This window comes from Myxocyprinus asiaticus, chromosome 6 (genome assembly GCF_019703515.2).
Source record: "Myxocyprinus asiaticus isolate MX2 ecotype Aquarium Trade chromosome 6, UBuf_Myxa_2, whole genome shotgun sequence".
In the NCBI taxonomy this organism is placed as follows: Eukaryota; Metazoa; Chordata; class Actinopteri; order Cypriniformes; family Catostomidae; genus Myxocyprinus; species Myxocyprinus asiaticus.
In genome coordinates, this window is record NC_059349.1 from 39,826,493 (window position 1) to 39,965,154 (window position 138,662).

Sequence of the window (138,662 nt, forward strand, 5' to 3'; positions counted from 1 at the left end):
GTCTACAATCTTATGATGAATAGAAAGTAAAAAACAAAATTTGTTGTTGTTGTTCTAAATTTGTAAACATGTAATTCTGGTTCTGTTCACTCTATCTCCCTCCAAAAAGTCTTATTTTATTCCACTAGATGGCAGCAAATTCTAGAAAAAAATAATTTTTCCTCTATCATCTTCCATTGCCGATCTGAAATGTAGGTGGCACTCTAACACATTTTAGCCCTCACAGATGTGCTTGTCCATAGACATTCAGTCTAATTTTCATTTAATGTACCACCCCTATTGTTTCATCGAATATCTCAGCCTCTAAATGGACTAGAAGCTCAATCTGTGCTATTAGAATGTGTCATTTAAAAGCTGAGATCCTCCCCTTTGCGATGATTTATAACATTTTATTATTATTAGTCGATAACATATATTTCTGATAATTTGTTTAGGATGCTCGACTGTATATTTTGTTCTGGGCATATAAAATATAACATTGGATTATTTACACAAGCAGTTTCACAGACAAGTAAAATATGGCTCATTTTGTAGAAAACTGCCTAAGGAAAAAGCATATATAAAATATATAGCTATCTGGGGCTTACAGCAGCAGTGATCAGCTCATAAAAGAGATGTTTGTATTTGAGGTCTTATAGAAATCATATTTCACTTTGTGATTCTTTTGAACTGTGGTATTAGGGGAAAAACAAATAAACAGTACAGTCATCATTCCTGAGAATGAGAGCTTTCATTTGATATATGATTTGTCTATTTACAGTAAGTGCTATTTGAAAGACTTTTATATTCATATTTATACTTCTTCCACATTACCTCTTGGTGACGCTTATTTGTGACACGGATGTTTCAGGCCTTATTTTGTTATTTTATGTAACAAAAATGCAGAAGTGATGGTTATCTACTGTATGAAAAGTTTAGATTCTAAGCTTTCAAACAATACTAAATATGCCTGACTTACTGTATGTAACAGGGGACTTTAAAGTTTTAAGCGTAAACTTTTTTCGCGCCATAGCGCCCCCTAGGTCCAAAGAGTTGAAAAGGTTAAAAAGTGGTGGGGACAGTTTTCAGATTACAGATAATTTTAAATAATCTTTTACTGTTTTAATTAATAGTCATTCTAGATGACCACTTCAAGCGCTCTGATAAATATATCACATTATTACTTTGATAACTTCATCCCTATATCTGCAACTGTTGGTCCTGGGATTATATTAGTCTGTGGATAAATACATGGACCAACAATGTGCTACACATGGTGACTGACTGGTTTTGTGGTAAAGTTTTGCCTCTAGTTTAAGCCATACTCGAATCTAATTCACCCTAGTATAACTTTTTATTTTAATAAACCAAGATTGCATTTGTATGTCAGTGAATGTATATCATGAATCAGTACACATTTATTTGCATTTTTTTTGGACAAGAGCACGAACTGCTGAACAACAGAGCGAGTAGAGCGTGTGTCTTTGTGCACGAGAGAATATTGCTGCTGTCAACTTCATTCAGCGTTACTTATATCAGCTGCAAAGAGCACTCATCATCACATTCAAAATAACACATTCCAGCACCGGATTGGCACTTATTCTAACACACACTAACAAATGGAAACTCCTGCTCAAGAACTGTCAAAGTTTCTTTTGCATTAGAAACTTACCTGATGAAAGCTATTTCAAAAAGTGGTAGGGACAAAATTGTCCAAGGCAAAAATTGGTAGGGACATGTCCCACCCGTTCAACTCATAAGTGGGGTCCTGGCCTGGCCATGAGCATTCAAGAATATGACTTTATTTGTTACAAGGTTTTGAACATTGAATTTTGAGAAATTTGTAATGTTTCAAGATAATGATGTAATCTATATTTTGTATTAATGAATATGTTTGGGAACATTTTGTTTAGGCAGTGTTAATCAGGCTGAGTGCATTGATCTTGACTCAGAAATGTGTAAAATCAAGCTGAGAAACAATGAAAATCTAAATAAACAGTATATAGACTTAAGCTGTAATACTAGCATGTTTCTATTCTGCATATTGGCTAGTACAGCAAAGATACATTTGGAACAGAAGTGCAAAAAAGAATTATAATTAAAGACTAGTTTATAAAGTTTATTGTTGAAGTCATTATTACATACAAGCAACCACATTTGTAATGATCCATTACTTACTAAGATGATAATACAGAAATATAACAATAATGACAACCGAGAACATTGAACATTGTTTTATTAATAGGCATGGATTAATTAAAAAGGCAAAATCTTCATCCATCCCTATTTTTTTTATTATTATTATTATTATTATTATTTAACTAAATTACTGCATTCATTCATTTATACATTGAAACAATCAAGTCAAAAAACATCTTTAAAGGTGCAAAATATACACATAAAGCAAGAAAAAGAAAGACAAAATACTTAAGTTAATTGCACCAAAAGCAGCTTGAAAGAAAACACATTAAATACAAGTACATACAGGCTTCTTGGAATACAACAGACTGCAATGTGCCGATGAAATATTTTAGAATCAAGCATAACTACAAAAGTATTCCATATTCTATATTTCAATATAAAAATTCCATGATTTTTTTTTAATTTTAATTTTTTTATATTGTATTAATTTGCATGACTTTTCCAGGCCTGGAAAACACAATTTAAAAATTCCCTGATATTTCCTGGTTTTCCATGATCATGGGAACCCTGAATGAGTAAAACAATCCAAATATTACAGCATTAAATTAACAGCATCCGACTACATTCAGTTTTCTCAAGGCCTCGTAAACAAATAAGCAAAAGAGAAAAGCAATATAGTCTCATGACTTCAACCACTAAATGTTTCTGCATGCCAAGTCCCAAACTAAACAATGATACCAGTAAAATTGCACTATTTATCTTATAGAAAAAAACTAAGTTTTACCGCAATGACAGCACTTTTAGTAGTGGCCACACAAAGGCTGTGTATCCGAAAAAAATAGGCAGCTGACTTTGCTACCTAATCGGTTAACGGCTTAACAAACAGCGTTTTTGAATGAATGGAACTCTTAAAGGGGTCATGAAATGCTATTTCATTTATTTCATTATCTTCCCTGAGGTGCACTGATAATGTTATAAGCACCTAAACAGTCATAATTTAGTAATATGTGATCATTTTTCACCAGTCTCTGGCCCTCTGACTGAAATGCTCGGTTTTGGCCTAAGCACCTCCTTAAAACTTCAACATAAATGCCAACCATTATGATTGCTGAACATCGTGCATCCCCTCGATTACAGCCATGTTTGAAACTCAATCGGAAGAGAATGAACAAGCTCCACAACATTATAAAACAAAATTTTAGGGTTTACACATAATGCACATCCAACACATTGCATCCGAATATATTAAACTGTTCATCTCAAGCACAACTGTTAACACTCAGCACCATAAACTATCAAACAGTAAAGATGTTTAAAAAATTCATGAATGAAATGGTTTACTCACTGTTTTGCGATCGGGTCCATGTGTTTTTAACTGCCCCATCCTTCAATAACAATTCCTTTGCAAACTTTGAATCGTTTTATGACTGGTTCACAAGCAATCCATGTTGACATGAGCCACAAAAAAAAACACACACACACACACACACACACACACACACACACAGTACAAAGCACGGTGAAATGATGCACACACATTGGCTCACCGAGGCGCAAATTGCCAGAAACACATCAAAACGGTCAAAGATGTCCATATAGTGCATGTTTACAAATGCCATCAACTAAAAATAGTGCAGATGTGCAAAAGAACACGTCCATGACTCAAAACAACAAGAGGCAGAGCAGCTGAATGAAAGAGAAGGGCTTTTTATCTTCAGAGTTGTAATTTGACACCATATCTTTTAAAAGCGGAAAGATACATGACAGCAGTCAAAGACGTCTGTGTAGTGCATGCTTATATACACAAACATTATTCAAAATTGTCCACATGGGTCCCCTTTGGTGTTCAGGAATAGTTAGCCACACTAGGCCTATTTGTCCTGCTCTCTCAAACTGAGCCCCAGTGGGCTGGGCCAAAGGGGCGATGACACAGGTAGAGGGATGTGTAAATACAAATCAGCAATGTCTCATGATGTCACAAAAACACAGATTTCAAAACGAGATGTTTCAGCAGAGTGGTAACTGTAAATTCTCTTTTTAGACTGGGAAGGATGTTTTGAGTTTTGAAATTTACAGTATGTTTTTATATTACATTTAACTCTTATATGTCTAAATATCTAGGAAAATTGTATTCTCCATTTCATGACCTTTTTAAAGAAACTGGTCTCAGTACAGTTTGAAAAGCACCTTATTTTCATCCTACCTCTGTATACAGCCTACGAAGGCAGAATTTTCCAGTTTTCGGATGCAGCCAATGAATTGGCAGCTGTACACTGCTTTGAGCACGTTTCACTCAAGATAATAGCGCAAGCTGTCATTTACTCATGTGATTGTCAGTGGCCGTCCTAAGGAGGGATCAGAGGTGCAAGTAGAGGCTATAAACACAAAATACATTAACAGGAATATATCTTTGCTTATGGGTATTGTGAAGCTACAACACAATCATTGTTTGAAGACCTGTAAGCCATTGTTGCTAACCCCAAGGACAATTCAGCTAAAGCAAACAACTAAATTAACTAATACAGCAAAAACCTAACTAAATTAATTACTACAGGTGCATCTCAATAAATTAGAATGTTGTGTAAAAGTTCATTTATTTCAGTAATTCAACTCTAATTGTGAAACTCGTGTATTAAATAAATTCAATGCACACAGACTGAAGTAGTTTAAGTCTTTGGTTCTTTTAATTGTGATGATTTTGCTCACATTTAACAAAAACCCACCAATTCACTATCTCAAAAAATTAGAATACATCATAAGACCAATAAAAAAAAACATTTTTAGTGAATTGTTGGGCTTCTGGAAAGTATGTTCATTTACTGTATATGTACCCAATACTTGGTAGGGGCTCCTTTTGCTTTAATTACTGCCTCAATTCGGCATGGCATGGAGGTGATCAGTTTGTGGCACTGCTGAGGTGGTATGGAAGCCCAGGTTTCTTTGACAGTGGCCTTCAGCTCATCTGCATTTTTTGGTCTCTTGTTTCTCATTTTCCTCTTGACAATACCCCATAGATTCTCTATGGGGTTCCTGTCTGGTGAGTTTGCTGGCCAGTCAAGCACACCAACACCATGGTCATTTAACCAACTTTTGATGCTTTTGGCAGTGTGGGCAGGTGCCAAATCCTGCTGGAAAATGAAATCAGCATCTTTAAAAAGCTGGTCAGCAGAAGGAAGCATGAAGTGCTCCAAAATTTCTTGGTAAACGGGTGCAGTGACTTTGGTTTTCAAAAAACACAATGGACCAATACCAGCAGATGACATTGCACCTCAAATCATCACAGACTGTGGAAACTTAACACTGGACTTCAAGCAACTTGGGCTATGAGCTTCTCCACCCTTCCTCCAGACTCTAGGACCTTGGTTTCCAAATGAAATACAAAACTTGCTCTCATCTGAAAAGAGGACTTTGGACCACTGGGCAACAGTCCAGTTTTTCTTCTCCTTAGCCCAGGTAAGACACCTCTGATGTTGTCTGTGGTTCAGGAGTGGCTTAACAAGAGGAATATGACAACTGTAGCCAAATTCCTTGACATGTCTGTGTGTGGTTGATGCCTTGACACCAGCCTCAGTCCATTCCTTGTGAAGTTCACCCAAATTCTTGAATCGATTTTGCTTGACAATCCTCATAAGGCTGCAGTTCTCTCGGTTGGTTGTGCATCTTTTTCTTCCACTCAACTTTCTGTTTACATGCTTGGATACAGCACTCTGTGAACAGCCAGCTTCTTTGGCAATGAATGTTTGTGGCTTACCCTCCTTGTGAAGGGTGTCAATGATTGTCTTCTGGACAACTGTCAGATCAGCAGTCTTCCCCATGATTGTGCAGCCTAGTGAACCAAACTGAGAGACCATTTTGAAGGCTCAGGAAACCTTTGCAGGTGTTTTGAGTTGATTAGCTGATTGGTATGTCACCATATTCTAATTTTTTGAGATAGTGAATTGGTGGGTTTTTGTTAAATGTGAGCCAAAATCATCACAATTAAAAGAACCAAAGACTTAAACTACTTCAGTCTGTGTGCATTGAATTTATTTAATACACGAGTTTCACAATTAGAGTTGAATTACTGAAATAAATGAACTTTTCCACGACATTCTAATTTATTGAGATGCACCTGTAAACAAATACATTACACATTCTTAAAATAACACTGATTATCAAACTCAAGCTCATGTTAATATTATTTCAGGCTTGTTGCCATCACTGTGCATAGCAAGCAAGGCCTACATTAAGTTGTTTCATCCCACTATTACATTTTTTATATCACATTTATATCAGTGACGCAACCATACTTCCAAAGAAACAAAACTCACAAAGTGGGGTACTGTCAGTCACACCACATCCACAATCATGGAGGAAACAGTTCCAGCTCTTCACTCAAGTGGATCCACAGATGTGGAGTGTGATGTGTGCATCGGAAGGAAGCGCAAAGCTGAACAGGCCTGTCTGGAGTGTGTGGCTTCATACTGCGATATTCATTGTGACTTGAATAGCACTCTGCATGTCGGAAAGAGGCACAGACTGGTTGTGGAAAATGAAAATTTGCAGGAAAAAATCTGCCCTGATCAAAACAAGCTGCTGGAGGTCTTCTGCTGTACAGAACAACATTGCATCTGTCATCTGTGCATAACTGATAAACACAAAGGTCATGATGTCATCGCAATGGAGAATGAAGTGACCGATAAACAGGTCAGAGATGTGATTTAAATTGTAGACTAATGAAAAAAAATTCATTCTTAAAAGTTGTACATTTAAACTAAAATGTAAACAATGTGGTTTGGTTGGCACTATCAAAACATTGCTATGTTTTTATTTATTTTTTATTTTTTTATTATTATTCCAGCCAGACAGATACAGTGACAGTGACCAGTTGTGTGAGTTTGGGGTGTTGCGGTCTGTTTGGTCAACCAGTGGAAAAGGGGAGTTTGTTTGGTGACGTTAGTGGCGCAGAAATTATGCCACCTTTAAATCGTCTTTCTTTTTAAGATTCCAATAACTATCTTCATTTTTTATGACACAGTGTTAGTTATTTTGTTTATTTTAGGACATTCTGCTCTCTCTTCTTTTTGTATTTATTAGACCTCAGCACAGAAGGCACTGGAGAAGAATGCGAGGACATTCACTGAGATGATCCAGTCATTGAAGGACAATCCAAGCAAAGTGACAGAGCTGATTCAAGGTCAGACAGAAGCTGCAGTGAGGCAAGCGGAGGGATTCATAGAAACACTAGAGCAGGACATCAATAATCTGAGGAACATCAATGCTAAACTAAAACACCTGGAGCTGCTCTCTCATACAAACAATGATGTCCGAATCCTTGAGGTATAGTAATTGGAAATGACAGTGAAATAGATGTGTTATGTGCATATTTCAGAAACAATGATATGGTTAGCTTCTTTTATAACATGTTCATGTAAAAGTGACCCCATGGCTAGGCCCAATAAGAATCTATGGCCGCAGAACTCTGCAGATTTTTACCAGAATTGGAACTCCTGTCATTCACAAACTTCTACACATGCCCCATCCATCGAGTGCTTATTTATTAAATAAATTGGCAAATTTGACAATGCAATAAGAATAAGAGTGTAGTACTCTCAGCTTTGCTTATTACATTTTTACCATACTTGCATCCAGTAGCATCTTGGGACCAAAGATATAGGTGGGGCAGATTCTTGTTCCGAAAGCTATAGGTTATATATAATAGCAGGGAAGTTTTACCTTTGTGTCCTTGCATAATTCTGCCACAAGGTGGCACTCTAAAATTGACTGAGCTATAACTCTTTAATTTGCAAAGTACTTAGTTCCCTATCTGTCACTCACTCAACGTTGTGTCGATGTGTGGTCTCCGCGGTGTCTTCCCCTTGGGAGGGACACCCCCCCCCCGACGTAGATCTGGTGGCGCCAGTCGGGGGGGGGGGGTTGAGAAAAAAAAAAGAGGATAAGAGGCCACGACTGGGCTAGCCTGTCTCTATCTTTTGGGCAGTCGACTTGTCCCCGAAGGGCTGTTCGACACTCATAACAGCTTTGGGGGAGGTCACGTGTCAGCCTGGTGTGCTGGCTACGAGGCACACAGTGGTCTGCCCGTCACACACTGCCAGTTCACGTAACACAGTTCAGCCAGTTGTCGCGTTTCATATAGGGACCCCTAGTGTCACTACATCGACACAATATCGAGTGAGTGATAGATAGGGAATGTCCTGGTTACTTGTGTAACCTCTGTTCCCTGATGGAGGGAACGAGACGTTGTGTCCCTCCTGCCACAATGCTGGACTACCCGCTGAAATGGCCGGGACCTTGTCTCGGCTCCTCAGCACAAAACTTGAATGAGTGGTTGCATACCAGATCCTTTTATACCCGTATGTTCGGGGGAGTGGTATGCAAATACCACTCTTCAATTTTCATTGGCCTTTTATCAAAGACCAGAGGTGTTTCGGGCTCCTAAGAGTGACCCCTAGTGTCACTACATCGACACAACGTCTCGTTCCCTCCATCAGGGAACGGAGGTTACGCAAGTAACCAGGATGATTTTTTTTTTTATACAATATTGCAAAAGACAACAAAAAAAAGTGATAAAAAGCAAGAAAATAACAATAAAAGTAATAAAATAAATAAGTTGCCAGTAATGGTAATAAACATAATAATATCAGTATTCCATAACCAATAAAATGAAATAAACAATGAATATGAATTCATTAATTTAACCAACAATGAACATAAAGAATCATCTTATATCTTATCTTAAAATGAAAATCTAAATCAAATATTATTTTTAGAATGTTAAAGGGATAGTTCATCCAAAAATGAAAATGTTCTCATCATTTACTCACCCTCATGCCATCGCAGATGTGTATGACTTTCTTTCTTCTGCTGAACAGAAACAAAGGTTTCTAGAAGAATATCTCAGCTCTATTGGTCCTTTCAGTGCATGTGAATGGTGACCAGACATTTTAGGCTCCAAAAATCTCATAAAGGCAGCATGAAAGTAATCCATATGACTCCAGTGGTTAAATCCATGTCTTCAGGATGTGATAGGTGAGTGAGAGAGAAACAGAACAATATTTAAGTCCTTTTTTACTATAAATCTCCACTACCAATTTCACATTCTTCTTCTTGTGAATTTGGCAATTTTAATTTTTCGCACATGTCGCCACCTACTGGGCAGTGAGGAGAATTTATAGCTTTCCAAGAATTTTTAGAAGACAAAATACTCCAGACAACATGATTTGTAGAAAATTGGATGTGAAATAGGAGCTTTTTGAAATCTTTATACAGTGCATGCCATTGCAGAGACGGTAAGCCTATCCCTCACAGTCTTGTTTTCGTTCCCCTCAAAAATCAAAGCTGGCGCTACTGTGAATAAGGTCTATGAGGTTCTTAATTGAAACAAACTCTTGTTACACAAACGTTCATCTGTATTGCTTGCCATGTTAGAAATCTGTCACACACTGCTAGTTCGGATTAATACTACATGTTACCTTGGGCTTAACATGACGTTTAGCGGCAAGCAGGGCAGACAAATTTCTTCCCCAATGTCTGTCTTAGGGCTCGTTGCAGTTCCATATTTGACTAAAGATTTATATTGGAAAAAAAAAAAATTAGGGCCATTGTGGAATTCTGGTGGGCAGCAGATTCTCTGCCCCACACGCAGGGTTGGGAGGGTTACTTTTGAAATGTATTCCACTACAGATTACAGAATGCATGCTGTAAAATGTCATTTGTAACGTATTCTGTTAGATTACTCAAGGTCAGTAACGTATTCTAAATACTTTGGATTACTTCTTCAGCACTGGTAGATTTTTTTTCACTTGTTTTGACTATAAAAACTCTGCCAGTACAGCAAGACAAAATACACGTTATAACACATTCTCTGAAAAACCTAAATATCTTACGCAGTGTTGTTTCTAAAACAAGATCAGTCATATTGATCTTGTTTTAAGGATTTTTAGATATTTTTACAGGAAAACAATAAAAAAATTATCAAAAATACGATTTTTGCCCTAATATCAAAGATCTTACTAGAAAAAAAGAAATTATGATCCAACGTGAATTTTCTTGATAAAATAATATGATCGTGCCTGTAACGTGCATTTCTTTGCTCCAAACTTACTTCAAACTTACTTCTCTGTCTGCTCGTATGAATGTAACACATCATAAGAAAGTGTTTCACTGCTGTTCAAATGCACTTTGGATCGCATCATTTATGTATAAATGTTTTCCATCTGAAAGGACTAAATATTAAATGAAACAAATGACAATAAAATGCAAAGTAATCTCTTCAGTAATCAAAATACTTTTTGAATGTAACTGTATTCTAATTACCAATTATTTATATCGTAACTGTAATGGAATATAGTTACTTATATTTTGTATTTTAAATACGTAATCCCGTTACATGTGTTCCGTTACTCCCCAGCCCTGCCCACATGATAGTAGCTACCGGACAGTAAAAAGTGTAATGGAGCTTTAACAAATTACATTATTGCCAATTTATTGTATGGAGCTTTGTTTTCAAGTGGATGAATATTTTGGTGGTGAAAAAGTATGCAGATTCCATCTGGTCCTGTTCATGGCTCTCACATTAAATTACATTTAAAGTGTCTTCTACACCTTACAGAGCACTGTGTCTATGCCCACCCTAAATGAGTATAAGAAATCTTTCGTCCTCCTTGTGCATCCATATTGTTCATTCGAGTGTGCCACTGATGCAGTCTTTGAGCTAACAGAAAAGCAAAACATAATCAGCCAGTGGAGTTTATTCACAATCTCTGGCAGAGGGGAGTAGGAGGAGATACTTGTGAAAAAGTTTCTGCTTTACTACTGCTACTTATGCTTTATACAGTATATATATTTTGCTTAAATTATCTTATTTTCTTCATTACAAATCATATTATCTCCATTAAAATGTCATATTAAATATTCATTTCTTGGTAGCTACAGTATGTACCCCTTTTGCTTCAGTGAAAACATGCACTCAAGTTTGTGCAAAGCCTGATGATCCAAGTTATCACAGCATGATTTGAGAATGTTCCAGAGTATCTTTTGTGCTTCAGTGAAAGCAACAAAATCTGACCTTTTGTACAAGAGTTAACAAGTGAAAAATGTATTACAAAAATAATAATTAGTGGGCTACAGTCATGCACACTTAAATATTTACAGTATTTTTTATTTTATGTTATAACATTTCCTTGCTTTAAATTAAAAAAAGAAAATCTTAAACTTTGTTAAACTTTACACTGTATATAACCTTCTGTTTATTTCCTAGTTTGAATTAGTTTTTGAATCCCAGATTTTTCAAGTGGTCTCAGACTTTTGGACTCCACTGTATAGAATGGTTATTTTAGTGCATGTTAACATATCTGGCTCACCTCATCTATTTATTTTCACAGTGAAAAGCACTGGGATTGCGACATCACCACCACCACAGACATGAGAGGAGTTTTTACGGTGTAAGTTTTCTCAGTAATAATGAGCTGAGCTCGTGGAAAAGCTTCCTGGTTTCTAATTGCCCTTGTTCTTTGTCTGCCGTTTGGGAAGTTAAAAGAAATGCAGCTCACCCCCAAACGTTGGTTGTACTAATGTTGAATCAATGTATCTGTCCATCTTTTCACCACAAATGCATCTAAGCTCACTTTTAATTCCAACACAGCACATTTAAGCCTCCGCTTGTCAAAAGAAGACAGGCAGGTGACTGCCACACACCTGCTTCAGGACTATCTACGTCACTCTGAGAGGTTTGAAAGCAAGGCACAGATTCTGTGCAATGAGGGTCTCAGAAGGTCCCCACAGTATTGGGAGGTGGAGTTTGGCGGTGGGTGCTGGGTCTGCATTGATGTGTCCTATCAAGGGATCTATAGGAAAGGAAAGCAGGGTTCTCTCTTTGGTAGGAACCCATACTCATGGGAACTATGCTGTTATACGGCCTCATTTGAAGAAAGAAGTTAAGTATCAGTCTAGTTGCTCCACGATAGGAGTGTATTTAGACCACAGTGCTGTTTTGGACATGAATCTTATTTATAAGGCCCAAATGCTGTTCAGTGAGCCTGTTTATCCTGGGTTTGGACTGGCAGGGAAAGATTCCTATGAGACTTTGTGATCAAGTGAAAAATGTGCATGACACATCTTCTTCTTCTGCATTTAACTTTGACAGTTCTGACAGTTCTTAGTAAGTTGCAAAGTTTAGACATGATGATGTCATGACAAGCATTTGGAAGAATATATATATATATAATAAAATAAAAACTCTTCACTGATATATATATTATTATTATTATTATTATTATTTGTTGTTGTTGTAATAATTCAGTTCAATTCCATTTATACCTTATAGATTTATAAAAACATTGTTGAACACTCAATAAGGCATCAATGGAAGGATGCAGTTTTCACATGAATACACTTGGTGGCAGCACTAGATAAGTCTTAAATGCAATCCTTTTAGTATGTGTCTGTAGTTAAGGGACATTTAACAATACTTGTCAAACACTGTATCTGTTCTGAGTAGTAATAATAATAAAGTCCCATACATTTTACATTTGGGTACTTTTTTATTTTTTTATATATATATTTTGATTAAAATGTATATTCATGTATAAGGGAAATATTATAAATTAGCTGCTGTTACTGGTTACCATTTCTTTTCAATTCATTCACAATTTTTTTTTATAAACTTTTGGATTTTTTCTAGTTCATTTTAAATGGCCCTGCAGAGTGACAAATTATATTTTAAAAGGACAATTATTCCATGTGGTCTCAGGTAATAAGCTATATAAAAATGAGCTTTTACATTTGATATTTTTTTGGATTGTATGAATTATTGTAATTATCGAATAATTTTATCTGGTTTTATAAACTATTGGAACTTGCTTTTCACAGTTAGATAGTTCTATTTTACGCTTTTGCTGATTTTTCACCCTGTCTAATTCTTTGACAACATCCACATACAGAACTTCCTCTATCCCATTCCTGTTACCCACAGTCTGTGTATATTGTGCTCTTTCTTGATGCTCCACTCCTTCCTTCCTGTCAGGGTGCATCTTTTTCACCGCAATGACATGTTTGAGCAACACAAGCAAAAAGGTCCCAACAATTAGACCTACACTGTCTCTTTCACTCTCTTAAAACACACACACACACACACACACACACACACACACACACACACACACACACACACACACACACACACACACACGTACGTTAGAGCTGCTATCCTTATGAGGACTCTCCATAGACATAATTATTTTTATACTGTACAAACTATAGATTCTATCCCCCAACCCTACCCCTAAACCTAACCCTCACAAAACACTTTCTGCATTTTTACATTTTCAAAAAAACATTGTTAAGTATGTTTAAGCGATTTGAATTATGGGGACACTAGAAATGTCCTCATAAACCACATTTATAGCATAATACCCTTGTAATTACCAGTTTGTAACCTAAAAAAATATCACACACACACATTCACTGAGGAGATATTTGGCCCCCTGAGGGACAGTAGAGAGGACAACACCTAAGCCACTGGTCTCCTGCCCTTCCCCCTGCCATCCACCCTTCTACAAACAGAGGCAGCCCACGGGTAAGTGTAGGGCACGGTTTCAACAGAGCAAGAGAGAAACATGGTAAATGTGTGTAGATGGAAGGATAGGCACTAATAGAGAATAGTATAGAAAGAGTGAGTGGTACCACTTGCCTTTGTCCTCCGGGAACCCATTTACAGTTCTGTCCAATCACAAACATCATTTGTTGCCTGTACCATCCTTTTGAGTGACGGGATTATAAAATAACCTATTATGAACGTTTTCGCTCGCCGTCAAGGACACTGAGACATGTCTCTATAAATACCAGTTTTAATCACTTGAGTCACCATATAGACCAAAAACTGTAAAGCCACAAATTACACTAATTCAATACTAATTCAGTGATAATTAACGCTGTCCTATTTTCCATGGTACTTTACTGAATGATTACCATATTCATGTACCATAGCATCCATCTATCTATCCATCTATCTATGATGTTATACAGTTTTTGCCTTGTCTTTTAATAATTAATTCAGTAGTTTACATTGATATATGCACAGTTGTGTGTGAACTCCTCTCACATGCCCTCCTCCTCCTCCTCCCGTCGTTGGCTCTCTTCGGTATGATACTTTATGTTTATAGGCATTGGCCAAGGGAGAGAGAAAGTGAGTGCATTACTGAATAGCTGCTCCTGCTTGATAAAGAGAAAGGAGAGGAGAGAGAGCGGCGCTGGACGTCATGGCATCGAAAGACACCGTCGCGGCTGGTTTTCTCCCCGTGAGCCGGGAAATGACAGGTGATTACAGTTAAACCCAATAGCTCTTGAGTCTTTTTTTCTATTCGTATCAGACATGCGACACGCGCGCCAGGGGATTTGTTATGGTCTCTCGCGCTCGCGGCCGGTGCATTTTGTTTAGTGGTTTGAAATAAGCACAAGGGCTGAATGTTTGATAGGGTGGCAAATTTGTGAAGATGTAAATAGTGTTATTTAATGCGGAAGGAATGTGTGCTTATAGCTATTTTATTCAATTCGCGCGATCGCGCGCGTTTGCGTTTTCTGCGGTGTTTGCGCGCTTGTGTGTACTGTATGTAGTTGTGTATGTAAGCGTGTGTGTGTGTGTGTGTGTGTGTGTGTGTGTGTGTGAGAGAGAGAGAGAGAGAGACTGTCTTCCCTATGATGTGTCTCCAGAATGAGTTACTTTCAGTTCTTTGCTCATATGCGTATCACTGCTGCTGACGCAAGTTCACAGAGAGGCTGAAATACTTCGTGATGTGTGTCCTCAGGGCTTATTGAACACAAATGAACACACACACACACACTACGCACACTCATCATAGAGGCCGTCATCTTTGCACACGGTGATGCATCCTCACACTTTACTGACACATTCAATGACACACGGAGCACAGTTGCAGTTTGACATTTGGAGCGCTCTCACAAGTAATTACCCTCACACATTATTATCTTCCTTTGGTAATTAATCCCTATTAGCAACCTAGTATTTAGTGTCCTGTGCCCTGTCTCTCCACTTGATCTCTCCCCCTGTCTCTTGCTCTTTCAATTCCAATTTAGTGTGGTTTATTTGCATGACAAAGACGTACAGTAGGCTACATGGGATGTTGACATGACAAGCCACAGTGACTATAGTGACCTGCAGTGTGCATGCTGTACTTAATTTAAAACTATTTTAAACATTTTCCCAGTTCTTGTTTAATTATTATACATGCAGTTATGACCTGACATGAACTGAGACAATAAATGGAATATTTGTACTTTTAAAAATTCTTAATCACAGCTCAGAATTATTTGACTTTATGCGGAACACATATGGATATTTTTTTAATCCTGGTCTGTCTTTTCAGTACAATGGCACTGACACTTCAAAGAGACTTTAAAGCTTAAAAAGGAAGCTGAAGTATGTGTGTGTCATATTCCAAGTCTAATGAAAGTACAGTATATAATATGTTTTGGTGAGAAACAACCATGAGCGCTATGAGAGATGCACAATGGACATCAAGATTTTCTTTTTACTTATCTTGAATTTGACTTAAATTTCTGGTTGTTTCTTTCCATAACCAAAGTCATATCCCTACAAAAGTCTTGGAAACTGACGAGTCACGTGGGCTACTTTTATGACACTTTTGGGACCTTGTTTAAGCTTTAAAGCGAGTTACTATAAACTGCAATTGTATTAAAAAAGACATACCAATATATTCATTAAAAACAGTGCCGTGTGGTGGACTTTTGAAATGAGGAGGCAGAGTGCCTCAGGGTTTTTTATTTTTTATTTATTTTTTTTAGTCCAATGTACTGTAAATTCATATTTCAGTTCCATTTGATGTTTACATAGTTTCAAGACTTGGTCTTCTGCTGTTGTAGCCCATCCGCCTCAAGGTTCGACATGTTGTGCATTCGGAGATGTTATTCTGCTCACTACAATTGTACAGAGTGGTTATTTGAGTTACTGTAGCCTTTCTGTCAGCTTGAACCAGTCAGGCCATTCTCTGTTGACCTCTTCATCAACAAGGCGCTCAATGGATGTTTTTGTTTATGGCACCATTCTGAGTAAACTCTAGAGACTGTTGTGCGTGAAAATCCCAGGAGATCAGCAGTTACAGAAATACTCAAACCAGCCCGTCTGGCACCAACAATCATGCCATGGTCGAAATCACTGATATAACATTTTTTCCCCATTCTGATGGTTGATGTGTACATTAACTGAAGCTCCTGACCCGTATCTGCATGATTTTATTCATTGCACTGCTGCCACACAATTGGCTGATTAGATAATCACATGAATAAGTAGGTGTACAGGTGTTCCTAATAAAGTGCTTAGTGAGTGTACATTTCAAAATCTAAATCCAAATCAAAGTAGAATTTGAATATGTATGACCAAATATATCAACCATAATTTAAATGTTCATGGACATATGTCAGATTTCTGTATGGGAAGGGATATAACAATTATTTTTTAACTTACACTATTAACAAGCAGTACTATAATGTTTTGTATGCCCATATTAACAGACTATTTATTAAACCAGGTCAAATAAATGTTTTTTTTTTTTAAGTTTTACATACTTACAATACTTACAATTATACATCAACAAGCATATTTAATGTATCTACAACTATTAATTGTTGTTCAGCTAATATTTTTAATAGTCAACATTTACTCCTCGGGAAGCACCACAGGTGTCATGATGGCATGAAGGTGTGCCTTTAAATTAACAGAAGTGCTCACTAAAACCGAGTCATTCACAGATCATTTTATGTTCTATTTGAAGTTAATTTTGATTCTGACTTGACCAGAAGTGCTGTTGTCTGTGTCAATTAGTTGTTTACTCTGTAAGTAGTCAGTCCACTTCCACCGGTTTGTTCCATTTAGGATGATCTATGGATCTGCTGCGAACATGATAGGCGGGCTGGGTATTATTGCGTTGACGAAAGAATGACAGGGTAATGACCAATCAAATCAAAGTGGAGACACTGCCTCCTCTCATGTGACTTTTTGCTTATATTCCACGCTAACCCCACTCACATTCACGCCACGCTTTAGGAGTTCAATGAGATCACAAAAGGTTAAAGGGTTAGTTCACCCAAAAATGAAAATCCTGGACTGCTGGCTATTTGATGGTCCAAAAGGCATATTTAGGCAGCATAAAAGTAATCCACATGACTCCAGTTGATCAATTAATGCGCATTCACGTGAGAAGTCTGAAGAGCGCGCTTTGTATACAACAGAGGAATGAACGTCATGTGAGAGTTAGGTCATTTCAAACAGAATTACAGCGCTGGCTGGAAGCAATGATTTAAAGTAAAAAAAAAAAAAAAATTATCTATTTGTTTCTTACACCAACCTATTGGTTTTCTTCAGAAGACATTAATTGATCGACTGGAGTCATGTGGATTACTTTTATGCTGCCTAAATATGCCTTTTGGATCGTCAAATAGCCAGCAGTCTAATGGCACCTGTTTACTTGCATTGTATGGACAAAAAGAGCTGAAATGTGCTAATAAAAATCTTCACTTCGGGTCTGCTGAAGAAGGAAAGTCATAGACATCTGGGATGGCTTAAAGGTAAGTAAATCATGAGAGAAATGTCATTTTTGGGTGAACTAACCCTTTAAAGGAAGCTAGAGAGAAGCTGCCTCTCTCTGAAATTGTATCCGCTGGTATCGCTGTTGGACTGTGTAATTTTAGAAATGTGATTGCTATACACATAATTCGAGCTCACATTTCATATTAATTTTTTATTTTATGGACAGATGATTATTTTTCTCATCCAAATTTTTTGGGCCTCCCTTGCCTCTGAGAAAATGCCACTGATTAAAAATGTTCATTTTGTCCTCCATATAAGAATGAAAGTCATACAGCTTGGAATGGCATGAGGGTGGGTAAATTATTATTTTTTGGGTCTATTCCTTTAAAGGAAACGTGATCAGTCATAGCACATAAAAATATACACTTTTCTCAACGCATAGTATATAGGTGAATTCTGATAATGTCACTTTTCACACAAGGGCAGGCCAGATCACTCTCTGCCCTTCATACTGTGGTGGGTGGATTCATTCCCCTAATAAGACGGGGAGTTTGGCAAAGTCTCAAATGCATGGTCTAGGTCTCTCTCTCTCTCTCCCTGATCACTCTCTGTCAGCACTTCTTTCATCTGATCTCCTCCCCTTTCTCTCTCTTTCTTTGTCCATATTTACATATTCCTACCACATTTACCCATTTATTTATCCCTCAGTGACTTGCTGTAATGAAACATATGCTCTAGTTTGGCCCATTGCTGTGTTTAGTGTCAGTCGGAAAGCCCTGGATTCCGTGATTGGGTCTTACACAGATTAAACTTGATTGCAACTGTTGGGCTCACTCTGATCCTCTCTCTCTAAGCTGCATTCACACTGGGCTTTGATTCCGGGATAACTGCCGAGGAGCCTTCTGTGTGAACGCAAGCCAGAGCCGAAATGCCAGAATGTTTTTTCTTTCCCGGGACATTGCCGGTATACGCCAGAACGTGTCTGTTTGAACAAAGGCAGAGCAGATGACGTGAAGGGAGACGTAGTGATGTCACATTTATCACGTGAAGGAGAAAGCTTGTATGCAGACTAGAGATGTATCAGTTTCACTGTGTAACCCCCTTTTAAAAACATATGGCTGTCATACTGTTTTTAATTTACAGCATTGTGTGATTATAAAGTGAGGATTCAGCCACAGCTTACAGCATTACAAACCTGACATGATCAAAGAAATAAATTCCTCTTTTTCAGTCAGACTGTGCGGCACACCGAATGAAGGAGCCTGAACCTCTGTTTCCCCCTCTCGTATGGTGTGGTTAATGTCTGCGATGTAGAAATACCTTGGGTATTTAAAATGGTAATGATGGGTACCCATTTTGTAAATTGTGTCGAGAAAAGTGTTGTCTCATGCCGAGAACATTCCAAACCTTATGTACCATCTCTGTGATCATCATCCCATGGAATAGGCAAGGATTAATATAAGTGAAAATACACTTGGTATAGCTATAGGCTAATAAATTATAGACCCCCTTATATAAGAAACACAACCAGATACTAGTGTTGTCACGGTACTAAAATTTCAGTAGCTGATACCAGTGAAATTTCATGGTTCTCGATACCAATTTCGATACCACAGCAAAAATATGCTAATTTGATAATGTGCTATTGAACACATAAGTTTAGTTATTTTTTTTTATAATTTAATAATTATTGTAATAATTATTATTATTTTCCAGAACGTGTTGTAAAGTTTAATTTAATCATCAAAATGGTGTCTATCAATTAATTCTTAAAACTTTTAATAAGTAAAAATATAACTTTTTAACATGTCATTGTATTTTTTGCCAAACTTTTATTCAACAGCTGTCTTGCTTGTAATAAATTATTACTATTATTTTTATTATTATTATTATTATTGAGAATATTACATTTTAATATACAGTTATAATATATTTGGATTACATTTTTCTTGAATTTCTTCAATTTCAAGCATGTAGCTTTTATTTTGAATCGTGCTTTTATTATGATGTGTTTTTTGCCGGAAGCTTCACTTATCCGGATAAACAGTTCGCAACATGGCCCAGTGTGATCATTGAAGACTTAAGTCACGTCTGAAATCTCATCTCTTTACACTGGCCTTTAAGTCAAATAAAATGTAGAACACAGTTTTGAAGTGTTTGTATTTTTGATTACTGGTGTTTGTGTATATGGTCATTTTTAAATGTTATGTTTTAAATTGTATTACTGTGAAGCACTTTAGTCAACTCTGTTGTTTTAATGCTATATAACTAAAGTTGAGTTAAGATTAAAGCGCAAATGCTGTGATTTAATTATATAAATATATAGTTTACATGTGCTGTGTGGTTCACAGTGGATTGGTGTTCTGCTTTGTCATCTCAAACAACGTGAATTATTCTCAATGTCTGTGGAGTTTCCAGAGTATGAACAGTCGGATTTATACATTCATTTAAAGTACGCATCTCTTCCACAGTAAGATTGCAGCCTTCAGCGGTTTAATAAATCACACTAGGACACTTCACTTGGATTAATTGTCCATTTCAGTGTAAAAGGAGTAACAGAGCATGCGTTCAAATTAAGTCCGTGAGCATTTTAAAGCTGTCGTAATTTAGTCATATTGTGCTCTGGTACCGGTTGAGTCGGTGCTCGGTACTGCAGAAACACTGGTATCATTACATCTTTTTTTATTTTAGTACCGACTTGGTACCGAAGTACTGGTACTTTTGACAGCACTACCAGATACAGTACACTTTTACAAGATTTGTAATGACTTAGGTTTTTGGGTAGACTAATGTTATGTTTGTGCTTTCTTTCAAACTTGACAGCTACGCCATATCCAATTTTCATTAGAGTGCTAATTCTAAGCACAATTTTTGTGCCAGCGCAAAATGCAAGTGGGCATGGGTGGATGAGTGTTTGCACTATCTGTGGGTGTGTTAATGAAGTGGCGCAAAGCACAGTTTGCTATTTTCCTGAGAAACAGGTTATTGCGCTAAGATGTTTAAGAAGCACGTCTATTCTCGGCACAAAGTCTAAAATCAGTTCCTGCATTTGCAGTTTGGGGATTCCCCTAGCAGATAATATTAAAGAGCAATCAAATCACTTTTAAAACCATGATGTGTGTCAGCAGATCTGTAATAATAATAATAATAAAAATTAGTTTATTTTGTATAGCACCTTTCCAAAGCTCAAGAACGCTGTACAGAAATTAAACATAAAACATTAAACAGAGAAATATTTAGGCATAACAAATATACATTAAAAACAATGAACAATGCTACGTGTCACTGAGAGATGACGACAAACTACAGCCAGTGCCAGCCAGACATAACTTCAGTCTGTTGACTTCAGAGGATGAACTGATGCCAACTCCAACTTTAAGATACTTCATATGCCACTGCCTGAAACTTGGACTTAGGATGGACCCCACTGAACCTCACTGAAATGACCTGCCGGTTGAACTGCGATGCACCTCACCTTTGTCTATTGATGGACTACACTCTTGAAATGGAATACATAGACTATCATTTAATTGCCAACAAAACTAACAAAGGACAATGCATCTATGTGAACCTCTGCAGTTAATCCAGGATGGACTTCAAAGACATTAGTCATTAATCTTAAAGTTAATTAAAAAAAATCATAAAAAGAAAAAAGAAAATAAATAAATAAAAACACTGGACTTTAACGCTTGCTTAATTTACAAATTTAAAATCATGACTTGCACTTCACACAAATAACTAATATTGGCATTATATTCATGTTGTTTAGCCAGAGGTGAACTGGCCCCACAGTGAGCCTGGTTTCTCCCAAGGTTATTTTACTCCATCTTATGGAGTTGTGTTCCTTGCCACAGTCGCCTTCAGCTTGCTCACAGGGGTTTTAATACAATTATTATTTAATTATTTAATTTTTATACACAATTTACAATCATATTTAATCAAACTACACAATGATCACACTAAGACTTTATAGATATTACAGTTTCATTTTTTGTTTTTGATAATGCATGGTTTCCTGTAAAGCTGCTTTGCAATGATGTGTGTTGTGAAAAGCTCTATTCAAATAAAAATGACTTGACAATGGCAGAGTAGCAAAGTTTCAAGACAGTAACACTGTCAAGACCACATGTAAGACAGGGCGATAAAGAACACATACATCACGGTCTGGAGGCAGGAGGAAATTCATACATCCTCTGTAGTATTTTACTGCTAAACACCATAGCACTGGAACGATGGCAGACAAAACGGCAGAGAGTTCACAGCAAGGACATTGTTATTGCGCAAAAGAACTTAAGACACAAATGGTACATATTATTCTAAAGCATTACATACAGCCTATTTACACTACCAAATTCCTATGAATAGGCTGTCTTCATTTATATCAACATTGCTTGACAGGCAATGGAATATATAATTGTAAGCAGATGGTGCAATAACCAGAGAAAAACCTCTGCATTAAATTGCACTTGACCCAGCCCATTAGTGCTTTGCACTTGCAGTTTCACCAAACCACTTGCGCCTAGGCTTAAAGCATGCTTGAACGAAAATATCAAAACTTCATGGCCATGCCCACTGACTTTGTGTGTATGACATATTGCTGCGCTTAAAGGGTTAGTTCACCCAAAAATGAAAATTCTCTCATCATTTAGTCACCCTCATGCCATCCCAGATATGTATGACTTTCTTTCTTTGGCAGAACACAAACTAAGATTTTTAGAAGAATATCTCAGCTCTGTAGGTCCATGCAATGCAAGTGGATGGTGATCAGCACTTTCAAGTTCCAAAAAGCACAGACAATCGTAATAAAAGCAATCCATACGACTCCAGTGGTTAAATTTGTTAAATTAGCAAAAAGATCAATTTGGGTGCGAAACAGATCAATATTTAAGTCCTTTTTACCATTATTGTTTACTACCGGTCACGCTCCAAAGCGTGTCCACGAGGGCACTCAGTTCACGCTGCCTCTCGCGTGACGTAAGCACTTGGCGTGTTCAAATGAAAGCAAAATCAATGAAACTTGTGGACAGTGTTCTCTTGTAAATAAATCAAACTGCACTCCCGGTTGAATCACGAGTGTTCTTGTGTAAACATGGCAACTTGCTTACGTCACGCGAGAAGCAATGTAAACTGAGTCCCCTCGTGTACGTGCATTGAAGAGCGGCCAGAAGTAAATAATAATGGTGAAAAGGACTTAAATATTGATCTGTTGGATCTGTATGGATCACTTTTACTACAATTATCTGTGCTTTTTGGAGGTTTAAAGTGCTGATCACCATTCACTTATATTGTATGGAACTACAGAGCTGAGATATTCTTCTAAAAATCTTTGTTTGTGCTCTGCTGAAGAAAGAAAGTCATACACATCTGGAATGGCATGAGGGTAAGTAAATAATGAGAGAATTTTCACTTTGGGGTGAACTAACCCTTTAATGCATAGCATTCTTAAAATAGAGCCATCTATATGCTAGTGTACTTGTAAACACCGATAAAACATAGTTTTTAGAAGATATAAGCATTTAAAATCTGCAGTCTCTCTCTTCCAGCTAAAAAGACTCAGGAACATTTATGACATCACATAGAGGTTGAAAAAACCTTGTCCAATCAAGTGTTTTTTAGAATGAGAGCACACCCTCCCTCTACAACTGTTCAGCGCATCTGGCTGTGTTCTAACTGGCGCTGATCATGCCTTCGCAGGACACTTCGAAGGGAGCACAATCAATGCTGTAGGGTCGTTCCAAACAGAATTTCCAATAAGAAATTGCTTAAAAAGTGAGATCTGATTGACCGTTATCACCTTTCAGCTGTCTGAAGCTCTCACAGTGGAAGGTAATTGTCATAGAAGGGAATAGGGCATAGGGATGATCAGTTCTGAATTGGACACACTAACACGGGAGCTTGACACTAGGAAGCTTGCTGGAATGTATTTATATTTTTTGTGCAGCCTGAGGATGTACAGTTCAAGTAAGTGTTCTTTATTCTTTATGCTTAGTGTATTGTGATTCAAAACATGACTAATATATATATATATATCTTTTACTCGCTTGTTTCTCATTCTTGCACAACGGCTCTAGCCTCGTCGTAAGCAAAAATGTGCTGTGTGGGTTTGTGGGCTGGTTATGTATTAATGTTGTCAGTCAGATCATTGTTTGATTCTCAAATCTTTGGAAATTGAGATCGCTTCTTAAATTTACCCACTATGCGGCACTGATATGAGCAGCATGGTGGAAAGGGGTGAGTGTGTGTGTGTGGCTGTAAACTAAAGCCTATTGGCTATTGTTAAAAATAGGACAAGTCGTTCCGACATTTCACTAGGACTTTAAGTGCAGCACAACAGCAGTGGCATCTCAACATTAGGGACAGGTGGGGCTTGACCCCACTGGATGTGGCGTTATTGTGCAAAATGCATGGCATAATCATACATTTTTTTTTTTTTAAATAAAATATTTTCTGCATCTTAAACTTGTTTCATATTCATTATACAAGACAACAGTAGATATGCTTAGTACACACATTAAATTAAATTTTAAAAGCTCATTTAATGCTAATGTGTTGATGGTTGGATTAGTTAAAGCGCTCATCATTTCAATGAATTGTATGCCATTGCTTTGAGGTGTTGTTGATGCACTGGTTAGTGTTAGATTACAATAACTCCAAAATATTGAGAGTCTTTCGTTTTGATTAGTCTTGTAATGCTGTTCGTGTTAGTCAGATAATATGCACAGCCTGTGAATAAATCTGGTTTGCATTCATGGTCACTTGAGCTTTTTGTCATGGGTGTGCACGTTTTAGTGATGTTTTGTGCTAAAATGAAATTATTGGGGATGTTTGTGCATAGAGTTGATAAATTTACCTCAGGATCTATTTTTATCCGTCATACTTGTTTTCATTTAATAAGTTCTAGGGCTACATTCAGGGGTGTAGCATCCATTATAATGGCATATGAATAAATGAATGAACGTTACATTTATATAGCGCTTTTCTGACACTACACTCAAAGCGCTTTACACAGTGAACAAGGGGATTCTCCTCAACCACCACCAATGTGCAACATCCACCTGGATGATGCGACGGCAGCCATAGTGCGACAGTACGCTCACCACAGACCAGCTATTGGTGGAGAGGAGAGAGTTGAGTGATACAGCCAATTAATGGATGGGGATTATTAGGAAGCCATGATTGATAAGGGCCAATGGGGGGACTTTGGCCAGGACACCGGGGTTACACCCCTACTCTTTTTGAGAAGTGGGATTTTTAATATACACTTTGGTCTTTATGGGATTTGAAATGTGAGCACAGATTACGGTGAAGTCTGGGCAGTGTAAATTAACAAAATCTTGCAACAGTTGCTGGAACGACTTTTCCGGGATTCTTTCAGGGATCTCTGTGTGAAAGGGGTCTGTCTCCTTCTCTCTTCTCCCTCTGTATTTCTCTTCCTTGTCTTGTACTTTCTTGGAAAAAGGGTAAAAGGCATATTCTAGGACAGGGTTCGGAAACCTATGGCACACGTGCCAGCATTGGCATGCAGAGGGGTAATCACTGGCACACCAGCAATGGCGAGAGAGAAGTAGACTATTTTATTTATATAAATTCCACACCTGCTTTCCAATCTACATCTTAATGTAATCCTTCCTCATGATCACACAGCATGTTTTCATGAACTGAATGGGAGGCCAAACAAAAAGTTAAAATGTGATGAGACTGCAGTATACCCAACAGACTCGTGCAGTGTGTGCAAACCATTTGTGCATCACGAGACGACAGCGCTTCACTTTCGATTAATCACGCGAGTAAACGCACCCACTTTGCTTCGGTCAGGCTGCGCGGATGACAACCTACATTCTGTGTTTCATTTGTTTCTTTTTGCTTTTAGAACAACATGTGACATAATAAAGGAAAACACCACTATTAATACTTGAAATTTCCAAACCAGCATACAGGTACACCCTCCTTAAACCATATTCCACTCAAAATTACATTAAATGATTAAGAGAGAAAACATAAACCCACATCGTGTGGTTCAAAAATCTAAGTCTATTCAAAATATAAATTAAACCTGGAAATAAAGTTCTAGGATTTTGCAGATGCGATTCACCGAAAAGGGCTCAATAGTCAGCATGTGATGTGCGAATGGCTTGCGCGCGCAGTGCGAGTCTCGTCATACTTTAATAGTGTTTAGGGCACAGCTATTGACCAGGAAAATAAAAAGTGGCACTCCATGTCAAAAAGGTTGCCGACCCCTGTTCTAGGAATTAGATCGGAGTTGTCATACAAGTGTGAAGCCAAACAAAAAGTATTATGTTTCTTTTTTATTTTATTCATTTGCTGTGAAGGACATCTTGAGCTGCTTTTTATTTCTGTGTTGCTTTTCTCTTTAGATATACAGTAAACACACACAGAGAGACCTCCTACACAAGTAAAGTCAAGGTGTAAAAATAAAACATATGGGTGTAATGCAGTCTTTTTATAACCCTGTGTGCAATGAGAATATCCTTGTGCGTCTGTGAGAGTGCTTCTCAGGCTGTTAATGCATTGTCTTTCTATTTTGCAGAGAGCATCAGACGTTATATCGACAAAACATCAATCAAGCTTGTGAAAGCTATCAAGGTGGAGAACAAAAGTGGCAAATCAGAAGATCGGATTCTGGTAAGGCATCCACTACCTCATGTATGTCCTTAAAGCGATAATTCACCCAAAAATGAAAGTCCTGTCATCATTTACTCACCCTCATATAGTTCCAAAATCCCTGTGACATTCTTTCTTATGTGGAACACAAAAGGAGAGATTTTCAAAGCTGCTCTATTCCATGCAATGAAACTGAATGGTTACCATGGCTGTGAAGCAATATTTTTAGTGAATAACGACTTAAATTTCTGTCTGTTCCTCACACATCATATTGCTTCAGAAGACTTGGAATATAGTGCATGAGTCATATGGACTACATTTATGGTGCGTGGTCCCCTGGTCCCCATCCACTTTCATTATTTGGAAAAGAGCAGTTTGGACATTCTGTTAAATATCTTATCAACAAAATCATACGGGTTTGGAATGATGTAAGGTTAAGAAAACAACAATAGTCTATTTTCACTTTTTTTGCGAACTATCCCTTTAAAAGAACATCAGCATTGTGTGCCTGTGTACATCCAGCCTCTGCATTTATTTTGTGCTTTTATTATGCAGCAATAACAAAACAATGAGCCTAAGGCTTTAACCTTTCCTCCTCTGTAATGGTTTGCACAGTGTTTACTGCCTGCTGGTCGAGTTGTTTTCGCCAAGTCCATTTGGAGAATGGGCAATAGAATCAATGATAAAAGCAGTGCAAGTGTGATGGTGCACACACACACACACACACACACACACACACAAACAGAAATCTTTGGAGACCAGTCCCCTGCTGAGCTGTGAGTATTACTGTGGCCACTGAGTCTCAGTTTCGGTGGGGCTGACCCTGTGCGACAGACTCTGGAGGGAGTGTGTGAGATGGAAGACGGTTGAAGCAAAGGTGGCATAAGAATGCCGGTGTGTGTGTGTGTCACTCTAAGACCATTGAAAGTAGCCGAAGACTTGAAATGGCAGGGTCTGGAGCCACAAAAGCTCAATTAATCATCCAGATCTGTTTCACACACACACACACTCACACCATTAAAAGAGAGTGAGGGATGTGACGGAGGTGAGGTATCAGACTCAATCCCTGCTTATATCTTTTCGATAATTAAAGTAAATTAGGACTAGAATTAAAATGATGTTCTTGCAAAAAGTTTAGATTAGAACCCAGATGAAGAGTTTAATGATAACCAAGGCATAACAAGGAACACAATTACACAAACAAAGCTTGACAAGGAACATGAGTCAACACTGGGGTATGTATACACAGACTGACGGGAAAATTAGACAAATTAACAAGACACACCTGGGAGACAACCAACATTTAAAACAGGAAACACAAACACAGGAGATCACTTAATAAAAAAAAATAAAAAAAAAAGCACCATTAAAGTATCAAAAAAGTAGTCCATATGACTTGTGAGTTATATTCCAAGTCTTCTGAAGCCACAAAGTAGCAATTGTATGAGGAACAGATCGAAATGTAAGTCAGATTTTGAAAATCTTAACATCCGCTCAAGCTCTTTTTGGCGAGTTTACTGAAGTTAATGAGAGAAGTTGCAATATCTGATTCATTAAATATTTTTGTCTGAGCTTTTCAATGAATCAGTTCAGTTCGATCCAGTCCACAAAACCAGTCTGTGGTGGTGGGGTCGTGGTCGAGTGCCAGTTTGTGAATGGAGAGCGAGTTCGGGAGACGAGAGCGGTAAGGATTATCACTTTTGGGAAATTATCTCTGACAGCTGTTTTGTGTTACAGTGAGGGCTGGAGGGAGATAAAGGGTGCAGCTAGAGCTGCAGTGGAGGGAGAGAGAGAGGAACCAGAGTCCCAAGATGACACTGTGTATGTGTTAAACAAGACTTATTGTTGCGTTTATCATTGAGCTACAGAGTGTTTCTTTTGTTGGTGTGCACGCTGGAAAAGAGCGAAAATAAACAACGCTAAAGAGTGTGAGTTGGTTCCCGCTTCTTTATTTTGCCCTCGAAACTGACCTGAGACCTGTCACACAGTCTAAAATGATTTGTTCACAAATTGGACTGATCTGGTTCTCAAGTTCAACTCATTGTCTCAAAGATCTGATCACAGTGGTTAATAGCCCACTGGAGGGGAAGATTATCAAATTTTGGTCTGTAACCTAAAATTATAGTCCACGAGCACACAAGTTGTATGGATAACTTTCATGACAATTTTATTGTGCTTTTTTGTCATTTTGAAGCTTGAAGCAGCCCCAGTCCTCATTCACTTTCATTATAAGAACAAGGGTGACCAGTATAGTCTTCAAGATCTCCTTTTTGTGTTCCACAAAAGAAAGTACCCCCCCGTGTCTCTCTTCCTCTTTCTGACTCTGTCCATTTATATTAGTGTCTTCACCCCTCCCCCTCTCCACACTCTTGTCTCTCTTTTAGACATCTCTTTCTCTCTCTCCCTCTCTCATTTTTCTGTATCATTCTTCACATTTCACGCTCCATACAGTCCTGCGTTTTAGTTCTGTCAAGTGTGTATTTTCGGTAGTCTAATGTGCTTATGATTGTGGATGTTTAGGCATGGATCGCTTAAGACCTAAACAAATTTAAATGTAGATTCAACACAATAATGAGAGCTTGCGGGCAAAAACACACTTATACAAACACACACGCACACACACCCTCAGTGCTTTATGTATGTGTAGAGATCACTCTTGGTCTGTCAGTCTTTGCTCCTCTACCCCAAGGGTCTTTATTTATGTGTTTGTGTGTGTGTGCTGGTATGCCAACTGTACCAATCACTAACACACCCTTACACATCTGCACATCCATTAAAATTGACAGGGTTATTATAATTTTGAATTTAGTTTTTATTTCTATTTAATTTTCAACCTGTCCTTTTAAATTTACTTTAGGTGGCCATCTTTTCATATATATATATATATATATATAGATATATAGATAGATAGATAGATAGATAGGTGTTTTTAATGTCAGCTTTAAATTTCTCAGGGCCGTCTAGTGCTATTGCTATCTATAATTTTCAGCAACTTAATGAGGTCATGTTATGCCTTTTTTATTATTTTAATAAGTTCCTTGAGGTTCACTTATAATATAGCAGAGATTTTTGCACTAAAAACAGTCATATATTTGTAAAAAAACGAAAATAATTTTCCATCCTCATTCTGACCCTTTGTCAGAAATGCTTGGGTTTGGTGCTGCTTCTCTTTTAAGTCTTGACAGTAAACGCCCACTGTTATGATTGACTCTGCTCTTGACTGACCTGCTCGCTCTACTTGCCACCTCACTACTCACCACTACTGGGTGGGCTACGGAAGTGATAAGGTAAAGTAGGTGTTGATATGTTGTTGTGGAGGCGATCAGATGCAAATGTCTTCCACAGTATGACATCACAAAGGGGAGGAAGCAGAGAATGAGTCGTTATGGCAGCTTGGTTTCAACAAATGCTCTTCTTACAGTGAGGAAGTTTTGAGATCTGAAACTTACAGTATCTTTTTATAGTACAATGACCTCATGTCAAAATAAGAAGGAAAATGTTATTCTTCATGTCATGATCCCTTTAAAGACGTTGAGTTTAAGGTGGGATTCAAATGTCATAATTTACTGTGAATCAAAAACTAAAATTTGTTCATTTTTATTTTATTTCAATTAGTTTTGCAGCTATGGAAATGTATTCACATCCATCAACCAAACACACACAAACATCACTGGCCAAATACAGTTGTATAGATGCTCAAGACTTCAGTCTTTTTTTAGCACTTTGCCCTAAGGCGAAGTGCTAAAACATATCGCTCAAAACACACTCTCTCTTCTACACGTTCACTTAGAGATCACACAGCCTTGTGTGCACACAGATTTTGTGGCACCCACATCACTGCCCCCACAGCAGAGAGCGATGGTGTGATGTTGGAAGAGGGGAAGAGCATAAAAGCTGGGCTTGGTGTACAAGAAAACACCAGAGAGGCTCGGAAGAGGGGGCACTGAGAGAGAGAGAGAGAGTGGTGGGGGAGAGCAGCAGAGGAAATCAGTTGTTTTGAAGCCCCAAATGTCGCCTTTTCTTCCCCTTCAATTATTTATCCCAGTCGGTCGCTTCAGTTTTCCCTCTCTAGTAGAATAATAGGCCAATTACAGGCTGTGATCAATGCAGTGACTTCCTATGACCAAGGCTGTCCACACCACCTCACTGAGTGAGCTCACACTGTCGACTAAGCTCATCAGGGCATAGAAGTGACCTTAAGCCCAGCGCACACTTTACGATTTTAGCCCTGATTTTGCTGTCTGAGAAACATTAAAAAAAAAAATTAAGGTAATCTTCGATTGCTTAGTGTGACATGCTCACTGACAGCTGATTAAAATAGCCTTCGCAAAGAATCTTAAATGGCAATAATTCTGAAATTGAAGAATGGGTGTGATGTCAACTAGCAACAAAATCTGGCCAAAAAGGTGTTTGGAGTTCACTGCGATGGTTCAAAACAGTCTGCCAGCGTGAACTTTCAGGAAAACTTGATACTGGCTGTTAAACACCTTCTTAAAGCCATTTCCTGCTGAAAAGACCAGCATTGCTGGTCACCAGCTTATGTTGTGTTTTGGGTGCTTGTTCCCCAGCATGGGATGCTGGTGTCCCCACCAGGCTTTAAAACTAGCTTAACCAGCTTCATCAGAAAGACCATGCTGGTCAACAAGCTTAACCAGCAAGGTTTAACTGGTAAAAAGCATGGCTATGCTGTTCCACCAGCTAGACCAGCATGGTAAGTGGCATGGGTTTCTTTTCAGCAGGGTTGGATCACATGATCGGTGGATGTGACCAGGTGCTCTACCCATTTTGACTGATTTCTTCATTCGAGATCTAATCAACATGAACACAGTGAAGTGCAGAGTTGCCAAACAAATGTCACTAATCTGTATGATCATTTGCGTAGAAACATTTTGCAAGACCATGTTGTGAAGCTTACAAAAGTCTATCAAATAAATGCATATTAAGGCCATGTATAGCATGTTAGCACCATGAATGCAGAATGTAATCACAGAGTGATTAAAACCACTTTTACTGATCTAATGTGTATTTTATTTGTAGAATGAGGCATGTAGTCCTTGATACATTTTAAATGTAATATTGGTTAATGTTTTCGTGTAGTCAGTTGACAGGACAGTGCGTGTCTTATATTTAAATATTCTTCTAAACGCCAGCCCCAGCAGACCTGGTGTCTGAATGTTCACTAACAGTATACAGTTGCTGAGCTGTTTTGGTGGTCTTTCTAACCCTGGAGTGTAGAACGAAGAAATTTGCTAGGAGTGTATTGGAGCTTTTAGCCTCCAATGACTTTCGGACAAGATCTAAAATTTTGGGTCCCAGTCCTGTAGTTGTAATGACACGTTGACTCAGAAGCTTGAGATGAACCCAGATGCGGGAGTTTATTACATGGGACACTGGAAAAGCAGGTAAGTATTCAGGTATGGTACACAGTCTTTGATCAGAGAACCAAGGCAGAAGGCACAAATCCTGAAGTGGTAACCTCCAAATCAACATTTGCCCAAACTGATAACTTCAGCATCAAATAGGATCACAGGGGAGTCACATACATAGGAATTGGTTAGAATATCAAAACCAAGTATTTGAGTTCTCAAAGTCACATTTCCTGACCATTCAGAGAGGTTCGTGGTATAACAGGTAAGATTCAAACAGGTATGTAGATATGCAGTAAACTCAGATTTCACAAAGTCACTTATCTTGCGCGTCTGGAGCAGATCATAGATAAACAGGTGAGATTAGCCCAGGTGAGTGGAAATGCCGTATTCTCAGAATCATTTGTTGTGTATATCCAGAACAGTTCATTGACAAACAGGGGAGGTTAAACACAGGTGAGTATGCCGTATTCACAGAATTCTCAGAGTAACTTATCTTATATCTCCAGAACAGGTCGCTGACAAAGTAAAAGTGCAAGTCTTAAAGAGGTGATAATAAGCTGCAGGTGCATGTGATTAAAACTTGGGTGAGTGAGAGGGGTGACTGATGATGAGGGAGAGGGAGTCCGGTGGATACTTGACAGCAGTGTGACTGCTCTTACGATGGCTGTCTAAAGAAGAGCCAAAAAGAGTAAAAAAAATAATGATGTGTGTTTGAGATAGACAGGGAGATAGAGAGCACGACAGAGAAAGTGAGAGACGTTCAGTAAAATGGTTTAATGCTAGCTTATCTAAATGATACACAGCATAAATATATTGTTAATTAGCATTCCCCTCACATTTAATCTATTACAATTAACTTAAATTTTCTCTAAAGAATAAGCAGTTCACAAATTCTCTCTTTCGGACAGACTGCAGACACATTGACTTATTTTTTTCTTTTCCAGGCAAAGCATTGCCAACATTAGTGCGAGGGCTTGCTTAGGTTTGTGCATTACCATTGCAGTTTCAGCAATTGAAAAATGGCAGTGAGGATGTCGGAACATGACACAAATGATTGCCCTGTCTACAATTTGTGATTTTTTTAAAAAACATTTTTTTATTGTGATTATTTACTCACCCTTATTTTGCTACAAACCCGTATGCCTTATTCCATCAAATATGGCACAGGTTGGACGTCAGTAACATCAAACCTCATTGGTTCTGGCTTGTCTTGTGACTGCTGCATACTCAGCTCATCAATGATTTGATTTGAGAGTGAATAACAACTTCAATTTCGGGATGATTTTGATATTTCTATGAAAGATTCTGTATTGCCTTTAAGCATATGAGTTTTATTAGATTTGACTTGTAATCTTTATTAATATGCTGATCATTTTGCACCAGATCCTTAAATATAAAAATTAACAAGGATTATGGCCATTTGTCTTGGGGTATTGAGCTCAAAAAGTTAAACTACAAGGATTATAAATGTATCACCCAGGGAAATGAGCTCAGAAAGTATCTTAATTTGCACAACTGAAGCATTACGATAGTACAGGCAGGATAAAGTGGGAAATGTGAGATGCTTAAAGGGATAGTTCACCCAAAAATGAAAATTCTCTGATAATTTACTCACCCTCATGCCATCTGAGATGTGAATGACTTTCTTTCTTCTACAAAACACTTTTGAAGATTTGTAGAAAAAGATCCAGACACAGTAGGTCCTTAGAATGTGAGAGGATGGTGATTAGAAATTTGTTGGTCCAACAAGCACAGATAGTCAGCATAGGAGTAATCCATCCTATCTCCAGCAGTGACATTAATGTCTTCTAAAGCAAATCGATCAATTTGTGTGCGAAAAAGAATGATATTTAAGCACTTTTAAACTATAAAAGGTCGCTTCCAGTCAGGAGTTGATGAATGGCTGAATTTACCTGAGTGCTCCTGTGATGTAAGTGCGAGGCTGAGTAAATTATCAGAGAATTTTCATTTTTGGGTGAACTATCCCTTTAAGGTGAAGATGTTTAGAGGTATTGACTGTGGGGGGAATTCACTGCAGTCTGGGCGTATGTGACGCAATAGTAAAGACTGATCCACATTTTAAAGAGTGAGGGAAAGAGAGAATGAAAGAGATGGCATAAAGGTCACTAGATAGTAGATATGGTGTGATAAAAGTCCCTTAAGGTCTATTTTAATCTGTGGATTAAGACATTTCGCTGGAGGGTGGTTCCGCCTAGTGGTTAAAGACATAGACTGGTAACTGAAAGGTTGCAGGTTTAAAGCCACCACCATGTGTTCTTGAGCCAGGGGTGTGGCCACAAGGGTGGCACGGGGTGGCAGCTGCCACCCTAAAAATGAGCTTTGCCACCCCACCCAGCAACAGTCTGCCCCCTTGTCTGCCATCGACAGTCCGTCAGCCAATCACCAGTTAATCTGGAGTGCACAGCAATTCAGCTCTGATTTGTCCTTCCTTCTATCTTCCTTTATGCTGCTTTCTCACTCTTTATTCCTCTTCTTCCCTCTTAAGTTCAATGCAGTTAAGACATGGACCTACCATGGTTGTATATCCACACTGGTTCTTTCCCTTGCAGAGGCTGACAGACAAAATAAGCCAGTCTTAGGCAATGAAACCTTCGTGCATGCAGTCAGATCAGGCAGATGTGTCTGAGAAGAGGTAGAGGCATGTTTGGAGAAATCTATCACTCTTTCTGAGTCTCCTGGGTACGATGTTGATGTGTCCCCAACACTCTTTGAATTACGGGCTGCGTTTGAAGTGTCAAGCCAGATCCCTGACATCTTATGATAAATATAATCTCTCTCTCCCTTCTGCGCAAACACAAACCGCCCCTCCCTCAACACTGATGCATGCATCCTCATCTCTCTCATTCTTTGAAGTCGGCAGTGAGAGGTGGTGGTTTTTAGGGCAAGTGATCAAGGCCTCCTCAACCAGTCTGATCCCCGGGCCGAATGGTCATTGACAGCCACAGACTAAAGTCGCCCCATCTCTCTTTTTATCTCCATTCCATGATTGGCTGTCTGCAAGACTCAACAATTAGGATCTAATCTGATGTTTAGTATATCAGCGCTTGGAAATTTCACAGTTAATATCACTTTGCTTATCTGTATCACAGCCATAAATATGCATATGTAGATGCCTCATTATCAGCTGTTCCAATGGAACACGATGCAATATTGGAAATGACAAGAGCCGTCCTTAAACACATGAAAGTAAACTGACAGATGCGGTTTGCAAAGTTTGAAGTCTTTTTCAGCCAATTTTCACAAGTATTGATTTGCCATAAACATTGAAGATATTGTTGACTTTTGTATGACAAATTGCTTGTTGTGGTCCTCATTTGTAAGTTGCTTTGGATAAAAGCATCTGCTAAATGACTAAATGTAAATGCAATAGTAAGTTCATATAGTACACATAGTAGGTTCTATCCATGTATATTATAAACCATGACTTAGGATATTAAACTGTTATACTTAATTATTAATTAAACTGTGATAATTAATAATTACAGTGCAATTTATAGTCTGTAGTTTACATGTACATCTATATTGCCATAAAATGAGCTTGTATTACACAAACAAGATAGTCTTTTGATTTCAGAGAAATACAACTTTAGATATGAAAACGCTTTCCGAGTTTTGCAATAGTCCCTACATAATGCGAAATTCCTGTACGTTGTCTTCTACAACAGCAATTTATTTGTTACAAACTACAAAAACATCTCTGCAAATGAATATATCATGACAAACTTATTGAAGATTTGCACTCATATTATTTGATGAACTGTTTCAGCTTATGCACTGAGGCATCTCCTCCATTAACTTATATTCAAACAGGTCTCCTTGTTGAACATTCCAAGATGGTGGCACGGTTGACATATCCAAACCACCCAAATCTATCTACAAATGTACAGTATATCTATGTCCGTGGTGTGTCAGTATGTGTGTTGGTTAGCAGCATACATTAAAACAGTTTATCCGGCTTTGGCTTTGTTTGGAACGATTTTCGTTAACGGAGCAAAAAGAGACCAAATAAGCTGTATTGTGTCTAAAATGTAAGTTATTCTTTATTCAATTATAGTAACTGTTTATTAACTTATAAAACTGTTGTATTAAAGCAATATCACATTCATAGTCACGCTGTTGTACTGAATATACACTCTTGCTAATGTGATACATCATATTAACATTAAAGGGGTCATGTCATCAGGAATCAAATTTTCCTTGATATTTTGACATGGAAGAGGTCATTGTACTATAACAGCATACTGTAAGTTTCAGAACTCAAAAATTCCTTTCAAGCCCAAAAAGAGCATTTATTGTTTCCACACTGCAAAAATGATTCATTTTGAAATCAGCCACATGGTGATGTCACAATGTGGTGTTCATTTGAATAGCCCAACTTCCACAACATATGTAACAGTTGTGGTGAACCAGAGAGCGGTTACTATAGTTTGCTTTTAACTACAAAAAGATTGAGATGTCAAGTAAGGTCTCCAGACATTGATATGTTCCTGGTTGTGGAACAACTGCATCACTGCATAGCCTTTCGAAGGATCCCAGTGTTAGAAGAGGAGAGTAGTCTTATTCAAACAAAGTTCCTGAACCCGTCAGTGTGGGATTATATGTTTGTGGCACATTTCTTTATGGATTTTTTTTTATTATTTTATTTTTTTGAGATTCAGATTCAGGCTTTGCAAAGAAATGTATAATTGAAAGATGGAGCAGTAACAACAATATTGGACACAACAGTAATGCTGGTGAGAAAAAAATGTAATTCTCCCTTCCCAGCGAACATCCTGTATTTCCTGACACGGAATGCGTACTGAAGTGGCAAGACGAGACAGGGGAACTCCCGGGTCGACCGTCCCTTATAACGCTCTACCTACAGCTGGATACAGATTTATTAATCCTTCACATTCACAGTTTGTGTTAGTCTGGACTATTTTCACTGTTTTCAGCTTTATATAGCATTATTTTATTACCAAATATTATGCCTGATAAGTATTGAGGAGAAACAGCGTGGCAATTCTGTTCATTTTTTTTTTATTGTTATTTTCAGTAGAAACAAGTACAAATTTTATTTCACATAAACTGGAACATAAAGTTATTAATGATTGCCTGAAATGAGTTCTTTTGGGGGGGTTTAAATCGCTTGCATGTTTTCATTCTTTCATTCTTGGAAAAAAACAGTTCCATGCACATGTTATGGCTCTGCAAAGATGTTGGCCTATCGTAACTGTGGGCGCGTCTTAAAGGTGAAGTTCACAGAAACTGAGCATTTCAGACAGAGGATCAGAGGCAGGGTGTAAAAAGGTCATATAATACAACATTATTAAAGGTGAAGTACACAGAAACCTAGCATTTCAGACTTAGGGCCAGAGTGTAAAAAGGTCATAAAATTCTACATTATGACTGTTTTTTGTGAAAAAAAAAAAAAAAAGGGACTAACATTTTAAGTGAACCTAAAGGGGGAAAAGCATGGCATGACCCCATTTAAAGCTTTCTTTACAGACAATTTACAACAAAGTATTTATTAGGTTATTAATTTGCAATAAAAGTTATACAGCTAATTAAACTCCATGACACCTGTAAATTGATAAACACACTTTTTCTGGAAAACTATGTCATTTTTTTTTCAACCCATTCTAACTAAGGCTTCCAAGACAATCACAAGTCATTCTTGCAATTTCTTCAAAATCGTATCTACTGTATGAAAGCCAGCTAGACAACTTTACCTTGGTGACTTTCAAATTAGCAGAATGCACAACAATGTTCAGCACATCATGGACATAAAAACACATGAATAAGACCAATGAACATAACATAAGGCAATACAGCACTTGCCCGAAACTCAGCCACGTTTGGCTCAGTCTTTTCAGTTTTCCAATTGAAATGCTTGTTCAACAGGGCTCGGATCCGATAATGAATACTAATGTCGATATCATTATATGCTGGATGCCGTATTCTGTCTGCCGCATGAGTAATGTGTATCATAGCTTAACTGCTGCATTCATTACCATGCAATCAGCTGCAGTCCCCACCCATGCAATGTGTTAGGTAGTCTTTGATGTATTCCGATTTCTCTCTTAATTGGGGGGTACCCCTCTTCCATCCATCCATCCACAACTCGGTCAAGTCCAAACACACCAGCAGGCTTTAATAATTAATGTAGCTGTTTACATGCTGATCTTTTGTGTCTGCTTCCTTTGATAGCAATGCCTTTGATGAGTAGACAATTCTTGCTATTGCACATATTTTTTTTTCTTTCTGATATCTGTCTGTCTCTTGATTGAAGAATGTTTTTGTTGTCTCACATACCCAGACTTTTGACTTCCAACATAATTTCTGGTCCTCATTGAAGCTTATTGTGGCCAAGAACCACCCACCTAAAAAGGAAGGAATAGTTTCTTTTGTTTTTGTGTTTAGAGGCGGGGTTATCTAAAAATACATTATACCACTATAATAAACCTGTGTTAAATAATTTAATTTAAAATAGTCTCAGAAAACTGAAAACACTGAAAAATAGCTGGAACTATTTATAGACTTTGTGATCAGAATTTCTATCTGTCCAGTAGACAAGCATTGATTATTTACAAAAAAATATAAAGTATTGATATGCAGACCATACCGTTCTGGTCATGGATATCTTTTTAGCTTGCTTAAACAATACTTTGAATATCTTTCAGAGATTTGATGCTACTAACCAGGAAAACTTCCTTAAAATTGACAATTGTATCAGTGGTACCTTGCTAACACAACTTTGTTTCCAAGCGGACCGATGAAACAATCAGTCTCATGAAAGTTGTGTAAAGCCAGCCAATCAGATTTGAACTGGCAATTTCAGCCAGCGCTTACCATTTTCTTGTGCAATATGTAGAGTATCAGACAGTCACAGCTGAGGCTGAGACTAGCATTTATATATCTTATATTTATATAATATATAAGTATTCCTAACTCATTAGGGAGATTTAAAGTGGGTGACAATCTCTATAATAGTCACCTGAACAACTTAACAATGTTGTGTGCAATGTCTCTGTTGACTCTGACAAGGCATCAAGAACTTCCATTCCGTAAAAAAATGCCTAAACTTCTATGCTTCAACCTCAAGAATAGACAAGCAAAGCCTATATGAGGTCTTTATTTAGGAGAAATCTGGGATCTCCATCTCTCTGATCTTGATGGGGTGCCATTAGTAATACATTGGTGGGAGACCTTGAAGAATTGAAAGCGACAAAGCAGAAAAAGTATAGAAGAGTGAGGGAGAATAAGATAGCAGGGGTAGCCTAAGTGGGTGGGTGAGTTGCAGTAGATGATAGGCAGTAGGAAAGTTTGAGATAAGATGAAGGAAAATTTGAGTGGATACATACAAGATCAGTCGAAAAAGAGTAGAACAGTAAAATACTGTTGGAGAAAAGACAGCAGAATGAGATGGAGAGAGAGATCAGGGAATGTTTAGATAATGAGGAAACAGGGCTAAACCATAAGAATGCTTTCTGCTGGATCAGTCTGGCCGATAGTTCAGATGAGTTTAGGCCCTATCTACACCTTGTATTAACATGCGTTTTCAGTGATCGGATCACTATCGGATAGCATTTGACCGCATTAAATGACAGGGGTAAATGCACCCAAGACGCATTGTGATTGGATCGTGATCGGATAACTCAAACCACATTTGGAGGTGGTCAAGGACAGATTCTGACCACATTCAAAGAAAGTGTAAATGTAAATGCATTTTCGTTACCCATTATTTGGCGGCCACCAAAAAAAGTTCAATGAAGGAAAAACCCTGACTGTTAAAGTGGTAGAAAGCATTTGAATTATCATCAATGTTTTTAAAATTGCTAAAAGACAAATATTTTTCAATTATATCAGCCTCTAATGTAATATGCAAGTAGCGTATTCCATTTTGCGCAAGTAATTTGGATCAGATTTCTATCCGATCACAGTGGAGACACATTTGATTGCAAGGTGTAAATGCAATCCAGCTAATGAATATCCAGACACTATCCGGATTTGAAACACAAGCTAATGCAAGGTGTAAATGGGGCTTTACTTTCCCTGCCAACGTTTTCACTGGCCTCACCACAAAAAAAAAACAAAAAACAAAACAAAACAAAAAAAAAACAACTCAATGTTATTTTTAGCTATATGTTGTATATGTGTCAGAAATATAGATTTATATTTTTCATTAAATGTTACGTTTTCTTTAAAAAAAAATTTTTTACTAAATAATTTGTTGGGATTTCGACATGCAGTGCAAAACATTACTGAATTGTTTGTTACTTACAAGACTATCACAAGTCATTCTCGCTATTTCGACAAAACCAGCCATTTTGACAATGTCAGCTAGCTTGAAAATGTTACCTTTGTGACATATTTAAATCAGAATTCAGAACAACAATGTTCAAAACATCACACAAAACTAAATGTTTATGTCCACAAAGCATTAAATCACACGTGGGTCTGTCCATGTCAAATCAGATATGGCAGTTGCTGCACCGACAATTTTGTTCATAGCTTGCTTATTTTATGTTCCCTTTTTCGAGGACCTATGTCCATGCCACTTTTCAAGATTCTTCCAGGTGGTCAACATTGGCAAATGAGTGCCTAACTATAAGAAAATGATTGTACCATACTTGACAGAAATGTTAATATCTCACATTTTCATCTAGATTGGGACTTACGAATTGACAAAATTAATGAAAGCTTATGTTTTAAAATCAAAACACTTTTAATAATATACTTGGTCTTTTAATGAGCATAATTAATGGTCAATACCACCCTCTTTAGGGGCCAGTTATGAATGTGTTTGTACCCTGAGGAGACTCTGAACCTTTTGAAGGGAAGGGAATAAGTTTATGAATCCACCCATTTGTTTGGGGAGGGGGGTTGGGTGGCTGGAAATAATAAATATTTTTGGGGACTGAAGAAATTTTAGACAATTTTGCCCATAGGGCAAGTGACAGTTCCATCAGCCGGCCCAAAACTCTCTCACACTGGCCCCGAGCCATCGGGCCATGCTTACTGTTGAACCCTGGGAAGATGAAGTGATGGGAAGATGCTTTGTGCTTGAAGAGGAAAGACTTCAAAAAAGTGGTGGGGGGTGACAACAGCTGAGGTCTTAATGAAGTATGCTAATAAGGAATATAAATTATGAATGAGATTAAGAGGTTCTCCAGACTTAATCGTGTTATTTCATACACCCCTCTCCTTTTCTCCTTCCTTCTTCAAAATATAGTACAATCTTTTTCATGTTTAATCCCCTGATATCACACAAATCCTTATTCCATCTTCTCTGCACCCACTCATCTGTCTGTTATGCTGTTCTCCTCTCCTGTTCTGTCACTTTAGTACATATCTGTGTGAAATTCAAAAACAGAAGCACCCCCAGAAGCTCTGAGTAAACTGTCCCAGAATTTTGTTAAAACACTGAATCACTTTTAAAGTTCTCTTTCAAAAGCTCTTCTGTAAATGCTCTAAAAAATACATTTTCTGCATAATGCACAAGTCAAGAAGAACAAACAAGAAACTATAGAAGAAAGAAAGTCATATGGGTTTGGAATGATATGAAGCTGTGTAAATAATTACATAATTTTCATCTTTGGTTGAGCTATCCCTTTAATATAATAAACTTTAAAGTTTTTTGATGACTAGTAAGGAGAGATTCAGATTGAAATAACCAAAGATAGCTTGCTCTAGCTACTGTTTTCAGTAAACAGAAATAATTTTTAGGCTTTTTGAGAGACAAGGGAGCTGAAGCTCCCCTAATTAGGGTGCAGAATCCCCTTTATGTGCGTATCTTGCCACATCCACACTAATACATTTTTGTTTGAAAACTCCTAACGTCATCATCGTTTTCCGAAGTACAGTATGCGGTAATGGAGAGAGTTTTTTTAAATGCTCCATTTTCCGTGCTGAGTGACTCCAGCCAGGTCTCCTAAGCAACGAAATTGGCCCGGTTGCTAGGGAGGGTAGAGTCACATGGGGTAACCTCCTCGTGATCGCTATAATGTGGTTTGTTCTCGGTGGGGCGCATGGTGAATTGAGCATGGTTGCCGCGGTGGATGAAGCCTCCACACGCGCTATGTCTCCGTGGCAACGCGCTTAACAAGCCACGTGATAAGATGCGTGGGTTGACTGTCTCAGACGCGGAGGCAACTGGGATTCGTCCTCCGCCACCCGGACTGAGGCGAATCACTATGCGACCACGAGGACTTAGAGCGCATTGGGAATTGGGCATTCCAAATTGGGAGAAAAAGGGGAAAAATTCCCCCCCCCCCCAAAAAAAAAACCGCTCCATTTTCATCAGAGGAAAACGTAATTCTTGCGTTGAGAGGCATAATCATACCAAGATCAATGGGTTTTCAAAAAATAACATACAGTATTAGTGTGGACTTTCACTTTATTTATGGTGAAATCAACCTCTGCACTGTAAACTCTAATGCTCAAAGCAATTAATTGTATTGAGTAGGGGAAATTAAAGCATACACATTAGTTAAAATAAATTAACCTTGATAAGTATTTAGAACGTTCTCTTTCTTTTAAAGTTCAAGTTCTTTCATTTTAAGTAACCTGAATTGTTTTATTGTTTTGAATTTAATGAACTTGTCTCTTTACATTTACATAAACTTAAATTTTCCAGTTAAACTTAAAGAAGTTCAGTAGCCTCTTAATCAACGCTACCAATGTTGCAAGGGGAGAGTAGATGCAGAGACTATTGGGCATTTTTGTCATCCAGCTCTGTAGATTTGCATTGAAAAGAGTTGGTGATACAAAACATTTCACCAAAATGCTTCTGTTTGCTCTAAAAATGATGTAGGCTATTGGGCATTCCCTGTTCCTCTTTTTTTCAATGAAATAAATTGACAAAACTGTGCTTTTTACATGTGCTTTGCACACACAAAAAAAATTGCTTTCACTATTGTCAGTTTTATTGAATCATCATCCCTTGTTCATATTACTGAAACAATTCATATAACCAAGTGAATTTAAATTAACTTTTGCTTTTAAGGGCCTGCTTTTAAGCTTTATTTAATCTATTTGTGTTGGGACAACATGAATATTTTTTGTTTGGTTAACTGAAACTGGGCAGGGGATTTCTAATTCCCTGCATGCTTTGCATGGCACTCGATAGGGAGAGTAAATGTTATAATTAAGTCTTATATAATGTGTCTTTGTGCAAGATGAATGTAAATGGGAAGATTTGTTAGTGTTTCATGTTTTATTATGTTGAGATTTAGAAGAATTTCTAAAATGTTGGGTTTTTGGGGGTTACCATTATGGTGAATAATGGAGCTTAAGCTTAGTTTGAGGACTGGTACAAGTTAAGAAAGGTCTGTATTGCTTTAGTCATTGAGCAATTGCTATGCTAATCAAAGCATAGTTTTCCAATTAGCATGCATTCAGTATGCTTGCTTTCACTGTACTAGCTATTTTATAATGGAAAAAGATATTAGTTTAAGTTAATTTAATGTGCAATTTAGTTTTTAAATTGAGATTACATGGTAATTTTATTTGAAAAAACTCATTTTGAAACACTGACCATGACTGAATCAAGTTCAGCCTAATAGTTTAATTTTAAGGTAAATGCCATCAAAATGTATGAATTAACTTATTTAATATTTCAAGTTAAGAGCAATTAACATGCATGTACAGAACAAAACCAAAATCTAACATTTCTACTAACCTAAACTTGGAGTTTATTAACTCAAAAAATTTGATGTAACTGATTACTTATTGGGGTTTACAGTGTGTTTTTTTATTTCAGGTTCTGGCAACATGGCGGTTGTACCTCATGTTCCCGAAGATACCAACAAAGGTACGGTAAGCAATTACACACCACATGTCTGCTCTGTCTCAAACCACTGCAGTAATCTGATTTTACATGACTTATGTTACATGATGCACATATTGCCTTAGGTGGAACAAACATTCAACTTCCTGGAGATTCGGGCAATGAACACCCACCCAGATAATCAGGTACGAGAACAGTGCTTGCAGGGCTCCGCTCTTTTAGCTACATTTTTCCACTTCATTTTTACTGGCTCTCCACCGTTTTGCTTCTCTAAAGTGTGTTCTTTCCTACACAGGTTGTCATAGAAACAGACAAGTCCACATATTCCCTGAGGCTACAATCTAATGACCACCTGGATCAGCTGATTAGCCAAATCAACTTTGCGCTCTCTCGTATCTTCAACAACTCCATCTACACGTAAGTGTGTGGGGCTGGTGTGAGGTATAGAATATTCACAATATATTTGTGAATAATGTTGCTGGTGATATAAACTTGAGCAACACCAAGAATCACAATGATTTTAAAGCACTTTTTATTTCGCCAATAAGTTTACTAAAGAGAGTGGCATTAGATTTGTTTTGTGATCCTTGCTTGTCCTGTGACTAATATACCAGTATGTTAGCATTAAGGGTTTGGGTTAAATTAAGGGTGATTGAAACTACAGATTAGATCTCTCTAATCCTCAAATTTGGGAATAACTACTGTTTCCAATGTCCAATGAATAAGACGTTTAGGAGATGCTCTACAGGAATAGGGTTAGAGTTAGGTTTAGTGATAGAGTTGGTTAAGTTCAATTCATTTCCGTGAATCATATAAAACTGTCCATTTCAGTTAATTGCTTCATAACTCTGATTTAATGATTTGTTTGCTTCATCTCAAATATATTCACTGTCCCTGTGTGGCATTTCACATGTTTTAAAAAGTTTTATTAAAAAATATACTGTATGTATGTAAATACTGCTGTTTTTTTTTTAAAAGCAACTGCAGAGGAAATGTTTAAATATTGAGGTATGGTACCTGTGGGCCTGCAGCAGTCTGTTGTCTTACAAAGGCAAAACACTGTAACTGTACACATTATGTCAAAATTAATTGATGACTGAAATCAGGTCTGTTAGACTATGATCTGTCCTCTGACAAATGGGTTTACCTCAACTATGCTCAGATTCAGAAAATAAACAGTTGCAGTAAACTGCAAACTCCACACTAAAACCTGTAAAATATCTGTAATTTTACCTGTTCAGTGTCAGCACAGTTACTGCATTTAGCTTTTGTATGGCAGTGTATTTCCAGCACAGGTTATCTTAACAGAGGTTGAAATCTAAAGTCATCATTGAACTGGATCATGTATTGCTAGTGTATTTTTTTCTGTGTAATTTATAATGCTGTCTATAGGAACCAGTATCTGCTAGAGCAGCAGGGGTGTGAGGCACTGCTGAGCAGTTAATTGAGAGATTTTCTCAATTTCAGATGAGGAGGAGATTAGCGCAATGCATAATAGTCCTCTTTTTCACTCTCTCTCTTGCTTTCATTCCTGTTTTAGCTGTTTGGCCAGGTGTTCACATGCTGGGTCAGAATATCTGAGATACTGATGTATTACAAATTTCTCTCTCGCTTGTTCTCCCCCTCCCTCCTTTTTCTCAGACCCTCTATATTTAATGCAGATGGAGAAATTACAGATGGAAGTCGGAAAATCTCTCCAAGCTCTGAGAGTTCGGTGGAGAACCAAAGGGCATGTGGTGAGAGATATATAGCTAGACTCACATAGTCCATACTTTACATAAACAAATAAGCTCATAATTTTTTCATAATGCACCAGAAATTGAACTCTCATGATGTTTATTTTTCCTCCTTTGCCCCATTGCTGTCTTTATATAGAATGTTTTGACATATATCACTGAAAAAAAAAGAAAAGCAAAAAAGAAAAGGACCATTGTGTGTTAGCTTATCAGAAAACTTGACTGCTGCTCTCTGCCAATGCCGTGATTTTGGGGCGGAACTACCTGTTTGTCCAACGAATGGAACAAGAGTTGGGATCAATGGGAAACCTCTTTGGTTCCTAGTTGCTCAGAAATCACTTATACAGTAGTACAGTTCCACAAAGAACATTTTATTCTATAGTTCTTTAGAAAGCCATCTACCTAGCAGTGCTTCAAATAACCCAGAAACCAAAGCCACCATAGATGCTGTTATTCAGATTAGTGGTTGATCACAATGGTTTATTCAGTGACCAAGTCTTAAAATGTAACGTTTAGTCCCCCCAAAACATCAATGTTTGGTTAGATCCTTGCCAGAAGCCAACATGGTTATCTGAAGAACCTACAATGTAACATCAAGAACTTTTTTTTAATCTCCAAAGAATCTTATGGTTACTCAGGAATCCTATACAGTAAAAAAAATTGTTCTTATTAAGAAGGAAATACTTTGTTGAACTAAGGTGCTGCAAATTACCTTTGCTTTAATTGAGTGTAGGTAGGGCCGTTTATTATTATTAGGCATATTGTCAGACGTTGGATGGATCTGCTTAATTTTGATGAAGAATTTGCGTCTGATTTGTCTGTATTTTTATCTTCTCTCTCATTCTCTTTTAGGGGGTTTCTCAGAGACCTATGCAGCTCTGTGTGACTACAATGGCATCACCTGTAAAGAGGAAGTGCAGTGGGTAAGAGGTTTTATTGACCACATAAACAACCTCAATGCCTTCAAGAGCGGGCCTTTTTCTGTATTGCATGTGTCATTGCCATTACTGCACTCTAAGTATGTTGTCTTCCTCTTTCTCTGTCTCACTTCCTTCCTCTATATCTTTTGCTCCCTGTCTCTCAGGATGTGGACACCATTTATCATTCACAGGACAACAGACAGTTTAACCTGCTGGACTTCAGTCACCTGGAAAGCGGGTACCCAGAGTACACACATTTACCTCTCCCATATTGAAAAATCCAGCTAAGACCAGCATGAATTTTCATGCTGGTCCATGTAGGTTTATGCAGGTTTGGTCCTGATTTTATTGGTGGACCTGTATAGGCATGTTCTTCACCAGCAAAACTTAGATGATGAAGCTGGTTGACCAAGAGAATTTTGCTGGTTGGCCTAGTTAAAAATCCCAGTAGGGACACCAACCCACCAGCATCCCATAGTTGAAATACCAGACCAGCATCGGAAAACACAACATACTGTATGTTTGTGTTGTTTTAGCAGGGTCATCTTGATGTTACTGTTCTTTGTCTGCAATGAAGAAGCACCTACAATTAGCCATCACTCTCATTGCCATTTCTACATCACACAGATCGGTAGTTTAATGGCTTCTTCATTTTCAAAGGATTAATCTAATCAAGCCTCTTTGCTTTGTTAATTGCTTCATATTGATTGGGATTTGAATAATTGATGTAGACAATCTGATGTGAGCCACTGCTTTGAATACTGTATGTGCTGAATTGCCACAGTGATAACACAGTAATGCTGACTTCCTGCCTGGTGGGTCTCACACTCATGTCTTTTACATCTGACCAATCGGTGTCAAGTTGTCTGATCCTAGATCAGATTGTGCATTTTCTGCTAATGTTTGAGTCTAAAGTCTAGTTCATGACTCTCTTCCTGTTGAAACAGGATTACTGCTAAGCTGGTACAGACAGTATACATGACCTGTGGAAATCAACGTCAGCTCTTCATGTCTCAGCCACACAACTCATGCCCTGCTGCCTTTGAACACATAAAAAAGGAAATGCACTTAATATTTATACTCTGACTCTGAGAAACGATACGGTTCATTGAGCACTTTGCTCTAGGGCAATTTCAGTTATCTGCAGAAAAAGGATTTTTTCCAGCAGTCTCATTTGATGAAACTCTAATAGGTGTGTGGCTGTATGTAGATCTTGTGTGCATTTTTACATTTATGAGTTTTAGCAAACTCTTTAATGATGACATTAAGTGACTTACAGAGCATCAAGATTTTTTTATCAGTATGTGTGTGAAACCATGACCTTGGTATTGCTCTACCAGATGAGCTACAGAAACCGAATTTTAATTTTAAAATTGCAATTTGCACTTGGAATTTTGAATTTTAAAACCGATGCCTGTATATTTTACGGTGCATTACCGTCATTTATTTTATTAAATAATAAACTTGATATATTAACCTTCTGAAACTGTAAAAATCTGCTTTTCTTTTTATAATGTATTGTTAATCACTGTAGTAATTACAAAAGGGTATATGATGACATGAAGTTCATCAATAGAGGCCCTTCCAGGAGCAATGACTAATAAACATGTAGAGACAGTGCTCAGTATCACTCACATAAACACTTAACACCATCAGGGTAACACATGTGAAATTAAAACAATGTAATAAACTACATCAAATATAACACAGAACACCCCAAAGTACATAACTGATATTAAAAATAAGAAGAAACATAACTATTCCCATAAAATATAATGAAATGAACTGGGTCACGCAGGGAATTCTGGGAATGCCCGATTGTTTTTTACTGTAATTTTAACACTAATTTACCTTAAAAAGTACATGTACTCTCTTGTTAAACATAATATAAATTTTTACTGTTAATTATACAAAAAATCATACTTTTTACATAAAAATATATATATATATATATATATATGTACAAAATTTTACCGTAAAACTACATGTATTGTCTTTTCAAATATATTCCAATTTTTTACCGTATATTTTAAGGTAACTACCCGTTAACCAATTAACTTTTTTTTACTGTAGCATTTTTACAGTCTTTTACCATTAAAATTAAGATTTTTTTTTACAGTGTGTCTCAGTGGTCCAAGAGTCAACAACATTAACATCAACGAATAAGCTTTATCCTGCAGAACACTTCAACTGGCATTGTTTCATAGTATTTCACTGACAGGGGCACTTAGATATTACTGACTACAGATCCTGCAGCTGTCTTGAGGAGCTTATGGCATTGATTTGTTCCATTAGAACATCTTGAGAGGGAGAAAGATGAACGGGAGAGGTAAAGAGACTCTCATTTAGGAGAGAGCAGCTGAGTACACACTGCCTTTAGCCTAACTATACGGTCCAAACAGAGGGATGATGAAGCCGCAAATGAGAACAAAGCCATCAGCCGTACTCTAATGGAGAAAGCCTCTGTCTTTCTTTCTATCCATCGCCAGTGAATGCAGTAAGGTCTGTTCTGTGTACTGGGTAAAAAGGGTTGAGGCTCAGGGCCAAGATTAAAAGCTGTATCATAGACACATTGCACTGAGTAATCCACTGACCTGGCATCAGTTTTCTCATTGATCCACACTGTCCTTTTCTCTTCCTCTCTTGGCTTTCCTCTCAGGGAGCATTTTACTGCTGAATCTGTCATTTTTCTTGAATAATAACATCTCTATTTTAGTCTTAGGAGATCATGTAATCTTATGAGGAATGTGAGAACATCGCTGGTTATTGCAGTACTTCTGTGATACAGTCTGTTTTGATTTGGTCTTTTCTGTGTCTCTTTTTGTTACAGGGACCTTGCAGTGATTGTGGCTGCCATGGCTTATAACTCATGGTTCACCAAACTTTATTGCAAAGACTTGCGCATTGTAAATATTTTTACACCCCTCTTCCTCTTTGCTGTGTCCTAGTACTGTTTGGTGGAGTACAATTGTAGTTTTTCTGTTGGTTCACTCTTGATGTCTGTCTCACTTACAGAACAGCACCTAGAATTACCATGTTTTTTATTATATATTTTTTTTAATATAGTTCAATGGCAATACCATGCTTTTTTGGACATGGTGGCATAGTATACTTTGAAGTATCTAGGAATACCATATAAATACTATGGTACAGTGGGGACCAAATTTTTTAGGTCAAAAATTTGAGGGGAAATTTGAATTGTAAAATTTACACGAATTTCATAATTTTTTGATTTTGATGTCCCCCTTTTGCTTCAGTGACAGCATGCACTCAAGCTGGCATGGAATCCACAACCTGATAATTCATCTTATTCCAGCATGTCCAAGTTTTTAAAGAGCATCTTGTCTATTGACCTCATTGGGAAAACTAAGGTTGCTGCTGGAAGTGGTATTAGGGAGTCCAGCAGGGGGTGCTCACCTTGCGGTCTGTGTGGGTCCTAATGCCCCAGTATAGTGACGGGGACACTATACTGTAAAAAAAAAAAAAAAGCACTGTCTTTCGGATGAGACGTTAAACCGAGGTCCTGACTCTCTGTGGTCATTATAAATCCCAGGGCACTTCTCATAAAGAGCAGGGGTGTAACCCCGGTGTCCTGGCCAAATTCCCCCCTTGGCCCTTATCTATCATGGCCTCCTAATAATCTCCATTCCTGAATTGGCTACATCACTCTACTCTCTCCTCTCCACCAATAGCTAGTGTGTGGTGGGCGTTCTGGTGCACTATGGCTGCCGTCGCATCATCCAGGTGGATGCTGCACACTGGTGGTGGTTGAGGAGATTCCCCCTATACTATGTAAAGTGCTTTGAGTGCCTAGAAAAGCGCTATATAAATGTAAGGAATTAATTAATTATTGAAGATAGATGCAAAGAAAACTGATCTTTCGAGTTAACATGGTCAATATGTTTAATGACATATACACTAGAAATAGTGCAGAATCTTAAATATTTCTTAATGTTTTTGTCATAATGTTTTTTTTTTATTTTATTTTTTTTATCCTTTTATTTATTTCCTTATTTAAATTAGATTTTGCATTCCAAATTTCCAGTGTGCACTTTTGAACCCCACTCTTTATGAATGTGGTAATCATACAGTGTATATGTAAGAGTACCATGGTATTACCATCTGACACCATCACTGAACCATTGTACCACCATATTACTGTTTTGTAAGGGCTGTGTGGCCACATGTTTCTTAGATCCATTGTCTTTCTGATATCTGGTGTTAGACTGTCTATGTGCATGAGATTAAAGTTATTATGTTGGGTCTTACTTTAGAATTTAATTCCAGTGCATTTCTTTTTTCTCTCTCACACACACACTCATTCGCTGTCTCTCTGCACAGAGTTCAGAGGTCGTGGAGCAGATTTTGCACACTGTCAGTAAATCCAGCAGTTTGGAGGAGCTCACATTGGAAAACGCAGGCCTTAAAGCGTAAGTTATAAATCTCTCTACTTTTCTCTTTTTGTTATACATCACTCTGACACTTTATTCTCTTTCTTTTCATCTAAAAGTTTGTTTCATGTTCAGTCAGTGTCATTTTTTCTTTATGCTGTACCTGGTCTTATTCCCCTGCTATATCTTTGCCTCCATATTTCATCCCTGCCCCAGAGTCCAGTGCTTCTTATTGCAGTTCCGTTTCTACTCACTCTGTTTCTGTCATTTAGAGATTTCCCACAGAAAATGGCCACTGCCCTGTCAGAAAACCCAGCATCAGTCATACACTCTATTAACCTGGCCCACAATACACTGGACAACCAAGGTACATGCATCAAAGTCTCTGGTTTTCTATAATAAAACCTCTCGCTTCCCTCCTCTCTCCTTTTTCTCTGGGGTGGATTCACTAATCAATTGCGCCACATTGGCAAATTGTATTTCAATGAAACCTTATTCATAACCACTCGCAATCCAGTTTAACCTGGTGCTAAAAGCACTGAAGTAGTGCTGCACTGTAAGCATTAAAAGGTGCACTCGGTGATTTTTTTTAAAAAAAATGTTTGCTAATTGCTTAACTTTTATATAAGTAAATATGTAAGTATTTTTGAAGTATATATATATATATATATATATATATATATATATATATATATATATATATATATATGGTGCTGATCATACAGTATGAAAAGCCAAATATTCTATGCTTTATCTAACAGTAATTGAGTGTTTTAACTTGCAGAAAAATCATTACTGACAGCGAGTAGTGCATTTCTACAATGGCATAACTGAGAACTTTTGCTTAGATTGTTTATCCAAAAATGAAATACTCTCATCATTTACTCACCTTCGTGCCATCCCAGATGTGTATGTCTTTCTTTCTTCTGCTGAACACAAAGATTTTTAGAAGAATGTTTCAGCTCTGTAGGTCTTTTCAATGCAAGTGAATGGTGACCAGATCTTTCAAGCGCCGAAAAATCACATAAAGGCAGCACAAAAGTAATCCATACGACTCTAGTGGTTTAATATATGTCTTCTGAAGAGATGCAATCACTTTGGGTGAGAAACAGATCAATATTTAAGTCCTTTTTACTATAAATAAAATAGTTTATACTTTTTTCCACTTTCAATTTCAGGATTTATAGTAAAAAATAAAAAAAATAAAAAAAGGACTTTAACATTGATCTGTTTCTCACCCACACCTTTTATATTGCTTCTGAAGACTTAGATTTAACCACTGGAGTCATATGGATTAATTTTATGTTGCCTTTATATGATTTTTGGAACTTGAAAGGTCTGGTCACCATTTACTTGCATTGTATGGACCAACAGAGCTGAAATATTCTTCTAAAAATCTTTGTTTGTGTTCTGCAGAAGAAAGTCATAAATATCTGTGATGGCATGAGGGTGAGAATACACTGAGAGTATTTTTTTTTTTCATTTTTGGGTGAACTATCCCTTTAACCTATGCTTATATCTGTCAGCGCAACATAAACACAAAAAGTTACTGAGTGTACCTTTACATTAAGTCATTTTCACACTTTTCAAAGCAAACTGGCCTCCATTTTATGTAAATTAGTCCTATTTTAGCACTTTATTTACAAAACTCAGCGCTATTTGCCTGACTAACATTGTGCTTTTACCGCCCACGGAAAGGAGTAAGCGGAATTTTATTAAAAATAGATATTTGTGTACAATTTCCTTCTATCATGACAGCAGTAATTCATCAAATAATGATGATATAATAACCGGGTATATATCCAGACGCTTTGTGTAGTCGAGCGCACTTTAAGCATTTTAAAGAGATGATTCAGGCATCTGGATTGTAGTGGTGGAGTCACGTTGTACACTCCCAGTAAAGAATGCCAGATCGCTATAGTCTACTGCATCTACTACAACCTAGCACTCAGAACACACCCACTAAAATTTTGGCCGTTTGCAACGTTACCTAATTTTCATATATCGGCATTAAAACAACTCAGAAAGTGAACGCAAATAAACCACACTCTCAGTGGGCACCAGGGGCGTAGATTTTGGGGGGTTTGTAAAAGGTTGTATTTGCTTGTTTTTATTATTGGGGGGGGTAACCCCCCAATAATAAAAACAAGCAAATACAACCCCCCCCCCCCCAAAAACAAACTGTAAACCCCATCCCCCCCCCAATGTTCAAGCCAAATCTACGCCCTTGGTGGGCGCAGCAGTTCATTCAAAGTGAATCAACCCCCTCCCACAATAGTTTTTTCACCTGCCTTTGTCTATATCACACTTTATGAATCAGCACGTGCTTCTCTCTCTGAGTGGGTGTTTTTTGTTCTTTCTTTATTTTGCTGGCTTTTGGTGCTTTGCTTTGTATCTGTTGCTGATTTGAAAATTAGCTCTGTCTGTGTGTGTGTGTGTTTGTACTTTTGTCTTTATGTCCTCTATATGTGTCACGGTCAGAGTTTCAGTGTGTCACCATGCCTGACACATGTCATTTCCTATCACATCACATAAGTGTGCCTGTGTTTGTGTGTGCATGAACCCCAACAGCAGCAATGTCAGTGTTTGCCTTGGGATGCATGTTAATATGTGTGTAAATTGGGCTGTGACTGATCCAGTGTGTATGCGTTTGCCTACAGGAGTGTCTAACCTTATCCAGCAGGTGTGTCGGCTCAGTAAAGGTTTGCGTCTGTTGAACCTCTCCAAGACGTCGCTTTCTTCAAAGGGTATGTGCATCTGTCCTCAAGGATATAGTGCCCTCTGCTGGTTATGCCCATAAAACTTCCACACCATAGAATAGGACTTGCATGAATTCTCATTTAATTAACTGACTATTCATCCAGAAAAGTAGTCGACTAGTTGGCAGGCCAGTCTTTATGTAAATTAATCAACATACACCTTTGGTCTTTGCTGTTTCTGGCAAGTCCAACATTGCATTGTCTGAGAATGCATATGTGGAGAGAATGTCCTCACAGCTGAGATGATGCGGCTGAAACCAAAGCACATATCTCTATTCCTAGACAAATGCTGCTTGCATTATCATAAATGGTGTAAAATAAATTAATCATGTCCCACTTCCTTATAGTTTCTGTTAGCCTTTGGTCTGCTTGATTAGTTTCAGGGTGCTATTGTAAATTATAGCCTGGTATATTCTAGGCTCTTCAGTTGCGTTTTATTTTCACTTTCATGTGATTCAGAATAAATTTGGAAGATACAGGTTATTGTACAAAACAAATGTTACATAGCTACACTGGGACCTCATGGACAGAGGAATTTCCTCCTGCTGTTGCAATGTCTAGAACAAGCACAACTGTGTAGAAGAAGCTCAGCTAAGGTAATGTGATCCACAGTTAGTTGACCCATGTGACCCAACCTGAACGGCACTGTCAAATTTTAAGACTGAACCTACCCGAACCAGAAATCATTCACTCACATAACATACCCTTGCCGAGTGGGACCAGATGCACAGATTGTCATAGTTTTGACTCAAAGATGGTGCGTATGTGAGTGTGTGGGAAACAAAAGTTAAGTTAAAATTAAAACATAAAATCATTACAATAATCTTTTTTTTGTTTGTTTGTTTTGTTTATGCACCCAAACCCAAGTTATGCATGAAAAACTCACTTTATCAAAGCCAGAAACCCAGAACTTTTAGAAAGCAGATAGCAGACTTCAACCACTCTTAAGTCACAGCTAGCTCACCCTGTTTACAAAATCTCTCAGGCCATAATCTAACCTTTTCCATTCCACTGATCTAGAATCTGCTGCTTGTTCTCCTTTAAATGGGTAAGATTTCCAATGGATTAGTTTCACCTGACTACAGACCTGAGTCAAGACCAAAGAGTCTGTCTCTTCTTGGAAAGCCCAGACTCAATTATCTGCATCCTTGGCTGCTTCCAGGGTCTGCTAACTTTCTGGTCTTCTGTTTAAATCAGTATACAGTTTTAATCGATTGGATAGATGGATAGCCTTCCAGCATACACCATGAATCAATGGCCACTCAGTGTATCACCATCATTAATCCTTATTTGTTATCTGATTTTTGACAACTTCATTGCAAAAGTTTTCACTTTTAATATAGAAGCTTCTGGAACTTGAGCCATCAGAGACTACACCTACAACATGTTTCATTTCACAATAAAACGTTTAATTTCAGTATCTGCCACATCCAGTTAGAAAGTTTGGATATATTGTTTTATTTGATAGGAATGTGTTAAATGGATTTTGAGGCTGTGGTAAGAGTAGGGTTTAACCAGCGAAATGGATTTGTGAAAACAATACTGGACCCGACTCTGAAATTCTCATTGATAACATTTTACAATAAAGTTGCATAAGTGGACTTAGAACGAACATTGCATAATTTATTAATTTTGTTTAATGTCAATGCTGCATGTAATAATACATTTTTAACATTTAAATTTGCTGACATTAGTTAATGCATTATGAACTAACATGAACTAACAAAGAACAATAGTGTATTTGTAAATTAACATTAACCAAGATTAATAACTGCTGTAAAGAAATATTGTTCATTGTTAATTCACGATACCTAATTCAATAATTAATATTAGCATAAAGAACCTTATTGTAAAGACCTTCTCATTGGTCAGCAGATGCCTAAACTTTTGGTCGCAGTGATGGAGCGTTACTTTTGGTCTTTTCCTCTATTTTTTATCCCCATTGAAATCTTGTGAGTAGAGTCATCATCATATTAGTCTAAAATAATCTGAATTTACACTTAAAAATCGGAAGTAGTGCAACCGTGAAAGAAAGAAACCAAGACCTACTGGATCATGAAAGGTTGCAGTGGTTAAAATTAATTTTTCATTTTAGAGAGAGCAGCACAGTGTTTTTGTTATTCCCTGGTGAGGAAACATACTGGCTGAGTTCACTGGCAAGCTGCCACCTAACAGTGTTAGCAGAGCTGTCTTTTGTCTGGAGGTATAAAAGGCAATCGCTGGTATTTTCTTCTTGTGTTTAGTAACAGGATGTAAATCCACTCTGCTTAGTGAGCTTGTTATCAAATGTTGTGTGTGTTGTTGTGGTTTGCTGGTACTGTTTTTCTGTATCATTCATCCTCTTCCTGTCTTTCGTCCCAGGTGTTACATCTTTGTCTCAGGCTCTGTGCTCCAGTGATGATTACTCCAACTCACTTCTGCATCTGGACCTGAGCAAGAACCCAGGGATTCTGTCTGGGGAGGATGCAACGGTTAGAGCCACACACATTCACATACATTCTTATTTTTTATATCTCTGGACTTTTATTGTCCTTAAAATAAGCCAGTTATAATTACTTAGTATTTGGAGTAATGTCGTAGTGGTTAGTCAGTATGCTTCAGACATGTTGAGCTTTAGTGCTCATGTAGGATACACTGGTTTGAATCTGAACAAATTATGTTTTTATCTCATCCCCTCCAGTTACCCCAAAATAATTTCCTGTCTTTTCTCTAATGTGTCAGACTTATGATTTTTGCCTAATGGTTGATAAAATAGTTAAAAGAAAATCAAATTAATGATTTTTAATAAGGTTTTATTTATTATCATTAGTAAATTCATTAGGAATCATTAACTAAAAATCAACATTATTTATAAAGCATTTGTTAATAGTTCATATTAATTTATTAAAACACAATTGTTCATTGGTAGTTCATGTTACAGTAGTTCATAATGCATTAACTGATGTTAACATATACAACATTAATCCTTTATTGTCTTAGGGTCATTTTTGACCCGGCACAGGTGAAGAATACATTATAAATACTGCACTGTTTTTGGTACCGGAACCAAATATAATTAGACAATAGCCAATTAGCTTCTGATAGGAGGTATGCTGAATTTGAGATGTACCTGTGGATGTATTTTAAGGCCTATCTTCAAACACAGTGCCTCTTTGCTTGACATCATGGGAAAATCAAAAGAAATCAGCCAAGACCTCAGAAAAAACAATTGTGGACCTCCACAAGTCTGGTTCATCCTTAGGAGCTATTTCCAAATGCCTGAAGGTACATTCATCTGTACAAACAATAGTACGCAAGTATAAACACCATGGGACCACGCAGACATCATACCACTCAGGAAGGAGACGCATTCTGTCTCCTAGAGATGAACATAGTTTGGTGCGAAAAGTGCAAATCAATCCCAGAACAACAGCAAAGGACCTTGTGAAGATGCTGGAGGAAACAGGTAGACAAGTATCTATATCCACAGTAAAACGATTCAAATATCGACATAACCTGAAAGGCTGCTCAGCAAGGAAGAATCCATTGCTCCAAAACCTCCATAAAATGCCAGACTACAGTTTGCAAGTGCACTTGGGGACAGAGAGCTTACTTTTTGGAGAAATGTCCTCTGGTCTGATGAAACAAAACTTGAACTGTTTGGCCATAATGACCATCGTTATATTTGGAGGAAAAAGGGTGATGCTTGCAAGCCAAAGATCACCATCCCAACTGTGAAGCATGGGGGTGGCAGCATCATGTTGTGGGGGTGCTTTGCTGCAGGAGGGACTGGTGCACTTCACAAAATAGATGGCATCATGAGGAAGGAAAATGATGTGGATATATTGAAGCAACATCTCAAGACATCAGCCAGGAAGTTAAAGCTTGGTCGCAAATGGGTCTTCCAAACGGACAATGGCCCCAAGCATACCTCCAAAGATGTGGCAAAATGGCTTAAGGACAACAAAATCAAGGTATTGGAGTGGCCATCACAAAGCCCTGACCTCAGTCTGATAGAAAATTTGTGGGAAGAACTGAAAAAGCATGTGCGAACAAGGAGGCTTACAAACCTGACCTAGTTACACCAGTTCTGTCTGGAGGAATAGGCCAAAATTCCAGCAGCTTATTGTGAGAAGCATGTGGAAGGTTACCCAAAATGTTTGACCCAAGTTAAACAATTTAGAGGCAATATTACCAAATACAAACAAAGTGTATGTAAACTTCTGACCCACTGGGAACAAAATAAAAGCTGAAATAATTAATTCTCTCTACTATTATTATGACATTTCACATTCTTAAAATAAAGTAGTGATCCTAACTGACCTAAGACAGGGAAAGTTTGCTATGACTAAATGTCAGGAATTGTGAAAAATTGAGTTTAAATGTACTTGGCTAAGGTGTATGTAAACTTCTGACTTCAAATGTATATACATATAATTACTGTCAACAAACTTTAAACTTTTCACATTTTTACATGTGAAGACATTATTTAGAACATTTATGAAGCCTTAAATCTTCCTCTTTGTGACCATCTGTCCAGCTGTTTTTTCAGATTTTTCCTATCATTGTGTTTCCTATCATTCCTATCTTTGGTCCCTGCACTCGCAAACCTGTCTTCACACACCTGCGCAAACATGCAAATGCTAAAAAAACTCACTCACACATACAGAGGCAGGTTCACAAACACACACATATATACAAAGTCCTATTAAGACCCTCGATTCTCTTCCCCCTCTGTAGAATCTGTACCTGTTCCTGGCACAGCCGAACTGCCTTGTGCATTTGGACCTGTCAGGTACTGACTGTACCGTAGATTCGGTGAGTTGACAGTGCATCTCATGCTTCTGAATTTGTTATTGCCAAACTCCGTTTTACTTGCTATGATTTATGTCATTGCACCCGCAATGCGAAACAACAATTTATCTCTGATTTCACATTGATTTTTCTGTCACATTGAATGGTCATGAATTGCAAAATTATACTAATATTCACTACTCTTTTGCTGCCACTCTCCTTCGCTTTCTCTCTCCATCTTTTTGCCTCCCTTTACATTTTCTCTGTCAGTTATTTGGAGCTCTACTGCGGGGATGCTGTGCTGATCTCTCCTACTTGAACCTCTCCAAAAACTCCTTCTCTCATAGGTGAGCTAAACTGCTTCCCACAAGCTCTTGCAATGTCAGTCTGTCACTTTTGAGCCAGTCTCACAGGTGGGCCAAACCTGCCTGCCTCAAGCATGCACATCATGAGGGCTTAGTTTGACTCAGCATAGTTAGTCTCAAAGGAGGCAGAATTCTGCTCAAACTACGAGTTTGACAGTAGAAGGGTGAATCCTGCTGGAAAAACCAGGCCATGGTAGCTGTGTCCAAAGTGGTCTACCATTTCTTACCAGCTTAAATGAGCTGGTCTAACAGGTCAACCTCAGGTTCACCCACCAGCTGGTAGTCCAGCTAATTAGCCATCTAGAAGAACAGTACTGTGCAAAACTTTTAGGCACTTGAGAAAAATGTTGAAGTGAGTAAAAAATAAATAAAAATGCCATAAATAGTTTTCATTTATCAATTAACATCATACTAATTCCAGTAAACATAAAAAATCTAAATTAATATTTGGTGGGACCACCTTTCCTTCAACACAGCACCAATTCTCCTAGGTACACCTGGACACAGTTTTTCTTGGTTGTTGGCAGATAGGATGTTCCAAGTTTCTTGGTGCCACAGTTCTTCTGTCTATTTACGATGTCTGAATTGCTTCTGTCTCTTCATGTAATCCCAGACTGACTTGATGTTCAGTGGGGGCTCTGTGGCAACCATGCAGTTTGTTGCAGGGCTCCCTGTTCTTCTATTCTATTCTATTTGCAAAAGGAATGTTTGGGAGTCTAAAATGTATATTTCATCTTTTCACACCAAAGCTGAAGATATAAATAGCCATCTTAAGACAAATGTTTTTGTGAAACATCTTAAGATATCTTAATATCATAAGACATTTGCAAAGCAGTGTAGTTTTCAACTCATTTTTTTCATGACCCAGTTTTACATTGGACATCAAGTGGAGACCCAGCACAGTATCAAAATTGATTATCAAACAAAATTTTTGACAAAGATTTCCTTAAAATCAATCATTAAAAATGTATTAATTTAGCTATGAACTGCACAGGCCCTACAATATTAGAAAGTATTAACATTATATTTGCTAAATAGGAAAATTTTTAATTTTCCTAAGTGCATAAATAACAACAGAAGTGATTGTATTAGTATTATCCATGTATTATCCATATTGTATTAGAATTAGCAGGACGCACATTCTTTGACGTCAGCACCAAAGTATATGGGAAGCACTTTCTCCTCCATTTTAAAAGTTAATAAGGCTACTGTATGTACTTTCTAAATATACACAATTATATACACTCACTGAGCCCTACGTGGTCTTCTGCTGTTGTAGCCCATCCACCTCAAGGTTCGACGTGTTGTGCATTCTGAAATGCTATTCTGCTCTCTACAATTGTACAGAGTGGTTATCTGAGTTACCGTAGCCTTTCTGTCAGCTCGAACCAGTCTGGCCATTCTCCGTTGACCTCTCTCATCAAAAAGGCATTTCCGTATGCAAAACTGCCACTCACTATATGTTTTTTGTTTTTGGCACCATTCCGAGTAAACTCTAGAGACTGTTATGCATGGAAATCCCGGGAGATCAGCAGTTTCAGAAATACCCAAACCAGCCTGTCTGGCACCAACAATAATGCCTCTGTCGAAATCACTGAGATCAAATTTTTTCCCCATTCTGATGGTTGATGTGAACATTAACTGAAGCTCCTGACCCATATCTGCATGATTTTATGCATTCCACTGCTGCCACATGATTGGCTAATTATATAATCACATGAATAAGTAGGTGTACAGGTGTTCCTAATAAAGTGCTCAGTGAGTGTAGTTAGTTGCATTGTATTATTTGCATTTAGTATGATTTTTTCCCACTGTCAACGACCTTTATCAGAACAGACCTGCAACCCATTTTTGAGTCACATCCCACCATTGAGAACCACTAATTTAGATCAGCTTGGGCCTGCAAACATACAGTAAATGTCCACCTTGAATGAGCAAGGACAAGTGCTTGTATGTATATATACATAAATATATATATATATATATATATATATATATATATATATATATATATATATATATATATATATATATATATATATATATATATATATAAACTGGGACATGAGCAATCAGGCCTGCATGTTTCACAGATGGTTCAGCTAACGGCGTCGGAAGAAATCAGATGTTTGTGTGTGTGTGTGCTGTAGGCTGAGGAGATATGGAAACACAATTATCCATCTTCCTGCTTGACTCCCTCTGGAACTGCACAGCAATTCCATCTGCCCTCTCAGCATGTTAACGGCATTATGAGAAACTTTATGAAAAATGAGGCTAATTTTAGCAGGACTTATTGTTCAAGTTCTGAGGTTGCTGCATGCTTTGCTCCTTCTGCAAATTTGTTTGTTTTTAATTGGGTTTAGATTTGCAGAGGGATGAGATTTAGAAAATCATTGGGTGACTGTATATTGAACTCTTCTCGGTTTCTTCTTTTAAACACTCACTCTCTCTCTCCCAGTGCTAATTTCATCCTCTCACGAGCACCCACACAAACTCCCACATTCGTTCAGAGACTAACATACAGAACGCACCCAAACACAGTGCCACTGTATGAGGGAATCTCACGAAAACATGTCCTGGCTACATTTCAACCCAAAATCACACACACACACACAAAAAAAAAAAAAAGATTTGAAAGAAAGCTTATTTTTAAGTCCATTAAGGTTTTGAGCATTGTGACATAATTTTGACAATTAAGCCTTTCTGTCAGCTCGAACCGAAGAACAGGGAGCCCTGCCACAGATGGCATGGCCCCCACAGAGGCCCTAAAACTTACACTAACCATAGTATCACCATGGTATTTTGTAGTAAAATCATAGTAACCACAAAATTAAACATGGTTACTATATAAACACCATATTACTATAGTAACACCATGGGTAATTGCATTAAAACTATGGCTTCTGCCTTAAAACATTTTTTTCAACACTATTACTTAGTGAAACCATGGTTAGTTTTACCCAGATCAAACTCCTGACCATCACTGTGACAGAATCACTGCGAGGAAATCAACCTTTATATCCATTTTATTTACTATTGTAAGTATTATTAAAGTAAATATTAAAAGTGGAGGCAGGAAACAGGATGGGAAAAGGTGGGACAAAAGGCGGAATCAAACTCGGGTGGTCCGCACGAAAAATGCACTTCCACACTGTTGTTACACCCTATGCCACTGCAGTGACACTAGGGGGGGTGCAGTTTATCTTCATTTTCTGTGTTCTTTAATTTGACTTTGAGGTGAAATATGACCCTGATACGTATGTTCTTACCACCCCCTCCCCCCTTATTCTCCCAGTCTTGTTCCGTCCCACCCGAATGAATTATTTGTTTGGGCCAGGGATTTATGCCACAAATCCAAGACAGCTTGTTAAAATGTTGAACGTTTTTTAAATGTTTAACACGTACTAGAGGGATACAAATGACTCCATTTCCAAGCCAGAGGGTATTCTATGGCTCAGGGCTTTCTGAAGTGTGGTTTTAATGTATTATGAATAAAGTTTCCCCTTTACTTCTGTCGTGCTTTTAGGAAAGCGAGAGAGACACTTCCTTCCTTTCGTCAGTTCTTCAGTTCAGCGTTCAGCCTCACTCACATCAGTCTGGCTTCTATGAAGATGCCTCCTGACGTGCTGAGGTGAGACTGGTCACCACTTTGATTTTTATTTCTGAGGATTTTCACACTATACTTTAAGGTGAAGTGTGAAATTTCTTTGTGTCTTGCATCACCAAACGGAATTTCAAAAATAATGACTTATTTCAAACTGGTTTCCTGAACTTAAATGATTGGCTGAGCCTATGTTGCTGTGTTGGGCTGGTCGGGATGTTAAAAAAGAGTAATGATTTGATGTTTTGAGAGCCACAGTTTTTACACATTCAAGGGGGAATAAAATATGTAGTATTAATAAAATAAATTGCTAAATTGCACAAGATGCATAAGGGTGAGGAAAAGCGGGTAATTTTTTGGTGAACTATTCCTTTAATCCTGGGTTAACGTCTTTTTTAAACCCTGGTTTAAGGCCACATTTAAACCTGGGTTAAGCAATGTTTTTCTCTTTAAATTTTGTTTGCAATGCTGTTTAGAGCAGGGTGAGCTACATGAAATGCAGATTACAGGTATATTGTGTGAAACAATGTGGTGCTAGATTATATTGATGAGTTGTTTAGCAACAGACTAAACAGTGCATGCCTCATTAAATATTAATGCACTTTGTACAATCACACAAATTTCACTTGAAGAGACAGTATTTTTTATTAGCGGATTTACTTGGCAACATTTCCATAGATTGCTTGTCCAATCAATATTATTAATCTCATAAATAATGAAAATAAGAACATTCACCCAGGATTTACAAATGTATAGATTGTATACTAAACTAGATAGGCCTAAATGGACTACAATAAATATATATATAAATGATTTGCAAGACATTCACTTGAGAGGACATTTTTTGCTACCACATTTGAAATATATTGGACATTTTTGACATTTTCTATCACATTTGTGTCCCCAGCCCTTGTAAATATCCGACCCTGAAACAAGACAACCCAGTCATAAACACAGGCTTCAAAAGGATTGAAAAGTGTGAAAAATCCAATAGAAAAGCCTACGTGAGCATCTGAAAAGCCAAGAGGCTTTTCTTGGGATTCATTTTTAAGAGCTCTACACACCCTAACTGATGTCAGAATCAAGATAAGATGCTCATGTAGGTTCTATTTTTGGAATTCAGAATGTTTTGAAGGAAGAATTTCAAACAGGGCCATACCTCCTCCCAGCTCACAAACACAAACCAAGCGCAAGACGCGCTGTCACTCCCAATTGAACACCTGGATTTTGCTCTCTTCTGTCAACACCACCAGCCCACACCAGAGGAGTCGAAACTAATCTCTAAGCTCTTTTTCCCTTAATCCTTTAAGACGCACGCAATGTTTTGACATTGTCCATATAGACCTTTTCTGATTTGATTTATTATGGAGATCGAGCATGAAAGCAGCCAATAGAATGCTGAGTCTTCTCAATGAGGCATGTAATGGTGTCAGTAATGACTGTGTTTTATGTCTGTACACTGTTACTTTCACAGGGCTCTATTCCATGGGCTTTCATCCAATCCCCACATCACTGACCTACACCTGGACATCAGTGGCTGTGAGGTACACCCCCACTCCTATCTTATGGCCCCAAATATTCCTTTAACTCTATACAGTAAATGGCTGCCCTTCTTTCTGTGGCTACAGCCATCAATCCTTCTGTTTTTGCCTCAGAATTAGTCACATAGAAAGGTTTATAAACCATTCAAGATTTCTTTAAAGAGTTCATTGTGTATTTATCTATGTGGGGCCTGCATTGCTTTATTTTTACCGTACCGAGTCATTTTTTATTAATTCTTTGAATTCTAACTCATATGTCCATTCATATAATGAGCTATTTCCCACAACTCTTAGTATTTCTCAGTAAAAGGTTTATATACCTTTCAAGATTTATTTTGAGAGTTCATTGTGCATTTATCTATCTGTATTGCTTTAGTTTTACCTTACTTAGTCATTTTATTCATCCTCTAAGTTCTAACTCAAATGTCTATTCATGGAATTAAGGGACAATAGCTTTTTTCCATATCCGCACTACTTAGCTTTAAAAAAAAAAACTTAACAATTCATTACATCTACAACTATATACAACTATAAATGGGTAATTGGCAATTAATTTGTCTCCAGGTCACCAGTAACAGTTTTTCACCATTTTAATTACCTTTTTGCTTCATTGGTCCTACATTGCAAACAACGAACATTTAATATTTCAAATACTCAATTTAGTCTTTCAATTAAAAGGAGGAAATAAAAACTGCATATAGTTTGTACATAATAATTACAGTATATATGTTGTTTGATATAGCTTTCTATGAAGTGTAGCATGTCAGCTACCAATGTATATAAATAAATATCTATAAACATATTAGAAACACTTTAAATAAATTTGTTTTTTTTTAACATTAGTTAACTACATTAGTAAACATGAACTAACAATGAACAATACTTTTACAGTACTAATTAATCTGGTTAATGTTAATGCTAATACTTTTTACACTTAAAAGTTGAATATATTAACATAAGTGAATGCATTATGAACTAACATGAGCTAATAATGAGCAATAGTGTATTTAGAAATTAACATTATAAAGATTAATAAGTGCTGTAAAAATGACTGTTTATTGTTAGTTCATGATATCTAATCAAATGGATAGTTCACCCAAAAAAGAAATCTTTCTCACCATTTACTCACCCTCATGCAGGGCCGTAGCTAGTGGGGTGAAAGGTGGTAATGATTCTAGGGGTCCACAGGTCCAAAGGGGCCCACAACAAATTCTAAACTGTATTTTTTAATAGGAAAGGGGTCCAGAGCAATATACAGTCATGGCCCTGCCCTGACTTTCTTTCTTCTTCTGAACACAAACAAGGATTTTTAGAAAAACATCTCAGCTCTGTAGGTCCATACAATGCAAGAAAATGGTAGCCAGAACTTTGAAGGTCCAAAAGGCATACAAAGTAATCTATACAACTCCAGTGGTTAAATCCATGTCTTCAGAAGCAATATGATAGCTGTGGGTGAGAAACTGATCAATATTTAAGTCCTTTTTTTACTATAAACCTCTACTTTCACTTTCACTTCCACATTCTCCTTCTTTAGTTTTTGGTAATTCACATTCTTTGTGCATATCACAACCTACTGGGCAGGGAGTAGATTTTATAATAAAAAGGACTTAAATATTGATCTGTTTCTTACCCACACCTATCATATCACTTCTGAAGATATGGATTTAACCACTGGAGTCGTATGGATTACTTTTTTGCTGCCTTTATATGCTTTTTGGACCTTCAAAGTCCTGGCCACCATTCACTTGCATTGTATGGACCTACAGAGCTGAGATATTCTTCTAAAAATCTTTGTTTGTGTTCTGCAGAAGAAAGAAAGTCATAAACATCTGGGATGGCATGAGGGCGAGTAAATGATAAAATAATTTTCATTTTTGGGTGAACTATACCTTTAACTAATATTAAAGGGTCTATGTCATACATTTTGTTTATTGTAGTATCTTCTTTGAGGTTCACTTATAATGTTAGTAAAGTTTTTTTGCACAAAAAATAAAATAATGGAAAGATGACAGGTTCTGCACTTGTATCTCAATACAATTTGTGAACTTTCACACAAAATACACACTCGAGACATTTTGATAAAAACAGAATTTCTATCATTTTCGGTACACACTGTTTGTCTTGTGCATTTACAAGTGTCTGACTGGCAAGTTTCTAAAAAAATCTAAATGTATAGATGCTGCTGACTGCAGTAGGCCTACCACTTTGCTGGTGTTCAAGTTTCATGCCCTTGTAGCACTCATGGGTGATACTTTTCTTGTTGAGCTTCCATGATAATGAAATTCCACCATGCAAAGATTGCAAATGAGCGCATGTGAGCTAGAAAGAGAGAGAGACCAAGAGAGACAGAGAGAGAGAGAGAGAGAGAGAGGGGAAGGGAGCAGTACTGTAGCTCCGGTCTTGATCAGCTCAGATTCCGATCAGTTTTTTGAAAATCACACCAAACAGAATTAAACATTTTGATCTAAAATTTTATATATTCATTACTATTAAAAAAAAAAAAAAAAAAGTAAACTTCATATTCAATTAATAGTATGATTTTAAATGAGCCTCCACAATAATGTGCAAATTAGCTTTCCAGGGGGTCTCCTATTGCACCCAGACACCCCATAATTCGCACCATGATAATATAGTATTACATGACCTTTTTCCACCCTGTCTCTAGCTCTCTTTCTGAAACGCTCGGTTTCTCTGTACTTCACCTTTAAAACATGCCCACTGTTTATATGATTGGCTAATATCCTTACAGAGCAAGCCTCTGTGAGCTCTTTTCGTGAGCTATTGTGCATTTCTTTGGTAATTAACGTGTAATAAGCACAGTCGGCTCTGCGTTATAGTTCTGATCATGGCTTATTTTGCGATTAAAAAACGGCTGACTATACAATTCCTTACATATCAAACAAACACAATAAGGTGAAACCATACAATTACATTTGTTACTCACCGGATCTACTGTCGTGTCCAATACTGTTGGCACTGCTTATTCTTTCAATACAAGTTTCTTTGCAAAGCCTGAATCTTGGTTCTCAAAAGAATCCATAAAGAAATGTGCCACAAACATATAATCCCACATTGAGGACTTCAGGAAATTAGTTTTGATAAGCCAGTCATTCCCAACGTTGGGATCGTTCGAAAGGCTATGCAGAGATGCACTTTTTACACAACCAGGAACAAAACGTCTGGGGACCTTACTTGACCTCTTAATCTTTTCATTGGTTAAAAGCAAACTACAGTAACAATAGTACCACTTTCATTGTTGAAGTACCTCAGCTGCACTCTCTTTTGCTGCAACGATTACGTATGTTGTGGAAGTGGGGCTATTCAAATGAACACCACATTGTGACATTACAATATGGCTGATTTCAGAACGTCATTTTTGCAGGGTGGAAACAATAAATGCTCTTTTTGGGCTTGAGAGGAAGTTTTGATTTCTTTAAATGACAGTATGTTTTTATAGGACAGTGACCTCTTACATGTCAAAATATAGTGGAAAAATTGATTCCTCATGACATCCATCGAATGAATAAATTAATGTATTTTCATTAGGGCTGTCAATCAATTAAATTTATTTTAATCAAATTAATTACATGGTATGCCAATTAATTAATCGAATTACTTGCAATTAATCAGATACATAAATATTTGCTGAGAAAGCCCCTCAAATAACAATAATTCAATATATAATGATTAAATAATTATAAATAGTTATACTTAAATAATTCTAAATGATATATATATATATATATATATATATATATATATATACACACACTGCCAGCCAAAAGTTTGGAATAATGTACAGATTTTGCTCTTATGGAAAGAAATTGGCACTTTTATTCACCAAAGTGGCATTCAACTGATCACAGTGTATAGTCAGGGCATTAATAACGTGAAAATCTATTACAATATGAAAAAAATGTTCAGAACTTCTTAAACTACTTCAAAGAGTTCTCATCAAAAAATCCTCCACGTGCAGCAATGACAGCTTTACAGATCCTTGGTATTCTAGCTGTCAGTTTGTCCAGATACTCAGGTGACATTTCACCGCATGCTTCCTGTAGCACTTGCCATAGATGTGGCTGTCTTGTCGGGCACTTCTCATGCACCTTACAGTCTAGCTGATCCCAAAAAAGCTCAATGGGGTTAAGATCCGTAACACTCTTTTCCAATTATCTGTTGTCCAATGTCTGAGATTCTTTGCCCACTCCTTTGCCTAACCTTTTCTTTTTGTTTTTCTGTTTCAAAAGTGGCTTTTTCTTTGCAATTCTTCCCATAAGGCCTGCACCCCTGAGTCTTCTCTTTACTGTTGTTCATTAAACTGGTGTTGAGCGGGTAGAATTCAATGAAGCTGTCAGCTGAGGACATGTGAGACGTCTATTTCTCAAACTAGAGACTCTGATGTACTTATCCTCTTGTTTAGTTGTACATCTGGTCTTCTGCATCTCTTTCTGTCCTTGTTAGAGCCAGTTGTCCTTTGTCTCTGAAGACTGTAGTGTACACCTTTGTATGAAATATTCAGTTTTTTTGGCAATGATTGACTGATGAGTTTCAGGAGAAAGCTGTTTCTTTTTTGGCATTTTTGACCTAATATTGACCTTAAGACATGCCAGTCTACTGCATACTGTGGCAACTCAAAAACAAACACAAAGACAATGCTAAGCTTCATTTAACAAACCAAATAGCTTTCAGCTGTGTTTTTTATAATGGCATGTGATTTTCTAGTACCAAATTAGCAATTTAGCATGATTACTCAAGGATAAGGTGTGATGGTTGCTGGAAATGGGGCCTGTCTAGATTTGATCAAAAATGACTTTTTTCAAATAGTGATCATGCTGTTTTTTTTTTACATAAGTAATGTGATCAGTTTAATGCCACTTTGGTGAATTAAAGTACCAATTTCCTTCCGAAATAGCAAAATCTATACATTATTCCAAACCTTTTGCCGCCAGTGTATGTATATATATATATATATATATATATATATATATATATATATACACTATATTGCCAAAAGTATTCGCTCATCTGCCTTTAGACGCATATGAACTTAAGTGACATCCCATTCTTAATCCATAGGGTTTAATATGACATCGGCCCACCCTTTGCAGCTATAACAGCTTCAACTCTTCTGGGAAGGCTTTCCACAAGGTTTAGGAGTGTGTTTATGGGAATTTTTGACCATTCTTCCAGAAGCGCATTTGTGAGGTCAGACACTGATGTTGGACGAGAAGGCCTGGCTCGCAGTCTTCGCTCTAATTCATCCCAAAGGTGCTCTGTCAGGTTGAGGTCAGGACTCTGTGCAGGCCAGTCAAGTTCTTCTACACCAAACTCGCTCATCCATGTCTTTATGGACCTTGCTTTGTGCACTGGTGCGCAGTCATGTTGGAACAGGAAGGGGCCATCCCCAAACTGTTCCCACATAGTTGGGAGCATGTAATTGTTCAAAATCTCTTGGTATGCTGAAGCATTCAGAGTTCCTTTCACTGGAACTAAGGGGCCAAGCCCAGCTCCTGAAAAACAACCCCACACCATAATCCCCCCTCCACCAAACTTCACAGTTGGCACAATGCAGTCAGACAAGTACCGTTCTCCTGGCAACCGCCAAACCCAGACTCGTCCATCAGATTGCCAGATGGAGAAGCGTGATTCATCACTCCAGAGAACGCGTCTCCACTGCTCTAGAGTCCAGTGGCGGCGTGCTTTACACCACTGCATCCGACACTTTGCATTGCACTTGGTGATGTATGGCTTGGATGCAGCTGCTCGGCCATGGAAACCCATTCCATGAAGCTCTCTACGCACTGTTCTTGAGCTAATCTGAAGGCCACATGAACTTTGGAGGTCTGTAGCGATTGACTCTGCAGAAAGTTGGCGACCTCTGCGCACTATGCACCTCAGCATCCGCTGACCCCGCTCTGTCATTTTACGTGGCCTACCACTTCGTGGCTGAGTTGCTGTCATTCCCAATCGCTTCCACTTTGTTATAATACCACTGACAGTTGACTGTGGAATATTTAGTAGCGAGGAAATTTCACGAATGGACTTGTTGCACAGGTGGCATCCTATCACAGTACCACGCTGGAATTCACTGAGCTCCTGAGAGCGGCCCATTCTTTCACAAATGTTTGTAGAAGCAGTCTGCATGCCTAGGTGCTTCATTTTATACACCTGTGGCCATGGAAGTGATTGGAACACCTGAATTAAATTATTTGGATGGGTGAGCGAATACTTTTGGCAATATAGTGTATATATATATGCTGAGAATGTCTTATTAGAATGTACGGTTTCTTAGAATTGAACCTATGACTTTCAGTGTTACTATTGCCATGGTCTACCCAACCTCGTCTTAGGACAAGTCATAGTAATTTGTACGAGATGGCACAATTGTAGGAAATCATGCGAGTTGGTTTTGGACAAAAACATAAATGTTTTACTCTCTTTCTTAAAATAAAGTGTTGGATATGAGGCTAATTAAAATTTGATGCCTGTATAGTAATGTACCTTTTTTTTACAAGCCACACAATGACGATTTCACCATTTCGCACAAATTATGAAACTATGTTTGACTTCCAGAAAAATATGAGTGCTTGCTTTTATAAATTATGCACGATAGAGCCTTTGAATTATCCCTGTCTCTCTGCCCCTGTGTGCTCCATCTTTCTCTATCTCTTTTTCATTCTCTCTGTCTGTCTCTCAGCTAAGGTCTGCTGGAGCAGGTATAATACGGGACCTGTTCCCTCGAGTCTCCTGCATTAGCACACTAGACATCTCAGACAACGGTGAGACACCCAACAGCATAAATCAAAGGAAGCTTTTATCTGACTCTTCTCTCACTAACCTTTATCCTGTCTATCTTTCTTTCTCTCCTGCATTTTCTTCAGTCATGATTGACTGTGCCTGTGCATCTCTGTGTTCATTACAGGGCTGGATGCTGATCTGCTGTCTGTTATTCCTACCTTCTCCAGACACCCATCCCTCAAACACCTGCTGCTGGGCAAGAACTTCAACATCAAGGGGAGGTACTTGATCTTTGACCCAATGAGAGGCACAGAGACTACATATACATCTATTCATTTTGTCAGATGCATTTATACATAGTTACTTAAAATTACAATTTTTGCAACAGCGATAGTCCCATTGAAGCAGTCTGGGGTTAAGTGCCTTTCTTAAAGGAATAGTCCAAGTTAAAGCAATGTTAAATAAAAGGTTACTAAAACTTAAAGGTGCAGTAAGTGATTTTAGCTGTTGTAGAACCTTTGCAACTAAATTAGACATGCCCCTTCTTTTCAAAACCCTGCCCACTGAAAATACCATTGTATTACTGAGATACACTGTTGTAATCAGATGTTGAGCAGCAGTGCATCATCTCAGTGTTGTCAAAGTTGTAAAAGCAGCAGTAGCAAAATAGTGCTCAAACGAAGAATGTACAACTTATACATAACTGCTTATTAAGCTGAATATTGTGTTTGACTTGAATGAGCAGCTTCACCTACCGCTCTCTCAGCTTCCTACTTCCACATATGGGCTGCCCTATGAACTAGCAGAATGATTGACAGGTAGACAAGCACCCCAAAGTCTTCTGATTGGCTAAAGAAAGAATCTGACTGTGGCTCGAAGTAACCGTTTTGTTTGCCTGGAGACTTTAAAGAGTGCTGTCACAAAAACAGGAGTGATATTTCAGGACACGTAATTCTGTGATATCTTTCAGGCTATAGAGACATTTTCTGTGTGCCATTCCATTAAAAAATCACTTACAGCCCCTGTGGCATGCTGTCAGTTACCAAAGAAAGGCATTTTAACTGGGCTCTCAGTTTGTAAGCATGAACAACAAAAACATTTGCTGTAAATGATTTTCAATAGAAGCCTAGCCAGCACACAGGCTAGAGGGTTTAAAAGCAGAAATGTTAGGCTCATACCTCTGTTAAAGCACTTGACATGAATTCTTGACACCTGTATGTGAATTGTTCACTAAAAATGTGTGTTGTTTAACTGTAGTTGTAAAGTCTAAATTGTCCTTTTGAATTGGGAATACTTGGTGGATGAACATCTGGTTGTATTACTAACAACATTTCTGTGGGTGGAGTCTGCAGCATGTAAACAGTGTTTTATGGACAGTTACGTCACTTTGGAAACAGTGTGATGAATGCTTATTTTTTCTGTTGTAATCAACAACATGTCACACATGCTGTCGGTATTTAGCACAGAATATTCTCTTACATGGATAATTCACCCAAAAGAGAAAATTGTCATAATTTACTCACCTTTATGTTGTCCCAATCCCTTATGACTTTCTTTGTTCTGTGGAACACAAAAGGAGATGTTAGTCAGAATGTTCAGTCTCAGTCTCCATTCACTTTTATTGTATGGAAAAAAAAAAGATGCTATGGAAGTGAATGGTGACTGAGGCTAATATTTAGCCTAACATCTCCTGTTGTGTTTCACAGAAGAATGTCATGTGGGTCTGGAACAATATGATGGTTAGTAAATGATGAAATATTTTGGCTGAACCATCCTTGTAAGGGCACAATAATGGTAGCTCATGAATCACCCCTTCTAGGGTTTGAACCTACAACCTTTCAGTTATGAAATTTAGGTTGAAATTAATGTTTTAAATATTAAATTAATGATATAGAAAGTAACACGACACAATTAATGAAAATATAAAAAAAATATATATATACAGTATATATAAATACAATATTATAAATGATACATTATAAAATATACACCGATGAGCCAAAACACAGGTGAAGCGAATAAAGCTGATTATCTCCTTACAAGGCCACATGTCAAGGTCTGGGTGGATTAGATGGTAAGCGAACAATCAGTTGTCATAGTCAATACTGTTTGTTGTATGCAGGAGAAATGGGCAGGAGTAAAGACCTGACTGACTTTGACTAGGGTCAAATTGTTATGGCCAGATGACTGGGTCAGAGCATCTCTGAAATGGCAAGGCTTGTGGGGTGCTTCCGGTCAGCAGTAGTGAGTACCTACCGACAGTGGTCAGAGGAGGGACAAACCACAAACCGGTGACAGGGTGTTGGGCGCCCAAGGCTCATTGATGCACGAGGGCAATGAAGGCTATCCCGTCTACTGTGGCACAAGTCACAGAAAATTTGAACGGGAAGAATGTGTCACAACATACAGTGCATCGCACCCTGCTGTGTATGGGGCTGCGTGGCCGCAGACCGGTCAGTGTGCCCATGATGAACCCTGTCCACCATTAAAAGCGTCTACAATGGGCACATGAGCGTCGGAACTGGACCTTGGAGCAGTGGAAGAAGGTCGCCTGGTCCGATGAGTCTCGTTTTCTTTTACATCATGTGGACAGCCATGTACATGTGTGCCGTTTACCTAGGGAAGTGATGGCACCAGGATTCTCCGTGGGAAGACGACAAGCTGATGGAGGGAGTGTGATGCTCTGGGCAATGTTCTGCTGGGACACCCTGGGTCTGGCCATTCATGTGAATGTCAAATTGACATGTGCCACCTAACTAAACATCATTGCAGACCAGGTACACCCCTTCATGGCAATTGTATTCCCTGATGGCAGTGGCCTCTTTCAGCAGGATAATGAGCCCTGCCACACTGCACACATTGTTCAGGAATAGTTTGAGGAACATGGTGTTCAAGGTGTTGCCCTGGCCTCCAAATTCCCCAGATCTCAATCTGAATGAGCATCTGTGCGATGTGCTGGACAACAAGTCCAATCCACGGTGGCTCCACCTCGCAACTTACAGTACTTGAAGGATCTGCTGCTAATGTTTTGGTGCCAGGAGGAACGACAGCATATTAGGCAGGTGGTCATTATGTTTTGGCTCATCAGTGTATGTCTGCATCTGTTATTAGGGGCTAAGGTGGATCAGAGCTGACATATATTAGTATGGTTTTTATGCCTGATAAAAGCTATGCACTTAATTTGGCACAGAGGCTGTTCAGAGCTGCCTTAACTCAGCTGTGTAAAGACGACTTAAGAAAGCACAGGTTAATAGTACAACAAATATCCACACTAAAACAGACAGATAAGGTAAGTCTGTGAAATAGTGTGCAATCACAAACCCAATGTGAACACACAGTAGGAGGCTCTCAGAAGCATGAGGCAGAGGAAGAGACCAGGGCAGCTGTGTGAAGTGTCATTAATCTTTAAGTTGGTGGGGTTTACAGGTGTGTGTGTGTGTATGTGATTCTTGCTGTTCCCGTGTGTTTTCAGGGTTCTGGACGAGGTTCTGCAGAAACTAGTGCAGCTAGTGCAGGAGGAAGAGTGTGTGAGTGTTTCACAAACACACGCATTTACACACATGTTCAAAACTCTTTCTTTCCTGCACCTGCCTTGCACCCTCCTTCTTGGATCAAACACATTTGCAAACCAGCCTGGTCTCAGGAAAATTCAGTTTAAAGTGGCAACATGTTTACAAAACGAAATTACAAGCCTTATTACATGTTTGGCTGCAGTTTCCCAGTGAAATGGCCGGCGCCAAAAGCAAATGAAATGGTATTTGCATTCAGACAAGGTTTTAAAGGTGAATGAGTAAAACGTACCTCCCTAACCTAAAACTTAAACCTAAATCTAACCAAAAGTGATCTAATATTAAATGAGGGGTAGACACAAAACAGACATCCTTACCCTAAACCAATGCCTAAACCTAACCAATAGTGTCCAAAAACAAATTGAGAAATGAAAAAGCAAATTTTCTGAAGCAATTACGTCATCTCGTGTCACTTCTGACACTCTCGTCTTATGTGTCAGTTTGCGTGCTTGACTGGTTTCAAACAGCAGGCTCTCCAAGTCCAAAGTCCAACACTCTATCAGGTGAGCTACTGTGGAAGCTAACCAAATTAGATTAAGTGTGTAAATGAGTCTAGAGAGTAAAAGTGTTTAGATATCATAACATAGCAGTGTGTGAGTAATTGTGCGAAAAATAAGTGTTTTTAAAGTCATAATCAGCCGTTGTAGTCGTGATTTGTGTGAAAGTGCAATAAACTCAGTTGTTAAAGCGCCTCTAGTGTTCTGAGGTGAAATGTCTACAATGTGGCGCCAAAAGCGAGTTAAAATTTCTCCCATATAGATGACGTTTTTAAGGTTAATGCTCTAGTGAGTTTTAAATCAACAAACCTACCTCCCTACCCTAAACTTTAAACCTAAACCTAACCGATAGTGTCATAACAAGGATCGATGAAAAATACCAGATAGTTTTAACCAAATAAAAAATGACTGTTTTACCCAATATTTTTGCGTGCTATGTATGTTTATGCTTATTAGAGTATCGTGTTGTTACCTTAGCAACATGCCAATGTCAAACCCCATTGAAATCAATTGTAAGTGGAATCTCCTACACTATTTGTGTGATGCACAGAGTTGCTGCATATGTAGAGCGTTCCAAATCAGTCACTTATGAGGTTATAGTTTCAGTGAGAATGCTGCCTTAGAGGTGGGCAGCCTGTGTAGGCAGTATGCCACGATGCAGCTTCCTAGGTTTTGGAATATTTAGTCTGTCCTCCCTCCACCCAAAAAAATCCAAAACCAGTCTAAAGGCCTAGTGATTCATCTATCCATCCATACATCTGTCTCTTTCACCCTCTTTCTTTTTAATCTCTCTCTATCCTTCAGGGCTCGCAGCTCTCTCACTGCCGATATCACAGAGTGCTTGATCAATTATTAAGCAATGTTTTTACAGATCACAGACATAGCACACACATGGGGGGATGCACACAAGCACACACTCTTGCTGCTCCTCTGTCTTGACAGGCCCTGCAGAGTCTGTCTCTGGCTGACTCCAGGCTGCGTTCGAGGGGCACAGTGCTTGTGAACGCTCTCGGCAGCAATGCCTGTCTGAAGAAGGTGGATTTGAGTGGGAACGGACTGGAGGACACAGGAGCGAGGATGCTCAGTAAAGCCCTACAGATCAACACCACGCTCAGGTACAGAACTCTGGTTCTGAGTGTTTAGTTTATCATATGGGGAAATTAAATATTATGCAATTTATTTTGTAATTCTAATACCACAATAAAGGGAGAATAATTATTACTAAGCTTGCCATACTGATCTTACAGTGAAATCGGAAACAGTAGGTTGACTTTTCTTTGGCTAAAAATGGTGTGTGCTTACTGAAATGGGAAACACTGCCCCCATTGGCCAAAGCGGTAACTGCTATTGGGCGTTTAGGCAAATCCAAAAGTGAGTTGTTTTCAGATGTACAGGCTGTTATACAGTAAAGAGCAATGCATATTTTATAAACTGTATCCCCAAACCCAAAACCCAAGCCTAAACCTAAACCATCAGTGGAGAAAAAAAATTATGTTAGAGGGAAAAATGCAATCTCCGAATCTCAGGCTGCTGACCCAAAATGCTTCTGGCTGTGCCACTGGTTGTAAACACACTGGAGCCGATGCAAAAATGTCTGATAGGAAATGCCGCTTATCGGTGTGTCGGCCAAATGTGGCCGATACTAAGATACCAGAACTCTCGGAAACAACTTGCCGACTTACCATGTGATCATGTTTAGCTTGCATGGAAAGCACCACAGATTTCTGTGGAATTTTAACACCAGTCATTTACAAACTTTTACATATCCCCCGCACTTTGCAGGTTTGTTTATTCAAATTTGGATGTGTAATTGATGTTGATGTGTAAATGTGGGTAGTCATATGTAAATGTTTCTGAATAAGTCGCACCTTAGATTGAATAAGTAGTTTGGGTTGACTGGGGAGCAAGCTTGAATTTTGAAAGATACGTAAAGATACAAAGTATGTTTTTCTATGATATGACCCCTTTAAATCTCTGTAGTGTTTGTGTCCTGCTGTTTTGCAATTTACAGTCCCACAGAAGTGAAGTGTTTGTGTAACGCTTAAAGTGCCTGAGAAATGTTAACATTTGCCAGTTATTTGCCAGTTATTAACATAGAGCCAGTTATTAACAAAGTTTTACACATCTCCTTACACATGAGCACACAGCCAAGACAATGTAAGAGTGGCTAATAGACAACTGTGAATGTCCTTGAGTGGCCCAGCCAGAGCCCGGACTTGAACCCAATCGAACATCTCTGGAGAGACCGGAAAATGGCTGTCCACCAATGGTCCCCATCCAACCTGACAGAGCTACCAAAAAGCAGTAATGGTCCATGAGGGTATTTTTAGGGAGGCTAAATTAATGTTGTGTAAATGGATGTTTACAGTGTTACAGTGCAGAAAATGTTTAAAAATACATTCTGTGTGGACCTACTAGTTAAATAGTATAAAACTTGCATGAAATAATACTGTTATTTAATAATATGAAAAAAGTTATTGTGATGACGTTCATTATTAATGTTATGTGATGATGTTTTGGTTTGTTTCTTTCTTTTAGAAGTGTGACGTGGGATAGAAATAACACATCTGCCACAGGTTTCCAAGATGTGGCTCGAGCCCTGGAACAGTATGACATACACAAACACACAAACTCGTACACACTTTTAGATTCATGTCATCCATGCTCCTTAGTGCATACTTACCCATGTGAGCACTAACTCACTCCATCATCCCTCTTAGAAACTTTTACACAGCATGCTGTTACTGGGGGAAAAAAAATACAGACTTTTCAGTCCATGTCTACATAAAGCTTTGAGTGTGTGATTGCATAGTCTTTCATCACCTCTCTGCCTGACTTGCCTGTGATGCACAATTAGACCATTGTTCTGGAAACTCACCTCTTCCCTGGAGATCTGCACCACTAGAATTTAATGTAGAAATTTTAAGCAAACCTGAACTTTGGGGCCCCATTCAGAGGACTGTAATCATCGTGAGAATGTTGTTCTTGGTACAAATCACTTTGAAAACACTTGAAAGAAACAGTATAAAGAAAGAACGAACAAGAAAAAACAGGCTTTAAATCAACTTGCTTTGGAGACACAAATTGACAGTTAAGCACATTTTCCAGCTTGCTGGAGCCTATTCTTTGGTTGTGTTCTGGTGTTTTGGGAAAGCTTTAATCCTTCTTTGAGTTTTTCCTCTTTCTTTCTCTACAGTAACTTCACTCTGCAATACATGCCTATCCCACTCAGTGATGTCACACAGGCGTACCGCAGCGCCCCCGATAGGACAGAACAGGCACTAACCAAGGTGAGAATGCAGATTTTTGTTCTAAACTTTACTATTAGGCACCAAAAACAGTAATTCAGTAATTTAACATGACAATTTTCCACCTTCTTTCTGACTCTTAGAGTTAAAGGGATAGTTCACCCAAAAATTTAATTCTCATCATTTACTCACTTTCATGTCATCCCAGATGTATATGACTTTCTTTCTCCTGCTGAACACAAACGAAGATTTTAAGAAGAATTTCTCAGCTCTCTAGATCCTCACAATGCAAGTGAATGATGACCAGACCTTTCAAGCTCCAAAAATCACATAAAGGTATCATAAAAGTAATCCATACGACTCCAGTGGTTAAATATATGTCTTCTGAAGCGATGCAATCACTTTGGGTGAGAAACAGATCAATATTTCAGTACTTTTTTACTATAAATCTCCACTTTCACTTTCAAAATGTGAAAGTGGAAGTGGAGATTTATAGTAATAAAAAAGAAAAAGGACTTAAATATTGATCTGTTTCTCACCCACACCTATCATATCGAATCAGAAGATATTAACCACTGGAGTCGTATGGATTGCTTTTATGCTGCCTTTATGTGATTTTTGGAGCTTGAAATGACTGGTCACCATTCACTTTCATTGTATGGACCTACAGAAGTGAAATATTCTTCTAAAAGTCTCCGTATGTGTTCTACAGAAGAAAGAAAGTCATACACATCTAGGATAGCATGAGAAAGAGAAAATGATGAGAGAATTTTTATTTTTGTGTGAACTATCCCTTTAAATGGATAGTTAATTAAATCTGTATGACTTTTTTCTTCCGGGGAAAATAAAAGGAGACGTTAGTCAGAATTTTGCTTCAGTCATCTTTCCCTTTCATTGTATGGAAAAAAGATACAATGACAGTGAATGGTGACTGAGACTAACTCCTCCTTTTGTGTTCCACAGAGGAATGAAAACCAAACAGGTTTGGGACAACACAAGGGTGAGTAAATGATGACAGAATTTTCATTCTTGGGTGAGATATCCTTTTAATGTGTCCAACTGGGATTATGGTATTTTCTTCTTTTGATGATTGGGAATATTAGTATCTATCCTTTCCTTCTTATTGATCACTGTGACTGTTTGAGTCAAATTATTGATTAGGCATTGATGTGTAAATCTGGGCAGTCATATATTAATTGTGCTTATGTTTGCGAAGATAATTTAAGAGTCATTTTTACACCTTAGTTTCAATAAATAATTTGGGTTGACTGGGGAGCAAGCTTTACATTGTACAAACAATTTATTTTAAAAGAACAAGGAAAATCAGTTTGATATGACTCCTTTAAATCTTTATAATGCTGCATGTCCTGTTGTTTTGCAATTTACAGCCCCACAGTGGTGAAATGTTTGTGCACATGCTTTAATGAGCCTGAGAGAAGTTGTCATTTTACAAGGTCACTACTGAGACAGAGACACAGCAGAGGATACATTTATCTTGTTAATCTGCACCTCAATTAGAAGCATTTCCACATGACTGCAAGAGTTATCTGAACATCATTGTTCTTTTCTTTGCAATTATTGAGTATTCTCTATCTATTTCTTTTTTCTCCCTCTCTCTCTCTCTCTCTCTCTCTGATTCTCTGTTTTTTGTTCTGTTTCTCTCAGATCCAGCGGGCTCTGTTAAGGAATAACCAGACACAGCGTTTCTCTCAGAAACAGGCTCTCCGATTGCATCAGGGTCTGGTCACCAGTACTGCAGAACAGGTGTGGATCACTTCCTTAGCATCTCTCCCATTCATTCTGTCTCTCTGTCTACCTGTCCCGGTCTGTTTTAATCTCCTGCAGCTCAGACTTAGTGACACCGTACTGTCTAACCCAATAAGAACATAGTCATGTAAATGATGATACTAATGTGGGACTCTGGTTATCTGTAGCTGGGTCAGAGTTTGGGTCATTTCAATTTCAGTTCTGCCAGCTCAGATTAACAGAGTTTAATTAAGAATTTAATAGCGATTTTCATTGCTTTGCATTTTATGAAATATCTGAATTGACACAGACTTACTGGTAACTAAAGTCCCGAAGTGTCCAAAACATATTTCAAAATCAACTGGAAATCTGTGATTTTTTTTTTTTTTTTTTACTTTAAATTCTTAATTATTTACACCTGCACTTTAAAGCAGTAGTGTGTAAATTCACTAATAGTAGTGCCAACCAATCCTGCCAGCATATGAGCTGGCTGGGACATCAAAGGCAGTAGACAGGGGAAAATATAAGTCCACTTCGTGCTTTTAAAAGTCTCCAAAAAGATTTGGGCACTGGTAAAACATCTACTATAATTAATTTTCAGCAAAAAAATATTATTGATTGGACCAATGGTTTAATTAAAGTACCCATTTTACCAGTTGGAGCACTCAAACAAACAGAGCAATGTTATAAGTGCCACAGAGCCACAGTTTTTACACTCTTTGGGAAGTCAGACTACGAATGGGTTACTTATAGATGTTTCTGCACATTAAACTGGGATAGGACAAAGTATTTTAACATTTTTAAAAGCTTTCAACTTCTGTGTGAGAGAAAGAATCTCTTTCACATGTTAATGTGAACCTGGGCTGTTCTTTGCTCTGTATTTGAGATTAACCTCTCTGAGAACTCTCCTCTCTCTCTCTCTCTGCTCCTGTTTTCCTAGGTAATGGAGCGTCTGTGTGTGCGTGTGCAGCAGCAGGTGTGTGTGTTGAGAGGAACAGGTGAAGGGGAGGAGCTACAGTCTGCCAGACAGGTCCTCAAGGAGGCCAGGAATTCTCGAGCTGTGAGTGTGTTTGTGTACCGACTCACTCTTTATAATTTTTTCCAAAAAAAAAAAAAAAAAAAAGAGGAAGTAACAAACAATTAAATAACACAAATTGAAGTACAGGAGTTATGTACAGTAGTAAGCAACAATGTTAAATCAAAACTATCTTATATTTTAGCTTCGTCAAAGTCTTTCCCTAGAAAACAACTACTGCATGCACACTCTAGGCATTCTCTGAAACAACATATTTTTTTAAAAAGTTAAAAAGACTTCAACTTAAATTTTTAAAAACGCATCTTGAGACATGTTCTGTTTTATTCGTTGCGCTGTGTCTAGTTTTTTTCTAATGCAAGAAAGTGTTCAGTCTGAACAGCCCCTTCATTGTCCAAATACTTTTTGCAGCCATATGCTGGGCACTTGTCCGCTGATTTTTCTTCACTATGCAGTCGAACTCATCCATTTAAAAATGTTTTTAATGCATATAGTCACAATAGCTTTTAGAGATAAATCTAGTATGTCCAAACTTTTGACTGGTAGTATAGATCTCTCGTGCATTGGAGAAGGAGAGCAAGAGAATTTGACAGGTGTGTGAATCATGCACTATCTGTACTGTCCTCTAGCTGTACCCATCTCTGTGTGAGCTCGCCCATGTGCTGTCAGTGGATGGGCCAGTGAGACAGAGACTGGATTCGCTGGCTGGAGAACTGGCCAAGGCTGCTGATAAAGAACTGCAGGTGATATTTCTCTCTTTCATGCTTCAGCCTGATTTATATCTGCTGTCTTTTTATAATTGATTCGTTTGATTGATAAAAGGATTGATGGCGGATTTGTGCAGGTAATCGTGGACTCTATGGTGTCTCTGTGCCGGGAACTGTGTCCACTATCATGCGCAGCTGCAGAGTGTCTCTCTCCTCCTCTCTCCTCCATCTCCGAGCGTGTGTCCATCCCTCGATCATCCATCCGCACAGCGCTCATGGAGAGAGCAGCTCAGGACATCAACAGAGCTCTGGAGTAAGACAGCAGGGCATGGAGGTGGAATCATATGGGTTAATAGCTCTGGAATCAACAGTTTGTCATTAGGAGGGTGAATCACAACATTTGAGCTTTAGCTATGTTGCGGAGGATGAGAATTACACAATAAGAAGTCCTTTTTATCAAATCAGTTCAGCAAGTTGTTTCAGTAAGCTTATGTTTCATCATTTATCAAATCACCACTAAAGTTTAACATAATTTTGCTACTTTAGCTCAAATCACTAGAGGTTGACTGATAGTGGATTTTGTCGATATACCAATAACTAAGGTGGTGGAAAAGGCTGATAACTGATTAATCAGCTGATAGATTTTTAATTCGATTAATAGAATGTATTGGATTTTCTTCAGCATTCCTTACTATGACGGGCACAGACAAGAGTCCAAAATGAATAAAATCCCACATGCAGTTCATTGTTCAAACAAAACTGGTTGACCAGTAAAAATGAAGATTTGGTGCATAATGCAGGACTTTTAACTATAAACAAGCCTAACACACACTGGGGACTCTAATTTTGAAATTACGGTGACTTCTGATTCTGACTTGCCATTACAATGCTCTATATTAAAGTATTCACCAAATTAAGCTTTTTGTAGTCTATATACAGTGCATTGAGAAAGTATTCAAACCCCTTCATTTTTTTTTTCACATTTTGTTATGTTGCAGCCTTATGCTAAAATGCTTTTATTTATTTGTTTCACATCAATCTACACTCCACACCCCATAATGACAAAGAAAAAAAACAGAAATTAAATAGAAAAAACTGAAATATCACACTGACATAAGTATTCGGACCCTTAACTCAGTACTTAGTTGAAGCACCTTTGGCAGTGATTACAGCCTCAAGTCTTTTTGGGTATGATGCGACAAGCTTTGCATACCTGGATTTGGGTATTTTCTGCTTTTCTTCTCTGCAGATCCTCTCAAGCTCTGTCAGGTTGGATGGGGACCATTGGTGGACAGCCATTTTCCGGTCTCTCCAGAGATGTTCGATTGGGTTCAAGTCCGGGCTCTGGCTGGGCCACTCAAGGACATTCACAGAGCTGTCTATTAGCTACTCTTGCATTGTCTTGGCTGTGTGCTTAGGGTCATTGTCCTGTTGGAAGGTAAACATTCGGCCCAGTCTGAGGTCCTGAGCGCTCTGGACCAGGTTTTCATTAAGGATATCTCTGTATTTTGCTGTGTTCAGCTTTCCTTCAACACTAACTAGTCCCCCAGTCCCTGCCGCTGAAAAACACCTTCACAGCATGATGCTACTACCACCATGCTTCAGCGTTGGATGGTATTGCGCTGGTGATGAGCGGTGCCTGGTTCCCTCCAGACATGATGCTTGGAATTGAGGCCAAACAGTTCAATTTTCATTTCATCAGACCAGAGAATCTTGTTTCTCACAGTCTGAGAGTCCTTTAGGTGCTTTTTTATGTGTCTTGTACTGAGGAGAGGCTTCCATCTGGACAATCTGCCATAAAGCCCAGATCGGTGGAGTGTTGCAGTGATGGTTGTCCTTCGACAAGTTTCTCCCAACTCCACACGTGATCTCTGGAGCTCAACCAGAGTGACCATCTGGTTCTTGGTCACCTCTCTTACCAAGGCCCTTCTCCCATGATTGCTCATTTTGGCTGGGCGGCCAGCTCTAGGAAGAGTCCTGGTTGTTCCATACTTCTTCCATTTAAGAATTATGGAGGCCACTGTGCTCTTGGGAACCTCCAATGCAGACGAAATTTTTTTGTAGCCTTCCTCAGATCTGTTCCTTGACCAAATCCTGTCTCTGAGCTCTGCAGGCAGTTCCTTTGACCTCATGCTTGGTTTTTGCTCTGATATGCATTTTCAGGTGTGAGACCTTATATAGACAGGTGTGTGCCTTTCCAAATCATGTCAAATCAATTGAATTTGCCACAGGTGGACACCAATCAAAGTTTAGAAACATATCAAAGATGATCCAGAGAAATTGGATGCACCTGAACCAAATTTCAAGTGTCATAGCAAAGGGTCTGAATACTTATGTCAATGTGATATTTTTTCTTTTTAATACATTTGCAAAGTTATCAAAAAACTGTTTTTTGCTTTGTCTTTATGGGGTATGGAGTGTAGATTGATGTGAAGAAAATTAAAGCATTTTAACATAAGGCTGCAACATAACAAAATGTGAAAAAAATGAAAGGGTCTGAGTACTTTCTGAATGCACTGTATATACACCAGATGAAGAGTTTTGAGTGCGTATATAGCATATATAATATGCTGTGTATATACAGTTGAAGTCAGAAGTTTACATACGCAGGTTGAAGTCATTAAAACTAATATTTTAACCACTCCACAGATTTAATATTAGTTAACTATAGTTTTGGCAAGTCGTTTAGGACATCTACTTTTGTGCATGACACAAGTAATTTTTCCAACAATTGTTTACAGACAGATTGTTTCACTTTTAGTTGACTATCACAATTCCAGTGGGTCAGAAGTTTACATACACTAAGTTAACTGTGCCTTTAAGCAGCTTGGAAAATTCCAGAACATTATGTCAAGTCTTTAGACAATTAGCAAATTAGCTTCTTATAGGAGGTGTACTGAATTGGAGGTGTGCCTGTGGATGTATTTTAAGGCCTACCTTCAAACTCAGTGCCTCTTTGCTTGATATCATAGGAAAATCAAAAGAAATCAGCCAAGACCTCAGAAAAAAATTGTGGATGTCCACAAGTCTGGTTCATCTTTGGGAGCAATTTCCAAATGCCTGAAGGTACCACATACATCTGTTCAAACAATCGTATGCAAGTATAAATACCATGGGACCACACAGCCATCATACCGCTCAGGAAGAAGACACATTCTGTCTCCTAGAGATGAACGTAGTTTGATGCAAAAAGTGCAAATCAATCCAGAACAACAGCAAAGGACCTTGTGAAGATGCTGGAGGAAACGGGTAGACAAGTATCTATATCCACAGTAAAACAAGTCCTATATCGACATAACCTGAAAGGCTGCTCAGCAAGGAAGAAGCCTGGTCTAATGAAACAATAATTGAACTGTTTGGCCATAATGACCATCGTTATGTTTGGAGGAAAAAGGGTGAGGCTTGCAAGCCGAAGAACACCATCCCAGCCTTGAAGCATGGGGGTAGCAGCATCATGTTGTGGGGGTGCTTTGCTGCAGGAGGGACTGGTGCACTTCACAAAATATATGGCATCATGAGGAAGAAAAATGATGTGGATATATTGAAGCAACATCTGAAGACATCAGCCAGGAAGTTAAAGCTCAGTTGCAAATGGGTCTTCCAAATGGACAGTGACCCCAAGCATACCTCCAAAGATGTGGCAAAATGTCTTAACGACAACAAAATCAAGGTATTGGAGTGGTCATGACAAAGCCCTGACCTCAGTCCAATAGAAAATTTGTGGGCAGAAATGAAAAAGCATGTGCGAACAAGGAGGCCTACAAACCTGACTCAGTTACACCAGTTCTGTCTGGAGGAATGGGCCAAAATTCCAGCAACTTATTGTGAGAAGCTTGTGGAAGGCTACCCAAAATGTTTGACCCAAGTTAAACAATTTAAAGGCAATGCTACCAAATACTAACAAAGTGTATGTAAACTTCTGACCCACTGGGAATGTGATGAAAGAAATAAAAGCTTAAATAAATCAATTCTTTCTACTATTATTCTGACATGTCACATTCTTAAAATTAAGTAGTGATCCTAACTGACTTAAGACAGGGAATATTTTCTATGATTAAATGTATTTGGCTAAGGTGTATGTAAACTTCTGAGTTCAACTGTGTATATATATTCAGAAAGTATTCAGACCACTTCATTTTTTTCACATTTTATGTTGCAGCCTTATGCTAAAATGCTTCAAAAATGTCATATCAATCTACACTCCATACCCAATAATGACAAAGCAAAAACAGATTTTTGATAACTTTGCAAATGTATTAAAAAGAAAAGAAACTGAAATATCTGACATAAGTATTCAGACCCTTTGCTATTACACTTTAAATTTAGCTCAGATGCATCCAATTTCTCTGGATCATCTTTGAGATGTTTCTACACTTTGATTGGAGTTCACCTGTGGCAAATCCAATTGTTTGGACATGATTTGGAAAAGGCATACACCTGTCTATATAAGGTCTCACAGCTGAAAATGCATATTAGAGCAAAAACCATACCATGAGGTCAAAGGAACTGCAGAGCTCAGAGACAGGATTGTGTCGAGGCACAGATCTGGGGAAGGATTCAAAAAAATTCGGATTGAAGGTTCCCAAGAGCACAGTGGCCTCCACAATTCTCAAATGGAAGAAGTTTGGAACAACCAGGACCCTTCCTAGAGCTGGCAGCCCGGCCAAACTGAGCAATCAGGGGAGCAGGGCCTTGGTAAGAGAGGTGACCAAGAACCCGATGGTCAATCTGGTTGATCTCCAGAGATCATGTGTGGAGATGGAAGAAACTTGCAGTGGCCAGATGGAAGCCTCTCCTCAGGGCAAGACACTAAAAAAAGCACCTAAAGGACTCTCAGACTGTGAGAAACAAGATTCTATGGTTTGATAAAATGAAGATTGAACTGTTTGGCCTCAATTCCAAGTGTCATGTCTGGAGGAAACCAGGCACCGCTCATCACCTGCACAATATCATCCCAACGGTGAAGCATGATGGTGGTAGCATCATGCTGTGGGGGTGTGTTTCAGCAGCAGGGACTGATCAGGGTTGAAAGAAAGCTTAATGCAGCAAAATACAGAGATATCCTTAATGAAAACCTGGTCCAGAGCGCTCAGGACCTCAGACTGGGCTAAACATTTACCTTCCAACAGGACAATGACCCTAAGCACACAGCCAAGACAATGCAAGAGTGGCTTAGGGACAACTCTGTGAATGTCCTTGAGTGGCCCAGGCAGAGCCCGGACTTGAACCCAATCAAACATCTCCAGAGAGACCTGAAAATGACTGTCCACTGACGGTCCCATCTAACCTGATAGAGCTTGAGAGGATCTGCAGAGAAAAATGGCAGAAAATACCCAAATCCAGATGTGCAAAGCTTGTTGCATCATACCCAAAAAGACTTGAGGCTGTAATCGCTGCCAAAGGTGCTTCAACTAAGTACTGAGTTAAGGGTCTGAATACTTATTTCAATGTGATATTTCAGTTTTTTCTTTTTAATAAATTTGCAGTTATCAAAAATCTGGTTTTTGCTTTGTCACTATGGGGTATGGAGTGTAGATTGATGTGAATTTTTTTTAAGCATTTTAGCATAAGGCTGCAACATAACAAAATGTGAAAAAATAAAGGGGTCTGAATACTTTCTGAATGCATTGTGTGTGTGTGTGTGTGTGTGTATATAATTGAAGTCAGAAGTTTACATACACATTAGCCAAATACATTTAAACTCCGTTTTTCACAATTCCTGACATTTAATCGTAGAAACATTCCCTGTCTTAGGTCAGATAGGATCACTACTTTATTTTAAGAATGTGAAATGTCAGAATAATAGTAGAGAGAATGATTTACTGTATGTCAGCTTTTATTTCTTTCATCACATGCCCAGTGGGTCAGAAGTTTACATACACTTTTTTAGTATTTGGTAGCATTGCCTTAAAATTGTTTAACTTGGTTCAAAGCATTTTGGGTAGACTTCCACAAGCTTCCCACAGTAAGTTGCAGGAATTTTGGCCCATTCCTCCAGACAGAACTGGTGTAACCGAGTCAGGTTTGTAGGCCTCCTTGCTCGCACACACTTTTCAGTTCTGCTCACAAATTTTCTATCGGATTGAGGTCAGGGCTTTGTGATGGCCACTCCAATACCTTGACTTTGTTGTCCTTAAGCCATTTTCCCACAACTTTGGAGGTATGCTTGGGGTCATTGTCCATTTGGAAGACCCATTTGCACTGATCTTTAACTTCCTGTCTAATGTCTTGAGATGTTGCTTCAATATATCCACATAGTTTTCCTTCCTCATGATGCCATCTATTTTGTGAAGTGCACCAGTCCCTCCTGCAGCAAAGCACCCCCACAACATGATGCTGCCACCCCCATGCTTCATGGTTGGGATGGTGTTCTTCGGCTTGCAAGCCTCACCCTTTTTCCTCCAACATAACGATGGTCATTATGGCCAAACTGTTCAATTTTTGTTTCATCAGACCAGAGGACATTTCTCCAAAAAGATCTTTGTCCCCGTGTGCACTTGCAAACTGTAGTCTGGCTTTTTTATGGCAGTTTTGGAGCAGTGGCTTCTTCCTTGCTGAGCAGCCTTTCAGGTTATGTCGATATTAGACTCGTTTTACTGTGGCTATAGATACTTATCTACCTGTTGCCTCCAGCATCTTCACAAGTTCCTTTGCTGTTGTTCTGGGATTGATTTGCTCTTTTCGCACCAAACTACGTTCATCTCTGGGAGCCAGAATACATCTCCTTCCTGAGCGGTATGACGGCTGCATGGTCCCATGGTGTTAATACTTGTGTACTATTGTTTGTACAGATGAACGTGGTACCTTCAGGCATTTGGAAATTGCTCCCAAGGATGAACCAGACTTGTGGAGGTACACAATTTTTTTTTCTGAGGCCTTGGCTGATTTCTTTTGATTTTCCCAAGCAAGGAGGCACTGAGTTTGAAGGTAAGCCTTAAAATACATCCACAGGTACACCTCCAGTTGACTCCAATTAGCCTATCAGAAGCTAATTGGCTAATTGCCTAAAGGCTTGACATAATTTTCTGGAATTTTCCAAGCTTCTTAAAGGCACAGTTAACTTAGTGTATGTAAACTTCTGACTCACTGGAATTGTAATATAGTCAATTAAAAGTGAAACAATTTGTCTGTAAACAATTGTTGGAAAAATTACTCATGTCATGCACAAAGTAGATGTCCTAAATGACTTGCCAAAACTATAGTTTGCTAATAAGAAATCTGTGGAGTGGTTAAAAAATTAGATTTAATGACTTCAACATAAGTGTATGTAAAATTCTGACTTAAACTGTATATATACACAGTATATATTCAATTTATATTGCCCTTGATTCAGTTTAGAACTTGATTATCAAATGAAAATAACAAAATATGCATTGAAGTGAGGATAAAAAATATGAATTAATTTAGTCAATGATGAAAGATTTAGATACAACAAATCCCCACGAGCTGTCAGTGATTGTTTTAATTTCACCTCTAGAGGCCACTATTATACTATTGAACTAAGCTGTTCTAAATGTAGAATCCTCCAGCGCTGGCCACGGAGGAATAGTAATAATAATTTTTAAAAAAATATTGGAAACAATCAGCATAGATTTTTGCAGATAACCGATAGTTCTAAAAAGCAACTATAAGCACTGATTAATCAAGTAGGTATAGCTGCAGGCCGTAGACCTCAAAATGGGGGCAGAATCTCCAAAAGGGGGTAGGGTTACTCCAAAATGGGACATGGTTACTCCAAAAGGGGGTTGCGCCAACTCCAGAAAGGGGGTGTCACTTCCACTCATGATTATGGTTCAGGAAAGGGTTAGGTTTGGGGCTCCCTATATCTTCAGTGGTGATTTGGAGCTCATGCCCCTTTTTGGAGCAGTGCCTGCAGCTATACCCTTCTCCGATTAATTGGTAAAAACCTATATATCGGTATTTCCCTACAAATCACATTAAAAACTGTGTGGATGTACTGAGGTTGGTCCAGCTAACAGGCATGCATGTCTAGGTAATATCTTTTCCAACAAGGCACTTGGTTCCTTTTAAGAGTTTTGTTGCTTTTAGCCCATGTTTATTAGCTTTGGAGACATTTATATGCTAGTGTACTCTTAAAGTTGATTAAACTCACTTTAACAGATATGCACATTTAAAATTGACTGTCTCTTTCTGGAAATGGTCCAAAAATTTATGACTCATCTCGCCCTCACCGGCATAACCGTTTTTTGACCAAATGCTATTTAGAATGACAGTGTCCCTCCCCTATTACTGCCTGCAGCAAAACCACAGATTTTTCTGCAATTAGTCTGTGTCATCCACCTTATAGTGTTTTTTTTTGGTTGAACTTTCCCTTTAGTTTTTTGGGGTTTGTGTATTCTAACATACTTCTTCATGTCTCCACCTTTTTCACTCTTAGGGAGGTGAAGCTGTCTGTGGTCTCCTATCTCACCAACTCTATAGTGGACCAGATCCTGCAGGAACTCTATGCTACACACAAAACCTTGGTACTGCAAACCAATCTCTCTGTCCATTGTCTTTTCATTCTGAGCACGTGCACATTCATTGCTGTTTCTCATGCATCTGTTTGTCATCACAGCTTCGGCAAGTTTCACAGATGAGACGGCTGGAAGATGGAGGAACGGCCAGACATGCACACAGACACACCGACATACTAGACATGGTGGAGGATGACTTTGGCATCAGCATAGTGAGTGTGTTAGATTGAGTCTCAAAGCTGTTCTCACAGCTGACTCATCACTGTGTTTGCTGGTATTTACAGTATCTGTCATATCATGTAAATCGGCAACTTCATCATCTGTTCAGTTTGCGATGTTCTCACTGTTGTTCTCTCCGCCTGCATACAGGACACTATTGCTATTAAGAAACGCAGCTCAAGGACAAGACGCATCCGTCCTGTGTCCAACAGACTCAGTGAGTCGCACACACATGCACACACACCTGTAGGAGGAAATCAGGATAATGATGAATTTTTAACTGGATGCTCATTAAGTTTTAGGTCATGTATACTTCATAAATGAAAATGGCTTCATGTTTGTCAGTTCCTCCTGGACAGCTTAAATCCATTCATTCCTTATATCATATTTGTGGCTCTGTTGAATTTATTTAATAACCGGGAATATTGTCCCAGGACCTGTGATGGGGGTTGCTACAGTCTTCTGTGTGTTGGTTATTTGTTGGGCCTGGGGAATAGGGGGTCCACCCATAAATTTTTTGTCCCAGGCCATGTTAATTCTAGGGCAGCCCTGTAGCAGCCACCCTAGCAACTGTATAAAAATGTGTCCCAGCCGTATCTTGACAGTCTAGTATTTATATTTACTCCCTCATTTATTTTAATATCCTTTTATTACTCTTCTGCAGGTCTAGGTGATGACCCTAACTCCTCACCTTTAGTCTCCATTCCTCAGCCGTCTGCTCCCCTTTCACGCTCGGCATCATGGGAAGGTCTGTCCACCCTGCCTACCCAGGGTTCACCTCTGCGTCATGTGACTCACGTCAGACCCCGTCCACCACGAAGGCACAGGACTGCACATGCTACCTTCGAGACAGTGAGAAGATTTATATCTTTTTATTTTGTGATTTGTGGGAATGTGTAAGTGGCAGCAACGTGCCATTAAAATAAATAAATAAATAATACAATTAAGTAAATGTCCAATAATTACTTTTTTCCACTGAAATACAGCAGAACACTTTAACATTTTACCTGATATTGAGTTGTTCCTTTTAGTGTTATAAATTATCCACGTTCAATTCATGATGATCAATATTTTTTTCAATTTAATTTGATACACTAAATTGAACACTCTGTGTTCTCATGTACTAGTTTATGATGGGGGAACTCAATACAATTTGCTTATTTATGTATTTTACATGTAATTACATTTGGAAACTGCAAATGTAGATATTAAATCTGCCTCAGACATTATGTATGAAGTTCTACTGTAGAGGCATCCCTTGTCATGTTGATCATTGAATTGCTTATATCCATTGCAGTCTTCTTGTTGCTTCTATTATTCAATTGACTTGTGAAAAATTAATTCATGGATGTTAGCTTTATTTGAAGTGAACTATTTGCCATGTTTTTTCTTGTTGTATCGCAATGACCTCGTTTACTTAAAGCTGCACTATGTAACTTTGTGCTCTCTAGCGACATCTGTGGTTGAAACTTAAAATCGCAAGCAATTTGCGGAAAAATACATTACGTCAGTCGTGTTTCGGCACTGATCTTCTGCCGGATGAATCTCCCAATTTGAGCTTAACTGGACATCGACTGTGTGTGATCATGACTGGAGTCATAACGTGCTATTTTCATGTTGATATTGTGTAATATGATTAAACATTTGAAACTGAAATATTATTTGCTTTGATGAAGATAAACAACACTCTTCTTTACACATTTGAATGAATTTTACACTTAAATCGCATTTCTGACGCTACACTCAAAACACTTTTAAATATAGAACAGGGGACTCTCCTTAGCCACCACCAGTAGATCTTAATATGATTATTCAAGTGTTTTAACTACTATTAATGTTTGAATTGTAGTACAATTTTCAATTTAAAAGGTTCAACTCGTGATATGGCTGATACGAGTTCAATAGAAGACTTTATTATTTTTATACTATATTGTCCAGCCTCAGTTACTACAATAGTATGTCCATGCAATGCACACAATAACACCGTAAACTAAAAACATAAAACGAGGATTAAATAATGATGGGGATAAAATATACTTTATTAAATGTAAAAATAATATGCTTAAATATGCAATATAACAATTACAAGAAGTTAGTTTCAGAATCATACATATTAAACATGTCACAGTAACTTCACCGGACAACGTAGATACATCGCGATCGGTAAACACACGAGTAATGTTTAAATCATAAATGCATGACAAGCAATATAAGCTTCAACAACCCTACCAGAAAACATATCCAAACATTATAGCAGGTAAACAACTTCGCCAAGCGGATAACAGATAAACATCCATCTAGACTGCAATGATGCTGTCCTGAACTGTGTGAGTGTTACTGAACTGAGTTGAACAGCGTGGTTAGTTTCTCCAGCTGGAACATGAGACAGCCGGTACTTCTTTCCAGTGTGTGCGGACATGGCGTAATGACGCAAGGATGAACGTCATAAGCCAGCTATTTTGTGCTAAATCGAACCCGACAGCTCAAAATAAAAATAATTTTTATAAGCTTACAGTAGTGAATCGGGTTAAGGTAAGGACATTGTTTTGAACACTGATTGTTTATTTACTCAATCAATAATGGCAATTTGTTCATATTGAAACAAAAAATCTTACATATTGCAGCTTTAAGAAAACGGTTTATTCCAGGATTTTTGCAGAAATTTTTGTTCTGAAACGTCATGTTAACAAGAACACAGTTTTCCTTATGCCGCTTAAGGGATTACGAGAAAGAAGTTTAACACTCCCAGAGAACGCGGCTTATGTGGTCAAGTAAACACATAAGCAGCGTTCTTACATGTTTTTGAAAAGTGTGTATGTGTGTAAACAAACCGGATAACAAATGTCATAGGATGGAGTCCAACAATAAGTCAACACATCAAAAAGAATTCAACATTTCTTGACAGTACAGTGGGAAAAGCTAAACACTATAAACTATACCCATTTAAACACACCAATGTAAAGTATTGACTGTCCTTCACGTTCGCATATATGCAATTTTACATTTGGGGCATCCCAGAATTTTACAGAAGAGGAAAACCCCACTATAGCAGCGAAATTATGCTGCAGGTCGTGATGGAAAGTTAAGGAAACAAACAGCAACAACTCTGAAATTTCTGGAAATACAGTAGAGCAATGGAGAATAAACTAGCAAAGTCAATCCCGTGTTTGTTATTTGCACAAGCGTCGTGAGGAAATTACATTGCTGTGGAGAAAGCTGCCGAGCCGATACGGGAGTAAAGAGTACAACACTTATACAGTGCATGTAAACAGGAACGGCACTTTCTCGCATTAAGCTGCTTTCTGGTGTCTAGGTAAACGTAATGAATGTCGACATTACTTTGACACATGTTATGGTACCCCTTCTTTTGACCACATACAATGACCTGTATAAGTGCTTTTCCACCATTGGCCTGAACGGTCAGTTACAGTTCAAGTAGCATTTTGACATGAACACGGTCCGGTATGGTACGATTACAAACTGTTCCTGGCCTGCAATTCTCAGTAAGGTTAGCTAACCATACTCGGGACAGAGAACCATGCTGGTGGAACAGTTTTAGTGATGTGATGACTCATTATTGGTAAATTGGTTATTTTTTCCCCCACACCAAATGTGTAGAATTTTGTCAGAACACAGGCCCAGATGTTTTCTGCAGGGACTCAAGAAATAGCAAACATCAAAGGCTCTCCTTTTAAAACATATTTGATCAGTGATGTGATCAAGCATTTTCTTTGTTATGTTTGTTGATCAAATTAATAGACTGACATAAAACAGATGAGCAAAACACAGATGACAAGATACAGTACCATGAAAGCATCATCCATTAACACATTAACAGGTTCGACATGATACGTTTCCAGTGTCAAGTAATTTGTCTGTCCACACTGAAAGTGAAAATGTTGCACGAAGCAACACAATCAGAGCCAATCAGAACACACTTAACATTTAAAATAGAGTAGGATTTTGGACATATGAGATGTGGTAAAGCTACAAAATGGTTAACTGATTTACTAGAATAGATTTAACACAATGGTGTAACACAAGTTCAGAAAGTATGTATTTAAAGCAATCCTCGTCTTCTTTTCCTGTTGTCCAACAGCACTGCTCTGAAAATGGTGGAGTATCTCTACTGGATGATGGACTGCCTGACTTCTACACAAAAAGAGTTTTACCAGACAGGTGCTGAATACTTTTATATAAAAATTAATTCAAACAATGACATTAATGTCACAATTGTTCCCTTTTTAAAGGTTGAAAGGATGTGGGCATAGTGGATGTTATCTTATCATGACTTTCTGTCCTGCAGTCAGCTCTCCTCCCACCATCATGCTCAGGCTTTGAGAAGAAAGAAGAGACGCAGTGTGCTGTCAATCTTTTCTGGATTCAGGAAGAACCGAAACTCTACCATATCTTATCAGGAACCAGATCCTACAGGAAGAGGCGGGGCCTGCGGGGACGAATGTCGCACTAAGTGAGCCATTTTATTTCTTTCTCTTAGCGCTGTGTAAAAATAATCAGCCATTTTTTGCCATATATGTGAGAATATATTCTCTTGTGAGAATTTTGCAGAACAACATGTAGTCACACAGTAAATACATTGTATTGTATGTATTTTAATGTTAGTAAATAGTAGTTTAAGACACCTAATATAATTGGACCCTTTAACCTACTAAAACTGACAATGAACCCATTTACACCTGGTTTTTACATCTGTTTTGGCAGATCTGATGATCACAAGTGGACAATGTGGTGTAAACGGGGTCCAAAACATTTTGTGATCTGATAACTCACATTTGGAAGTTAAGAAATCATGTGACCACATTGCATGTGTGGTGTAAATGCTAATCTGTCCTGATGCATTCCAGACAAAAGACTGCTTACTCACCTGTAAATAATCCTTTCCGCTAAAAATAAATTAACCGTCCGATTCAAAAATTAGGGAAAGCTTACGTCTATTGATTCTCCCCTCAACAAATCTAAATTACAAGGGGTCACAAGAGACACAGTTGAGACACGTTACTTCCTGGTACAAACAGCGATGTGTCTCACATGACCACTTGTGATTGGCAGTTGTAAATAGGGCCAGTATAAGTTAAAGTCTTTATCTCTCTTTCTCTTTTGCTCTCTCAGTACTGCCACTGAGAATGTGTACTCCTTGATTCAGCACCCAAAGAATCGTGGAAGATTAGACCCGGGCACTGAGAGCACCAATGGGAGGCTGGTAGGGCAGGGTGTCCAGAGGACCCCTCAGCTGTCAGGATGGCCCATTCAGGGTATACCCCTGCCCAGCATGATGGGGATCAGTCCTTCCTGTTTCTCACAGAGACAGGTAAACTCCACCACATTACATCATCCTTCATCCACATTATTATTACTACTTACAAGCACTAGTATAACTATTAACAGGTCCCCCCATGTCTGATTTTGAGGTAATTGATGAAAAAAACCCTGAAAGAAACAGCATCTTAAAACATCAAGCTGCTGTCTTGACACACTCCTCACATAATTTTTCAAAAAAGTGTTTAACTATCTAGAAAACATTATCTTAGAAATAGTCAATTCCTCACTCCTTTCAGGCACTTTTCCGAATTCCATTTAACTGCAGTTGTTAAGCCCATTCTAAAAAAGAGCAATCTGGATAACTCCATATTAAACATCTCCAAACTAATCTCAAATTTTCCTTTCATTGGCAAGATCATTGAAGAGGTTGGTTTTAATCAGCTGAACAAATTCTTAAACTCGAATAGCTACTTGGGAAATTTCCAGTCTGGTTTTCGACAACATCACAGCATGGAGATGGTGCTCATAAAGATACTTAAAGATGTCTGGCTACATACTGATTCAGGCAAAATATCAGTGCTGGTATTACTAGATCTCAGTGCTGCCTTTGACACTGTTGACCACAACATACTCCCGGAAATACTGGAAAACTGGGTAGGGCTCACTGGGACGGTCCTCAGCCTGTTCAGGTCATATCTAGAAGGGAGAGGTTACTATGTGAACATAGACAAATATTAATCTGAGTGGACATCCATGACATGTGCAGTCCCAAAAGGCTCAATTCTTGCACCACTTCTGTTCAACCAGTATATGCTCCCACTAGGCCAAATTGTGAAAAATAACTAAATCGCGTTCCATAGCTATGCAGATGACACCCAGATCTACCTTGCCCTAATGCCAAATAACTACAGCCCAATACACTCTCTGTGCCAGTGCACTGATGAAATTAACAAATGGATGTGCAAAAACTTCCTTCAGTTGAACAACAACAGAGACAGAGATCATTGTATTTGGCAACAAAAGCGAAATTCCCAACAAAAAATCAAGTCAGGAATCTTGGTGTCATTTTGGAGTCAGACCCTAGTTTCAGTAGTCATATCAAAAAATCTGAGCATATTACACCAGTCTTTACAGTTACATTTACAATTGATTTTAAAGTAATATTACTAGTATATAAATCACTCAATGGCCAAGGACCTAAATATACAGGTGCATCTCGATAAATTAGAATGTTGTGGAAAAGTTCATTTATTTCAGTAATTCAACTCAAATTGTGAAACTCGTGTATTAAATAAATTCAATGCACACAGACTGAAGTAGTTTAAGTCTTTGGTTCTTTTAATTGTGATGATTTTGGCTCACATTTAACAAAAACCCACCAATTCACTCTCTCAAAAAATTAGAATATGGTGACATGCCAATCAGCTAATCAACTCAAAACACCTGCAAAGGTTTCCTGAGCCTTCAAAATGGTCTCTCAGTTTGGTTCACTAGGCTACACAATCATGGGGAAGACTGCTGATCTGACAGTTGTCCAGAAGACAATCATTGACACCCTTCACAAGGAGGGTAAGCCACAAACTTTAATCGCCAAAGAAGCTGGCTGTTCACAGAGTGCTGTTAACAGAAAGTTGAGTGGAAGGAAAAAGTGTGGAAGAAAAAGATGCACAACCAACCGAGAGAACCGCAGCCTTATGAGGATTGTCAAGAAAAATCGATTCAAGAATTTGGATGAACTTCACAAGGAATGGACTGAGGCTGGGGTCAAGGCATCAAGAGCCACCACACACAGACGTGTCAAGGAATTTGGCTACAGTTGTCGTATTCCTCTTGTTAAGCCACTCCTGAACCACAGACAACGTCAGAGGCGTCTTACCTGGGCTAAGGAGAAGAAGAACTGGACTGTTGCCCAGTGGTCCAAAGTCCTCTTTTCAGATGAGAGCAAGTTTTGTATTTCATTTGGAAACCAAGGTCCTAGAGTCTGGAGGAAGGGTGGAGAAGCTCATAGCCCAAGTTGCTTGAAGTCCAGTGTTAAGTTTCCACAGTCTGTGATGATTTGGGGTGCAATGTCATCTGCTGGTGTTGGTCCATTGTGTTTTTTGAAAGCCAAAGTCACTGCACCCGTTTACCAAGAAATTTTGGAGCACTTCATGCTTCCTTCTGCTGACCAGCTTTTTAAAGATGCTGATTTCATTTTCCAGCAGGATTTGGCACCTGCCCACACTGCCAAAAGCACCAAAAGTTGGTTAAATGACACCAATGGTGTTGGTGTGCTTGACTGGCCAGCAAACTCACCAGACCTGAACCCCATAGAGAATCTATGGGGTATTGTCAAGAGGAAAATGAGAAACAAGAGACCAAAAAATGCAGATGAGCTGAAGGCCACTGTCAAAGAAACCTGGGCTTCCATACCACCTCAGCAGTGCCACAAACTGATCACCTCCATGCCACGCCGAATTGAGGCAGTAATTAAAGCAAAAGGAGCCCCTACCAAGTATTGAGTACATATACAGTTAATGAACATACTTTCCAGAAGGCCAACAATTCACTAAAAATGTTTTTTTTATTGGTCTTATGATGTATTCTAATTTGTTGAGATAGTGAATTGGTGGGTTTTTGTTAAATGTGAGCCAAAATCATCACAATTAAAAGAACCAAAGACTTAAACTACTTCAGTCTGTGTGCTTTGAATTTATTTAATACACGAGTTTCACAATTTGAGTTGAATTACTGAAATAAATGAACTTTTCCATGACATTCTAATTTATTGAGATGCACCTGTATTGCAGATATTCTTGTTGAATAAAAACCTAAAAGACCTCTCATTTCATTAGGATCAAGTCAGTTAGAAATACCAAGGCTTCACTCAAAACAAGGTAAAACAGCATTTTGCTTTTATGCCAATCCCAGCTGGAACCAGATTCTGGAAAAGATTAGATGTGCTCCAACAGTAGCCACATTCAAACCCAGACTGAAAACACATCTGTTTAGCTATGCATGGACTGACTGAGCAATGCGCTGCACTCAATGATTACACTGTATCATTTTATTTCTATATTCTTTTCCAAATATTTTATTATTATTGCTTTTTTGCAAAAAATATCTTTTATGTAGAATGTAGCATTTAGCACAGAAGAAATTTTTTATTCAGTCAAATGTTTACCACATTCTTTTCTCTGTTCCCTGCAGTCTCCAGATTACAGTGAGGTGTTTGGCTCTTCTGAGGAGATTGGATATCCTGAACATGAAAATGACCGACACTCCGATATTGTGGCTAAAGCGCACACACCATCTACAGACAGACACACAGAGTCAGGGAGACAGGAGTCGCAGTCAGACAGGCACAAAAAGGCTGACAGTATAACTGACTTTCAGCAGCTGGAAACCAGAAAGAGACCTGAACCACCACCCCAAAACACCAAACCAAGCCTGGCGAAGACACGACAACGCCATCTGGAGGAGAGCTCTGGTACTGCATCTTTTCTCATCGCTGTAGTTAGGAGGCAGAGTTAAAGGAATTTCTGGGTTCAAAACAAGTTAAGCTCAGTCGAAAGCATTTGTGGCATAATGTTGATTACCACAAAAAAAAATATTCGACTCGTTCCTCCTTTTCATCGAGATTACAGTGAGGCACTTACAATGAAAGTAAATTTTTTTAACGTTAAAATACTCACTTTTTCAAAAGTATAACCACAAGACATAAAGAATATGCGTTTAAACATGATTTTAGTGTGTTCAAATCTGTGTAAAGTCGTAGCCAATTTTACAGCTTAATTTCCATGACGATGTAATGTCAAGAAACCCTAAAACGACTGTAAAAAAAAAACAATTTAAACAACTTTATAGCTCAAATAATACAAAAGTTTTAACAGAAGAATTAATGCAAGTGCTTTTATAAGATTATAAGCTTCACATTTCTGTGTTTAAACACTCCAAAAATTGGCCACGTTCACTTTCATTGTCCCCATTCAGTTCCATTGTAAGTGCCTAACTGTAACATCGATTTTTTGCTCTTTTTAAAGAAAAGAGGAACGAGTTGAAATACATTTTTGTGGTAATCAGCATTATGCCACAAATGCTGTCGATTTAGCTTAACTTGTCTTGAACCCGGAAAATTCCTTTAAGAGCGGCATATTTCCATAATACCCTTACTGTTTCTTACATCTCTATATATATATGGCAGGAATAATAATTGTATAGTAGTATGCTATTCCAAACTCAGTCAGTCAATTTACATATTAATTTAGTCACAACTGACAAATTATCCCATCCTGCCTTGTATTTGTATTTTTTTATTTTTTACTTAAATTTGAGAGCTGTACATTTCAGTTTTGGTTTAACCAAATAATTAAAATGAATGAGTTCAAAAGGGCTTTAGACACTGGAGTTTGTTATGGCATGTGATCGAAACCAGATTTCACTGTTCTTTTTTTTTTTTTTTTTTTAATCACCTAAGTGATATTAAAGGGATTTTTACCCAAAAATAAAACTTGTGTCATTATTTACTCACCCTCATGTTGTTCCAACCCTGTAATTCTTTTTTATGTGGAACACAACAGCAGATGTTAAGCAGAATGTTTGAGAATGTTTGTTTCAGTTTCCTTGTATGGAAAAAAGATGCAGTGAATGTAAATGGTGACTGAGGCTAACATTCTGCCTTCTTTTGAGTTCAACGGAAGAAAGTCATATGGGTTATTAAACGACATGAAGGTGAGTAAATCATGACAGAATTTTCATTTTTGGTTAAAAATCCCTTTAATATTACTTGGGTGATAAAAAAAATCCATCTCAAAGGTTTACTGTAAGTTGTTTGACAAAGAGTTTCTATCTAAATGTCTGCTTGTTAATTGTACATTACTGGGGAAAGATCTGAGCATATGACACAATTTTCTGTCCATAGATAAATCTACTGAAGATTCTGGAGAACAGAGAGAAAGGGATGAAGAAAAAGAAGAGAGGAGGACTGAAGACGAGCAGAAAGACAAAAAACCAGAAGGACAGACTCCACCTATCCCTGAAAAGGTGTGCATTTTAGCATGTCATTACTTAAATGAGTGTGTGGTGCTGTTCCAAAACCTAGTGAGCTGCATCACTGCTTACAGCCTACATAGGCAGCTGCCTTCTATAGAACCTCATACTGTAAGTGATTGATTAGAAATGCGCTACAATGCAATCTGGGATTGCCTTCACCACAAAGGATACATATGATGCTTGCCAAAATGAATTATCTTACTCTTTAAGTTTTGGAATAGAGCTTGTGGGTGTGTGTGTGTGTGTGAGTGTGTGTGTGTTCAGAATGTTGATGATTGTTGAGTGGAAGTGTGTCCTGATACTCACAGCAAAGATGTATCATTAAAACAGCTTTTGATTATGTCATCCCTTCCAGCCATTTTATTATTCACCTCACATGTCTCCCATTGGACCCCCACCACATGACGTAGCCAATGAGAATAAGCAACCAGCTGCTCCGCCCATCTCTGCTAAGCCTATGTTTCATTCTGCTTCAATAGACTCTGCTGTTCTTCAAGGTAATTCAGGGACAGCATATGATAAGATCATTGTATTTATGTAGTACTGGAATTCAGGGGAGCAATGGGGATGGTTTGCGACATGCAACTCATAGGGGCGCCACACAAAAGGGGGACCAAAATCACTGACTTTCACTGACACTGACTGTTTAAATCCATGCATTTATATGCATTGAATGCATATACAGTAAAGCCTACAAATAGACATGCATTTTGAACAATGAAAAAACAACTTTAAAAAAGTAACATTTTAGACAATAATAACAGAAATCAATATTTTATATTGTTATAATAGCAAAAAACAATATTTTATGTAAAATTTGTGTATATTTTATAAAAAAAGTATTGGTTCATATGCAATTTTTTTTTTATCCCGACTAGAAGCTTATTCTACAAGTGGAAGTCCATTTAAACAAAGGCCCTGTCCCAATAACACACTTGATACTTAAGTGCATGTGCACGTGACACAGAGTAAAGCCCTAAGTATACTTTGATTTTGACGCAAACTCTCAGCGTCTGCGTACAGTCAAACGCAAGACTGTCAAAGTATACTCCATTTGACGGTGCGCACATAGGGGGCGTTTATCAGTCATAATAATCAAATCTATCGTCAAGTTCCTCTATGCATTAAAAATTTTATCTAGACTTGGATTATATCAGTTGGTCCTCAATTATACGCATTTGGACTAGGGATGGGCACGAGTACTTGAGTACACGGGAGTAATATGATCCTAGAACTGGTGATATCTGCTTTTCCGAACTCTTCTTAGCAATGAAACATTCAAACTAGTTCACAAATCAGATACTGAACTGAGAATCACCTCTTTTGAAGGTGTCCGACATACTGAGGCCGGAGACCTCCAAAAGAGGGTGGAGTTACTCCAAAAAGGGGGTGGGGTTACTCCAAAAGGGGGTTGCACCAACTCCAAAAGGGTTAAGGTTAGGGAAAGGGTCAGGTTAGGGGCTCCCTATAACTTTAATGGTGATTTGGAGCTCACGCCCCTTTTTGGAGCAAAGCCTGTACCCTTCTCGTCGCATGCACAGTCTGCATGGTCAAAGACACGCGGTTAGAAAAGCCCAAAGTATACTTCGGTCAGACGTGAATGCTCAGGACGCGTGACGCAAATCTCATCATCAGTAGTGATGGGAAGTCCGATTCATTTCCGTGAACCGGTTCATTCATTTATTTAATGAAAGTAATCATAAGAAAATTTCAAGTATGTTTTGGTTGTCATTAAAGAAACTTACTGTTCGCTCCATGCTCGTTCATGTCCTCGGTACACACATGCTCATAGGATCAACATCGCACTCATCAGACTCCTCGGTAATCCTCTGCAAACATCGGCTGTGTCTCGTTTGGAAGGTTGCGTGCTAGGTAGGACGCGTCCTTTGAAGGCTGCAGTATACCGAGCATCCTCCTTTAAACAAGCCTCGTTTAAACGTGACGGCCTTCGTAGGACAAACGGAAACTGAATGTAACACGGTTGCTATGACAGCACGCCACTCTTTAACAAGCGCTAGCGCTTTGAGTGAGAAGGGAACAAAGTCCCTTTGGAAGAGAATGTATGAGGTAAGTTTTAGGAAAGTTATAAAGATGTAAAGAGAAAAGAAAACAGATTTTACAGGTGTACTTTTAGTCTAATACTTTATTTTAATTATATATTAATATAATTATATATATTATATACTCTGCACCCATCTACTGAGGTACTTCAACTTAACATTACTTGCATTTGAACATCATATTTACGGGCAAACTGGCGTTATTTTTTTAGACATTTCCGTTGAAGCAAAGAATTGTGGGTTGTGTGTGCCCACGAAGGACACACCTCATGCATCCGCTGAATTCCCATGAAAGAAGGTCGCATTTGAAGGCCGTATTCGAAGTGTCCTACTCGCTTTTCTGAAACGAGACAGCCTCGATGACGTATGTGGCCGAGAAATGCGACCTCCAGAGGACGCATCCTTCCATACGAGACACAGCCATTGACAGTTCGTGGACTGGCTTTTCGGTTCTTTTTGAGTCGGACACAGCTGAAGAGCTGACTTTCGATTCTGCCTGTAGGTTTGATTCCTTCATTTCAAACGGGTTCTATGGTTCAATAACTGGTCTTAGTAAGTCGTAAGAGCTGCCTACCTGTATTAGTAACATCACCGAGTAAAAATGCCTAGGCTACTTAAGTCTCAAGACCTTCATTTGCAAATATTTGTAAATAATTAAAAAATAACACAGAAGCAAACATCTGTAGGTTTTTAAATGTATTACCATCTCAACCCATAACAAGTCCTCGGTAATCCTAAGCAAACTTCGACAGTCAGTGGGACCGGCTCGTTCGGTTCTTTTTGGGTCAGACAGTTCAACGTGCTGTGTAGCCAGTACATTTACTTCAGGTGTGCATCTTGAGTCATTAACCCGGAACTAAAGTTCAATTCAGTTCGATGTTGTGCACCGGCACGACCGGTTACTTGTGAGAATCGTCTCAGAAGAACGATTCGTTCAAGAATTGGACACAACTAGTCATCAGCAGAGTGCTCCAGCAATGAACGTGTGGAGCCTGATTTTTCTAACTGTGCGTCTTTGAACACGCAGACTGCGCACGTGCATGGAATTATTTGCATGAATTAGCAGATCCATAAGGTGGCAATACTCACATCTGAGCTGTTGCTGTCACAAAGAAATGCTAGAAGAAGACATAATCGCCGGTAAATAACAGGAGACGCAGGTAAAAACAACAACAGTATATGCACATCAAGAGCACGTGTGTGAGGAGGTCAGGAGAAACCTGCATTTGTATAATGTGAGTCTGAAGGAATATAAAGACATATTTATGGGTCTAAATTCCTGAAGAGAAATTGCCCGGCGTCTCATAGCAGTCATAGTGCACATGTGCCAAACACCTATATATGGGTGCACAGTCAAATGGAGTATACTTTGTTTCGAAGGTTGCGCGCTAGGTAGGACGCATCCTTTGAAGGCTGCAGGATACCAAGGGTCCTCCTTTAAACAAGCCTCCTTTAAACAAGACGGCCTTCGTAGGACAAAGGGAAATGGAACGTAAGCCACTCTTTAACAAGTGCGAGCGGTATATTTTTGGAGAGTTATTATGATGTAGAGAGAAAAGAAAATAGATTTTACAGGTGTACTTTTAGTCTATAATACTTTATTTTAATCATATATTATTATATTATATACTCTACACCCATGTACTGAGGTACTTCAACATGGGAATTAACATTACTTGCTTTTGAACATCATATTTCGGGCAAATTGGCCTCCTTTTTTTTAGACAAATGATGTTCATTTCCGTTGAAGCAAAGAATTGTGGGGTGTGAGTGCCCACGAAGGATACAACTCATGCATCTTCCGAATTCCCATAAAAGGAGCTCGCATTTGAAGGCTGCATTCGGAGTGTCCTACTCGCTTTTCTGAAACGAGACAGCCTTGATGACACATGCGGCCGACAAATGCGACCTCCGGAGGACGTAGCCTTCTAAACGAGACACAGCCTTTGCCAGGCTCGAAGTATATGGCAAGCCACGAGAATAACGTGATAGTTTTAAAGCGTGTACATCTAAAATGGCATATTTTGCAGCATTCTAAACAACCATAAGCCGTAAAATACGGCATAGTCATTTCAAACAGCATAAAAAATACATGCAAAAATAGTTTAAAACGCTGCATTGGACTGTGTTTAGTGTATGTGAAAAGCGCCACTTTTACACCATTTTCTGTGTAGTATAATGAGCCCTGCATGCTGATTTTCACAGCCAGTAAAGTTTGAGGTGTTCTCACCCAATCAATGATTAACTGAGTCAGGCCAGACCAGTTCACTGCTGCAGGTTATTATATAAACTCAGCAAAAAAAGAAATGCCCTCTCACTTTCAACTGCTTTTATTTTCAGCAAACTTAACATGTGTAAATATTTGTATGAACATAAAAAGATTCAACAACTAAGACATAAACTGAACAAGTTTCACAGACATGTGACTAACAGAAATGGAATAATGTGTCCCTGAACAAAGGAGGGGTCAAAATCAAAAGTAACAGTCAGTATCTGGTGTGGCCACCAGCTGCATTAAGTACTGCAGTGCATCTCCTTCTCATGGACTGCACCAGATTTGCCAGTTCTTGCTGTGAGATGTTACCCCACTCTTCCACCAAGGCACTTGCAACTTCCTGAACATTTCTGGCGGGAATGGCCCTAGCCCTCACCCTCCGATCCAACAGGTCCCAGACGTGCTCAATGGGATTGAGATCCGGGCTCTTTGCTGGCCATGGCAGAACACTGACATTCCTGTCTTGCAGGAAATCACGCACAGAACGAGCAGTATGGCTGGTGGCATTGTCATGCTGGAGGGTCATGTCAGGATGAGCCTGCAGGAAGGGTACCACATGAGGGAGGAGGATGTCTTCCCTGTAACGCACAGCGTTGAGATTGCCTGCAATGACAACAAGCTCCATCCGATGATGCTGTGACACACCGCCCCAGACCATGACAGACCCTCCACCTCCAAATCAATCCCGCTCCGGAGTACAGGCCTCAGTGTAACGCTCATTCCTTCGACGATAAACGCGAGTCCGACCATCACCCCTAGTGACACAAAACCGCAACTCGTCAGTGAAGAGCACTTTTTGCCAGTCCTGTCTGTCCAGCGAAGGTGGGTTTGTGCCCATAGGCGACATTGTTGCCGGTGATGTCTGGTAAGAACCTGCCTTACAACAGGCCTACAAGCCCTCAGTCCGAGTCAGACAGTCTGGGCACTGATGGAGGGATTGTGCATTCCTGGTGTAACTCAGGCAGTTGTTGTTGCCATCCTGTTCCTGTCCCGCAGGTGTGATATTCGGATGTACCAATCCTGTGCAGGTGTTCTTACATGTGGTCTGCCACTGCGAGGATGATCAGCTGTCCTTCCTGTCTCCCTGTAGCGCTGTCTTAGGCGTCTCACAGTACGGACATTGCAATTTATTGCCCTGGCCACATCTGCAGTCCTCATGCCTCCATGCAGCATGCTTAAGGCATGTTCACACAGATGAGCAGGGACCCTGGGCATCTTTCTTTTGGTGTTTTTCAGAGTCAGTAGAAAGGTCTATTTATTGTCCTAAGTTTTTATAACTGTGACCTTAATTGCCTACCATCTGTAAGCTGTTAGTGTCTTTACGACTGTTCCACAGGTGCATGTTCATTAATTGTTTATGGTTCATTGAACAAGCATGGAAAACATTAATTCATTTTAATGAACCAGTGTTTGTCTACTCAGTTTTTCTGAGGTGAAAACTGTACACAGAGGAAATTATAATAAGATGTATTATTCAAAAAATGGGTTATCACCTGTAGGTATTGTATTCATCTTATTAATGATTGTTATTGATAACATCAGTACTGTTAGGTGGATGAGGACACTATGCACTCATGATCTTTTCTCTAAATGCAGCACAGTTTGGATGGGAGAGTTTCGTGATATTAAATAAATAATTATATTAAATAAATAAATGAATAATATACACTTGTTCATGTGTGTTTTTTTTCAGTTGGCAGTTCATTATTATTTTTAATCATTATGAACATATTAAACATGACAAAGAGAATGAAGATTTATTGTATTACTTTAATATACCATGAATGAAAACATAATGTGCCATATGTATAGATACAAAAAATAAAGCTGTTATTATTATTTTCATCATTATCATAAAGTAAGCAACAGTGTAAGATGAAAATACACATGGAAAGTACATATGTGACCAACTTGTTTCTGCGATAGCTCTGCAGCCATCTCCGATGCACAGAGTATATTATGTATGTGTTGCTCACCCTTTTTCGATCTCTCATTTCTAATATTGTGTACTTACATCCCCTATTTTAGTGAATGAGGGGATATGGGGCGATTTTGTTTTTGTTATTGTTATTTTTACTGTATGAAAGAGTTAAATTTTTTTAACAAAGCATTATCACATTGGCATATACCATTGTGATAACTTATCACATACGAAGGTATATTATTATATATAAAAAAAATATGAACATGTTTTCATGTTTTTTTTTTATTGAATACAATTGAATGTCTGTTGAAGCTGGTTTGCACCACAGTTGATTAAAAAAGTGATTTTGTAAGTCATAATAATGAGAGTGTTTCTCATTGTAATGAGACACTAAGTCATTATTATGAAACCGTTTCTTAGTGTTTTGAGATACGGTACTAAATTTATCTCAAATATATATTTTTATCAACTTTTATCAACAAATTTGTCTCCATGTCTGACTTATGGAAGTCATTTGTCTTTTTACCCTTTAATAAGTTCAGAGTCTTGTAGCTCAAATTAATAATGCGCTGAAGTGTTTTGCTGATCATATTATTTATGGCTGAGTTAGAATCTCCTGCCTTGTTGAGTTTTTTATTTTTATTTTTTATCTTGCATTCTTCTGCTGTTCGATCTAATAATACCACTTATTTTAATCTGAACAATGATGCCAGCATCATTTAGTAAGTTTACCTTTAATGGAGAGCAAAATATTGGGTCAGGAGCATGATTTTCAGAATTAACGAATCTACCGCTGGTCGTTCACATCTGGTGTAAAATGGAAGAAGGTCTCCAGTTAACATGAACCATAACACCGGCAGCAACGCAAAATGATGTGTCTTCTGGCCATCTTGATTTGTTTGACTTGAATGAGAAATTGGCAGAAATAACCTGCAGCAGTGAATGTCTCTGGTTACTTATGTAACCTTGGTTCCCTGAGATGAAGGGAACAAGACATCGACAAATTCCTTTTCCACTACCTAGTTGAAGCCCTTGTATCATAACGCCAATCTTATTATTGGCAATGATGTTTGAGCCCTGCACCTTTAGGTGTGCATTTGCCCTATATACTGTAAGTGGGTGCTCAGACATCATTTCTTCCGAATTTCCTGACTGAGGGACAAGAATGCGCCATTTTGGCGCAACCAACAGAACCATTTCCTTGTCCTCACGGACTTTGCTGATGACAGAGTTAAGAAGACGCACAGGGTGAAACGCGTATTTGCGTTTCGCCGGCCACTTGTGGGCCAAGGGGTCCACTCTTGGGACATGGAGTACCAAAGAGGGCAGTGGGCTGTCTCTGCGGAGGCAAATAGGTCGACAACTTCTGCTTTGCCGACATTTCCCAAATCCTCAGAACCATCTGAGGATGAAGTCTCCATTCCCCCGCCATCGGTCCCTAGCGTGACTGCATGTCCACTCCGCATTTCAGATGGCCCGGAACAAATGGAGGCCTTGCGCCAGGCTCATCATTGGTAGCGATTGAGTGCTGCCCTGCCGATTTATGTATGCTACCAGTGACATATTGTCTGAACACTGAACGTGATGACTCACTATGTCGGAATGGAAAGCTTTCACCGCTAAGAAGACGCTAGCATTTCCAAGCAGTTGAAGTGCCACACCCATTTCGCACTCGTCCAAGTGCCGAAAGCCAGGCGTCCATTGCACAGCGTGCCCCAACCCGTGTTAAACGCATCCGTGGTCACCACTTTCCACCTGAAAACCTGACCCAGCATCACACCCTGCTGAAAAAGGTATGGACAACTTTACACAACTGATCAGTATGTGGTTTCATACAACAAATAATAAAATCATTAAAACGTATACTTTATATGTATAAACGCATGTACAGATGAGACAGAAACAGTGGTAGTAGTTAATACAGGTGCTGGTCATATAATTAGAATATCATCAAAAAGTTGATTTATTTCACTAATTCCATTCAAAAAGTGAAACTTGTATATTATATTCATTCATTACACACAGACTGATATATTTCAAATGTTTATTTCTTTTAATTTTGATGATTATAACTGACAACTAAGGAAAATCCCAAATTCAGCATCTCAGAAAATTAGAATATTGTGAAAAGGTTCAATATTGAAGACACCTGATGCCACACTCTAATCAGCTAATTAACTCAAAACACCTGCAAAGGCCTTTAAATGGTCTCTCAGTCTAGTTCTGTACGCTACACAATCATGGGGAAGACTACTGACTTGACAGTTGTCCAAAAGACGACCATTGACACGTTGCACAAGGAGGGCAAGACACAAAAGGTCATTGCAAAAGAGGCTGGCTGTTCACAGAGCTCTGTGTCCAAGCACATTAATAGAGAGGCGAAGGGAAGGAAAAGATGTGGTAGAAAAAAGTGTACAAGCAATAGGGATAACCACACCCTGGAGAGGATTGTGAAACAAAACCCATTCAAAAATGTTGGGGAGATTCACAAAGAGTGGACTGCAGCTGGAGTCAGTGCTTCAAGAACCACTACGCACAGACGTATGCAAGACATGGGTTTCAGCGTCTCGCCTGGGCTAAAGACAAAAAGGACTGGACTGCTGCTGAGTGGTCCAAAGTTATGTTCTCTGATGAAAGTAAATTTTGCATTTCCTTTGGAAATCAGGGTCCCAGAGTCTGGAGGAAGAGAGGAGAGGCACACAATCCACGTTGCTTGAGGTCCAGTGTAAAGTTTCCACAGTCAGTGATGGTTTGGGGTGCCATGTCATCTGCTGGTGTTGGTCCACTGTGTTTTCTGAGGTCCAAGGTTAACGCAGCCATATACCAGGAAGTTTTAGAGCACTTCATGCTTCCTGCTGCTGACCAACTTTATGGAGATGCAGATTTCATTTTCCAACAGGACTTGGCACCTGCACACAGTGCCAAAGCAACCAGTATCTGGTTTAAGGACCATGGTATCCCTGTTCTTAATTGGCCATCAAGCTCGCCTGACCTTAACCCCATAGAAAATCTATGGGGTATTGTGAAGAGGAAGATGCGATATGCCAGACCCAACAATGCAGAAGAGCTGAAGGCCACTATCAGAGCAACCTGGGCTCTCATAACACCTGAGCATTGCCACAGACTGATCGACTCCATGCCACGCCGCATTGCTGCAGTAATTCAGGCAAAAGGAGCCCCAACTATGTATTGAGTGCTGTACATGCTCATACTTTTCATGTTCATACTTTTCAGTTGGCCAAGATTTCTAAAAATCCTTTCTTTGTATTGGTCTTAAGTAATATTCTAATTTTCTGAGATACTGAATTTGGGATTTTCCTTAGTTGTCAGTTATAATAATCAAAATTAAAAGAAATAAACATTTGGAATATATCAGTCTGTGTGTAATGAATGAATATAATATACAAGTTTCACTTTTTGAATGGAATTAGTGAAATAAATCAACTTTTTGATGATATTCTAATTATATGACCAGCACCTGTAACATTTTAAAACAACATTTACTAAATCATATACTGTATGCTACACTGGATGATAAATGACCAAAATCACCAGCAGTATTAGTTGGGAAGTTTCTAAATTAACATTTTGAATGGGCGTTTTGCCAATGCGCGATTCAAGCATCTCAGATCTTGGATCAGCCGAAGCCCACCATCTTTTTTCGGAACGAGAAAATAGCAGCTGTAAAACCCTTTGTGAATTTGGCAGTCTGGAACAATCTCTAACGCATCTTTCACGAGGAGATTGTGAATCTCTGCCCGAAACAACGGCTTGTCTCGTGACGGAACCGTGGATGGTATAATGCCGTTGAAGCGAGGTTGCTGGCTCGCAAATTGGAGCATATAGCCATGCTCGATTGCTTTTTGCACCCAGTCTGACACACCCGTGAGAGCTGGCCATGCATCTGTGTGGTGAGACAGCGGGTGCATCAGTTCACTCTTTATAAGAGACAGAGTGCTGCTCGCCATAGGGAAGTGGTTGAGCATAGTGTGTGAGGTGTGAGAAACATGAAGAGAAATTGAGCCCCAATTGAGGCATTTCACTGGTCAGGAACGCGCCTGCTGCCCGGGGAAATTTTCCCTTTGACACGGGGTTCGCGCTGAGGTGGACAAGGCTTCCATTTGGGCCAGATGAGAGGGAATACTTTTCTTAGGCAAAATGTGCTTCATCCCTTGTGACTGCTTTTGCACCGCAATGAATTATTCAGAAAAGCCTTCCACAGCGTTTCCAAAAAGGCCGTCAGGGGAGACAGGGGTGTTGAGCAGGGGTATCATCATTGTGTAGTTTGATTAAATATGATTGTAAATTGTGTATAAAAATAAATAATTAAATAATAATTATATTTTGAACCACAGTGAGCAAGCCGAAGGCAACTGTGGCAAGGAACACAAAACTCCATAAGATGTTGGTTAATGGAGAAAAATAACCTTGGGAGAAACCAGGCTTACTGTGGGGGCCAGTTCCCATCTGGCTAAACAGCATGAATATAATGTCAATATTAGTTATTTGTGTGCAGTGCAAGTCATGGATTAAAACTTGTAAACTAAGTGTTAAGGTCCAGTGTTTAAACAAAGATTTTGTATGAACTGTAAGATTAATGACTAATGTCTTTTCAGTCCATCCTGGATTAACTGCAGAAGTTCACATAGATGCATTGTCCTTTGTTAGTTGGCTGATGAAAGCTTTTGTTGGCAATTAATTGATAGTCCATGTATTCCATTTCAAGAGTGTAGTCCATCAATAGACAAAGGTGATGCAGGCAGAGATCATTGAGGTGCATCGCAGTTCAACCGGCAGGTCATTTCAGTGAGGTTCAGTGGGGTCCATCCTAAGTCCAAGTTTCAGGCAGTGGCATATGAAGCATCTGATGTCTTACAGTTGGAGTTGGCATCAGTTCATCCTCTGAAGTCCATTGTATAAGACTGAAGTGTCCATCCCACACCTATAGAAGGACAAAGATGAGCTGTAAATGCCTCTTTAGTCGGGTGAAGCTTAGCATATCCCTTATCCTCAGTGTGGTCCACTTTTGTGAGGACTGATCTGGACGCGAGACAAGTAGGGTGCACGTCAGATATTTGTGAGCTCATCGTGGACTTCTGGGAAGAACGGTGCATTTCTCCGGGCCGCAGCCTGCTGGTGGCAGCCAGTCTGCTGGAACCACTCATCTAGGCGGGATTTTACCGGCTCCTCTGGAAGGGACCCCTGGAGACCGAGCTCCTCAACCACTGAAACTCTCTGTCAGTGGACAGTGCGCACTCCTCACCCTCACAAGAGCCTCCTCGGGTTCTTCCATCTCTAACTTGCGGCCCCGCCATGCTTCATCATGTGGTCCCTCGAGACTTAACACAGAGGAAGAAGTCGGGAGGGCACGGGAGGCGAAGTCGTCCTTCAGAGCGGAGCATCTTGAGACTCATGTCCTCACAGTGAGGGCAATGTGTCCTCATGAGAGCTGCTTCTTCTCTGCAGGCACTGGACTCAGGCGGAGAACGTCCTGATGCATCTGCAGGGAATCCCGTCCGCTGAAGGGTGTCTGTCAATGGTGAAGAGAGGGCTGATCAAGAGGAGATGATCCGTCGTAGTCAAGACGAGATGATATCGGTCTTGAAGAAAGAAAATTCTGAAGAAATTATGTTTGTGGACCCGCTTATATAGGGCAAATGCTCACCTAAAGGGGCAGGGCTCAAACATCATTACCAATCATAAGATTGGCGTTATGATACAAGGGCTTCAACTAGGTAGTGGAAAAGGAATTTCCCCGAATCGATAGGGAACTGGTCTGGCCTGACTCAGTTCATCATTGATTGAGTGAGAACACCTCAAATTTTACTGGCTGTGAAAACCAGCAGGCGGGGCTCATTATACTACATAGAAAATGCAGTAAAAAGCACCGCTTTTTTGCAACCAAAAACGTAATTTTTTACGCCGTCATATGCCAAGCCAAACAGCATACAAAGTGCCGATTTTCACATACACTAAACATCATCCAATATAATGTTTTAAACTATTTTCGCACATTTTTTATGCCGTTTGAAATAACTACGCCATATTTTACAGCTTTATGGTTGTTTAGAACGCCGCAAAATATGCTGTTTTAGATGTAAAACTCTTGCGTTATTCTGAGACTCGTGACTTACAATAGAAGTATACTTTGGGCTAAAATCGGGCTGCACGCGTTCAGTGCTTGAGCACTCTGCTAATGATGAGATTTGCGTCACGTGTCCTGTATGCAAACACTCAGTGTTTTTTTGTTTTGGGGGGGCTTTAGTGATAAAGACTTTCCCATGTCTGATACTTGCCAATGCTCAGTGCACTTAACCCACACTAAAGCCACACTAGTTCGAATACCGCTCTGGAGTGTTCTTTCAGGCTAAGTGTATCCCAGAGTTCATCACGTTCAGTAGACAACACCCCACATACCCGAACGATCGCCGTATCTTCGCCATGATGATGTCAAGGAAAGTTTTCAGTGTAAGTTATTTATTATCATCAGATGGTAAAACGTAAGTGAAGCATATGCTATTGTTGTATGTATGAATATATTCAACATAAAGCACAATATAACGTTCACAACTTGTTGGGATGACTTAATAGCATCATCTTTATTACTCAATTTTTATGTGTAAATTTACAGTATATGCCTCTTTGTTATCCTTCTCGCCTAATAATCACCGTATTTTGTTTGTTCTCACCTAATACTGCTGGTGATTTTGGTCATTTATAATACAGTGTAGCATACAGTATATGATTTAGTAAATGTTGTTTTAAAATGTTATTAACTACTACCACTGTTTCTGTCTCATCTGTACATGCGTTTATACATTTAAAGTATACGTTTTAATGATTTTACTATTTGTTGTATGAAACCACATACTGATAAGTTGTGTAAAGTAGTCTTTGGTTGCCTTATATAAATGGCAAGCCAACACATATCATTTAAGTATATAATTTAAATGGTTTTTAGTAGTAGCTATTAATGGATCACACAGGTTTATATAATATATTTTTTTTTGTATTATTATTAATTACATTTTATGCAGTATATTGAGAAATAGAATGAATGAAGAGTAGAATGAAATGGCTTTAATATTTTACAGGGATTATGGATGACACAATTTTACAGTTAAACATATTTTAATGTGCAATGTATTGAAAATTCAGTTTTTTCCCTTTACATGTGGTGTATTGAGATTCAGAACGTTAAAATATGGTTATCTTATACTCACTCATTTTTCAACGGCTATAGCCTCTTCGTAAGCAAAGACCATGATGTGCTTGTGCATTTATGTTGTCAGTTTGATAATAAATATGTTGAGATTGCTGCTCAATTTCACTGATAACCGGCTCTGACTCTAGCAGCACGGTGGTAGGTGTGTGTGTGTGTGTCCACTGCAAACTCGCATTCACATCTGCCTCCGTTCCGCTATCCAACGTCCATATTTTCACAATCACAATCCAATCAACAACCAATAGATAAACTCAAATCCCCGCCCTACATTTTTTTCTTGTTCGATAAGCTGTTTCACTCGGAAATACGTCACAATACAGAAGTAAATTTGGTTGCAACTTCTGTTTCATGCTGACTTTAAGCTAATATTACATTTTAGAACACATGCAATCTAATAGATACCAGAGATTAAGTACTGTATCATAAATGATGTAGAGAATGTACTTTGTTGTGATGATGATGATGATGATGATGATGTTATGGTGTTGGACAGGTGAAGAGATCATGAGCAGCCCTGGAGGTCCCATGAAGCCACACAGAAACAGGAAAGCAAACTCTTGTGACACAGGTACACACTTTCAATGTGAGTCTTCTGGGCATGTGATGAGGGCCTGTGTGCATTCATTGTCTATCGCTGTAGCATGCATTTATATATACAGTTGTGCTCAAAATTTTGCATACCCTGGCAGAAATTGTGAAATTTTGGCATTGATTTTGAAAATATTTTCTTTTGACTTTTGTCTTTATGTCTTTTAGTTAAGGATAGTGATCATATGAAGCCATTTATGATCACATAGTTGTTTGGCTCCTTTTTAAATAATAATGATAACAGAATTCACCCAAATGGCCCTGATCAAAAGTTACCCTTGAATGTTTGGCCTTGATACAGACACACAAGGTGACACACACAGGTTTAAATGGCAATTAAAGGTTAATTTCCCACACCTGTGGCTTTTTAAATTGCAATTAGTGTCTGTGTATAAATAGTCAATGAGTTTGTTAGCTCTCACGTGGATGCACTGAGCAGGCTAGGTACTGAGCCATGGGGAGCAGAAAAGAACTGTCAAAAGACCTGTGTAACAAGGTAATGGAACTTTATAAAGATGGAAAAGGATATAAAAAGATATCCAAAGCTTTGAAAATGCCAGTCAGTACTGTTCAATCACTTTTTAATAAGTGGAAAATTTGGGGATATCTTGATACCAAGCCAAGGTTAGGTAGACCAAGAAAGATTTCAGCCACAACTGCCAGAAGAATTGTTCAGGATACAAAGAAAAACCCACAGGTAACATCAGGAGAAATACAGGCTGCTCTGGAAAAAGAAGAAATGGTGTGGTTGTTTCAAGGAGCACAAAACGATGATACTTGAACAAAAATGAGCTGCATGGTCGAGTTGCCAGAAAGAAGCCTTTACTGCGCCAATGCCACAAAAAAGCCCAGTTACAATATGCCCGAAAACACCTTGATACGCCTCACAGCTTCTGGCACACAGTAATTTGGAGTGACGAGACCAAAATAGAGCTTTATGTTCACAACCATAAGCGCTATGTTTGGAGAGGTGTCAACAAGGCCTATAGTGAAAAGAATACCATTCCCACTGTGAAGCATGGTGGTGGCTCACTGATGTTTTGGGGGGGTGTGAGCTCTAAAGACACGGGAAATCTTGTGAAAATTGATGGCAAGATGAATGCAGCATGTTATCAGAAAATACTGGCAGACAATTTGCATTCTTCTGCATGAAAGCTGTGCATGGGATGCTCTTGGAATTTCCAGAACGACGATGACCCTAAGCACAAGGCCCAGTTGACCCTCCAGTGGTTACAGCAGAAAAAGGTGAAGGTTCTGGAGTGGCCATCACAGTCTCCTGACCTTAATATCACGAGCCACTCTGGGGAGATCTCAAACGTGCAGTTCATGCAAGACGACCAAAGACTTTGCATGACCTGGAGGCATTTTGCCAAGACAAATAGGTAGCTATACCACCTGCAAGAATTTGGGGCCTTGTAGACAACTATTACAAAAGACTGCACGCTGTCATTGATGCTAAAGGGGGCAATACACAGTATTAAGAACTAAGGGTATGCAGACTTTTGAATAGGGGTCATTTCATTTTTTTTCTTTGTTGCCTTGTTTTGTTTTATGGTTGTGCCATTCTGTTATAACCTACAGTTGAATATGAATCTCATAAGAAATAAAAGAAATGTGTTTTGTATGGCTTCTCACTCATGTTTTCTTTAAAAATGGTACATATATTACCAATTCTCCAAGGGTATGCAAACTTTTGAGCACAGCTGTATATATAATCCTTCAATACTCATAACCTTACCATGTGATCTTCAAATAGGTCCTCCGCCACCCTCTGTGTGTGCCCCTGTATTTTCCTATAGGTATGGAACAAGACACCCGCTGTGATCTGGAAAGATCCTCAGATCGCAAACCCCCTGTGAAAAAACCTAGACTCCCTCCAAAAAGAAATAAATCTTTGGATTTCCCTGGTACTGTGTAAATTTATATGTGTGTGTACACGTGCATCTGTATACATCCCCTTTTAATTCTTCAAAGATTTTGGTAGTTTTATTGGATAGTCTGAGCAACTGCTTCAGTAATTAGAGAAGATTTTTCCTGTGTTACATATGAGTGTTTTAGTTAACTGAGTAAGACTACACCGGTCTGTGTTTTTGTGTAGGTGAAATTTTGCCTTCATTGTGGGGACCAGCCAATGGCCCAGACTAAGAAACACAGCTTAAAGGAATAGTTTACTTAAAAATGAAAATTATGCCATTATTTACTCACCCTCATGTCGTTCCAAACCAAAATGCTCCAAAATGGCAAAAAAACACCATAAAAGTATCATAAGTGATCCATATGAATATATATATGCTATATTCCAAATCATCTGAAGACATTAAATAGCAATTGTGTGAGAAATAGAAAAAAGTACATTATTTACTGAAAGTCATGATATCTACCCTAGCTTTCCTTGGTGTATTGATGAAAGAAGCAATGTCCAAATTATGAACTAATTGTTCTTTTAAATCAGATATTTTCAATGAATCAGTCAATCCAGTTCACAAAACCAGTCCGAAGGATTCGTTCACAAATCAGACTGATCTGCAGGTCCGGTTCCAGATCAAAATCACTGAAAGTGCTTCTGAAAATAGTGAGGGTGCTCTGTATAAAGTGGAGATGTATCGTAATTAAAAATATAATGTTTTTTTTTTTTTTTTAATACATTAAATCATGTTTAAATACTAGGCTACTAAAACAATGTAAAGAAAGTTTTTGTTTTTCTTCTTCACATGATCTGTCACTGAAAATGACAGCAAAAGGCTGCGCCTGCAGATAAGGACATACTGATTTGCAAAATCACACACGTTTATAAGTTTTGATGCAGCATTTTGTGTGTTTGCTGGGATTCAAGGAAATCTGCTTGCCAGTTATTAGTCTTGCATATTCAGTTGAGCAGAGGTGTTTCGATTATTTTGGTACAGAGGCCACATCAGCCATTAAGTAGAACATGGAAGAGAGAAGATAAAAAGTTCTGCATATTTGTATTTTTTAAGCCCAGAAGTAGAAGTGCACTCATGCACTTAATGAATGATGCACAATTTTCTGAACTGTGTACTGACTGATGGGACCATTCTGTGATTGCTTGAAGTTTTGCTGTTACTTTTCTATCATGTGTTAGTAAAACTGAATAAAGGCTGAATAAAATAATTAACTGTTTATTTTACCATACTTCACTGCAGTGGTAATTTAGTATTCAATTTAACACTCTACATCAGTTGTCTGGTTTAATAGTAAAATAAAATATTCTGAAATTATAGATTCTAAAAGCTTATTTTAAAGTTTGCCGCAAAGTGGATAAAGTTGTGTTATTCTGAAAACATTATCAACTTTATCAACGCTCCTGGGTCATGATGTGGGTCTCATCAATGGTTTGTTTGGCATCCCATTCAGCACACAACTGAATAATACAGGCTGCATTACACTGATAAATGATTACTGCCAGAGTAACATTCGCATACAGGTGTGCGGGACATTTTACAAATAACACAAAGAACAGTCCTTTTCCTCTCTCACTTGGTTTTACTCGCGTGTCCCCTCCTGCAAGATCTATTGGGATTTTACTAAAGATCATCACTGAAAAGGTTTGCTCGCAGACTTGCCACTAAACAGCACACGCAGCCTCACGAATGGACACGGAGTGGCTACATCATACTTTTCTTTGAGCAGAATATTGCACTTTTGAACGCTAAGTATTTTATTTTATTTTTTCGAAGAGGAGAGAGAAAGTGCGCACTCGCATACATGGTTGCTAGATTGCATAAATTAAGTATAAGACATAAGGCGAAATATTTCCAATTTGTGCAAGTATAAATCTCTGATTTGGATGTTGCATCTATTATCTGGCAACTTTGAGCATATTAAACGCTTATGGATGCGCAATAGGTTCTACGGGGGTGCTTAGCACCCTCAAGCACCCCTGTAGAACCGGGCCTGCTGATCTGGTTACAGGAAGATTATCAGTGAATAACAACTTAAATTTCAGTCAGTGACTCACACAAAGCTTGTATGGCTTCAGAATTTTTGGAATACAGTGCACAAATTATATGGACTACTTATATGATACTTTCATGGTGGGTTTTTGTTTTTTTGTCATTTGGAGCTTGACAGCCACAGTTGTCCTCATTCACTTTCAGTATATTGACAGGAGTATCAGAGATATCCTTTCGTTCCACAAAAGAAAGTCATGGGAGTTTGGAACGACATGAGGGTGAGTAAATAATGACAATATTTACATTTTTGGGTGAACTATTCCTTTAATAAACATACTAAATAATGTATTAATTGAAAGGTAAAAATGCACTCTAATTTTGTGAGGGTTAGCGGTATGGTTAAGGGATAGAAAATATGACTAAGTCATGTTAAAACAATTCAAGTCAATGGAAAGTCTCCACCATGATAGAAAAACATACAAAAAAAAAAAAAAGTGTGTGTGTGTGTGTGTTCTTGGACAGATGGTATTGAGCTGACCTTTATCAAAACCAGATTAGTAAACAGGTAACGTAAGTAGGCCGTAACTCTCTCTCTCTCTCTCTCTCTCTCTCTCTCTCTCTCTCTCTCTGACTCACTCTCCTCTCTCTCTCTCTCTCTCTCTCTCTTTCTCTCTGCAGGCCATCAGAGTTTGGAGTCAAGCAAGGCTGAAGCATCCTGACAACCATTTGAGCTAAAGCTCTGTGAGAACAGACGGTCATTGTGATGCTGAGAAGAGAGAGAGGGAGAGGGAGAGATAAAGATATGATCAAAAGAAGAATTTTCATATTGTCATTTTACCACTCGGAACAGACACATACACAAACTGTACACATATTATTGCTTACTCAAGTGAATTGTTTTGCTTTCCTTCCAGGTCCTGCACTTCTAGATCAGTTTTTATTTAACCAGCTTTCTTAACCTCCATGTAAAGGGATGGTTTACCCAGAATTCTAAAATTATGTTAATTATGAGTTAATTAACAGAGGTTCAGGAGGAGCATGATAATTTTAATCTGACAAATCACAGCCCGCAATTAGGAGTATATAAGCCGCTGCTTACCTGCTTCCTGTGACAACACTCCTGACATCCCACCTTCACCCCATCTGCACCTACTTTCTAGATTATCTGGACTCAAGTCGAGTCTCGAGCTCCAAGCCCTCCAGTATTCGGACAGCAAGCCAAATATGTTTACCGCTTCCACACAAGATTACATTAACATATGAACTACTGAAAAAATGTCTCACCCTCCTGTTGATCAGAACCCATATAACTTTCTTTCTGCTGTGGAACACAAGAGGAGAGTTTTGAAGAATGTTCATGCTTTTGTTTTTTTGTTTTTTCATATAATGAAAGTAGATGGGGACTTGGGCTGTCAAGCTCCAGAAAAAATATTATAAAAGCATAATAAAGTAGTCCATATGACTCATGCAATATGTTACAAGTCTTCTGAAGCCATTCAATAGCTTTGTGTGAGGAGCAGACTGAAATGTAGTTCACTAGAAATCTTGCCTTGAAAATCTTTTTTGAGAGCCGTGGTTACTTTTCCAGCAGATTGGATTCTGCTATAAAAACTCCTGTTGTGTTCCATGTAGGAGAGAAAGTCGTAGGGATTTCGAAAGACACAAGGGTGAGTAAATGATTACAGAATTTTTATCTTGAATAAATTTTCCATGTTACTATCATTCCTTTATTTCAATCTCTCTCCCTCTGAGCTTGCTGACAATCTTTGACATAACAGAACTTTTGCTTTTTATCTTTAAAAGGACAAAATGATATTTTGTAAAGTATAATATTTAAACAAAACAAATATTTGCACTAATCAGCGCTTGAATTCCACCCCCCCACCCCCACCCCACATTACCTGTGTGAAGTTTTGTAGTGTACAACTAACTTATTCTTATCGTTTCCGTCTATACACAATCAATATAATTAGCAGTATTGATGTCATGATCAGGCATTGTTTATGCAACTGGATCAATGTTTAAGAGTTTGCCGTCCCTAAATAAGCTTTATTTTCTACTAAATGTGATTGAATGAATAAAAAAATAATATTACATGTGTTTTTGTTCCTTTTTAACATACTCAGTGCTTTTCATCAACAGGTATCTGATATATGAGGTCTTAGGGCGGGTACTTTTACATAAAAGTACTGTGTTAAAAAAAGTACTGGTATTTTTATATGGACACTGATGAGCATATACAACACATATATGACACATACGCAGCAGGGTGCTATGCACTGTGTGTTGTGACACATTCCTCCCATAACCATCATTACATTACACAGTAGACCTTCTGGCAGTTCGGACCAGACGGGATAGCCTTGTTGAAATTAAGAAACTAATTACTCATCAACTCATTAACTTTTTACTCAGATTTATACTTCATGCTAAGATAATTTTTCAGTCAAGTAATGGTGCAGAACTAAGTACCAGATGCCACTCCGCTTATTGCCTTTTATTGGCACAGGAGGGCAGTAGAGACCTAAAGCCAAGCAAACATCTTGCTATGGAAGAGCAATTTTCTAACAGAGATTAAGGAATTTTTTTGTGCATGACTGGCATTTAAATGTCTGTGAGAAAACAGTCTCTAAAGAGAATTGTCTATTCATTCCAGTGTATCACTTTGTGAGGCTATTTATTCCACCAAATTACCTATTTGAATAGAATAAGAAGGTAAATTTAAAATTAGAAACCACTGATTGGAATTATTGCAAATTAAGAAAGGTATGAATATTTTCATTAAGACGTTTCAAGATTAATTTGATTGATCCAAAAGAAAATGATACAGAATAATGGCATTATAATACAGTAAAAATCTCAGTCTACCCAGAGAAAAATAGTATTGCTCAGAGAGGTTGTTCTTTCATAGCTCAGGAGATTGTTTGATAACTTTATCTCAGATGTTACTCCTAAAATTCCTTGGGATAAATGTAAACAAATGAAACAATGAGTTGTTTACACAGTAAGATTATAGAGGAATAAAATGAATGTAGATAGCATAGCTCAAATAATATGGTCTTGGATGAATTTAATGAGAAATGTTTGAGTTCATATTGAAATCTCTGACTTGATTGGACACTTCTTGGCAAATCTGAGCACAGTTCGAGACATTGTTCAGATTTCTTCTGAGAAAAATAACCATATAAAATTATTAGAGGGTGTGAAGCAGTAGAACAGGTCTAATTTACATCTAGAAGAAATAAATGAGATATTAAAGAGATCTTATTTGTGATTTTCTTTCTAATGACAAGGCATTAGTGTTTAAAATACTTTTTTGTTCTTTTACTATATACTTGAACTGACTCAGATTGTATTATAATCTTGCACTGCTATAATAGAAAGTATAGGTGCATGGATCCACTACACTGCAAAACATATCAAAAGGCCAAATCAATTGCTTTAATGTAAATTGTTGCTGCACAGTGCATGAAGGTGGCAGTACACAATACAGAATCGTTTTGTCAGGAGCAACTCCCAAAAGTACAGTACATTGCTGCAAATATAAGACAAGAAGTACAACATCTGTGGATACAGTATGATCCTAACTCCCATCTCTCACACACACTATCACACCTGTTTTGTTATGAGAAACTGTCGTCACAGATCAAAAGAGCAATTTGTTGTATGTTTAAAATGTGAGCAATGTTCATTAGTCATTACATCAATGTCTTATTTGCATTAACACAAACACACATGCTCGCGTAAAGTCATAAGGGGATCTAAGGAGATGGTATGAACATACATTAGTAATTTCATTACTGCTCTCTTTAACACACACACACACACTCTTACACCCACACATGGTGACACCAGCGGTGGGGGAGGCTGTAAATGAAGTGACATGACGTTAAAGGCAGCTGAATAAGCAATGAGTCTCACATGGGGAACAAAGGACTGTAGGAGAACCAGTATACACATTTATTACCTGGTGCCTACAAATAATCACATTCATTAAAAAAGGATTACACAACACAACAACACATATTTCATACCCCCGCACACAAAGTGGTGGTACTGTGGTACACTGATAGTATCAGACCATACTTTGATATAATCATGGTATTTGCATTGTACTCCAAGGTGCTTCAAACTATACCATGGTATTACTACAGTATCATGTTCAAAAAACAGGGTGATAACACGGCACCATGATCCTACTATGATTTTTAGAAATGTACCATGGTAATACCATATTTTTTGACATGGCACCATGATCTTACTATGATTTCTAGAAATGTACCATGTTAATACCATGTTTTTCGATATGGCACCATGATCCTATTATGAATTTTGGACATGCACCATGGTAATATCATATTTTTTCCACAGGGCACCAAGATCCTACCATGTTTTTGGACAAATACCATGGTAATACCATATTTTTTGACATGGCAAACCACTTATTAAGAAGCCACAACTTGATCCTAGAGAACTGGCTAATAATAGACCGATTTCAAATCTCCCGTTTATGTCAAAAATACTAGAAAAGGTAGTGTCCTCCCAACTATGTTCATTTCTACAGAGAAATAGAATATATGAACAATTTCAGTCAGGATTTAGGCCCCATCATAGTACAGAGACTGCACTTATCAGAGTTACAAATGACTTGCTCTTCTCATCTGATCATGGCTGCATTTCACTTCTAGTGCTTTTAGATCTTATTGCTGCCTTGGACATGATAGATCAGGACATTCTCTTGAATAGGCTAGAGAATTATGTTGGCATTTGTGGACTTGCATTAGCATGGTTTTGGTCCTATTTAGCAGACTGCTACCACTTTGTCTATGTAAATGAGGAATTGTCAAACCAAACAAAAGTTAAGTATGGAGTGCCACAGGAATCAGTTTTAGGGCCTCTGCTTTTCTCCTTATATGTGCTCCTCCTGGAAGATATTATCAGGATTCGTGGAATAAGTTTCCACTATGCCGACGATACCCAACTTTATATTTCTTCAAAACCTGACGAAATTTCACAATTCTCCAAATTAGCAGAGTGTATCAATGAAATCAAAGATTGGATGACCAGACATTTCCTTTCTACTCAATTCCGACAAAACAGAGGAACTAATTATTGGACCAAAGACCTCTAAAAACAAGCCGCTAAAATATAATTTGACTCTCGATGGATGTACTGTTACATCGTCTTCAACAGCAAAGAACTTAGGTGTTATATTTGATAGCAGTCTGTCCTTTGAAAATCAAATTACCAATGTTTGTAGAACAGCATTCTTCCACCTAAGAAATGTTGCTAAATTACATCACATGCTCTCTGTTGCTGATGCCAAAAAACTAATTCATGCATTCATGACCTCAAGACTAGATTGTTGTAATGCATTACTGGGAGGATGTTCTGCAAGATCAATAAATAAACTTCAATTGGTTCAAAATGCAGCAGCCAGAGTGCTGACTAAAACCAAGAAATATGATCATATTAGCCCCATTTTATCGTCGTTATATTGCCAACCTATTAAATTTCATATTAATTTTAGAATTCTGCTAACTACGTACAAAGCTTTGAATGGTCTTGCTCCACAGTACTTAAGTGACCTTCTACCACACTATATTCCATCAAGATCATTACGATCGCAAAACTGTGGCCTGTTAATAGTTCCTAGAATATAAAAATCCACAAAAGGATGTAGATCCTTTTCATAATTGGCTCCTAAACTATGGAATAGTCTCCCTAACACTGTTTGAGGTGCAGACACACTCACTCAGTTTAAATCTAGACTAAAGACTCATCTATTTAGCCAGGCATACACCTAATTTATCCATCAACTCACAATTAGGCTGCTTTAGTTAGGTCTGTTGGAACCAGAAACATTAATCATGATCTATAACTCTGCAATAAATTGAATGGCATCTATGCTAATATTATTCTATTTGTATCCCTGTCTCAACCTCAGGACTCCTATCCTGAGGTCATCAGAACCGGCTGGATCAAGATCCATTCCTGCTTCGTGTTGGACTCCACTGCTATGTGTCTCTGAGTGATGATGACTCAATGCAGCCAGTGCCAGCCAAACATCACTTTAGTCTATTACGATGGACTTCAGAGGATGAACTGATGCCAACACCAACCATAAGACATGGGATACATCATATGCCATTGCCTGAACCTTGGACTTAAGATAGATCTCACCGAAATGACCGGCCGGTTGAACTGCGATGCAGCTCACTGATCTCTGCCTGCATCACCTCGGTCTAATGATGGACTACACTCTTATAATGGAGTACATAGACTATCAATTAATTGCCAACAAAACCCTTCATCAGCCAACTAACAAAGGACAATGCATCTATGTGAACTTCTGCAGTTAATCCAGGATGAACTTCAAAGACATTAGTCATTAATCTTACAATTCTTACAAAATCTTTGTTTAAGCACTGACCCTTAACACTTACTTAGTTGAATTTTAAACCATGACTTGCACCATACATAATTGAGTAATACTGGCATTATATTCATGATGTTAGCCAGAGGGGAACTGGCCCCCACAGTGAGCCTGGTTTCTCCTAAGGTTATTTTTGTCCATTAACCAGCATCTTATGGAGTTTTGTGTTCCTTGCCACAGTCACCTTCGGGTTGCTCACTGGGTTTCTAAATACAATAATTATTTAATTACTTATTTTTAAACACAATTCACAATAGTATTTTATCAAATTACACAATGATGACTCTAAGACATTATAGATATTATAGTTTCATCTTCTGTTAATGCATGATTTTCTGTAAAGCTGCTTTGGAATGATGTGTGTTGTGAAAGGTGCTATACAAATAAAAATGACTTGACTTGACTACTATGATTTTTGGACATGCACTACTATCATATTTTTTCGAAATGCGACCAAGCTCCTACCATTAACTTTGTACATATTCAATGATAATACCGTCTTCTTTGACATGGCACCATGATCCAACTATGATTTGTGGACATGTACCATGGCAATACCATATTGTCTGACATGGCACCATGAACCTTCCATGTTTTTTAGTCATGCACCATGGTAATATCATAGTTTTCTGATATTTCACCATGATCCTACCATGTTTTTGGACATATACTGAACCATGGTAATACTGTATTTTTTGACATGGCACCATGATCCTACTATGATTTTTGGACATGCACCACTATCATATTTTTTCGACATGGGACCAAGTCCTTACATGAATTTTGTACATAAACAATGGTAATACCATATTATTTTTACATGGCACCACTGTACTTACATGTTTTTTTGACATGTACTGTGGTAATATTATTTTTTTCTGATATTTTACTATGATCCTGCCATGTTTTTGGACATATACCATGGTAATACCAATTTTATTTATTATTATTTATTTATTTTTTATTTTATTTTTTTGGGCATGGCACCATGATCCTATCATGTTTTTGGATTTTTACCATGTTAATACAATGTATTTTTGACATGGCACCATGATCCTTCCATGTTTTTTGCACATGCACCACAATCATATTTTTTTCGACATAGCACCAAGCTCCTACCATGTTTTTTGTACATATACCATGGTAATACCATCTTCTTTGACATGGCACCATGATCCTACTAGGATATTTGGACATGAACCATGGTAATACCATATTTTTTACCTGCCACCATGGTCCTTACATGTTTTTTAGTCATGTACCATGGTTATATCATTTTTCTTATTATTTGGACATGTACCAAGGTACAACCATGTTTTTTGTTTGTTTGTTTTTTGTTTTTTTTTCTATGGCACCATGAACCTACCATGTTTTTTGGACATGCAGACAAGTACCACAGTAGTAGTTGTATGATATTTCTGGAAGTACCATGATACATATCAAAATGCCATTATCATTTGATACCATCACTGTACCATAGCATCACCACAGTACTTTGTCTTTAGGTATACAGAGCGAAAAACATCTACCCTCCTAGTAACAAATCATAAATTCTGACACACACACACACTCAACAGGTTCAAGTTAAACAGTGCAGACAGTGAGTAACTCAAGCAGATGGCAGCAATCTCAAGAAACCAGTAAGCACCGGATGACTTCTGATCAGCATTTACGAGTTGCTTTAAGTTTATGAGACGAGAAACGAGTAAACAATCCATGTTACACTCTGAGAGTATGTTGTCTCTTCAACTAATCACATATTTTCTCACTTTACTACATAATTATGAGTCTGTCAGGGTGTAGAGAAAACTGTTCATATTCTTCATATTTTGTACAGTATGTATGTATGTACAGGTTTGGGTGGTTTACGAGGAAATTGTTTTAGGCTACAAACTGGTAATTACAAGGGTATTATGCTATAAATGTGGTTTATGAGGACATTTCTAGTTAATGCTTAAAGAAACATACTAAACAATGTTTTTTTGAAAATATAAAAATGCAGAAAGTTTTTTGTGAGAGTTAGGTTTAAAGGTAGGGTTAGGGGATAGAATCTATAGTTTGTACAGTATAAAAATCCTTATGTCTATGGAGAGTCCTCATAAGGATAGTCGCACCAACATGTGTGTGTGTGTGTGTGTGTGTGTGTGTATGTGTGTGTGTGTGTGTGTGTGTGTGTGTGTGTGTTTGTGTGTGTGTGTGGTGTTTTTGGCATTAGGAACAGGCCATGTAGCATCATTAAATATTTATTAATGTAAATAAGCTCCCTATTTCACTCTCTCAGCCCTTCAACACTGCTTAATAATTGTTCTTCCCCCCGAACGTCTCCTTAACAACACATGAATGTTGTTATACCTTAATGAGGCAAGATTAAGGGAAATTAAAATGTGTGTGTGGATGAACAAAGTGATTCAGGTGTGGACGCAGGTGCGGTCCCCCTCTTGTGTGTATGAGGGCAGGACTGTCTGTGTTAGAGGATGTTGTGCTGGATCTGAGCAGACGAACAGAAGTGTGCCCACAGACTGCCAGATTGATGCCTGATCAAGTAACTCTTTAATTATCTCATGTGTTCAGTGCTGTGTTTGTATCTCTGTCCTCTCGTCTCCTGCTACAACTGTTCACACACTTTCACAGCCCTTTTCATGTGTGTTTCTGTTTTGTGATCTGTCTGTTGAGTTGAGTGCCATTTTCAAGGACTTTGGTCGATTAATTAGGGATGAATGGAATGAGCTGTCTACTCGATTTAATTAGTCAGGTAATAAGACATAAATGTTTCATTGACATTTATAAACAGATGTACATGTGATATTTAATCTATCTATCTATCTATCTATCTATCTATCTATCTATCTATCTGATCAGATAAACTTAACATTCCTCTCTTCGGATATGAAATGTAACAGTTTTGTTGATCTATCATTGTTTAAGGATAGAGGGATTCTTTGTTGCTCTACTCAGAATTAACCTATAGAAGGTTTCTTATCAAATCCTCCAAGTTAGGTTTTGATGACCGTATGGATATTCTGTTGGGGGAGTTGAATTGTGGACATTAAATTGTGCTTGGAAAATGTTTCTGTCACAGCCTCTCAGTGAGTAATTGGTTACTGTGGTAATTGCAAATGCCAGTTCTAGGATGGATGTCACATATTTAATGGCCGTATTTATTTTGCTTGTTTGCGTGTTTTATTGGACGTTATCATGTCATTTCATTACATTATGTGCTGTGGGACGGATTTCTGTTGTATAGTGTAATTCAAGGCATTGGTAAGTGCAAACATTTCTTCATTTAGCCTATTAGTTTTTAGACATGTGCACAGTGATTGATGATATGCTTTTCTGTTCAGTTGTGTTTTCTTTTTATGAATTTGCATATGTAGTTACCCTTAAACAACATCTTAAACCAGCCTAGGTTAGTTTGATGATCTTAACTGGTTTCAGCTTTTCTTCCATCCTGACCAAGAGGTTTAAAAAAAAAAAAAAAATGTATCTGGTTTAGCTGGTCAGCCAGCTGATCTCCAAGGGTGGCTAACTGATAGATGCTCAATATCCCTCTAAAACAAACAAAACAGACCAGCCTAACCTGCTTGGCCAGACTGGGAGACCAGCTAACCTCCTTAGGCTGGTTTAAAATGTTTTTCAGCAGCGTAAAAATGCTAAAATGAAATGAAAACAAAAACAGCTCAAACCAGCCTAAGCTGGTTGTCTGTTCTTAGCTGGTCTCCCAGTCAGGCTGGCTGTTTCTTGAGGGGTTTTGGGGCACTTCTCAGCTGATCAGGGATGTGTTTCCCTTTCAACTACGTAACTCACTGCTTAACCACCATAGTACAATGCATCGTTGAAGAAATTGAAAACTGCTTCCCAAAACCATAGTAACTATGTCGACATCCATCGTTTGAACCACAGTGGTTCAGCAATATAGAGCTGTCGTTAATAACATTACGCAGGGGGAATAATTACTTCTGCGGATATAAAATTATAATAGCTAATTTACACATATACCAGAAAGCTGTTTAATGTGTGAAAGCTGCTGGCACTAGTTAATCTGACAGATCCACTGCACTGCAATAAAGGGGTTTCCCTTTACATCAGACTTTGGGGTTCCCCCGACGCACTTGAGCACATATGCACATGCGCACTCTTCAAATAAAAATATAAGAACTTCACTATGCGTTAACATGGACACATAAGCCGTGTTCTCTGACAGAAGCCCTTTCTCTTGACAGCCTTTAATACCTTAAACGGCTGCATTCGCATTTACGTGACATTTGAACACCGCTTTCTGCAAAACCCTAGAATAAGTCGTTTTCTTAAATGCATGTAAACGTGATCAAAGTCTTGACAGAATGAAAGATTTATTTGGAATAAAAGATATAGAAGCCTCAGCAAAGTGAAATGATGTCCACACAGCAAACTAACAAGGAACTATGCTTCTAACCATAGGCAAAGAGTTGTTGTAGTTGATTTTCACTTATTTTGGTGAGGCAAGTGGCTTATTTTGGGTTTGTTTCTCCAGACAATGTATCTTGTTTAACTTGCGAGATCTGGCAACACTGCAATTGGTATTTCACCCACCCCTTAACGCAGAGTACTGTCATTTTACAAAGAATGTTATTAATCATTCTTTTATTTTGTTCTAACCGGTAACCTTTTGAAAAGGAGGCTGCTGAACTTATGAACCGGAACAAAAAAATACAGTTTTTGCTCAGAACGAACCGAAATGAAAAACTTTTAGTTTTGTAGTCCCTGCACACAACTTTGTGATGCTGTTTGCTATGTTCACTGGAACTACGGTTTTGGGAAACACCAAATCGTTGAACTTCGTTGGTAACAATGGAACTTGCGACCATAGTTGGCTAACGATGCTTTTGGGAAACGCAACCCAGGCTGGGAGACTATCTTAAACCAGCTAAGCCCAGTAAACCAGCCAAGGCTGGTTTAATCTGTTTTTGGTTCAGCAGGGTGTTGCAATATCTATTTATCTCAATCTTTCTCCTTTCGCCTCTTCTTATCCTCTCTGTCCCAGAGACTGGCTGATCTTTCAAATACTCTTCAACATGCCTGCCATTGTGAACCTGCTCTTCAACACTGTCAACACCAACACCACCATCTCCTTCTCTTTGGTGCTGCCGCTGGTCAGCATCCTCTCCCTGCTGGTGGGGGTCGGAGGTCACCTGCTCATGTGGTTGGTTTTGATGCGTAATCCACGGCGACGCTCAAAGCCTAGCTCGGTTCTCCTGTTAAACCTGAGTTTTGCTGATCTTTGTGCTTTGCTCACCCTGCCGTGTGTGTTACTAAGCGCTAGCTCTCAGAACTGGCAGCTGGGTGGAGGCGTTTGTGTGCTGTTGAGCTTCATGACCTCACTGACTGCCGGGGTGGACATCTTCAGTCTGGCTGCGCTCTCTGTGTTGCGTTATCGGATAGTGGCTCCCTCAACACGCCCCCCCGCCACCCCTGCACAGGTGTGAGTATCTGAAGTAGAGCAAAAAAATACAGTTATGAGTGTATGACAGATGCATAGATGAATGAATTGAAAATGTAATATTTATGTATTACACAAAGTAAAAAGATACATCTAAAATGTATGCTATTTGTTTTCTTTGAAGTAAAAAAAAATCATCCTTAAGATATGAAGGCTTGTTTTCAGAGAATATATCTTGAATATAAATGTATTTTGTCTTGTGGCATTGGTAGATTTTTTTCTCACTAGTTTTAATTGATAAACTAGTGAAACAAACCATTGCCAGTGCCACAAGTCAAAGTATACTTATATTCAAAATACAGTCCCTGAAAACAAGCCTTTAATATCTGAAGCAGTTTTACTTCTCAAGTAAATATTTTTGACGAAAATACGGTCAAGTCATTTATATTGGTATAGCGCTTTTCACAACACACATAGTTTTAAAGTAGCTTTTCAGAAAATTATGCTTCAACAGAAAATTAAGCTGTAATATCTGTAATATCATTAGAGTTATCATTGTGCAGTTTGAAACTCATTAAGAATGTAATTTTTTCGTAGTACTGTGGTGGTACCATGCTACAGTGATGGTATCAGTGATATTCACATGGTACTGAATGATTACCATATTCACATAGTAATACCATGGTATTTTTATTTATTTATTTATTTTGTACATTTTAGTATCACTTACAAAAATTTAGCATAAAATAACCATGTTTTTTGGACATGAACCATGATAATACCATGGATTTTGAACACAGCCATGATAGTGATATATTGAAAACAAAATGTTAACTGAAAAAATTGGATTCATTTGATAATATGACATTTAAATTAACTGGTTTTATTTAAGTCAAACTTATTGTTTAACTGAATCAACCTGAATACATAGGTTACAGTAAAATAACAAATTTAATGGTTAAATCTGGTAGAAATATCTTCTTAAAGGGATAGTTCACCCCAAAATTAAAATTCTCTCATCACTTATTCACCATCATGCCATTCCCGATGTGTATGACTTTCTTTCTTCTGCTAAACACAAAACAAAAAAACAAAAAAAAAATCTCAGCTCTGTAAGTCCATACAATAAAAGTGAATGGTGGACAGAACTTTGAAGGTCCAAAAAGCAAATAAAGCAGCATAAAATTAATCCAAATGACTCCAGTAATTAAATCCTTATCTTCTGAAGTGATATGATAGATGTGTGTGAGAACAGTTCAATATTTAAGTCCTTTTATACTATAAATCTCCACTTTCACGTTCACATTCTTCTTCTTTTGTTTTTAGTGATTCACATTCTCTGTGCATATCGCCACCTACTGGTCAGGGAGGAGAATTTATTGTAAAAAAGGACTTAAATATCGATCTGTTTCTCACCCACACCTATCATATAGCTTCTGAAGACATGGATTTAACCACTGGAGTCATATTGATTACTTTTATGCTGCATTTATATGCTTTTTGGACCTTCAAAGTTCTGGCCAGCATTCACTTGCATTGTGTTTTTGGGTGAAAATTAACCTTTAAGGTAACAATTGCAGGGTACCACATTTTACAGTGTACCAATAATTATTGGAAGCACTTTGGAGTGCCATTTGATAATTTTGGTATATGAATGTGGTAATTATACAATACCATTGTATCATAATTATAGAGCAGAATGGTATTACGATCATCACTGTATCAATATTGAAAGATATATACAGGCACAAAGTGTATCTATGATAGCATCTCTCATTCACAGTCTCTCATATGCACACAGAGCTGGAACGGTTGCTGTCATCTGGCTGGTTTCCATCGCCATGGCCCTTCCTAAGGTCACGTACATCCAGTTTGACAGTGGTTGCACTTGGTCGGTTGGGCGTGGTCATTGGTTGGGGTTCCTTGTTCCTGCATTCCTGGTGTACTATGTGGCTCCTCTACTCTGCATTGCCCTTCACTGCGGGCTCATCATCACCCACCTGTACCGCTGCCGGGGCACTCTGGCTGCCGACCACCGCAATAAAAAAGCCACTGCCCTTCTCATTGGCTCCACACTGGTGTTTGCCATCAGCTGGCTGCCTTATTACGTGCTGGAGTTTGTCAATGTCTTATCGCCATCCCTTAATTCTGTAAGTTCACCCGTCAGTTGGCCCGTAAGCCCAACCCCCAGTTCCCCCGCCCCATCCACGTCAAGTACGGAGGTGTCGCTCCTGTGGGAGGTGACCTCGCTGTCTGCCATTCTCCTGATTTGTCTGGCACCTTGCTGGAACCCACCACTCTACTTCCTGCTGTCTAAGCCAGCCCTGCGGCAACTGAGAGCGCTGTTACCAATCATGCACAAACGCTGGAGAGTTGCTACCCTCCTACAGCAAATAGTGCCAAAACACGCTCCCACACAACCCCACTCACAGCCTGGGTCTCAACACACTCCTCACATACTACCAGCAACACAACCACAATGAGAAAATGTATCTTTTATTTAAGCAATAAGGTAAAGAGGTCATGCTATATTGTGATAATAGTCACGGCTAAAGACCGTTATATTCAAAATATATACAGTGAAAAAAGTGGTATTATGCAATTGTTACCTTAAGGATCACTTTCTATTTTATTTAAACCTTAAAATGTACTTTCATTGGTGTAACCAAATTATATTTTTGACATGAATAAAACCTAATTTAGATGTTACCACATTTAATGTTACCTGACAAAACACTTTTTTTTTACAGTGTAGCATGGTCTCGAGTGCTTTATTGCTTTTGTAAAATGGTTACTATAATGTTTACTAGATATGATAAAGTGCATAACAATTTGTTTATTAAAACATTCTTTTATTACTATAAGTAAATTCATTAAGTGCCATTCTTCCACCATAATATATAATTTCTGACACAACAGAACGTTGCTATGCAACAAAAAAAAGTTAACAGCTATTGGTCCTGTGCAGTAATATGGTAAAGAGTTGTTACTATAGCCTATAGAGCGCAAAAGTGCCCGCCCACTTTTTCAGCCATCTTGGTTCTGGGAGTATTCTTCCCATTCATTTTTTCCATATGGATTTCATAAAATCCTTCATAAAAGAGTTCTAAACCATGAACCAAATCAACCTGCTCAGAAGTGTATATCAAGGTTACAAACTTAGTTTTGAAGTGGAAACATTATTTGAAAACCGGACAAAAATGCAAAGGTACAAGACTGTGGGAATGAACTACAATCCCATGAAGCATTGGAAAGGTAAACTATTGATTTAAAGGAGCACTCAGTACGTTTTTGTTACGTTGTCTTGTACTTACACTGACACCTAGGGGCGTGGATGCGGCATCATTCAAACTCAATAGTTTTCAGTTACAGATGCCATTGTAGAAATTCACTGTTCACGAGTGTGAGTGAAAGTGTCCAATAACAGGGTGGTTACTAAGATTAAATGAGTAGTATTCAGCTAGTCATGTGATCCTAACATGGCAGCCCCAGTGAGGGGACCCTCTCCATGTAGAATAAAGCAGCTTTCATGAGGTTACTGATATGACTAAAGTCTTTATCTCATGTGAGTACTCATGATTTTAGACATTGGTTTCAAAATAACAATTCATTTCTTTAGAAATAAAACTTTTTAACTGAGGAAAAAACTACTGAGTGCACCTTTAAAGTTGTTTATTATAAATATATAATCAATATGTTTTACATTTATTGCAAAATATTGAGATATATGGGAAAATATAAGTAGTTTGAGAGTGTAGTAGGGAGACCGACTTTATTGCATCATTTACTGACAGATTGCATCATTTACATGTGTGTAATGCAAGTGAGCGGTCACTGCAGTGCTAGTTTAGTGCGCTTTATTCACAGCAATTCTCTGATTGGTGGATTGTTTCCCTTCAGGATCAAGGGTAATGTAGTTCTTCACCATGAATTCTGAAATTAAACACGTTTTTAAAATTAAGTTGGAATAACATGGACTGATGACTTCAACAGAAGCATATACCATTGATTAACAACCTTGCGGTTGGTCTGTCTTGAAAGGTTTATAAGTTATCGTCAAAAATCTATTTCCCTATGGAGAAAATGAATGGTATTTTTTATCAGATCCTGACTGTTGTGCTCTATTGTGTATTTCAGCATGACCAATAAGCATCTAAAACTGGAACAATCTATTTTACAATTGCCAGTATATCTGAGGTACCGGAATGTATCTTCTGGAAATCTGCTCAACAAGCAACAATAGATACAATTATAATAAATACTATGAGGCATGTACAGATTACAATACTATGTACACATTACAATATACAATATACTGTACATTACAATCCAATCTACATTTTAAAATATACAATCTTTTTATGACCATATATATTTTGTATACAATAGAGGACAGAATAGAAATAGTATGTATCCACTTGTATAAAGTGCATTGAATGCATGTGTGTGAATGTGCTGGACTTAACTGCTGTGGTCCTGGTTGAGCATGGATACAGCATTGGGAAAGAAGCTGTGCGGGTTTCTATTAGTCTTGGTTTACTACCAAGATGTACATGGTAAGAAACAGCACATACCTGGTATAGCTATTCTAATACATACTTTCCACCATCAAGACTTTGAATATGAACCACAAACACACCTACACACATGCACAAAGTACACACACACACACACAACGACAGGTGTTTTCTGCAAGAGCATCCTCGTCCCTCTCACGCTGGCTGAGATTGTGAGTTGCTTAGTAACACTACCGAGAGGAATAGAAACATAAGACCATGGACCTCTGCATTTATGGCTCAGCATCACATTTACAATGTTCCAGCATGCCAGCTGCTCACTCTATCTCTCACTGTCTCTCAAAATCTCTCACTCGATCTCTCTCTGTCACAAAAACGGTTCTCACCCTTGTATCACAGCAGATTTGTATCAGTAACTCAGTCACACTCACACACATTAGCATGCTCTCAACAACATATGTATTCATTTTAATTCGCTTGTAATTGTATGCTGTGTTTTTGATCGCAGTGGTGAGTAATAGTTTAGATTTGTGTGGGTTACCAATGGCTGGTACTGTATGTCCGATATATCATCTATAAAGACTAAATGTAGTGTGTTTGATGCTCGCTTGCTAAGCACTGGTGTTATAAATCATCAACACGTTCTGTAAAGAGCTTTCTGACAGTCATTATCAGTTTTATTTGAAATGTAATGCACTGTGACTCATAATGGAAAAGTATAAAGATTTGTCATTAATGGCAGAATGGTGCATCGCAGTCGAATGGCTGAGAACTCCAGCAAGCAGCTCTCAGAACCGTCACCTGCGTATGAGTCATCATACTTCACAAAATGTTTCATTCTCTGCTAATATTGTAGCCAGTGTAATAAAATGTGGATCTGAAATGATCCCACAGATTTCTCATTTGTCTCTTTTTCCTGAACTGAACTGGAAGGATGGATAGAAAGAGAGAAGGATATAGCCCAGTGGAGGTTGCTCCTTCATAGTTTGGGAGACTTAATGAAGGTTCTCAGGTATGTTTTATTCAAGTATCAACATGGGTAGCAAAGCTGGATGAAATTACTGAGAAATATTTGAGTTCATGTTGAAAATTCTGACTTTTGATTGCAGATAAATCTGAGTTAAGCAAAAGTCTTCATTTTCTGTCCATTTTCTAAGAGAAACAGTTGAGATACTCAAAGGATAGTTCACCCAAAAATGGACATTCTGACATAATTTACTCACCCTCATTTTGTTTTGAACCTGCATGACTTTCTTCAATGGCATACAAAAGGAAATGTTCTGCAGAATGACAGCCTCAGTCACCGTTCACTTTCATTGCATCTTTTCCCCATACAATGAAAGTGAATGGTGACTGAGGCTGTCAGTACCTAACATTCTGCCAAATATCTCCTTTTTTCCTTGGAAGGGTTTGGAACAGCATGAGGGTGAGTTAAAGGAATATTCCAGGTTCAGTACAAGCTAAGCTCAATTGGCAGCATTTGTGGCATAATATTGATTACCACAAAAATATATTTTGAACCACCCCTCCTTTTCTTTAAAACAAGCAAAAATCTGGGTTACAGTGAGGCACTTACAATGTATGTGAGTGGGGCCAAACCGTAAACGTTAGAATACTCATTGTTTCAAAAGTAAAGCCACAAGACAGTATGCATGTTAACATAATTTCTGTGTAATAAAATAGCTTACTTTTTGCTTCTTTTTTTTTTTTTTTTTTTTTAAAGAAAAGGAGGAACCAGTCTATTTTATTTTTTATTTTTTGTGGTATTCAACATTATGCCACAAATGCTGTCGATTTTGATTAACTTGTACAGAACCCGGAATATATCTTTAATGATGCCAGAATGTTCATTTTATGGTTAACTTTCACTTTAAAGAGATCTCGTTTGTGATTTTTCTTTACTACGGGAAGCCTATTTTTCACTTAAATAATCACTCCAGTTTCCAAGTCCAAGAATGAATGCCACAGAGTAGATTCTGACCCCTCTTGGTAAATCTTTCATCTCTCTAGCACAACCAATCTCTGACCTTTTTCCATTCTTGCCTTTTAGCCCTGGACTGAAATGTATTACAGAGTGGCATTCATGGTGATGTAGGAATTTTCTCATTGTGAATGCTCAGATAGGTTTTTGTGGTCTTGACTACATGGTGACATTTAATCTGCATTCAAGGCAGGCAATTTCATCAAATAACAACAAAGTTGGAAATCATCTCATGGGTGGGTGGATGGAAAAAAACTGTAGAAAAGGTCAGGAGGTTGGCTGATGTCAAAGTATTTTGCTGATGCCTGTCATTCAACAATAACAAAAGCATCCAATCAGTTTGTTTACACAGGGTTTTAAGCCGACTGGAAAATTGGCTTGTTTTTTATATATATCCTATTATATAAACCAACAAAATACCAGCCAGATAAGTGACCATTTAAATCTTTTTCCTGAATCTGGCACAACATTCCTGCAGCCCTCACCGAGATAACAATGGTTCAAAGAGGTCATTTTTGAAGTGCATACAGGCTGAGGAGAATAACACAGAAAATGGAAGTGAGCTGTCCCACAATTACGCTGAGAGCATCACCGCACTCACAAGCCTTATACGCACTTAAACTCACTCGTTATTCTCTGCAATTATAACATTCATATTTTAGTTTTTTTCTGAATAATTAAGAGTTATCAATGCTCCCATCAAACTCCTTTCGGACACACACAGAGCTGCTAGGGTCTGATGAGATGCAATTAACACTGCAGATTAACAAGCTCATCTGTGACATGAGCTCAACATGCTCCACTGGTCCCTCTCGACCCTTTCTGTCATCACGCAACACCACAGACCACCACGGACTTGAAAGTCTAGCTCTGAGTGGTTGATAGAACTGCCCAGCTAAAGCCTCTGCCTGCTGTGGAGCCGCATTGAGCTGGCAATGTGACATGGAATTTGGAACATGGAACATGGAATGTACATGAAAGATACATACATACATACATACATACATATATATATATATATATATATATATATGATTGTCTGCTCTCCAAGAAGTGAAACAGCAGGAGCATTTGCATCATGGTTATTTAGAATACATATGCATTCTCTCATCTATACTGGTATAACACAGTGTATTGCAAAAACAATTGCAGCTGTGATGTGCACAAACTATACAGATTAAAATCAATATGAAATCAAAATAAACAATTTTTACTGTCTTAATACACATTCCTTGTTTAATTATTAGCAGTTTCATCGGTGCACATTATGCCAAAGAAAAAAGGTTTGTATTTGCAATATTTCATCAAAATGTAATCCTTTGCTCCGCCTCTGAAACGACTTTCCTTTTTAGATGATGTCACCAACCCCTGCTTTTTTTCAAACCCCTACAATCCAATCAATTCCCAACATTTAAAGTCATTTTGTCGCTGTCCTTTTCTGCATATCACTACCCCCTTCGGCATATCGCGGCCCATTCGGCCCCGTTTCGCGGCCGGCCCACCGGGAAAAGTCCCGGTTCTCCCGATGGCCAGTACGCCCCTGCTAGGACATAGAATAGGATGCTACTACGTGACAGTAGGCAATTTTGTGCCTTACTATGGGACAAATCTGAAGGCTGTGTGTAAATGCTAATTTTAAATTCACTGGTCGAGCTTTTGAGAGATGAGCATTCATTAACTTCATATGATGAGGAAGTCACTGTTATGTGTTAAGCGACCTGTTAGTGCTCGCTCGCTCTCATGAGAGTAAGCCTATTTCTTTAAAGTGTTGGTCTATGCCTCTATAGTCTTGTGGATTTACTGTTATTTTCGTTATTTCAGTAATATTAACAAATTCATCTGATCAATTTACCAGAAGTTATTTTGTCTCACGGCCTTGAGGAAGAACAGATGACGTTGCAGGATGACCAATCAGGAAAAAAGGGGTGATTCAGGGCCACCCACATGTGTGAATTCATTTTCACCTCTTTTAGTTTCTTTTTAGATGGAATCAGATGAACAGTGTCCCGTGGCCATTTTTCCAATTTTCTATTTTTAACTTGAGCATAAAATTGAAAGTACGAAAAACAAGTCGTCATCTGTTTTTTAATATTGGTTTTGTAAATGATTAATGAAATAAGTCTTTTCATTTTTCCAATTTTGGATATGGACCGGGGCGTAGATTCCAGGGGGGATGGGGAGAGGTAACCCCCCCAATAATACCCCCCCCCCCCCATGTTCCAGTGTTCAAGCC

At 38.3% G+C, this 138,662-nt stretch overlaps 2 protein-coding genes across 4 annotated transcripts; both read left to right on the forward strand.

Annotated features, from left to right (window-relative positions):
• Window positions 1-14,261: 14,261 nt before the first annotated feature.
• Window positions 14,262-120,173, forward strand: LOC127442319 (capping protein, Arp2/3 and myosin-I linker protein 3-like). 3 transcript variants are annotated; one of them, XM_051700244.1, is made up of 40 exons: window positions 14,262-14,436; window positions 26,232-26,326; window positions 43,439-43,489; window positions 43,591-43,650; window positions 43,761-43,882; window positions 45,107-45,201; window positions 46,054-46,124; window positions 46,286-46,368; window positions 48,952-49,027; window positions 50,463-50,551; window positions 50,785-50,879; window positions 53,173-53,259; window positions 55,633-55,742; window positions 57,991-58,068; window positions 58,315-58,391; window positions 61,936-62,040; window positions 63,485-63,554; window positions 70,249-70,330; window positions 70,474-70,570; window positions 73,762-73,816; window positions 75,298-75,470; window positions 76,894-76,962; window positions 77,552-77,645; window positions 79,269-79,367; window positions 80,290-80,409; window positions 81,012-81,125; window positions 81,227-81,402; window positions 89,488-89,575; window positions 89,668-89,778; window positions 89,936-90,002; window positions 90,450-90,637; window positions 93,885-93,964; window positions 94,092-94,256; window positions 94,916-95,114; window positions 98,255-98,534; window positions 99,966-100,087; window positions 100,452-100,593; window positions 114,074-114,148; window positions 115,968-116,075; window positions 118,758-120,173. In XM_051700244.1, exons 1-40 carry the CDS (start codon window positions 14,379-14,381, stop codon window positions 118,796-118,798), a joined length of 4,167 nt encoding a protein of 1,388 aa, XP_051556204.1. In that variant the 5' UTR covers window positions 14,262-14,378; the 3' UTR covers window positions 118,799-120,173. The 3 variants fall into 3 exon arrangements, with proteins under 3 accessions (XP_051556204.1, XP_051556203.1, XP_051556205.1); XM_051700243.1 differs by having other exon boundaries at window positions 46,286-46,359; window positions 114,074-114,163; XM_051700245.1 differs by having other exon boundaries at window positions 46,286-46,359.
• A 9,393-nt stretch (window positions 120,174-129,566) lies between these two features.
• On the forward strand, window positions 129,567-132,414 carry si:ch211-119o8.4 (somatostatin receptor type 3). Its single transcript, XM_051700913.1, has 2 exons — window positions 129,567-129,973; window positions 131,733-132,414. The coding sequence occupies exons 1-2, from the start codon at window positions 129,567-129,569 to the stop codon at window positions 132,412-132,414; spliced, it is 1,089 nt and encodes a 362-aa protein (XP_051556873.1).
• The last annotated feature ends 6,248 nt before the right edge of the window (window positions 132,415-138,662 follow it).

Excerpts from the sequence above, each read along its gene's own strand:
- LOC127442319 (XM_051700243.1), top strand. The coding sequence starts at position 14,379 with ATGGCATCGAAAGACACCGTCGCGGCTGGTTTTCTCCCCGTGAGCCGG. Across the intron at positions 89,779-89,935 it reads ATGACTTTGGCATCAGCATA|GACACTATTGCTATTAAGAA; the intron begins GTGAGTGTGTTA and ends GCCTGCATACAG. Across the intron at positions 90,003-90,449 it reads TCCTGTGTCCAACAGACTCA|GTCTAGGTGATGACCCTAAC; the intron begins GTGAGTCGCACA and ends ACTCTTCTGCAG.
- si:ch211-119o8.4 (XM_051700913.1), top strand. The coding sequence starts at position 129,567 with ATGCCTGCCATTGTGAACCTGCTCTTCAACACTGTCAACACCAACACC. Across the intron at positions 129,974-131,732 it reads CCCGCCACCCCTGCACAGGT|AGCTGGAACGGTTGCTGTCA; the intron begins GTGAGTATCTGA and ends ATATGCACACAG.